This window comes from Tachyglossus aculeatus, chromosome 4 (assembly GCF_015852505.1).
Source record: "Tachyglossus aculeatus isolate mTacAcu1 chromosome 4, mTacAcu1.pri, whole genome shotgun sequence".
In the NCBI taxonomy this organism is placed as follows: domain Eukaryota; kingdom Metazoa; phylum Chordata; class Mammalia; order Monotremata; family Tachyglossidae; genus Tachyglossus; species Tachyglossus aculeatus.
In genome coordinates, this window is record NC_052069.1 from 134545935 (window position 1) to 134689680 (window position 143746).

Sequence of the window (143746 nt, forward strand, 5' to 3'; positions counted from 1 at the left end):
GACTGCATTGCACTTTCCAAGCGCTTAGTACAGTACTCTGCGCACAGAAAGCGCTCAATAAATACGATTGAATAAATGGACTGTAGTCCTAGAAAGGCTTGATTCATCTATACAATGAAAGGCCCTGGGTCTTCTGAGTTCCAGGCAAGGCAGACAGAACTAGCTGCCTGCACAGACCCCAGGCCCCTGTTCTCCCATGAGTGGCAGTTGTCTGGTCACTCTTCATCCTCCCTATTATTCACACACACAGCATTACCTTTGGGGTAGCAATGCAGTCCACTCAGTAAAGGGGAAAATGTTGTAGTTGACTTTTCCCACGGTGAAGGAGAGATGATCCTCGAGGCCAAGGAGAAGCACTGAGCTCCTGCTGCTGCCCCTTCTAGACTGTGAGCCCACTGTTGGGTAGGGACCGTCTCTATATGTTGCCAACTTCTACTTCCCAAGCGCTTAGTACAGTGCTCTGCACACAGTAAGCGCTCAATAAATACGATTGATTGATTGATTGATTCTGAACGCAGCAGCCTGCCCCCTGGTGGCACTAATAGGGATTCGGGGCGGCTGCGCCTCTCTATCGCCGCCTGGTGGTAACAGGCGTTGGCCTCGGAGGTTGCCCTTTCCAATAGCCCCGTAACAATAATGATGGTATTTGTTAATAATAATAATAATAATAACGGCATTTATTAAGCACTTACTATGTGCAAAGCACTGTTCTAAGCTCTCGCGGGGGGGATACAAGGTGAGCAGATTGTCCCACATAGGGCTCACAGGGTTAATCCCCATTTTACAGATGAGGGAACTGAGGCCCAGAGAAGTTAAGTGACTTGCCCAAAGTCACGTAGGGCTCACAGGGTTAATCCCCATTTTACAGATGAGGGAACTGAGGCCCAGAGAAGTGAAGTGACTTGCCCAAAGCCACACAGCTGACAATATGTTTTGTTTTGTTGTCTGTCTCCCCCTTCTAGACTGTGAGCCCGCTGTTGGGTAGGGACCATCTCTATATGTTGCCAACTTGTACTTCCCGAGCGCTTAGTACAGTGCTCAGCACACAGTAAGTGCTCAATCAATCAATCGATTGAATGAATAAATTGGCATAGTGGAATTTGAACCCATGACCTCTGACTCCAAAGCCCGTGCTCTTTCCACTGAGCCACACTGTACTACCCAGCGTTCTGTGAGGCTTCACCTCTTTACCATCCCCCAGTGGCACTGACCACTTTTTACGGTGTTTGTGAAGCACTCACGATGTGCCAGGCACTGTACTAAGCGCAGGGATAAAAAAATTAAAAAATAATGGCATTTATTAAGCGCTTACTACGTGCAAAGCACTGTTCTAAGCACTGAACAGCACTTAGAGGGATAGAGAGAAGCTCATCTGTTTGGACATAGTCCACGTTCCTAATGGGACTCACACGTCTTAATCCCATCTGAGAGACGATATGGCTGATTCTCAGAGAAGTGAAGTGACTTACCCAAGGTCACTCCGCAGGTAAAGGGCCGACGCTGGATTTGGAGCCAGGTCCTTCCGGGCTGTAGCCACCAGGCGGCGCTGCTTCTCTTCCAGATGGTGATTCGGGGCGTCCGCGCTTCTCTATCGCCACCTGGTGGCACTTTGCTCCAACAGCGCCGGCTTCCTCCCGGAGCATTCATTCATTCATTCATTCATTCATTCATTCAATCGTGTTTATTGAGCGCTTACTATGTGCAGAGCACTGTACTAAGCGCTTGGGAAGTACAAATCAATCAATCGTATTTATTGAGCGCTTACTGTGTGCAGAGCACTGTACTAAGCGTTTGGGAAGTCCAAGTTGGCAACATATAGAGACGGTCCCTACCCAACAACGGGATCACAGTCTAGAAGGGGGAGACACTAAGTGCTTGGGCGAGTACAATATAACGGACACATTCTCTGCCCACAACGAACATATATGTGTATTAAATATACATCTATACATTTAATATCTACATATACACACACCTGCAGTCATCAAGGGCTAATATGAATTAGTTTAAAATTGCTAGAGTTAGCTGCAGAGATGGAAGCCATTTGTGCTCTGCATCCGTCTGTCAAACCCACGTCGTCTCGGCTCTTCCCTGCTAGGGAGGTTCCTGCGGTGCAGTGAGGTTGAATTTGGGGGTGATAGTAGTATAAGAGCACATGATGAAAAGGTCAGGGAGAAGCAGAACGGACTAGGCTGGAGAATTAGATTGGGGAGAGGCATCCCCTGGGCCTTTCTGGCTACCTGCAGCACCAGACCCATTTAGACTTTCCATCAGTTGTCAGTGGGAAATCACTTGTTTCTCCTGGCTTTCCTTGTCTTCTTTTCCTCCCCAACTCTTCTGATTTGTCACTGGTACGGCAGTTAGTTCATTGCAAAAGTTACTTTGCAAGACATTTTTGTGCTCTCAAGAGAACGAACGATTCTTAGCAGTCATTTGGTAAGACTCCATCTCCTCTAGGTCGCCTCCTGCTCCTTTTCCACCCCCTCCCCATGGCCTGGATCTCCCTCCCCGCTCCACATAGGCCAGACTGCCACTCTCCCCCTCTTCAGAGCATTATTAAGGTCGCAACTCCGGCCCGAGGCCTTTAAGCCCTCTTTTCCCCCGGGCTTCTTCACCCTTCTGCATCCTCTACACCTGTGACCTGTCGACATTCCCTATTTCTCCTGCAGCATTTATGTGCATATCTGTAAACTATGCCTTTTGTGTACAGAAATGCAGTGGTTGTGAGCATAGGTGGGACAGTTAATAATAATGTTATAATTAATAATAATTATTAGTAGTAATGTGACATTTCTTTAGCACTTAAAACACACCAGGCACTGTACTAAGCATTGGGGGAGATACAAGAAAATTGGTTTGGACACAGTCTCTGTCCCAAATGGGGCTCACAGTCTTCATCCCCATTTTACAGATGAGGTAATTGGGGTAGAGGGAAGTGAAGTGACTTCCCCAAGGTCACACAGCAGGCAAGCGGCAGAGCAGGGATTAGAACTCAGGTCCTTCTGACTTCCGGGCCCAGGTTATCTCCACTAAGCCACACTGCTTAGTGTTTAAATGCCATAATAATAATAATAATAATAATAATAGTGACATGGCTTCAGCTACCACATCAGCATGAATGACTCCCAAATCCATCTCTCCAACAATATGCCATGTGAGAGTGGAAAAAGTTTTTTCTTTCAGGACAGTGTCATTGAATCATCAATTACGCTTCCACTGTATTTCCCCTCTCTGCAATTTATATTAATGTCTGTCTCCCCCTCTAGACTGTAACCTCGTTGTGGGCAGCTCATGTCTTCCAACATTGATGTATCGAACTCCCCCAAGCGCTTCGTATAATGCTCTGCACACAGCAAGCGCTCGATACCATTGATTGATTAATGAGCTCATCATGATTATATAACAATTATACCACTTCCACAAAGATTTGGACAGACTCACTGGAGCATCCAGAACTGCCAGCACCCAAAAAAGTGATTATAAGAGATTTTGCCATTTGGAAATGGAAAAACGAAAGTAGTTAGAAGTCATGGTATTAGCTCCACGTGGGAGAGGGACTGCATCTAACTTGATTTGCTTGTGTCCACCCCACTCCCGGTACAATGCGTGGTACATAGTTAAGTGCTTAACAAATAACATTATTAATAATAACAATAATAAAAAAATGGGGATTCAATACCTCTTCCCCCTTCTTCTCATACTGTGAGTTCCACGTGGAACAGGAACTGAATCTGACCCGATAATCTTGAATCTACCCAGTGCTTGGTACAGTGTTTGGCACAAACTGGGCACTTAAAATGCCACCACAATTATTATTATGCAGAAAGGGGTGGGGGCCATCTGGTTTCTAACCAGATTTCTGTCCTCTTTCCCTCCTTCCCCTGCCTTGTTAACTAGAAGAGAGTGATTTGGCTTAGCAGATTGGACAGTCCTTATGAGGCCACATGGGGGATTGATCAGTGGTGTTTATTTTATGCAGGCCACTATACTAAGAGCTTGGGAGTCTTCAACAGAGCTGGTAGACATGATCCCTGCCTTAAAGCATCTTACATGCTACCAGGGGAGGCAGACCCTAAAATAAAATTACAGGTAGGTGGGGTATCTGGGGCACAAGAGTGTGTGTGGGTTAGTGTGTGCACATGCATGCAAGCACATGTGTGCACCCAACCAGTTGGGCTATCTATGCATAGGTGTGAACTTATTGGAGTTGTCTGCTTGTGGGTGATTGCATGTGCCACCTATGATGCCAGAACTTAGAACACTGCATTGCACATAGTAAGCGCTTAATAAATGCCATTATTATTATTATGTCTGTTTTGTGTGTGCCCAGTTACAATTCCCTGTCACGAGCCTTGGAATCGTCACAAGTGTATTTGTCTATGTGTGTGTATATGCACAGAATTAGAATACGCACAGTACACCCACAGAGGTGGGCTATTTATGAATGACTGGGTATTATTTGAGTTGTCTGCTTGGGGGTGCTTGCATATAGTTACCTATGATGTCATCATTCTGCACATGTCTGGTTACAGTTCCCTGTCATGGGCCACAGAATCAGACAGTCATGGGTTCTAATCCCAGCTCCATCCCTTGTCTGCTGTGTGACCTCAGGCAAGTCACTTCCCTTCTCTGTGCCTTACCCCCCTCATTTGTAAACTGGAAATTAAGAAGTGAACCCAATGTGGGACAGGGAGGATGTCTAACCTGACTTGCTTTTTGCTCCCCCAGCGCTTGGTACAGTGCCTGCCACATTTTGGGTACTTAAAAACCACAAGCGATTAATTCCAGCTCTGCCCCTTGTCTGTTGTGTGATGCTGGGCACGTCCCTTCACGTCTTTAGGCCTCAGTTCCCTCCTGTGTTAAATGGGGATGGAGACTGTGGGCCTTGTTCAGGACAGGGACTGTGTCCAATCTGATGGGCTGTGTTTAACCGAGCTCTTGCTACAGTGCCCAACACATGCTAAGCACTTAATACCACAATTATTATCTTCACTACTATTACTATAGAGTTAGTAGACACATTGCCTTACCACAAGGTGTTCACAGACTAAATGGGGAGACATACATGAATATAAATACCTAAGTGATGTATATTCTGGCATTTAAGCGTTGAATACCACAAGTATTGTGTTTATTATTATTAGAAAAGGGGGAGGGGAAAGCAGAAACCAGAGAGATCGAAGGACACTGCTAAAGGCACACTGCAAGTCACTTAAATTGCTTCAATACAACTGAGGGATTCCCACATAGTAGAACCTGGGGCAACCTCCAGTCTGAACCACTGCCCACCTCCAACCCAGGTTGCCTCCTCCCTCTCTCTTGAGCCTAAGAAGGTCATGCCTTCTGGCCTAGCACTGCAGGATGAAGTTGATAGGGGGAGAGAGAAATCTGAGACTCTCCCACCCAAGGGAGCCACATTCTTCTCAAGCCCCTCAGGCTAGATATGGGGAGAGAGAGGGAGAAAAAGAGGGTGTCATCACCCCCTCTGTTTGCCCTCTCAAGTCTCCAGCCCCCTTACATGCGTGGGTGAAACTGAAGGAAGGAAATGTGGAGGTTGGGAGGGAGGAGGGAGGGTGCTAGCTTGTCAATCTACAAATTAGAAGCTGGTGACATCCTCCTGCTTTGAGTACACAGCAGCTACCCCGGAATTATAACCCTTCTGTGGAGCAGGGCCAGCTGCCAGTGGATTGAGGGATGCAGGAAAGACAAAAATCATATCCATTTTATTCCATACATATGTATATGGGCTTACAGAGCCCAGGCAGCCAAGGGGACGGGGGGGGAGGAGGAGGAGACGGGGCCAGACCGTGCCATTTCTGTTGGTAGGATGGGAGGGAAACCATTTTGCATCTTCCCACTTTAGAATTTGCTGCTAGTCCTCTCCCCCCCGATTTGTGCTCATCCAGGAGGGATGGAGGACATGGGGTAGTGACACATGCATACAGAAACACACATACCCCACTACTCCTGTCCCTCACTCCCCCAGGCTAAGCCCCCTCAGGCGGGAAAGAGAGTCTGTACTCTTGAAGCCAGAGCAGGCCCGAAACTCCCAATGGACCAGAGCGGGAGTAAGTCGCACTGACTACAGAATTAAGGGCCCCGGGACGACTTCACGCCGGTCTTAAGGTCCCAGGAGTACAGGCCAGGACTCTAGACCCCTGTTTCCAGAAACCTTTACCCGGCCAAAGAGAGGCAGCCCTTCTCGCCCTGCTCCTGTCCCAGCCCTCGCTCTCACACGACACATGCACACACACATGCACACACCTCCATCACCTCCTAGAGTTGCAAGAGATTGGTTTGGCACCCATGATGCAGTGTTGACCCTTGACCCCCAAAGGAAATGGCATTGTCTGGAAGGAGGGGATACAGTTGCGGGCTAGGGGGTGGGAGGGGTGGGTGGCCAGGGGGCAGCAGCCCTGTACCAACCGATTCCCTCATGGTGGGGCCGGCGCAATCAATCTATGAGTGTCCATAAAACCAGGTGAGTAGCTGGTCAGTCCTCCACAGTCCACGGGGTTGGGTGGTCCAGTTCGGGGCTGTGCTGGGGCTTCCTGGGGACAGATGTGACCGGTGGTTGGCCGATGAGGTGTGCAGCAACCCAGCCAGGGGAAGAGAGCCAGCCAAACACAGTTGGTGGTGGGGAAGGCTTGGATGGGTCTCCAGTGGGGAGCCAATTCCTCCAGCCTGGGAGCAGGAAGTTGGATGTTAGGTAGGAGCCTGGTCAGGGGTCACTGCCAAGCCCAGAGGGACTCGGTCACTGCTCTGGTTTGTGGACTATAAGGATGCAGTGGATTGTGTGTGTATGGGTAGCAGGGGATAAGGTTCCCTTCACTATACTCTCTGCAGCAGTTCATGTAGTGCTCTAGACAGACGTGCTCAATTAAGACCATCAATTCCTTCCACTTGACTGAAACAGAACCCAGACAGCCCCAGGCGTAAGGCATAAAACTCACCGCTCTGTCCACTCCTGTCTGCACCAACATGTCCTTGGGGAAGCAGGGATGGACCAAGGGGCCGGGTCTTCCAGGATACGCCTGGGGCTCAGGCTCCTTGCTTGGCCCTAAGGAGAAAATAAGTCAGGTGTCAGGTCATGGGTGGGGGGCGCCTACAGCCCCAGCCCCATCTCTGCCCCCATGCTGCAGCTGGACTGTCCCCTGCAGGGTCACTCACACCAGAAGTGAGAGCGAGCACAAGAGGAAAAGAGAAAGGGAGTGAGAGAAAGAGCCAGAGACGGGGGGCGACCCCTCTGAGACAGAACAGAGCAGCTGCCATTCACACACCCTGCAGGGGAGGCCCTGGTTGGCTTTGTCACCCCGAGGGAGGACACCCCAGGCAGTCTAGGTTTCCCCCACAGTCTCAGCCCCGGCAGACCCCACCCCCCAATTCCCCAGGTGCTTACCTTTGAACAGAATTGTCTAGGAGACTTCTCCATGGGGCAGAAAGAAGCTGGGTTTCTGCCCTTTCTCTCAGGGAGCCAAGTCCCTGAACACTTACCCAGTGCCACGCTGGTCCTTCACCCCTGCTCCTCTTCCAGTCCACCCACAGGAGGCCGGATTGGGGCAGCTAACCCCAAATTTGGCCTAGAGTTAGACCACACCCCTGTAAGCACCCTCTTGGGCAAACTTGGTTTAGGAGACACAGTCTCTGCCCCCTGGGAGCTTACAATCTAAGTCAGTCAGTCAGTCCATTGCATTGGAGCTCTTTCCATGTGCAGAACACTGTAGTGACCCGTTGGCACATTACAATAGAACACAGTAACAAACGTGCCACAACAAGCTCACAGCCTAGAGGGGGAAGCAATGACTTTGGCACAACATGGTGAGAATGCTTCAAAGAGGTCAGCAGTACATAGCACACATAGCCACTGCTGGCAGGAAGCTTCCGATATACATGGCAGACATTAAAATTGAGTTACATACATGTGGAATGGCGTATACACTTTCAGTACATGAAGTTGTACATGCTGAACCCATGCTAAGCTTGAATTGGCATGAAAAACAAGTAAATTGGTAGGTAGAGTGAAGGATGGCAGTATTGCATTAAGACAGCAAGTGTTTACCGAACGCGATTTGACCGAGCACTGTACAAAGAGCACGATGTGGGGAGAGAGACCTCAGTTGGTCAATCCAGCACTTACTGCAGAGCACAATATAACCATCGACAGACAGATTCCCTGCCAAGTATGAGCTTACCATCCAGAGGGAGAGACAGACATTAATAGGAATAAATTACATCCATTTAAGTAGGAGCCATGACAAGTGGGTGGAGGAGTCATCTGGAAATATTCTGTAGCCCAGATTCCAACTCAAGGAGAGATTTGCACTTGGTAACTCAGTCTCCCAGGTGCGCATCTATTAAGTACTCAACAAACACTGTTGGAGACTCAGCTTCTGCTGTTACAACCGCGCTTGTGTTGGTGCTTCTCTAGGTCAGGCCGGCATATTTGTTGAGCGCACAGTACTGGATTAAAACTTTGGAGAACACAGTGTAACAGACATTCCCTGACCACAACCAGTTTACAGTCTACTCCACATGGGTGGTGATACTGAACCCCAACTCACAACTCTCATGGAGTTCCACAGCAGCGTAGTGGGAGACTTGTATCTTAGGGTACAGAAATTGGGAAGCCCAAAAATAGTCCTCCGAAAGAGAGCTGTGGTCGGCGCAATCTTTCCTCGAGGGATGCATGACGGCACTGCCACCCCACCCATTCCCCATCGGCGGGTCTCGTTTCCCATCCCCGGTGGGACTCATATGCTGACGCTCCAGGACCGACCCACGGCGCTGAATTCAGTGAGGAGAGTGGGGAGCAGAGGGCAGGTTTCCGTGGATGGGGGCTGGAGATGCACCCCATTTTGGATAATGGGGTGAGGGGTTCGCAAGCCCTGCAGAAACTGTGTCTGGAATCCAGCACATTCCACGCCCAAAGTCTTGTGTTGAGGTTGTAGAAGGTCACTCACCTGGATGACTTTACGGTGGAGTAGGCAATACTAGCTAACTGGGGCCTGGCAAGAGCACAGGAAGAGAGCTCAATGACAAAGACAAAGACACACAGAGACACACACAAAGACACTCAGAGACAGTGAGCATGCACCCCCATGCACCCCATGGTTTTGGCCCCATCAAAACCCTTACCTCTAGACCCAGAGCAGCAATCATCTCCCTAAAAAATAAACAAACTTCACTGTATCACAACCCCTCAACTTCCGCCGCTCCCGAGAACCAAATCAGAGGCTCGGCTACCGACACCGTTAACCGCACACATCAGTGTCCAATCTGATTTTCTTCTACCTACCCCAGCACTTGGAACACATATTAAGTACCTACCAAATACCATCATCTCATCAACAGAATGGACCAGTAAATACTAACACATTCTCCTACCACCCTCAGCCCTCCCCACTACACACATACACATTATTAATCCAATTGATATTGACTATCCAGCCCTAGTCTCCTGCCTGCCCTGTTACACACACACCTCCAGCTTTCTTCACCCCCAACACCCACCTTGTATAATTCAGTACAGGTGATATCACTTATCCCAACCCTAGGTTATCAACTCCATTGCTCTCACTACCTAGCTTCTATCTACTCCAGCGCTTAGTATAGTGCTTGGCATATCGTAGGCATTTAACAAGTACCATTATTTTTTATCAATAATGCACACAAAGTCAATCATATTTATGGAACACTTACTGTAGGCAGAGTACTGTCTTAAGCACTCACATGAGTACAATGTAACTCCTAACTGCAGCCCCCTCCACCATTATGTCAGTTATCCCCAATTTGGGTCTCCCTTCCTCACCCCTTTAATTCAAACCTTGAGCCCAACCCCCTCATTCACCATAATGAAAAAAATCACTAATATCCCAAACCTAAGCCTCCAACTCCCCTCATAAGCCACTCCCTCACCAGTTTGGTCAACATCAAATAGCCCTACATTGTTACCCCCTAAAAGCATCAGACCAAGTCACTTCTGAGCCAACAAAACCAAACCATTTGGCCCACCCACCTCAGCACCACCAGAACCACTGGTGTATGAAATAGGTAGAGAAAGCCAACTTTGGGGGGCTCTTAATCACATAAGATATATTAATCTTAATACATCAACTACCACAACTGAATAGCAAGCAAGATAAGCTAATCACAGTGCCATTACAGGCCCTCTTCACCAAAACCCCAGAGGAACTCACTCTATCCTCTCTTCTCAGCCTACAGCAAGTTCAACCCACAGATCTTACCTCTGGGACTTTAAAGGGGCAGTGCCCTTGCCCCATTGAATGGAGACACTGGGTTTCCAGGAGGCGGGGCTGTAAGAGCACGGAAAAAAGAGGTGGAAGGCTATTAAGGAGAAGGGCATTTGCAGCTGCGCATCGTTAAAAGGATCTGGAAAAACATCCTTAATTATAGACACCTGCAGCCCATTCACATACTCCTCGAGGATAGGGTCTAATTCTCATCCAGGGCTTTTCCAGGGCCTAATACAGTGCTGTGCACCAAGGAGGATGTTCAATGAACAAGAATAAATGAGCAAATGAATCAATGAAGCAGCATGGTTCAGTGGAAAGAGCCCGGGCTTTGGAGTCAGAGGTCATGGGTTCAAATCCCAGCTCCGCCACTTGTCAGCTGTGTGACTTTGGGCAAGTCACTTAGCTTCTCTGTGCCTCAGTTACCTTATCTATATAATGGGGATGAAGACTGTGAGCCCCAGTGGGACAACCTGATCACCTTGTATCCCCCCCAGCACTTAGAACAGTGCTTTGCACATAGTAAGCACTTAATAAATGCCATTAAAAAATTTAAAAAATGAATCAATCAGTCAATGAACTCAAACTCTTCCCTGAGGTCTCTCTAGTCCCCAGGCCCTCCACTCCCCCTTCCACTCTGTCTCTCCTTTTTGTTTCCTTTTTAATGGCATATGTTAAGTGCTTTCTGTGTGCCAGGCACTGTGCTGGGTGCCACTGTGGATACAAGATAGGTTGGACACGGTCTCTGCCCCACGTAGGGCTCACACTCTTGTTCCTCCATTTTGTAGATGAGATGACTGAGGCCCAGAGAAGTGAAGCGACTTGCCCAGGGTCGCACAGCAGATGGGGGTTGGAACCCAGGTCCTCTGACTCTCAGGCTCTTTCTGCTAGGACGCGCTGCTTCTCTCCTCCCTGCTTCTGTTCCTTTCAGCCTCTGGGGAAGGACTGTTGGTGTAAGAAATAATTAGAGGAGGACAGGTTAGGGGGGCTTTTAATCCAAGAGCCTGGGGAGAGTGGAAGGAAAAGGCAGGGAAGGTGAAAAAGACAGGAAGGAAGGGCGGGTCAGCTTTAAGGCTGGCCACCAGTGTGGCCACTGATGGCCCTTGCAGATCTTGGACCGACAATAATAATGGTATTTGTTAAGCGCTTACTTGGTAGCAAGCACTGCTCTCGGTCCTGTTGCCCAGGGTGTCACATGTCTCACGGAACACTTTCTTATACTATTTATTTATGATATTTCAATCAATCAATCAATCAATCATATTTATTGAGCACTTACTGTGCGCAGAGCACTGTACTAAGCGCTTGGGAAGTACAAGTTGGCAACATATAGAGACAGTCCCTACCCAACAGTGGGCTCACAGTCTAAAAGGGGGAGACGGAGAACAAAACCAAACATACTAACAAAATAAAATAAATAGAATAGATATGTACAAGTAAAATAAATAAATAAATAGAGTAATAAACATGTACAAACATGTATTTGAGTGCTTACTGTGTGTTCAACACCATTCTAAGCCCTGGGGTAGAAACAAGTGAATTAGTTCGGATACAGTCCCTGTCTCTTTTGGGGCTCACGGTCTAAAAAGGAGGGAGAACAGGAGAACCGAGGCACAGAGAAGGAGGGTGAGTTTGACAAGGTCACACTGCAGACAAGCGGCAGAGCCAAGATTAGAATGCTTGACCTTCTTCCTCTCAGACCTGTGCATGATTGACTTTTTTGAACTTCACAACGTTGATCCTTTCCTTTCCACTCATTCTTCAGGGGGCCATTATTTTACTCAAATTCACCCTTCATCTGCGCTCCTCATTTCAGGGAGGTAGAATTTAGGGAAAATGGGGGAATTTTATGGTTCTTTTCAAGGCACATCTCCTCCGAGAGGCCTTCCGTGATTTAACTCTCATCAAACCTGGGGAAATGGGGGAATTCTATGGCTCATTTAGGGCACATCTCCTCCAAGAGACCTTCCTTGAGTGAGTCCCCATGCCCTTTTCTTCCACTTCCTTCTGTCACTCTGACTTGCTCCCTTTATTCACCCCCTCAACCCCACAGCACTTTTGTCAAGCAAGATGTCTCCGTGGAAGGATTACGGGTGTGAGAGACAGAGGTCATGGGTTCTAATCCTGGCTCCACCACTTGCCAGCTATGTGACTTAGGGCAAGTCATTTAACGTCTCTGAGCCTCAGTTACCTCATCTGTAAAATGGGGATTAAGACTGTGAGCCCCACATGGGACAACCTGATCACCTTGTATCTCCCCAGCACTTAAAACAGTGCTTTGCACATAGTAAGTGCTTAGCAAATGCCATCATCATTATTATTATATCTGTAATTTCTTTACTTATATCAATGTTGGTCTCCCCCTCTAGACTGTAAGCTCGGTTTGGGAAGGGAATGTGTCTGCCAATTCTGCTGTATTGTACACTCCCAAGCGGTTAGTACAGTGCTCTGCATACAGTAGGCACTAAATAAATACCATTGATTGATTGATTGGCTCTTAGATCGAAAGCCTGGAACCTGGACAAAGTTCCATGATGTTTTCTCATGCTGCCTAACAAACACCCAGTGGTGGGGAACAGTTTCTGGGTCCCAAGTGGGACAGAAACTTTGAGTGAGGTGATTGTCTTCTGATCTAAAAACTTCATATATTAGAGGCCACCCCATTTAACTCGTGCCTCATCAGGTGCATGAGTGTTTGCAATTTGTGCATAGGTTGCTATCTCTTTGAGGTGGCTTAACTAATTCCACAGAAAGTAGTTTTTTTCAGCTGGGAGAATTTGATCAACGAGCCAAGCTGAAAAATTGCTAAACTGGCACTAAGCTGAACCCAATCCAGGAATTGCGAAACTGATAATTGACCTTTGAGATGTCAGTCCCAGCTCAAGTCCATGATTATGCCTTGCTTGTCACTCATCAGTCTATCAGTCAATGGTATTTACTGAGCCCTTACTGTATGCAGAGCAGGGTACTATTTGGGAGAGAACTATAGGACAGAGTTGGTAGATACACTCAAATCGATCAATCAATGGTATTTATCGAGTGCTTACTGTGGGCAGAGAACTGTACTAAGTGTTTGGGAGAGGACAATAGAACAGAGTTGCTAGATGCATTCCCTGGCCACAAGGAGTTTACAGTGTAGAGGGGGAAACAGACATTAATATAAATCAATAAATTCTGGATACAGCTGTGGGACTGAGGGAGTGGTGAATAAAGGTTGCAAATCCAAGTGCAAGTGTGAAGCAGAAGGAAATCTTCTGCCTTGGTGCAGTTTTTAGGTGCAAAGAAAGTGCTTAATAAATACCATCATTATCATACACACCTTGCTTCTGCTGCAGGCACATGGGACAGTTGTGGGGAGTGGGAATAAACACAAAAACAAACACCCACACCCACACCAACGTTTCTCCCCCTCTTTCCCTGTAGCTCATCTTTAAACTCCATTTCTTCCCTCTGCTTATAAGGCATTGTGTCCATCTCTCCAACTTGATTTTAATCTCAGAAGGTGTTGTGTCTTATTGTTTCAGCATTCCTTGCTCCCCACTTGTGCTCTTAGATTGTGAGCCCCCCCAAGTCTAATTCGCACCTGTGCCTTCTCTCCCCACACTCAGTATAGTGTTCTGCACCCAGTAAGAATGTAATACCATTACAAAGACTTTTATTGCTACTGTGCACAACTCTAAGCTCACCTCCTCCAGGAAACCCACCCTGATTGACTCCATCCATGATAATAATAATAATAGTGTGGTTAAGAGCTTACTACATGCCTAACAAATACCATCATTATTATTATTATTATAATGGATGGAGTCAATCAGGGTGGGTTTCCTGGAGGAGGGGAGCTTGGAGCTGTGCTATAGTAGTAATAACAGTCTTCTTAATGGTATCCATTTTCCTCCCACCCCAACACTCTGTGTGACTTTGTGCCGTGAGTGTCCCACGCCGGGAGTCAGGAGTCACGGTTCACTGGTGACCGGGCCTGGCCGCGGACGAGTGTGTGGTCCAGAATTCCTCAGCCTGGGGGAGTGATGCCCCGGCCACCACATGAGACTCTCGGTCTGAAGCTGTGGGTGACCGTAGGTCACCTGTTCTGCCCCACCCCCGTGCCTGGAGGAGACGTTCTCGGCCTCACCCCTCTACGGGACCCAAACAGCCACTGGCCTGCGAGTCCGGGCCTGCCCGGACCGATACCAGAAGAGATGACTTTGTCCCTGACAAAATTCTTCTGTAATCCTCAGCTACAGCTGTGGAACCCCATCTGGAGAGATGAGTGGATTACTGATACTGAGGTCCAGAGTCTCCCTACCTTCTGGAAAAAGCTGAGAACTGTGTTTGTTACCAGACATTTCAGTCTCAGGGCCAGGGGCGAAGAAACCAGCAGTAACAGAGCTGGAAAGAGCTGGGTAGCAGATTGTAGACAGCCTAGTTTGGGCAGACGCTAATCTCCCCAAATCCTAAAACACTGACCCTAATGCCAAGAAAGGATGTGTATGGACAGAAGTAGCTGACCGCTGCTGTGTCCTACAAAGATTTGCCCCCCTTTGCCCCCAGGCCCCCTTTGTGGCACTGATAGGTATTCTGGGAGGTTGTGCCTCTCCATCACCCCCCTGGTGACAGCCGCCTTGTTCAGGGATGCTGTACCTTTTGATCGCTCACTGGTGGTACTAGATATCGCTCTAGTAATAGTATATATAGTAATAAAAATAATTATTAATAGTAGTAGTAGTGGAACTGCACCTCTCGATCGCCACCTGGTGGCAGAATAGTATAATAATAATAATAATAATAATAATGGCATTTATTAAGCGCTTACTATGTGCAAAACACTGTTCTAAGCTCTGGGGGGATACAAGGTGATCAGGTTGTCCCACGTGGGGCTCACAGTCTTCATCCCCATTTTACAGATGAGGTCACTGAGGCCCAGAGAAATTAGTACAGTATAGTATAGTATATACTATAGTATATAGTATACTATATTTAGTATACTATAGTATAGTATAGTAATAATAATAATAATGGTATTTGTTAAGCGCTTACTCTGTGCAAAGCACTATCCTAAGCACTGGGAGGTTACAAGGTGATCAGATTGTCTGTCCCACGTGGGGCTCACAGTCTTCATCCCCATTTTACAGATGAGGTCACTGAGGCCCAGAGAAATTAGTACAGTATAGTATAGTATATACTATAGTATATAGTATACTATACATAGTATACTATAATAGTACAGTTCAGTAATAATAATAATAATGGTATTTGTTAAGTGCTTACTCTGTGCAAAGCACTATTCTAAGCACTGGGAGGTTAGAAGGTGATCAGATTGTCCCACATGGGGCTCACAGTCTTAATCCCCATTTTACAGACAAGGTAACTGAGGCACAGAGAAGTTAAGTGACTTGCCCAAAGTCACCCAGCTGCCAATTGGCGGAGCCGGGACTTGAACCCGTGACCTCTGACTCCAAAGCCCGGGCTCTTTCCACTGAGCCATACTGCTTCTCTAGTATAGTATAGTATAATAGAGATGCAGCGTGGCTTAGTGGAACGAGCCCGGGCTTGGGAGTCAGAGGACGTGGGTTCTAATCCCACTTCCTCCACTTGCCTGCTGTGTGACCTTGGGCTAGCCACTTAACGTCTTTGTGCCTCAGTTACCTCATCTGTAAAATGAGAATTAAGATTCTATTTATTTTATTTTGTTAATATGTTCTGTTTTGTTCTCTGTCTCCCCCTTCTAGACTGTGAGCCCACTGTTGGGTAGGGACTGTCTCTATATGTTGCCAGCTTGTACTTCCCAAGCGCTTAGTACAGTGCTCTGCACACAGTAAGCGCTCAATAAATACGATTGAATGAATGAATGTGGGACAACCTGATTACCTTGTATCTACCCCAGAGCTTAGAACCGTGCTTGGCACGTTGTAAGCACTTAACAAATAGCATCATTATTAGTAGCAGTTGTAGTAGTAGTATGGTATGGCACTAGGCTTGTGTTGGGAGGTTGCTTTTCTCCCTCCCCGCCCCCGGGTGGCTGTGATGGTTCTTTTTTTCGTGGTGTTTCTGAAGTATTTATTATGTGCCAAGCACTGTACTAAATGCCGGGATAGAGAGAAGCTCATAAGATCGCACAGAAGCTGCGTCCCACATGGGGCTCACAAGCCTTAGCCCCCATTTTAGAGATGAGGTACCTGATGCTCAGAGAAGTGAAGTGACTTGCTCAAGGTCACCTCGCAGACAAGTGGCCGATGCTGTGTTTGGAGCCAGGTCCTTCTCCTCTAGGTCGCCTCCGACTCCTTTCCCACCGCATCCCCCTGGCCTGGATCTCCCTCCCCACTCCACATAGGCCAGACCGCCACTCTCCCCCTCTTCAGAACATTATTAGGATCGCAACTCCTCCAAGAAGGCTTCTCTGATTAAGCCCTCTTCCCCACCCCTGTTCCTTCTCCCTTCTGCATCGCCTACACCCTTTGGACGGTCGCTATTTTCCCTACAGCATTTATGTGCTTATCTGTAAACTCTGCACTTTGTGTACAGAAATGCAGTGGGTGGGTGTGAGCACAGAAGGGGTAGTTAATAATAATAATGATAATAATAATAGCGGTATTCGTTAAGCACTTAATATATGCCAGGCACTGCACTGAGCACTGGGATAGATACAGACAATTAGGGTTGGAGAGGGCTGACAGTCAATATCTCCAGCCATTTAAGAAACCAACAGTTTAAGCAAAGAGCTTTCAGGCAGCGGAATGGATGGTTAGCAAAAGACCAGGTTTACAATTGTGGCCGGAAGTTTGAGAACCTCAGTTTGTGGAGCAGGGGATTGTTTGATGGTGGGAGACACCGCCAAGATGAGCGGGGAGGCTGAGGCCCAGCATATACCTTATTGAAGGCACATCTCCTCCAAGAAGCCTTCCCTGACTAAGCTCCCCATTCCTCTTCTCCCACTCCCTTCTGCCTCACCCTGATTTGCTTCCTTTATTCATTCCACCCCCCACCCCCACACCACTTATATCTGTAATTTTATTTATATTAATGTCTGTCTCTTGTTTTGGGCAGGGAATGTGTTTAGTTATATTGTACTCTCCCAAGCGCTAGCGCAGTACTCTGCACATAGTGAGCCCTCAATAAATACGATTGAATGAATTGAATGAATGAAGCATGGCACCATGTGAACCACCAGATAACTGCTCCTCCTCCTCCTCATTACCCCCCATCCCAAGCACTCATGTCTCTGCTGAGACAACAGAAGCACAAACCCTGGTGAGCTAGTGGTGTCGGCAGCCACAGGGAGAATTGGTAGACACGTTCCCTGCCCATAATGAGCTTAGAGTCTAGAGGCCTGAGAACAGGAAAGGCTGGACTCTGCACGGGCAAGACCCCAGGTGAAACCAAATGTAGAAATCCACAAGGCCTGTCGGGGAGGGCAATGACCGCTGCCAAGTCAGAAGCAGAAGGCTCTCTTAACGGCCTGCCTCGGCACTTTTGGGTAGCCCAGTGGGTCTCAGGGAATGAGAGGGAGGTAGAACAATTGAAGGTTGGCAGGAGAACTCCAGGGATCAGAAGTCATTGATTAGAGAAACTGCATGGCCTAATGGAAAGAGCCTGGGCATTGCAGGACCTGGGTTCTAATCCCAGCTCTGCCACTTGCTTGGGCAATTCACTTCATTTCTCCGGGCCTCGGTTCCCTCATCTGTAAAATGGGGATTCAATCCCTTTTCTTCCTTTTTTTATGGTATTTGTGAAGCACTTACTACGTGCCAGGCACTGTACCTGGGATAGTTTCAAGCTAATCAGGTTCACACAATCCATGTCCCCCATGGGGCTCACAGTCGATCCCTATTTTACAGATGAGGCAACCAAGACACAGAGAAGTAGAGTGACTTACCCAAGGTCACACAACAGACAAGTGGCACAGCCGGAATTAGAACCCAGGTCCTTCTGACTTCAAGGCCCATAATCTATCCACTAGGCCATTCTGCTTCCCCCTCCCACTTGGACCATGAGTGCCACGCAGGACAGGGACTATGTCCAGCCTGATCATTCTGTATCTACCTCAGTGCTTATTACGGTGCTTGGCACATAGTCAGCTCTTAGTAAATACCACTCTTCTTCTTATTACCTGGAATTCCCAACCCCAGCACTGTAGTCCGATCGGAGACCCTGGAGCAGAGGGTCTTCCCTGCCGAGGCCGGGTCAGGAAGGGCTAGTAGACTGTAAGCACGTCGTGAGCAGGGATTGTGTCTGTTCTATTGTACTCTCCCAAGTGCTCAGGACAGTGCTCTGCACACAGTAAGTGCTCAATACATATGATGGATTGGCAGTGGTGGTGGTGGGTGGCTGGGGTATCTGGAACTCTGGTGCAGTATCTGTAAGATAAGAATAAGGGAGGGGCTGCTCACTGCCATTCCCGAACTCCAGGCAGGACTCAGGAAGGGAGCGCTGAATGCAGGACAGCTGTAGAAATGGTTTATTGTTGATTTTAGCAGGCTCTGTTCTTTCCTTAGACAATCAAGGAATTTGGGGTTTCTCAGCAGCGACTCTTTTATCAAAAGAAAATACGCATCGACCATCTCCCTGAAATATCTCTGGCCCCAAGGCCCTCGTGGGGGGTGGAGGGTGGGAGGGCATGTGGGGGGGAAGGGGTGGGGGAGCAGCGAGCCCTCAGGCCCCTTCCCCAGGCCTGCTTGGGAGCGGGAGGTGGGCAGGGCTTCTGTGCATGGAGCCTGGCCACAGGACATAAGGGTCTGGGGGCAGTGCTGGGGGGTGTCCAGATGGGGGTGGGCCCAGAAGAGATGAGAATGACAGGAGCTCCTCCGATCTGTTCCCCAGAGCCTCAGGACCTGCTCTCTCCCCCTCTACGACTCCTGACCCCCGAAAGAGAGATTATGCCTGGCTACCACTGTCCAGTGGGGAGGGGGTCCAGATGTCCCTGGCCCTTCCTTCTGAGCAAGCATCCCCTCCCCCGGACCTTATGACCTGGAGGCCCAAGGGTCCTAACTGGCAGGCCCTGGGACAGTGCCAGGCTAGTGAGGAAGCATTTGAACCCAAGCCCTCTGGCCCCCCGCCCCCCGGGCTGGCCACTGAGAGACCCACACACACACACACACACACACACAACTTAGTCCTGGCTTCAGTGACTCTCCCTCCCTTTTAGCCCCTGCTCCACCCCCCTCACCACCATTCCTAGGCTTTGTTGGACCCTACCCTGCCTGCCTGTCTTCTCTTCCCCGCTGGGATGATCCCCAGAATTCAAAGCATCAGCTGGGGAGGGGCTGCAGCCCCTGGAGAACCCCCCCCAACCCCGCAAGCTGTAGCCCCTGAGAGGGGACATCCATAACACAGCCATATTCAACCCCTGAGGCCTCTCCCTCCACTCTACAAAATACCTGGGTGAGTGGGTGGGGGGCACTGTCAGCAACTCCCAATCTGCCCTCTCCCCAAGGGACAGACAGTAAACGGACTAAGTCTTCCCGAAGCTGGGCGAGTGTGGAATCTGATCCTGTCAGAGGAGAGGAAATCCTCCCCACCCCCCTGCTGTGGGCACTGGCACTTCCCACCCTAAACCCGTTCCTGGCTAAGGCAGAGGATGCTTGGTCTAGGGGTACGGGAAGTGCCTCCCTCATAGGCAGTGACCGGGCAGAGAGGACCCCAAGGAGGGGACCAACCCGACAGGTAGGAGGGCCCAGAGCTGGAGACTGAAGGCGGACAGAGGGGTGAGAGGAGAACCCCAGATCCTCAGCAGGGCACAGATCTCTGGGGGCAGAGGGCCAGGGCTCTCTCCAGCAGGCTGGCCCACGCTGGCACACACCCGGGTCTGTCTGTTCATCTGTGACCCCGGTACCAGATATGTGCTAGCCTTGGCGTGGTTGGAGCCTGACCGGTGTGGCCGTGACTGCCCAAACTAGGGAAGCCTGATTCCTGGCCGGAGTTATGGGGGAGGCTGTCCCGCTGGGCATGGGACTGAAACAATTCGGGGTGACCTTCATCTCACACCTGCTCTAGGGGACTAATGGGACCCTGGCTTTGGTACTGGGGAAGGAGGGTGGCAGTGGAAGGGGAGAAATCCGGGATCCAGCCCCCAAGCAGCCCAGGCCGCTCCGGGTTGACAACGGGTATGGCCGGAGGCGTGGGTGGCCTGATGGCCAGATCACTGGGGGTTCAGAAGCCTGGGTCTTTGAGGGTCTGGGGGTCCGGTGGAATCCCAGGGGCCTGCCGGGGCCAGTCAGGGCCGGGCTTCCCCGGCAGGTAGTGCCCACAACTCTCCAAGGTGTCACGCCCAAGCTGGAGGCAGGAAGAGCCTGGGGGGCAGGGAGGCCAGGGTACTGCTAAGCTGGGCCGGCACATGTTCACGCCTAGTGCTCTGCGTCCATGGCATCTAGGTACTTGGCTTCGATGATTCTGGGCAGCAGGTTGTACCTGGGGGAGACACACACAGTTGTTGGGGGAGTCACAGGTGGGGTGGCAGAGCTGAAGTGGGGAGACCGACAGTTAAGGGAGACCCGATTGGGATGGGGAGTTCCTGCTGAACCCCGCTGTTTCCTCCTGGTAATAGTAATAACGGTATCTGTTAAGCACTTACTACGTGCCAGGCACTGTACTAAGCGCTGGGGTGGATACAGGCAAATTGGGTTGGTCACAGTCTCAATCCCCATTTTACAGATGAGGTAACTGAGGCCCAGAGAAGTGAAGGGACTTGCCCAAGGTCACACAGCAGGCAAGTGGCAGAGCTGGGATTAGAACCCACAACCTTCTGATTTGGAGGCCCATGCTCTATCCGCTATGCCATACTGCTTCTGACAGGGACTGGAGGCACGGGGAGCCCATGGAGGTTTTCAAACATTATCAACGAGGCTCCATCTTTCTCTAGACTGTGGGCTCATTGCGGGTGGGGAATGTATTTGCTATACTGTAATACAGTACTCTCCCAAGCACTTAGTACAGTGCTCTGCACTCAGTAAGTGCTCAATAAATACGATTGACCGATTGGGGCCCCGAGTTCCCGATTCCCGTCTGACCTCATTCATTCATTCATTCGTATTTATTGAGCACTTACTGTGGGCAGAGCGGCCTACGTTTCCCATGCAGGGATAAACCCCTCTCTAGAGTGTAAGCTCGTTGTGGGCTGGGAATGTCTGTTTATCATTGTACTCTCCCAAGTGCTTAGCACAGTGTTCTGCACACAATAAGTGCTCAATAAATAAGATTGAATGACTTAAGGAGGTAGGCCCAGAGGCCCCCCGACCCCGGGGAGAGATTGGAGGGTTCCAGAAGAGGTTGGGGCGAGCACCTGATGGGGATCATGGCGATCATGATGAGGGGGAAGATCATCTTCATGTAGGGCAGAGGAGACATGCCGAACGCACAGAGGAGCAGCAGCTGGAGCACCTGAAGCCCGGTGAAGTAGTGGATTGTCCGCTGCGGTACCCGCCGGATGTAATGGGTCGGGGGGTAGGCCGTCTGCAGAGAGAGGGGGGCACACCGGGTGAGCAGGAGTTGGGCTTACCAGACTTCATCCTGACCCCGGGGGTGGGGGCTCGGGTGGATTGGGGTCGGCGTCCCACTCCACCCCCCGACAGGGCCAGGGCAGGGGGGGACCGGGAGATGGGGGCCGGGCACCTGTTCCTTGAGCAGGAGGGCGACCCGCTCGAACAGCTGGTTGCCGTCGATGGAGGTGAGGGCGATGTAGAGGAACAGGCCGTAGAGCACGGGCTTTGGGATCCACTGCAGCGGGAAGGGCAGCAGCAGGAGGGACAACCCCACCAGGATATTGGCCACCAGCGTGGTCAGTCGAGTCTCCTTCACACTCACGATCCTGGCGAAGAGGGCAGGGAGGTCCAGCCTGGCCAATCTGTCTTCATCTTCGCGTCCCTCCTCAAATCCGACAGACAATGCCTCTCCCCTACTTCAAGGCCTTACTGAAGGCCCAACTCCTCCAAGAAGCCTTCCCTGACTAAGCCCCCTTGTCCTCTTCTCCCACTCTGCATAGCTCCAACTTGCTCCCTTGATTCATCCCCCCTCCCAGCCCCACAGCATTTGTGTCCATTTCTGCCATTTTCTGATTTATACTAATTCTGTTTCACCCTCTAGATTGCAAATTCACTGTGGGCAGGGAATGTTTCTGCTATATTGCACTACTGTAATAATAATAATAATAATGGCATTTATTAAGCACTTACTATGTGCAAAGCACTGTTCTAAGCGCTCGGGAGGTTACAAGGTGATCAGGTTGTGCCAGGGGGAATCAAGGTTTTAATCCCCATTTTACAAATGAGGGAACTGAGACACAGAGAAGTTAAGTGACTTGCCCAAAGTCACAGAGATGACAATAGGCGGAGTGGGTATTTGAACCCATGACCTCTGACTCCAAAGCTCATGCTCTTTCCACTGAGCCACACTGCTTCTCTACTTCTTCTGCTTCTCTAATGTATTCTCCCAAGTGCTTAGTACAGTGCTCTACACCCAGTAAGCGCTCATATGATTGAATGAATGAATGAATGAGGGGGGTCCTGTCCCGTAACTATCCCCCGCCGATCCGCCTGCCCCAGCCTTGTCAGGGGTACTGGTGCTGGGGTAGAGAGGGGCTGGGGGTGGGGACAAGGGTTGGGGGAGGGACGGGGGTGCTCACGTCTCATAGATGTGCCCGTTCTCCACGCGCTCCTCCACGAAGGCCAGGGCTCGGACGTGCATGGGGGAGTGTGGGTAGGCGGCGTGGATCCAGGGTAGACCGAACAGAGACAGCCCCGTGTTGATCAGGGCCACCAGCAGCAGGTCCCAGTGGTAGGCTGTGCCCTTCACCAACCTGTGGTATGGACCACAGGAACCCAGGGTCAGGCACCGCCAAAACACACTCACAAAGACACATGCACACACATGTGCATGGTACATGGTACATATGAGTGGTAGTAGACCACTCTACAAGCTATGTGGGAAGCAGTGGGGCCTAGTGGCAAGAGCCCAGGCCTGGGAATCAGAGGACCTGGGTTCTAATCCCAGCTCCCCCTCCCCATGTCTGCTGGGTGGCCTTGGGCAAGTTGCTTCACCTCTCTGGGCCTCAGTTACCTCATCCGTAAAATGGGGATTAAATCCTACTCCCTCCTATTTAGACCGTGAGCCCCATGTTGGGTGAGGGCTCTGTCCAACCTGATTAACTTAAGTGCCCCAGCGCTTAGAACAGTAGTTGGCAGATAGAAACTTAACGCCTCAACACCTACACTAATACTAATATATTCAAGGAGGGACTGAGTTGAGCCCCTCTCTCCCTTACTAAATGAGGAGGTAGATCAGAGAGGGAGAGTGCGGCCAAAGGGTCCCACAGTGGCCGGTTGCAACTGCCTCTAGGCCTCACTCCCTAACTTATTTTATTTTTTTATTGGTATTTGTTAAGCACTTACTATGTGCCGGACACTGTACTAAGCGCAGGAGTACATATGACGTCATCAGGTTGGACAGAGTCCCTATCCCACATGTGGCTAACAGTCTTAATCCCCAGTTTATAGATGAGGTAACTGAGGCACAGAGAAATGAAGTGACTCATCCAAGGCCACACGGCAGATAAGTAGAGGAGCCGGGATTAGAACCCAGGTCCTCTCCACTAGGCCGTACTGCTTCTCTAGGCCTGGGGTCCCGACTCTCCAGCACTGCCTCCTCCAGCTGCAGCCGCCTCCGACCCAATCGAAAAGATGAGGCGGAAGGAAGTCAGGGCCAGCTTGGGGTGGGGGGGTGGCGAGGGAGGCCGTACCTGTTCTCGGGGGCGTTGGCCAGTGACGCCACGATGTTCTGCTCGATGAAGAAGAGCATGGACAGCAAAAAGCCCAGGCCCATGGCGCTCAGGGCCGCACCGGTGGACAGCAGGTGAACCGGCGCCAGCTCGAACAGGCTCTCGCTGGGGTTGTAGCTGAATTTGGACACTACCAGGGGGTGGGAAGGGGCTGTGAGGAGCCCACCCCCTTCCCATCCTGATTCTTTCCCCATCCCCACCCTGGCTCTGGTCTCCCCCACTCCTTCAGGCCCTCGGGCCCTCTTGCTCTAACGCCAAGGGAAGGGGCAAGTGCCACAGCCAAGTTGGTGCACTGAGCAGAACGTATCGCACCCTCACCCCCTGGTCGCTGTGTCCCCCTCCCCTCTTCCCACCTGGACTGCGCCCAACTGCGCCCGCCCCCCGGCTTCCTCCCGAGGCCGCTCACGTCAGCCGGCAATGTGGTTCCTGCTCCCATCGTCGGGGGGGATGGAAATACTGATCTACAAGGCCGGCCCCCGCCCAGACACCCCCACTCCTCTCCCCCGGGTGCCTCCGCCCCCCCCCACACCGTCCGCCGGACATCTGCAGCACGGCTGGGATGACCCAACTGGCCCAGCTCAGACTCAGGCCAGGGCCTGGAAGGTGGGCCCCGAACCCGGGCGGCTAGGGAAGAGGACTTGGCTTGGCGGAGGTGCCCTCGGGCAGGGCGGGGTGGGCGATACCACAGGGCACCCCCGGGGCGCACTCACTCTCTATCTCCCGGAAGAAATAGGAGCCCACGAGGGAGAAGGTGAGCACCGAGATGGGCAGCGCGCAGTCGGACAGGATCTCCCGGACGTGGGCGTGCAGGTAGGGGCTGCGGGGGGCAAGCACACCGGGAATTGCGTTTACTTCCGAAGCTGAGCGCCACTTCCGCCGGGGAGCCGGCCTGGATTGACCCTCGGCCTGATTCCAGTCACTCCAGCTCTCTGAGATTTTGAGCGTGTGTATGGGTGTGTGTCTTTTTCCTTACTCACCCATCAGACCTCGAAGGGAGGGACTCTATCTCCTCCCTCTGCCTCTCCCCCAACACCCAAGTGGATATGGGAGGGAGGGGTGGCGGGAGAGGGGCCTCCCCGACAAGCAGACCATCCGCCCTCCATCCCCCCCATCCCTTCCTTGGGTCCTAGGCCCCGTGCACTGTCCGGCTGGGCCCCGGGCCTTTCGCCCGCTCACCTCTTCTTGAACTGGTAGAGGGTGTGGCCCAGCCAGAGGGTCCCCAACATTAGCATGAGGCTCAGCACGGCTGTTTCCCTCCCGTAGTGCGCCAGCTCGTGCCCACCGGTCTGGTTCTGAGGGCACAGCGAGCCACCGACCGACGAGTTCACCAGGAGTGTAGTGTTGAGGCCGAGGAGGCCGCGGGATGCTTCTGTCGGATGGGGGTGGCCGCCCACGGGCTCGCCGTAGTAGTATTTCCTGAAAACTGATGGGAGGTGTCCTAGCGCGGCCCGGCCCATCTGGACTTCGTCTCTGAACCGGGTGCTGGTGGTACTCCCAGAACCCCCATCCCCGACTTTCCAGTGTCTGGCCCATTTGGTGCCTGGCTTCCCGATAGAACGCGTGCTGTGTGCTCGCTCTCCGGCCCGACGAGGGCATTTCCTGCTGCTTGTTGGTTCTAGACCTAACACTGTCCAGCTACAGCTGGGGGTTCCCATCTTGCTGAGGTTGGTTGGGGTAAAAACAATGGTGGGTCCCCCCTGTTCGCATCCTTCCTGGATCTGTAAACTCTACTTCTGTGCCCTCTCAGCCTGCACTATCCTGGTCCCTTCAGGACATCTCTCTGTCCACCCCCCAGGACACCCTGGCCGCCCTTCTTTGTCCTACTTTCTGGTTGCCTTAGACATAGTCACCAAAACTGCATGCGGGGACCTAATGGTTTTATAGAACAACTTCCAGAGATACACAGACACGTACAGACATGTACCACCCACACAAGTGTGCCCGCATGCACACAGACACACATACGCACTCATGATCACACAGCACAAACAATCAATCACTCGGTGGTATTTACTGAGCCATCACTATGTGCAAGGCACTATTCTAAATGATTGGGAAAGTATACTAAAGTAAATAGAGAATGCAATCAGCAATATTCGAGCTTCCCTAACGGTAGTAACACAATCATACGTTAATTGCATGTGTTTGTGAGGCTCAGTGGAAAGAACATAGGCTTGGGAGTCAGAGGTCGTGGATTCTAATCCTGGCTCCACCACTTGTCAGCTGTATGACTTTGGGCAAGTCACTTAACTTCCCTGTGCCTCAGTTGCCTCATCTGTAAAATGGGGATTAAGACTGTGAGCCCCACATGGGACAACCTGATTACCAGGTATCTCCCCCAGCACTTAGAACAGTGCTTGACACATAGTAAGCACTTAACAAATACCATCATTACTTAGTATTATTATTATTTATTAAGTAGATATGATCCTTGCCCTCAGGAAGCTCCAAGTCTAGTGAGGGAGACAGGCATTGAAATGAACTATGGGTAGGGGAAGCAAACCCTGTCCTCTCCCCGGTTCTCCCGTCACTGTAGACGACACTACCATCCTTCCCGTCTCACAAGCCCACAACCTTGGTATCATTCTTGATTCCGCTCTCTCATTCACCCCACACATCCAATCCATCACCAAAACCTGCCAGTCTCACCTCCACAACATCGACAAGATCTGCCCTTTCCTTTCCATGCAAACCTTTACCTTGCTGGTTCAATCTCTCATCCTATCCCGACTGGATGACTGTATCAGCCTCCTCTCTGATCTCCCATCCTCTCTCCGCTTCAATCTATACTGCATTCCGCTGCCTGGATTATCTTTGTACAGAAACACTCTGGGCATGTCACTCCCCTCCTCAAAAATCTCCTCACTCTTGGCTTCACAGCTCTCCATCACCTCGCCCCCTCCTACCTCACCTCCTTTCTCTCCTTCTACAGCCCAGCCCGTACCCTCCGTTCCTCTGCTGCTAACCTCCTCACTGTGCCTTTTTCTCGCTTGTCCCGCCATCGACCCCTGCCCCACGTCCTTCCCCTGGCCTGGAATGCCCTCCCCCTCCACACATCCACCAAACTAGCTCTCTTCCTCCCTTCACAGCCCTACTGAGAGCTCACCTCCTCCAGCAGGCCTTCCCAGACTTAGCCCCCTTTTTCCTCTCCTCCTCCCTTCCCCACAGCACTTGTATATAGTTGTACATATTTATTACTCTATTTTACTTGTACATATTTACTACTCTATTTTATTAATGATATGCATATAGCTAAAATTCTATTTATTCTGACGGTTTTGATTTTTTTTCACCTGTCTACATGTTTTGTTTTGTTGTCTGTCTCCCCGCTCTAGACTATGAGCCTGTTGTTGGGTAGGCACCGTCTCTATATTCATTCATTCATTCAATTGTATTTATTGAGCGCTCACTGTGTGCACAGCACTGTACTAAGCGCTTGGGAAGTACAAGCTGGCAACATACAGAGACGGTCCCTACCCAACAGCGGGCTCACAGTCTAGAAGTTGCCAACTTATACTTCCCAAGCACTTAGTACAGTGCTCTGCACACAGTAAGTGCTCAATAAATACAATTGAATGAATGAATGAATTGAATAGAAATCAGATTCTCAACACACACGCCCACGCCCATGCACACACATGCACACACAAACACTCACACCCTCTCTCTCTGTCTCTCTCACCGTCTCACAAACCTGATCTCCACAGTGGACATGGGTACATTGCTAAGGACTCAGTGAGCCAGGCAGGTCCTCAAATCTCCATGTCTCTGAGGGCCCTGAACCCCCAATTCATGATGTCAACCCCATCGGGCCCAGCTGGGTGCCCACCTCAGCCTGGCCCCAGCAGGAGCCCCATTCTGCCTGGGACTCTTGACATGAAATCGGGGAGGGGCGGGAACCAGGATGGGAGGGAGAGACCTTCAACGCCTTTCTCTGGCCCAGCTGGATAAGGGCTGGAGCGGAGTCCGGGGTGGGGCTGAGTAGGATTTGGGGGGCAAGGATGAGGCAGAGTTGGGCGCTTTCGGTTCAAGCAGGAAGCCCTGTCTGGCCTTGACCACGTTCCCTTGGATAATAATAATGATGATGATAATAATTGTGGTATTGTTTAAGGCTTACTATGTGCCAAACTCTGTACTAAGACTGTGAGCCCACTGTTGGGTAGGGACTGTCTCTAGATGTTGACAACTTGTACTTCCCAAGCGCTTAGTACAGTGCTCTGCACACAGTAAGCGCTCAATAAATACAATTGATTGATTGATTTGGGTGGAAACTAGCAAATTGGGTTGGACCCAGTCGCTGTCGCACGTGGGGCTCACAGTCTCAATCCCCATTTCACAGATGAGGTAACTGAGGCCCAGAGAAGTGACTTGAGCCAGGTCACCCAGAGACAAGTGGTGGAGCCAGGATTAGAACACATGACCCTTTGACTTCTAGGCCCGTTATTTTGATGCCAGCCAGAGCCAGAAGCTGGGAGGGGGCAGCAGGGTAAGGGGCTTCCGTGACACTGGGGGGAGCTCATTCTGGGGGGAAGAGTTGTCACGTTCCCCTGAAGGAGCACTGTGGGTTTGGGGGTTGAAGGGGTGGGGAGGGGTCACCGTGCCTAGAAGTCCCTTGCAGTCCTCAGCCCTGACCCACCCTGCATCAGCCTCCTCTCTGATTTCCCATCCTCCTGTCTCTCCCCGCTTCAGTCTATATTTCACTCTGCTGCCCGGATTATCTTTGTGCAGAAATGTTCTGGGAATGTTACCCCCCTCCTCAAAAATCTCCAGTGGCTCCCTGTCACCCTAGGAATCAAGCAAAAACTCCTCACTCTCGGCTTCAAGGCTCTCATCCCCTCGCCCCCTCCTACCTCACCTCCCTTCTCTCCTTCTACAGCCCAGCCCGCACCTTCCGCTCCTCTGCCGCTAACTTCCTCACTGTACCTCGTTCTCGCCTGCCCCGCCATCGACCCCCAGCCCACGTCCTTCCCCTGGCCTGGAATGCCCTCCCTCCGCACATCCGCCAAGCTAGCTCTCTTCCTCCCTTCAAAGCCCTACTGAGAGCTCGCCTCCTCCAGGAAGCCTTCCCAGATTGAGCCCCCTTTTTCCTCTCCTCCTCCCCTTCCCCCGCCCTACCTCCTTCCCCTCCCCACAGCACTTGTATATATTTGTACAGATCTATTACTCTATTTATTTTACTTGTACATATTTACTATTCTATTCATTTTGTTAATGATGTGCATATAGCTTTAATTCTAACTGTTCTGACGATTTTGACACCTGTCTACATGTTTTGCTTTGTTGTCTGTCTCCCCCTTCTAGACTGTGAGCCCATTGCTGGGTAGGGACCGTCTCTACATGGAGCCGACTTGTACTTTGCAAGCGCTTAGTACAGTGCTCTGCACACAGTAAGCGCTCAATAAATATGATTGAATGAATGAAGGAATGACCCTGGCACTGTTGATGCCTGTTCTGTCACCAGCCATAGACAGCTGGATGCTCCAGCTGCTCCCTTTGCTGCTTCCAGGAAAGGCAAAGGTCAAGATCAAACGACAGGATGGTGGCTCTGAGCGTTGGGAACGAGGGTCCGGGGGCTGGCGAGGAGTAGCCTCGGGCGTGAGGACTTCCTGTGCACTTCCCGAGCCCCTGGTCTGCCCAGCTCGGATGTAAGAGGTCCCTTTGCAGAACCCTGCATTGGCACTGCCTGTCCGGGCCGGCCATCCCAGTTGCCTGGTTGGACATGCTGCCCCTTGGGTGTCCGGGAGAGGCCCGACCCCACAAAGAGCCCCAGGGAGTGGGGGGACAGCAGACGGGAAGGGGGCCAGGACTCACTTTTGATGATCCCCTTGACGGCGTCGAGCACAAAGGTGATAGAGATGAATAGGGCGATGATCTCCTCCGTGGATCTGAGGCCGGCAGGCAGGGAGGCAGGAGGACCATAGGGTGGGGGGACAGATGGATGGACAGCAGTCGGTCATAGCCCGTGACATGTGGCCAAGATCAGAGGCCTCGCATAATAATAATAACAATAATAATAATCTTATGTCTCACCACCCCCGGCCCGACCGACGGACCCCTTTCATTCCTACTACATTTGCGATTGCAGCGTACTCTCCCAAGAGCTTAGTACAGTGCTCCGCACACAGTAAGTGCTCAATAAATACCTCTGACTGACTGACTCAAGACTGTAAACTTGTGGGCAGGGAACGTGTCTGTGGTTGTAGTGTACTCTCCCAAGAGCTTAGTACAGTGCTCTGCACACTGTAAGTGCTCAGTATATACGAGTGGCTGACTAGGTCACACTGGGGCCTTGTGAATGAACTGGGGAAGCTCACCCCTTTTCTGGTCCACAGCCCCGGGATACAACTACCAGGGGCTCCGCCCCGACCCCAGGGAACCATCCTGCTGGGACCCGGCCTGCTCCCTCCCTTGCGAGGGGTCTGCCCAGCCCAGGCCCCGGCCGCCCCTGCCACCGGGAACCCACCTCTTGAAGAGCTTCATGACCAGGCTAAAGTTGAAGAGGGCGTAGAGGGCAAGGAAGAAGCTGTTCCACAGCCCCGTCCAAGCGTAGAAGGCGTGGAAGTCCAGGCTGTAGTCATCGCAGATGCCCCGGATCACTGAAAGGCATCAGCCGCTCACCGGCGGGAAGGACACATGGACGCACAGACACCCGCTCTAGCCAGTCTCCCGGCCCGGACCCCAGCCCGCACAGACTGGCAGTTCCACCCGCCAACCATGGGAGCTCCCCTGGGGGCCTGTGGGTTGGGGACAGGACCCTCCTTCCTTCTCCTCTTCATCCCTACAGGAGTCCACAGCTTTCCTGGAATCTCAGAGGTTCCCCCTTCGAAGCCTTACTGAAGGCACATCCCCTCCAAGAGACCTTCCCCGACTAATTCCTTCTTTCCTCTTTTCCACCTTCCTCCCTCAGCCTCCTATCTAAACTCAGAGGCCCCCTTCACAGACTCATTGAAGGCCCGTCTCCTCCAATAGGCCTTCCCTGACGAAGTTCTCCTTTCCTCTTTTCCCTCTCCCTTCTGCGTCACCCTGACTTGCTCCCTTTATTCATCTCCTCTCCCAGCCCCACAGCACTTCATTCATTCATTCATTCAATTGTATTTATTGAGAGCTTACTGTGTGCAGAGCACTGTACTAAGCACTTGGGAAGTACAAGTCGCAACATATAGAGACGGTCCCTACCCGACAAGGGGCTCACAGTCTAGAAGGGGGAGACAGACAACAAAACAAAACATGTAGACACTTACTTCCGTATCTGTCATATATTGATTTGTATTAATGTCTGTTCCCCATCTAGACTGTAAGCTTGTTGTGGGTACTTTACCAAGCTCTGAGGACAGTGCTTTGTATACAGTTAAATGCTCAATAAATACAAGTGAATGAATGAAGGAAAGGCCCCAAATCCAAGGCGGGACCGGAGAAGGCAGTGGCAACAGCAGGGCCAGGCCGACACCACAAAAGGAAACGTGGGGGTTTTGGCCTGATTGGCCCCCAGTCCCGATAGCGTCAATCTCCAGCAGCCCGGGGCTGGGGAGGGGGCTGGAAGGGACTGGAGGTTGGGGGGATCTCAGAGAGGCAGCCCACCCGGGGCCAAGAGAAGGGCACAGACCGGCACATGAGGCAGTCGCATGGCACAGGATCAGCCCTGTCTTATCTGGGGCCATCCTGGCCCCGGATTTGGCCCCTCTCCAAAAGGGTCAGTCAGTCAATGGTAATTATTGCATGCGTAGTGTGTGCAGAGCACTGTACTAAGCACTTGGGAGGATGCAGTAGAAGGGCATAACAGACACACTCCCTGCCCACAGATGAGCTTACAGTCTAGAGGTCAGGCCCCCCCTTGGTGGCACCCTGCCCACTGGCACCACAGGAGCTCAGTGGGTACGAGCAGACATGGGCCCATTGGGGCTGGCTGTGTTGGGAGCCGGGCCCTGCCCACACCCTTGTCCCCCGGCCTGGCCCGATGTGCTCTGCCCTTACCGTTGATGTAGAGCGCCAGGGGGGCGGTGGTCAGGAGCACGACCAGGGGCTGCCCAGAGAACAAGGCGTACAACAGCCCACCAATGCACTGGCCCACGATAGTCTTCTGCACATCTGCAAAATGGACCGACAGGTGGGAAGCGGCCCCACCGCCCCCAGGACGGCCCCCAGGGAGCGTGGGGGTACGATGGGGGGCTGCATTAGCTTCCTGGGGGAGGGGTCTGTCCAAAGTAGGCCAGACCTTAAGAGTTGGCACCGGACAGCTGGCCAGAAGGATGGGTTTGTCCAGCTGGGAGTCCCCAGCCCCTCCCTGAGGGCTCCACACAGACCCAGTGGACCTCACGGGAGGAGATATAATGATAATAATGATGGTATTTGTTAAGCGCTTACTATGGTCAAACACTGTTCTAAGCACTGGGGTAGACACAAGTTAATCGGGTTGGACTTCAGTCCCTGTCCACATCAGGCTCACAGTCTTCATCCCCGTTTTTACAGATGAGGACACGGAGGCCCAGGGAAGTGAAGCGACAGATGAGGTCACTGAGGGACAGAAAAGTGAAGTGCCAGGCCCAAGATCACACAGCAGACAAGAGGCAGAGACAGGATTAGAACCCAAGTCCTTCGATTTCCAGGCCTGTGCCACTTGCCTGCTGTGTGACCTTCAGCAAGGCACTTGACTTCTCTGGGCCTCAGTTACCTCATCTGTAAAATGAGGATTGAGACTGTGAGCCTCACACAGGCCAGGGACTGTCTTCACCCTGACAACTGTGTCTCTACCCCAGTGCTTCGTACAGTGTCCGGCACAGAGTAAGCACTTAACAAATACCTCAATTATTATTATTATTATTATTATAATCGCTACCCAGTAGGCCACGCTGCTTCCCAAGGCATGACCCAGACCGGTCCGAACCCCAGGGTCGTGACCCCAGCCCATCCCAACTTAGACTGGCAACCTGATTGGGCCCGACCTGCCTCTGTGCCCGGTCCCCCACTTCCAGCCGACTAAGATGGGGGGATCCGGGGAAGGGAGGGGGATTGGGACAGGCTGGTCCCTGCCCCCTCCCACCCACTGGCATCGCGGGCCCCGAGGTGAGAGCAGAGCTTTACCGATGGCACCGTGTGTGTTCTCGTCGTTGAGGGAGCCAAAGGCGATGGTAGGCAACAGGCAGGCGAAGTACAGGAAGATCATGGTGGTGATGTACTTCCCCACCGCCTTGTTGCTTCCGATTATGCCTAGTAGGATCGTGACAACAAAAACGATCATTGCTGGGGTATAATTTAAGCATTTACTATGTGCCAAGTGCTGTACTGAGCGCTGGGATAGGTAGGAGCAGGTGAGACACGGTCCCTGTCTCCGTACCACATGGGGTTCACGGACTAAGGGGGAGGGAGAAAAGGTGTTTGGTTAATAATAATAATTATGGTAATAATAATAATAATAATGATGGTATTTGTTAAGCGCTTACTATGTGCAAAGCACTATTCTAAGTGCTGGGGGGATACAAGGTGATCAGGTTGTCCCACGTGGGGCTCACAATCTTCATCCCCATTTGACAGATGAGGGAACTGAGGCACATAGAATAATAATAATAATAATGATGGTATTTGTTAAGCGCTTACTATGTGCAAAGCACTGTTCTAAGCACTGGGGGGAAACAAGGTGATCAGGTTGTCCCACGTGGGGCTCACAGTCTTAATCCCCACTTTACAGATGAGGGAACTGAGGCACAGAGAAGTGAAGTGACTTGCCCCAAGTCACACAGCTGACAATTGGTGGAGCCAGGATTTGAACCCACAACCTCTGACTCCAAAGCCTGGGCTCTTTCCACTGAGCCACACTGCTTTAAGTGCTTACTATGTGCCAAACACAGTTCTAAGTGCTGGAGTAGATACAAGGTAATCAAGCTGGACACAGTCCCTTTGTCATATAGGGCTCCCTCTCTTAATACCCATTTTACAGATGAGGTAACTGAAATCCAGAGAAGTACCCAAGGTCACACAGCAGACGTGTCGGAGCCAGGATTAGAACCCAGGTTCTTCTGACTCCCAAGCCCGGGCTCCGTTCACTAAGCCGGGGTTGGGCAGCCCAGAGGAGGGGGCCAAGATCTGCCCCAGGACGGGGAAGATTCAGAGCGACCGATGGCTGTGAATTCTGCTTTCCGAGGGGTTGGGTTGGGGGGCTTGGAACCCGAGACAAAACCCCAGGCTCCTCACGAGGTCATTAGGTTTAGCCCCCCGCTTCTGGGAGGGGGCTGCTCCAACCCAGCAGGACTTGAGAAGTCTCGAGAAGCAGTACGGACTAGTGGATAGGGCAGGGTCCAAGGAGTCAGAAGGACCTGGGTTCTAATCCCAACCCTGCCACTTGTCCGCTGCGTGACACGGGGCGAGTCACTTCACTTCTCCGGGCATCAGTTCCCTCATCTGTGAAATGAGGATTAAGACTGTGAGCCCTCCGTGGGACTGTGCCCAACCTGATCATCTGGTATCTACCCCAGTGCTTAGAACAGTGCCTGGCACATAGTACGTGCTTAACAAATACCGCAGTTGTTATTATTATTTTCCAAGATGCATCTCAACCGTTTAAATCAGGGTGAATCACGCTGGCGTGGGCTGGGCCCGAGGCAGTCTCAGCGGGCAGGGGGATGGGCAAGAAGACTTCTGGGGGAGGCAATGCCACCACCCCCCCGCCCACCTCCACACACACACTCTCCGGTGTGTGTCTGCAGGTGACACTCTTCCGCGTCCCCTGGCTTCAGTGGGAACCCAGAATTTCCTGCCGGGATATTGAGCATCGGGCTTGGCTCTGTCCCCTACCCTCTTTGTTCCACAAAAGCCGGCTGGCAGCTGCCAATGCCCCAGACGTAGAAACCAGTTTCCAGCTCCCTCCCTCCTGCCACACCCAGAGCCCAGCAAGACCCCGGCTGACCCTCTGGTTGCCTACCATCGGTGAAGTCCAGCGCGTACACTGGGAATCGCCGGGCAATGTCGTCCAGGATGCCCTTCCCGACCCGGAAGAAGTCGTTCAGCTGCGGGAGGACGGAGACGTCGGGGTCAGGGCCAGGAGAGCCTGAACAGCAGCCCCCCTTATCTCCATCCCTTCCCCCAGCTGCTTCCAAAATGCAACCTCGACCGACTCTCTCTTATCTGCCCCGCGGCTGAGGTGCAGATAACGTACCCGAGCAGACAAAACAGAACGAAGGAGGTGGTGGCATGAGAAGGGGCCGTGAGAACTCTTTACGGAAGGAGATGCCACAGTCGCTCTCGGCCCCCCATTCCCTGGTTCCCTCCCCCGGGAAGCCCTTCTGCCTGTCTCATCTCCATCCTTTCCACTGCCATTTAAAACCAACTCCTTTAGTTTTGCTCCTGGTGGAAATGGAGAAGTAGAAGCAGCATGGCCTGGTGGATAGAGCCCGGGCCTGGGCGTCAGAAGGGCCTGAGTTCTCATCCTGCCTCCACCACCAGTCTGCTATGTGACCTTGGGCAAGTCACTTCACTTCTCTGGGCTTCAGTGACCTCATCTGTAAAATGGGCATGAAGACTGTGAGCCCAGTGTGGGACAGGGACTCTCTCCAACCCTATTTGCTTATATCCCCTTAGTGCTGTGCCTGGCACCTAGTAAACACTTCACAAATATCACAATTATACTCACTATTATTATTATTACTGTATTCGTTAAGCGCTTACTAGGTTTCAGGAACTTGTACTAAGTCCTGGGCTAGAAACAAATCATCAGGTTGGACACAACTCATTTCCTAAACGGGGTTGCCAGCCTTCATCCCATTTTAGAGATGAGGGAACTGAGGCCCAGAGAAGTGAAGTGACTTGCCCGAGGTCACACGGCAGACAAGTGGCAGAGCCAGGATGAGAACCCAGGTCCGGGCTCTAACCATCAGGCCACACTGAAGAACCTTTTGCTTCTTCTCCGAGTGGAGCAGGCTGCCTGGCAGGATGGGCCCGGGCCCGTGGCTGCAAGGCCTTGGAAGAGGGTGGAGAACTCGTTAGGCCCCGGGTTTTTCCCTGCTGGGGTGGTGGCCAACCGGGCTTTTCCAGGTGTCTGCCCGCTGGGTGGAGAGTGGCAGGGGGGCTAGAGGGCAAACCCGAGCCCCCCACCTGGCATCCAGGGGACGAAAGGGTTTGCCACCAACTCCGGGCCTGGTCCTTGGGAGCGGGCATCAGAGACTTTGATGGGAGACAGACACATCCTGGCCCCACTCCCCGTCCATCTGGCTCCTTGGGATGATCCCCCCTGGAGACCCACCCGGAGGGGCTTGTGGCCGGGCTCCTTGAGGGTCTCGCTGAGGCCAGCCGGCAGGGGTTGATTGACCACGGTCAGCAAATGCCGCTGGTGCACCAGGGCTTCCTTGAACTCCTCCTCCGTCTTGGTCTCCAGCAGCTTCAGGCGGAAGGTGATGTCGGAAAACATCGTGGCGAAGGTCCGCCCCACCTCCGTGGCCGTCTTCGTGCTCTTCTGTCGGGGCCGTGGCCGGGGATGGGGAGATAAAGAAAAAGAGGCAGAAATAGGGGGTTTTGGAGGAGCACCAGGCTGGGCTGAAACTGCGAGGCAGGGAAGGAAATTCACCCTCCACTTGCTAACTGCTCTGTGCTCGAGGAGCTGGAAATCTGACGATGGTAATAAGACAGATGTCTCGACTGCTTACTACGTGTCCAGCACTGTGCTCAGCACTGGGGCGGATACAAGATAATCAGATCTAACCCAATCCCTGTTCCACCTGGGGTTCACAGTCTAAGGAAGAGAGGGGAAGAGGTATTTTATCCCCATTTTGCAGAGGAGGAAACTGAGGCTCAGAGAGGGTAAGAAACTTGTCAGGCAAGTGGCAAAGCTGGGACTGGAACTTGAGACTCCCGACTCGCAATTTTTTTTTTTAATGGTATTTGTTAAGCGCTCACTATGTGCCGGGCACCGTACTAAGCGCTGGCGTAATATGCATGCTAATCATGTCGAAAACGGTCCGTGTCCCACACGGGGCTCCCAGTCTTCATCCCCACTTCACAGACGCGGGAACTGAGGCCCAGGGAAGTGAAGTGACCTGCCCGAGATCACACAGCGGACAGGTGGCGGAGCCGGGATTGGAACGCAGGTCCTTTTGACTCCCAAGCTCGTGCTGTTTCCGCTAACCAATACTGCCTCCTCCTATGATGGAGGAGAAAGGGCTCACGTGTGTGTGCAAATACACACACACACGTACACACAAACGTGTAGGAGCATCCCGAGCACAGGGGGTGGGGGATGGAGGAAGAGACGGGGTACGACTGCCGGCCTCAGCTCCTCTCCTCTGAGCTGCTCAGCCAGGAGCCCCCCCGGCCCGTGGCGAGGGGCTGGGGCCGGGCCAGGCCGGGCAGGGGCGTCCAGTCCACCCACTCTGCGGACCCACGGGGGGCACTCACCATCTTGGGCGGTGCCAGCACGAGGATGACGAAGCGCACCTCACAGGAGTTCTCTCCCCAGTTCTGAGGCCGCTCCAGGCGGCTGATACACACGTGGCGCCTTTGCAGGGTCTTGATGGTGCAGCTGGAGGAGTGGTGGGGGGAGAGGGCGCATCACAAGTCACCCACAGACAACACAAACCCACGGAGGATCCAACCCCCTTTTCCTTGGTTTCTTTTGTTTTTATGGTATTTGTATTGGTTACTAGAAACAGCGGGGCTTAGTGGCAGGAGCAGGGGCTTGGGAGTCGGAGGTCGTGGGTTTTAATCCCAGCTCTGCCACTTATCAGCTGTGTGACTTTGGGCAAATTAGTTGTGCCTCAGTTATCTCATCTGTAAAATGGGGATTAAGACTGTGAGCCCCACATGGGACAAACTGATTTACCTTGCACGTACCCCGCGTTTAGAACAGTGCTTGGCCCCACATGGGACAACCTGATTACCTTGTATGTACCCCATGTTTAGAAGAGTGCTTGGCACATAGTAAGCGCTTAACAAATACCATCATTAAGTGCCAGGCATTGTTCTAAGCGCTGGGGTAGGTACAAGGTCATCAGGTTGGACATAGTCCCTGTCCCACTTGGGGCTCACAGTCAATCCTCATTTTTACAAACGAGGGAACTGAGGCCCGGAGAAGTGAAGTGACTTGCAGACAGCAGACCACTGGTAGAGCTGGGATTAGAACTCAGGTCCTTCTGACTCCCAAGCCCAGTTTCCATCCATTAGGCCACACTGCTTCCCGGAGTTGGTGGTATCCTGGGGCCTTCCCATTGTCCCTGGGGAGATGCTCAAAGAAGCATCCCATTCGGGGCTATGGAGATGGTCCCCCCAAGATGGGAAAGAGTCCAGGGCCCGGCCCCTGGGCAGGCCTGTTGACCCCGTTCTGGGGGACGGGGCTGGAGGCTGGGGGGGCGTGGAAGGACAGGTACATACATGATGCAGAGCCAGGACTGCTGGTACTGGACTCCCGTCACCGTGGCCGTTACCCCCTGGATAGTGTCCGAGAGAAGGTGGACTAGGGAGACAAAGACACGTGGTGTCACGCGGAAAACCGACTGAGCCCTCTTTACCTCTTCTCCCACTCCCTTCTGCATCGCCCTGCCTTGCTCCTTTGATTCATTCCCCTCTCCCAGCCTCACAGCATTTCTGTCCATAGCCCTAATTTTATTTATTAAATTGTCAACTCTCCGGTGTTTCCAGTGACAATGTATGGATCCGAAAGCTGGACAGTGAAAAGAACACAGAACATCGACTCTTTTGAAATGTGGTGCTGGAGAAGGCTTTTGCGAATACTATGGACTGCCCCGAAAGGCAAACAAATGGATTTTAGAGCAAATTAAACCAAAGTGGTCTTTGGAAGGCCAAATGACTCGACTTAGTTTAGCATTTATTCATTAGATTAGCATTAGTCATCCGGAGGACTATTCTGGAGAAGACACGAATGCTAGAAAAATTCCAGGGAAAACGTGGAAGAGGTAGACCAGCAGCTAGATGGATAGGGACCACAACAATGATAACGGAAGGACCGTTAGAAAGGCTGCAGATTATGGAGGGTACAGGACGTTCTGGAGAAAGTATAGTCATGGAGTCGCTATGAATCGGAAACTACTCGACGGCACTTAATAATAATAACATTAATGTCTGCCTCCCCCTCTAGACTGTAAGCTATGGTGGGCAGGGAATGTGTCTGCTATAATGTTATATTGTTTTCTCCCAAGCGCTTAGTACAGTGTTCTGCACATAGTAAGCGCTCAATAAATACGAGTGACTGCCCTCCCGTCGCTGCCTCTCCTGGCCAACGAAGCCCTTTTTTCCCTATGCTCCCTCTCCCTTCTGCATCATCTGTGCCCTAGGATCACTGATCTTCGGACATTTGGTATTGGCCCCACTCCCAACCCCACAGCGCTTATGTACATATCTTTAAATTACATGTTGTAAAGTATGTATTGTTTTACATTAATGCCTGTCTCCCCCTCAGAATTGTAAGCTCATCATGGGCAGGGGCTGTGTCTGCTAATTCTCCTGTACTGTACTCTCCCAAGTGCTCAGTACAATGCTCTGCACATAGTAAGCACTTAATAAATACCACTGATCGACTGATTGAATGCCAGGAATTCCCTCGGGGACTGAGGCTGCGGAGACCAGCACTGGGAGAAGGAAGAGGAGGAAGAGGAGGAAGAGCAGCAGGAAGAGGAGGAGCAAGAGGCGTGATCCCTGATCTTAGTCTGGACGTTCCTTGAGGGCAGGGATCATGTCTACCAATTCTACTGTGTTGCTCTCTCCCAGATATTTAGTACAGTGCTCCGCAATCAATAATATGTATCGAGCTCTTACTGTGGACAGAGCACTGCATTAAGCACTTGGGAGAGTGCCACACAACAATACAACAGACGCATTCCCCGTCCTCAGTGAGGTTACGGTCTGGAGGTAAGTGCTCGATATATCTCACTGATCGATCGATTGGTTGATTTCCACTGGGGAGACATGAGTGAGACATAGCCACAATCTAAGACCCCACAGTCCCCCACCCCCCTCTGTTATGTCCTGGGTCAAGGCCTCCTCCTCTAAGAAGCCTTCTAGGATGTCCCCGCTTCCTTCATCTGTCCTCTCCCTTTACTCCCTGCTGCCGTGGGTGGATCTGTCTGTCCACAGGGATGGGTCTGTGAGCCCATCAGTGGGGTTGTGTGTGTGTGTGTGTATGTGTGTGTGACCGCCCACGCGCCTCAGCCCGTTTACCGTTGCCCTCGCGGGGGGTGCCAGAGTCGGTGAACAGGGTGCTCATGATCTTGTCGAAGTTGCAGTTGGGCTCGGCGCTGTCGGCGTCCTCGGCGAAGTGCCTGAGCATCTTGCGCAGGACGTCGTCCAGGGACGTGGCCGTCTCGTCCAGGAGGATGCTGGCCCGGGCCAGGAAGCCGTCCAGGTCCCGGTGCGCCCGGATCTCCTCCTCGAAGTTCTTCAGCTTCAGGTACTGGGGGGGGGCACGGGGTCGGGGGAGGGTGGTGGGCGACCAGGGCCCCGGGGCGGGGCAGAGCGTCTGAGGGTGGCTCCGACAGGCCCGGGCACAGCAGCGGGGTTTGGCCAGACAGGCCTGAGCCAGAGTGACCGGAGGGTGTGTGCATGCTGGGGGACGGGCTGGTGCAGCAGCAAGAAAAACAGGGGTCAGACCACGGGAAGGACCCTGGGGGCCGGGAGAGGTCTGCATTCAACCCCACCATTCATTCATTCAATCGTATTTAATTGAGCACTTACTGTGTGCAGAACACTGTACTAAGAACTTGGGAGAGGATAATCCAGCACTAAACAGGCACATTCCCTGCCCACAACAAGCTCACGCCAGACCCTTAGTTGAGGCCTTCATGTCACTCAGCCAGTCAATCATATTTACTGAGTGCTTCCTGTGTGCAAAACCCTGGACTACGCGTTTGGGAGAAGACAATAGCACAATAAACAGACACACTTCCTGACCACAGCAAGCTTTCAGTCTAGGAGGGGAGACACATAGTAATACACCTGATCCTCTCAGGTCTCACGCTATCCCCCCAGATGAAGCCCAGGGCAGCTCTGGAGTGATGGGGAGGTTGGGGGGGAGGAGGGTAGACCACGGGGGTGCAGGGTGGACTCACCTTCCTGGAAGTGTGGAGAAGCACACAGCCAGATCCTTCGCTGTCTGTGGGGAGAAGAACAGAGCACTGGGGAGACAGTGGAGACCCTGGCCATGGTTAAGGAGGGGAGGGGGCTACTGGGGTAGGGAAGGGATGGGGTGGCCAGCCCAGGGTACCCCCATTTTTCCACCAGTTCCCCCCACCACCACGCCATGACCTGGGGCAAACTACTGCTCCACTCTAAGCCCAGTTAGCCCCTGACGATCCTGCCACCCCCGACAAACCCGGGCCAGGCCAGGGAACAGGGTTGAGTTTCCCCCCCGGGTGGGTGGGCCCCTCAGCCTCTGGAGCGGGAGCTTGGGGGGGAAAGGGAGGTGGGCGGGGGGCAACGGCAGCCCCCAGGCTGGTCACACCTGCGAGGCTCTGCTGGACCTCCAAGTTGACGTTGACAAAGAAGCGGATGCTGTCGCCGGACACGATGGAGGAGTTGACCGTGTCGAAGAGCTCCTCCCCGGGGCCGCCCTCCTTGGCCTCGCACCCATCGTCCGTGTCACACTTCAGGTACCCTGTGGGGACAGCGGGGACAATGGGATTGGCAGGGGGCACTGGCACGGGCCCGGCGCGGCCCTGCCCACTCTGGCTAGGGCTCCAGCAGGGGCATATCCAATTTGATGTGCCCCAAACTAAACTTCACCTTCCCTCCCTTCCCAAATCTTCTAATAATCATCACTGTGGCATTTGTTAAGCACCTACTGTGTGCCAGGCACTGTACTAAGCACTCGCCTCCCTTCCCGAACCCTCTCCTAATAATCATCATTGTGGCATTTGTTACGCACCTACTATGTGCCAGGCACTGTACTAAGCATTAGTCTCCCTTCCTAAATCCTCTCATAGTAATCAGCGTTGTGGTATTTAATAATTGCGGTATTTGTACAGCGCTTACTATGTGCCAAGCACTGTACTAAGCGCTGGTGGGGGGGGGGCGGGTACAAGCAAATCGATTTGGACACAGTCCCTGTCCCACCTGGGGCTCACAGTCTTAATCCCCATTTTACAGATGAGGCAACTGAGGCCCAGAGAATTTGAGTGACTTGCCCAAGGTCATGCAGGAGAAAAGTGTCAGAGCTGGGATTAGAATCCAGGTCCTTCTGACTCCCAGGTGGGCACTCTAACCACTAGACCATGCTGAAGGCAGCATTTGTTAAGCATCTACTATTTCCCAGGCACTATACTGAGCGTTTGCCTCACTTCCAAAATCCTCTCCCAATAATCATCACTGTGGTATTCAGTAAGCACTTACCGTGTGCCAGGCACTGCACTAAGTGCTGGGGAAAATACAAGCTAATCAGGTTGGACACAGTCTCCGTCCCCCATGGGGCTCACAGTCTTCACCCCCCTTTTACAGATGAGATAACTGAGGCTCAGAGAAGTGGTGTGCAGGAGAAGAGGCCAGGGCTTGTGATCGGGGATGGGGGGCAGGGGCTCGATTGGGGAGAAGTCATAATAATAATAATAATGATGGTATTTGTTAATCGCTTACTCTGTGCAAAGCACTGTTCTAAGCGCTGGGGAGGTTACAAGGTGATCAGGTTGTCCCACTGGGGGCTCACAGTTTTAATCCCCGTTTTACAGATGAGGTAACTGAGGCACAGAGAAGTTGAGTGACCTGCCCAAAGTCACACGGCTGACAGTTGGCAGGGCCGGGATTTGCAGCATGGCTCAGTGGAAAGAGCCCGGGCTTTGGAGTCAGAGGTCATGGGTTCAAATCCTGGCTCCGTCACTTGTCAGCTGTATGACTTTGGGCAAGCCACTTAACTTCTTTGGGCCTTAGTAACCTCATCTGTAAAATGGGGATTAAGACTGTGAGCCCCCCGTGGGACAACCTGATCACCTTGTAACCTCCCCAGCGCTTAGAACAGTGCTTTGCACAAAGTGCTCTCTGCACAAAGTAAGCGCTTAATAAATGCCATTATTATTAGTATTATTATTACGGGAGATCCGGGCTTGTGGGATGGGGGGCACCACCGTTACAGAGGGAGGAGGGATCCATCAGTCAATCCATCAATGGTATTTACTGAGCACTTACTATGTGCAGAGAGCACTGTACGAAGCACTTCCAATACAGCAGAATTAGCAGACACGTCCCCTGCCCATAATGAGGTTACAGTCTAGAAGTGGGGGGACAGATAGTGATGGGAATAAACGACAAGCAAAAAGGAAAGGGCAGTGGAGGCCACAGAGTAGTCTGCCCCTGCCCCTGGGCCTGGCTGAACTCCTCCTCACAAATCGGTGGGGGAAATGCAGGGGCAGGGGCGGGGGAGGAAGGGGAAACCTGCAGGGGAGGCGACAGGAAGCCGCCACGGTCCCTTGAAAACTGCCAGCGACTGGGCCACTCTAATCACAGACAAATGGTGTCCAAATCCACAGTCATTCAGTCAGAGCACTGTACTAAGTGCTCTGACAAACAGACGTACTCCCTGCCCACAAATGGGCCCCTGACTGGACTGATTTAGTCATCGTAGGCTGTCAGGGCAGAGCGGGTCTCTGCCAAGTGTCCAGGGCTCTAGACCTAAGGGGACTGCTGAATGCCATCTCGGGGGAGGATCTAGCGGGCCGCCGGGTGGATCCAGCGGGCCACCGGGAAGCATCCAACGGACCACCGAACCACTGGAAACATCCAGTGGGCCTCCAGACAGGTTCAGCGGGACGTTAGGAGGATCCAGCCAACTGCCAGGCAGGACCCAGTGGTCGGTTGGGACTCAGGGGAGCCCTGGGCCAAACTTAGATGCTGTCCATCGGGCAGCCTGGCACCCTCGGTCTCAGACACATCAGACACACCTCCTGTCCATCTGCCTGTCTACTGGCCATCTCTGCTCGCCCTTCTGTCTGTCTGGGGGTGGGGGGTCTCCCCAAGTCCGCCTGTCTGCCCTGTCAGGTATCTCGGTGGGCCCCGGGTAGACGGTAGGCCCGTCTGCCCCTCTGCTCTGCTCTGGATCCCGAGCTGGGTGGAAGCGGGCGGTGGGGGGGGGGCTCCCAGTGTCCCCTCTGTGGGACGAGTCGGGTACCGGGGAGGGGGTGCCCGGCAGGGGCTGCCAACAATGGAAGAACCACTTGCCCCCCCGGCCAGCGGCCCCCTCCCCTGAGCTATCTGGTCTGCCAGAGTGAGTCACGATGAGTCACTCCTGTTGCTGCAGCTACAGTTTCCTGCGTGTACCTAAAGGGGAGGGAAGGAACGAGGGATGCAGGGGGGAATAACAATAATAATTAATGATAATTATGGTACTTGCCATGTGCTTACTATGTGCTGTTCAAAGCACTGGGATAAATGCAAGTTAATCGGGTTGGAAACAGGCCCTTTCCCACATGGGGCTCACAATCCCCTTGTGACAATCAATCAATCAATCAATTGTATTTATTGAGCGCTTACTGTGTGCAGAGCACTGTACTAAGCGCTTGGGAAGTGCAAGCTGGCAACATCTAGAGACAGTCCCTACCCAACAGCGGGCTCACAGTCTAGAAGGGGGAGACAGAGAACAAAACATATTAACAAAATAAAATAAATAGAATAGATATGTACAGGTAACTGAGGCCCAGAGAAGTGAAGTGACTTACCCAAGGTCATTCAGGATTAGAACCTGGATCCTTCTGACTCACAGGCCCGGGCTCTATCCACTAAGCCACACTGTTTCACTGGGATGGGGCCTCCTGGTCCTATGCCTTTCCCTCCACGCTGTGAGATACCAGCTCCTTAGTGGGATGGGCTAAGGGGCTAACGGGGCTTGGGAGTCAGCAGGATCTAGGCCAAGGAGGAGGGTGGTGCGGTGATGGGGGAGAGAGGCGGGGAGGAGATGCTGCTTCCTTCCTGCAAAACCCTCTGCCCCTCCCGACTGCGGTCCAGCCCTGCCCTGTGGGGTTGGTGGGTGGGGTGGAGGGGAGGTGCAGAGAGGGAAGAAAGCAAACTCCAACAGTCCACATCCCCTTTTCTGTCAGAAGTTCCCGAGGATGAGCAAATCGCAAGTGCCAGCTAGCAGGAGGGAATCCCAACGGGGCCGCCCACAGCCCTGGCAGAAACCCCGTCTGGGCCCTCGGGCAGCGTGGCCTAGGGGATAGAGCGCAGGCCTGTAGTCTAAAGGGGCTGGGTTCTAATCCCGGTTCGGTAGCTTGTCTGCCGGGTGACCTTGGGAAAGTCACTTCACTCCTCTGGCCCTCAGTAAAATGGGGATTAAGACTGGGAGCCCCATCTGGGACGGGGACTGTGCCCAACCTGATTCATTCATTCATTCAATCGTATCTATTGAGCTCTTACTGTGTGCAGAGCACTGTACTAAGTGCCTGATGAACTTATATATTCCCCAGCGCTTAGTGCAGTGCCAGGCACATAGTAAGTGCTTAATACCACAAAAAAGGAGCCTGGTGGACATTTAGTTATTAATATTATTATGGTATTTGCTAAGCGCTTACTATGTGCCAGGCATTGCACTAAACGCTGGGGTGGAAACAAGCAAATCGGGCTGGACACCGTCCCTGTCCCACATTTGGCTCACACTCGTCATCCCCATTTTCCAGATGAGATAACTGGGGCCCAGAGAAGGGAAGGGACTTGCCCAAGGTCACGAGGCAGACAAGTGGCAGGGCCAAGATGAGAACCCATGACCTTCTGACTCTCGGGCCCAGGCTCTATCCACTAGGCCATGCTGCTTTCTCACTGACAAAGAGTAGAAACCACAGGAAGGGTGGGAATGGTCTCCCCCTTTTAGACTGTGAGCCCACTGTTGGGTAGGGACTGTCTCTATATGTTGCCAATTTGTACCTCCCAAGCGCTTAGTACAGTGCTCTGCACATAGTAAGCGCTCAATAAATACGATTGATGATGATGATGATGAATGGGGAGAGGAGAGCTCATTTACACATGAAGCGGCGAGGGGCATGCTGTGAGTTCACCTGGATTGTGGGGAGACAAGGCCACCCCAATTCCTTCACACAGCACCCAAACTCCTGCCTGGCACCTTCAGGCAAATGAGGGGGACCCTGAGCCAGGGAGTGCTTAGTACAGCGCTTAGTACAGTGCTCTGCACACAGTAAGCGCTCAATAAATACGATTGATGATGAGTGGGATGAGTGGGAGAACGAGGAAGCAGAAGCAACTTGGCTCAGCGGGTAAAGCCCAGGCCTCAGAGTCAGAAGGACCTGGGTTCTAATCCTGACTCCACCACGTGTCTTTGGGGTGACCTTGGGTGAATCACTTCACTTTTCTGGGCTTCAGTTACCTCATCTGTAAAATGGGGATGAAGAGTGTGAGTTCCTTGTGGGACAGGGACTATGTCCAAACTGATTAACTTGTATCTACCCCAGTGCTTAGAACAGTGCTTGAAACATAGTAAGCCCTTAACAAGCACCGTAATAATAATTATTATCTTTATTAGAGGAAATAGACTCTCAACTGTAAGCTCACTGTGGGCAGGGAATATGTCTGTTTATTGGCATATTGTACTCTCCCAAGAACTTAGTTAATTGTATTTATTGAGCACTTACTGTGTGCAGAACACTATACTAAGCATTTGGGAGTGTACCACATAACAATAAACACATTCCCTGCCCACAGTGAGCTTAAAGTCTAGAGGGAGAGAGAGGCATTAATAGAAATAAATTAGTTCAGTTCTCTGCACACAGTCAGGACTCTATAAATAGGACTGACTGACTGACCTTGCAGGAGGAGGGAAGGAGGGAAGACTCGAGATGGACAATCCCAGGAGCAGAGAAGGAGAGACCTGAGGTCGGTAGGGATCTTCAGGAGACGGTCCCAACTGGACGGGCCTAGAGGCAGGCTAATCGTGGGGGCTGAGAAGGTGGACTGTTCTGACTGCCCTTGGCCTGAGGTGTCCGGGCAGATGCCCAAGATGGCTAGTGTCCATCCCTGCTCCAACACTTTCTCTGGGCCTACCCAAACCATCCTGCCCAAGGCCAGCTCAAGGCCAACCCTACTGTGCCCTAGTCCCTGGGCCAGCCGCAATGCCAGCTCAAAGGGCATGCTAATCCCAGAGGGAGGGGAATATACAGTTGCAGTGCCAGTCCCAACGCCAGCCTAAACAGCATGCTAGTTCCAGAGGGAGGAGAATATGCAGACCCAGCTCAGTGCCAACCCTGATGCCAGGCCAAAGTGCATGCTATTCTCGGAGGGAGAGGAATACGCAGTCCCAGTGCCAGGTCTGTGCCAGTCCCAATACCAGCCCAAAAATCATGCTAATCCCAGATGGGGAGGGAAATATACAGCTGTAGTGCCAACCCGGTGCCAGTCCCAATGCCAGCCCAAGGAGCATGCTAATCCCAGAGGGAGGGAAATATACAGCTGTAGTGCTAACCCGGTGCCAGTCCCAGTGCCAGCCCAAGGAGCATGCTAATCCCAGAGGGAGGGGAATATGCAGTCCCAGTGACAGCTCAGTGCCAGTCCCAATGCCAGTCCAAAGAGCCAGAGGGAGGGAAAGATGCAGTAGCAGCAGCAGCAGCATAACCTGTCAGGCCAGGGATGGGAAGTGCCTGGCAGTGCCCCATTCCAGGCTGCTCCTGGGCTTCCCCCACAACCCAACACCCACTGGCACACATGCACACCCAAAGGCAGATGCACGTGGACACACGGAGCCCCACCCCCAGGTGCTCCCCCCTCCCCTCAACAGACCCCAGGCCCCAGACAAGCTGTTAGCCCCGGCTCAAAGCCGACCAGCTCAAGACAGACCCTGTTGGGCTGGGTGATGATGATGATATTTGTTACGGGCTTACTATGTATCAAGCACTGCTCTAAGCACTGGGGTGAATACAGCTAATCAGGTTGGACACTGTCCTTGTCCCATGTGGGGCTCACTGTCTTTATCCCCATTTTTATAGATGAGGGAACTGAGGCACAGAGAAGTGAGTGACTTGCCCAAGATCACACAGCACACATGTGGAGGAGTCAGGATTCGAATCCAGGTCCTGCTGACTCCCAAGCCCCAGCTCTTTCTACCTACTCCACGCCGATACAAGGTTGGACACAGCCCCTGTCCCACGTGGGGCTCACAGTCTTAATCTGAGGGAACTGAGGCAGGGAGAAGTGGAGTGACTTGCTCAAGGTCACGAGCAGACAAGTGGAGGAGCCAGGATTAGAACCCAGGTCCTTCTGACTCCAAGGCCTGTGTTCTAGCCATTAGGCCGCGCTTCTTCTCTGGTTGGGAGGCTGGACCCCTGACCTGTGGGAACCAGGGGCAGGGGTAGTCAGTGGCCTTAGATGCTCCCTGCTTTGCTACTACAATCCAGCCAACGCACTTGGCTCCTCTGATGCCAACCTTCTCACTCTATCTCCATCTCGTCTATCTCACCACCGACGCTCTCGCCCACATCCTTCCTCTGGCCTGGAACGCCCTCCCTCTTCATATCCGACCGACAATGATCCTCCCTCCCTTCAAAGCCTTACTGAACGCCCATCTCCTCCAAGAGGCCTTCCCTGACTAAGCCCCCCTTTCCTCTTCTCCCACCCCTTTTGCGTCGCCCTGACTTGCTCCCTTTATTCATTCATTCCTTCAATCGTACTTAGTGAGTGTTTACTGTGTGCAGAGCACTATACTAAGCACTTGGGAGAGTACGATACAACAACAAACACATCTCCTGCCCACAACGAGCTCACAGTCTAGGGGAATAAATTGATTGAGTGCCTATTGCATGCGACATTTGGGAGAGTACAAAAGAAGTAACAGATTCAGTTTCAAGTGCCTTCTTACTCCTTCCCTTCTTTTTTTCTTCTTTTAATTTCCTTTTTTAAAATCAATCGACCAATGCTGTTTACAGCACTTATGTCCATAACTGTCATTTATTGGTTTACATTTATTATAGTTATATTAATGTCTGTCTCCTCCTCTAGACTGCAAACTCATTGAGGGCAGGAAACGTGTCTTCTACTGTTACACTGTACTCTCCCCGGTACTTACTAGAGTGCTCTGCATGTGAGCCCCACATGGAACACGGACTGTGTCCAACCCAATTTTCACTCAGTGGTATTTACTGAGCACTTACTGTGTGCAGAGCAATGCACTGAGGGCTTGGGAAAGTACAATACAGCAATAAAGAGAGATAATCCCTGCCCACGATGAGCTCACAGTCTAGAGGATTTGCCTGTAACCACTCCAGCTCTTAGTACAGTGCCCGGTGCATAGTGCGCGCTTAAGGCCACAATTAGTATTAGAGTAGGCGTTCAATAAATACGACTGACTGACTGACATGGGCTGGAGTGAGTGGCTCTGGAGAAATCAGAGCTCAGGAGGGGCTCCTCCGCCAGGGCCCGCAGCCAAGCCCACGGCAGAACGGCTCCTTGTACCCCCTCCCTGCGTACCCCCGCCTCCATCCCGCCATCCGTCCGTCCACCTGAGGCAGAGCGAGGAAACTCACCCGTCTCCTCGAAGAAGAAGCCGTTCCTGGCCATGGTGGTAGAGGTGCTCTCTGGAAAATAAGCGGAAAACTGCTGAGCCCTGTGCCGGCCCCACACTGGGCCAACGCCAGTCCCATCCCAGTGCCAAGTCCGTGCCAGTCCCTCCACCAACGCAGTGCCAGTCCCAGCATCAGCTTAACTCCGGTCCGGTTATCTGCCAGGGCTGAGTGGAATTCCTGGTCCGAGTCCTCCTCACTATCGGCATCAAAGCTCCCCATCACCTCGCCCCCTCCGACCTCACCTCCCTTCTCTCCTTCTCCAGCCCAGCCCGCACCCTCTGCTCCTCTGCTACCACTAACCTCCTCACTGGGCCTCCTTCTCACCTGTCGACCCCGGCCCACGTCCTCCCTCTGGCCCAGAATGCTTTCCCTCCTCAAATCCCGCCAAACAATCACACTTCCCCTCTTCAAAACCCTCCTGAAGGCTCACCTCCTCCAAGAGGCCTTCCCAGACCAAGCCCCCTTATCCTCGGCTCCCCCTCCGTTCCGTGTCACCTCAACTCGCTCCCTCGGCTCTTCCCCGCCTCTCAGCACTTATGTATATATGTATATATCTATAATTCTATTTGTTTATATTGATGCCTGTTGACTTGTTTGGATGTGTTTAAATCTATAATTCTATTTATTTATATTGATGCCTGTTTACTTATTTTGATGTCTGTCTCCCGGCTTCTAGACTGTAAGTTGGCAGGGATGATCTCCCTTTATTGCTGAATCGTATTCTCCAAGCGCTTAGTACAGTGCTCTGCAAGCAGTAAGAGCTCAATAAATACGACTGAGTGAATGAACGGTCCCAGTTTCAGCTCAGATGCGGTCCCAGACCATGGTCCCAGTGCATTTCCCTCACAAGTCTCAAGTCCTGATTTGTGTTTAATGATTTTGGGGGCTGGGTCTGCTTCCGAGTTTTACCTCTTGACGTCCTTCCCTGCTATCAACAGGGCAGTCATTTCCCCACCCACCCGGCCGCCCCCTCCACGCTGTGCCAGAGGGCCAAGGCCGGGGCAGAGACGGTGGCCGGCAGCTGCGGGGCCTCCCGAACCCCTGGGTTCTCCCCTCAGCACGTCCCAGACCCCATTTCCCATCCCTTTCCAGCGGGGAGCTCTCTTCGCTCCAGGAAAGATCCCTCCCACCCCGAGATTCCCAGCCCTGCAGCGTGGCTCAGTGGAAAGAGCCCGGGCTATGGAATCAGAGGTCGTGGCTCCGGCACTTATCGGCTGTGTGACTTTGGGCTAGTCACTTAACTTCTCTGGGCCTCAGTTCCCTCATCTGTAAAATGGGGATGAAGACTCTAAGCCCCCGGGGGACAATCTGATCACCTTGTAACCTCCCCAGCGCTTAGAACACTGCTTTGCACATAGTAAGCGCTTAATAAATGCCATCATTATTATTATTATTATTATTATTCAGCTGCCTGTCAGCCCCAGGGCTAGATTCTCCAACTCTGTTAGTCCGTCCACGCCCAAGCGCTCAGTGCAGTGCTCTGCATGCAGTAATTGCTCAATAAATACCATGGATTGACTGACAGTAGACTGTTTCTCTAAACTGTCAGCTCCTTGTGGGCAGGGAACATCATCATCAATCGCATTTATTGAGCGCTTACTGTGTGCAGAGCACTGTACTAAGCGCTTGGGAAGTACAAATTGGGAACATGTTTACTGACTCTTATGTATTGGACTTTCCCAAGCCTAAGTACAGTGCTCTGCACACAGTAAGTGCTCAGTAAATTCCATCGACTGACTGATGGGCAAGTGGATAGAGCTGGGGCCTGGCGGTCGGAAGGACCTGGGTTCTAATCCCATCTCTACCATGTCTGCTCTGTGACCTCGGGCAAGTCACTTCACTTCTCTGTGCCTCAGTTCCCTCATCCGGAAAATGGGTATTAAGACCGCGAGCCCCATGTGGGACAGGGACCGCATCCAATCGATTACCTGTGCTTAGTACGGTCCCTGGCACATATGGGAAGCAGTGTGGCCTAATGGCAAGAACGTGGTCTTGGGAGTCAGGGGTTGTGGGTTCCCAGATTTGCCACTTGTCTGCTGTGTGACTTCTGGCAAGTCACCTCACTTCTCTGTGCCTCAGTTACCTCATCTGTAAAATGGGAATTAAGAGTGTGAGTCTCCTGGGGGACAGGGCCTGTATACAACGCGATCACCTTATATCTACCCCAGTGCTTAAAACAGTACTTGGCACTTAGTAAGTCTTAACAAATACAATAATAATAATAATAATAATAATAATAATAATAATAATAATAGAAAGTGCCTGACAAATGGCAGGGGTCTGAGCCCCCTCTGTCCAGCCCGGGGGGCCTGCAAGGGTGGGGTATCGGTGGAGGGAGTTGGGGGGGAGTGGGGCGGAGGAAACTGGGTGAGAGTCTGCCGCTGACCTCTCCGGCTGCCGTCCCCTCGGGATGGTTCTCCCGGGTTGCCCGACACCCGGCTCTAACGATCCATCGCACTGCTGCTTCCCCACCGCCTTCCTGCACACATGTGGACCCCCACCATGCGTGTACACAAGCCAGCGTACATTCACACGGACCCCCGAACACTTTCAGGCCCCTGTCCCATGTGCGTGCAAGCCAGAACACAGACATATGTGCCCCTGACACATTCAGTCACCCTCAACACATCCCCATATGCTTTCTGACACACACTCAAGAGCACACATGCAATCAACCAACAGTATTTACTGAGTGCTTACTGGGTGCACAGCACTGTACTAAGCGCTCGGGAGAGGGCACTATAACAAAAGTGGTAGACATGCTCCCTAAGAACTCACCCTCCACACATACTTAGACGTTCAGACACATACGCACGTTCCTGAACACAGACGCACTCAGCCCCAGCCACAGATTTACACCGACACACGCACACACAGAGACACACACAAACCCAAGCACACATGTGCACTCACCCTCTAGCCACATGTGTATATGTTCGGACACATACACCCGAAAACAAGCACATATGTGCACTCACCCTCCTATCACACATGCATACGTTTGGACGCATACAGCCAACCACAAGGACGCACCCTCCGGCCACGCGTGTCCACGTTCAGGCACATACACTTGAACATGAGAACATGTGGAAGTTCTAGGCAGGCCTCTCCCCAGTGCCCCTCTGCCAGGGCAGCCACCCACCGCTGCCCATCACTACCCAGGGACCATTCTGTCTCCAGCCAAGGACCTTCGGTCGCTCTCCCACCAGTCTTGGGGTAGGCTCGGTTTCTGGGCATCGGGGACGGAGGCGAGGAGGGGGATATCAGTTAGCCCCTCGTCCCCACAAGCCCCCCCACCAAAATTCCCCAAATTCCATCCCCCAGGTAGCAAGGCTCAGCTGCTCATCGCCCAAACCGTCTCCCTCACGCAGAACCCCCAGGGCCTACTGACCATGGCCCCTTCTCCCGTCCCAGTTCCTCCTCCTGCGCCACACACTTTGTCCCTACCTCCGACCCATCTCACGCACACACACACACACACACATTTCCCCCCAGCCCCTCCTCCAGGAAGCCTACCCCAATTAACACCACTTCACTCCACTCACGCCAATCACCCCGGCAACCACTTCTGCTTATGTCTGGGATGGTTATGTAAACACGAATGTTTTTTTTCCGGTGATTCCTCCCGTCGGCCTGGGCTTACCCTCACCTCTGCCCTTCCTCCAGAGCCCAGTTGGGAGAAGGTGTGTGTGTGTGTGTGCTTGTTTGTGTGTGTGCTCCTGTCCCCGTCCTGCCTCCTCCTTCCAGGGATAAAGGGAGGAGAGAGAGAGAAAGAGAGAAACATGGGTATCCTGCTTTCCTTATAAGACAGCCAACAAGTGAAGAGAATCTAAACCTCACGACCCATTTCGAAGGCTTAAAGGGAGGCGTAATGCCACCAGGATTTGCTTTGGGGATTCCTGGGCCAGAAGGAATCCCAGAGGATCTAGCCCCCTCACCTTCTGCTGTCTCCCTTCCCTTCAAATCCCGCAGAGCAGCTCCAGGTCCCCTGAGTCCCGATCGTCGGGCTGCTTCTGCTAGTCTAACCTGAATCCTACCTGCTGTGCCAGGTCCTCTGTTGGCCATGCTGCCCGGCTGCTCTGTGCCACTCTCCGGTGACCCCAGCTCCTTCCCAGTCGGCAGCCCGGCCTCCAGACAACTCCTCCCCACGCCCCTCCTCCCCTTTCCCAGTCTCTGGCTTCATGCCCAGGACGGGCCAACCGGGCCCGCCCCCCCCGCCACCACAGGCAGAAAAGACCCCGGGCATCTGGGAGGAGAGGAGAGCCTTCCTCCCGGTCCTTCAGAGAGAAGCAGCGTGGCTTAGTGGAAAGAACGGTCAGAGGACCTGGGTTCTAATCCCGGCTCCACCCCCCCGTCTGCTGTGTGAACTCGGGCAAGTCACTTCTCGGGACCTCAGCTCCCTCATCTGGAAAATGGGGATGAAGACTGGGAGTCCCACGTGTGTCCAACCTGATTAGTTTTATACTTACCCCAGGGTTTAGAACAGTGCTTGGCACATAGTACGGGCTTAACAAGTATCAATATTATTATCATTATTATTATTCCTTCCCTACCATCACGACCCTCCCAGGCCCACCCAGGCCCCCTGGCACCCCACCCCACCTTCTCCACGACAGCTGGGAGGGCCTGCCCAATCCCAGGAACCCAGAGCCTGAGCGTCAGAAGGCCCCGGGTTCTAATTCCACCTCTGACACATGTGTGCTGTGTGGCCTTGGGCAAATCACTTTACTTCTCTGAGCCTCAGTTACCTCATCTGGAAAATGGGGATAAGAGGGTGAGCCCCAGGTGGGACAGGGACCGTGTCCAACCTGATGACCTGGTATCTACCCCAGTGCTTAGGACAGTGCTTGGTACATAGTAAGCGCTTAATCATCATCATCATCAATCGTATTTATTGAGCGCTTACTGTGTGCAGAGCACTGTACTAAGCGCTTGGGAAGTACAAATTGGCAACATATAGAGACAGTCCCTACCCAACAGTGGGCTCACAGTCTAAAAGTACCATTAATAAGTACCATTGTTGTTATTATTATTATTTTTAAGCCCCAGAGAGTTGTCCCCCTGCACGTCCATGTCCGGCTCCAGAGCTGTCACGGCTGCTTTTGTGGGAGCGGGGTCGGGGGAGACAGACTCCTCTCCACCTCCACTTCCACCCAGGCTATAGGGACAAAGTAGGGGATTGGATAAGGGGAGATCAATCAATCAATCAATCAATCAATTGTATTTATTGAGCGCTTACTGTGTGCAGAGCACTGTACTAAGCGCTTGGGAAGTACAAGTTGGCAACACATAGAGACAGTCCCTACCCAACAGTGGGCTCACAGTCTTTGAAGGAGGGAGGGGAGAATCCCCCCACCCAGAGGAGGCAGTCGGGGGGCTGCAATCACTGACCAGCCGAGGTGGACGGGGGACCGGGCTGGGTCAGGACAACCAGGGTGTCCAGGATGGGTGGGGTGGAGGTGGGAAGCTGGACCACCGAGGGGAGTCTATCATCTTTTAGACTGTGAGCCCACTGTTGGGTAGGGACTGGCTCTATATGTTGCCAATTTGTACTTCCCAAGTGCTTAGTACAGTGCTCTGCACATAGTAAGCGCTCAATAAATACGATTGATGATGATGATCTCCCAGTGAGCGGCTCGGCTGTGTCTTTCTGCTGAGGAAACCGTGTGGGCTGAGGGGCTGGAGGCCGGGACCTCCCCGGGACCCAGCAGGTGTCCATCATCATCATCATCATCATCATCAATCGTATTTATTGAGCGCTTACTATGTGCAGAGCACTGTACTAAGCGCTTGGGTCCAAGGCTTGGGTGGTCGACAAGAGTGGTCCCCAGGGCTGGAGCTGGAAGGTTGTGTATGCCCACCCTCCCCCATAGCAGCTGGGCCTGTCACAGTGACCAGAGCTGACCAACAGGGTGGGGGGAGGGACACTTGTACTTCCCAAGCGCTTAGTACATCATCATCATCATCATCAATCATATTTATTGAGCACTTACTATGTGCAGAGCACTGTACTAAGCGCTTGGGAAGTACAAATTAGCAACATATAGAGACAGTCCCTACCCAACAGTGGGCTCACAGTCTAAAAGGGGCTCTGCATACAGTAAGTGCTCAATAAATACGATTGATTGATTGATTGATTGACACGGGATGCATCTTGGAGGAGAGGTCAGGCTGGACTGCCTCACTGAACCCTGTGGAAGGGGGTCAGTGGAGTGTGCGTGCGTGTGTGTGTGTGTGTGTTTGGGGAGGGGGGGTGCATCCACAACAGAATTGACCCCTCGTGCTGAGGGCAATGAAGAGGAAGAGAAACCCAAAAGTCCCATCCGCCACAGCTTGTCTGCCAACAGCACACACAAACACAGGTGCACATGCCATCACACTGACACATGCACACACAAACACGCACACTGCCACAACTGTACCCATCCGCAGGGCGACCCACGTATACTTACTCTCCGCGGGGCCCATCCTTCCTGTGTCCCTCCGCAGCATGGTCAATAAGTGGAAGGGGGTCTAGAAGGAGGTGGGGTGTGTGTGTGTGTGTGTGTGTGTTTGTGTATGGTGGGACTACGGTGAGGGACACCCCTTCCACTGTCTAGTAGCCCCATTGAAGAAGCAGCAAGGCTTAGTGGCAAGAGCACGGCTTGGGAGTCAGAGGGAATGGGTTCTAATCCCAGCTCAGCCACTTGTCAGCTGTGTGACCTTGGGCAAATCACTTCACTTCTCTGCGCCTGAGTTCCCTCATCTGTAAAATTGTGAGAAGCAGCATGGCTCAACGGAAAGAGCCCGGGCTTTGGAGTCAGAGGTCACGGGTTCAAATCCCGGCTCCGCCAACTGTCGGCTGTGTGGCTTTGGGCAAGTCACTTCACTTCTCTGGGCCTCAGTTACCTCATCTGTCAAATGGGGATTGAGACTGTGAGCCCCCCCGTGGGACAACCTGATCACCTTGTAACCTCCCCAGCGCTTAGAACAGTGCTTTGCACATAGTAAGTGCTTAATAAATGCCATTATTATTATTATAAGACTGAGAGCCCCACGTGGGCCAACCTCATTACCTCGCATCTCCCCTGGCGCTTAGAACAGTGCTTGGCACATAGTAAGCGCTTAACAAATACCACCACCATCATCATCATCATCACCCCCGGCCTGTGAAAACATTCCCAGGAAGGAGGGAGGAGAGGTCTGAGGGTCTTGAATCAGATGCCCCCTCTGTGTGGGGCCTAGTGGGCAATGCCAGCCCCCACGAGGGGAGGCCCGGCTCCTGCCAGGGGTGATCGCCCCGTCCCCCGGGGGCCTGGGGGTGCTCACCTCCGCGTCCCATCCTCGGGACTGGGTTGGGTGGGTGCGGTTGGCCCCGATCCCTAGCGCCCAAGGTCCGTGCCCGCGGGTGCCTACGGTTGGGCGGCCGGAGAGGCGGTGAGTGTCTCCTGCCAGGGGTACTCCTGGGGCAGGCGCTGCTCCCTGGACACACACAAACACACACACTCAAGCAGCTGCACACACTTCGTTCGGCGGAAAAACAACTGCGCAGGGCAGTGCCACCAACTTAAATTCATTCAATCGTTCATTCGATCGTATTTATTAAGCGCTTACTGGGTGCAGAGCACCGTACTGAGCGCTTGGGAAGTCCAAGTTGGCAACATCTAGAGACGGTCCCTACCCAACAGCGGGCTCACAGTCGAGAAGGGGGAGACAGAGAACAAAACCAAACATAGGAACAAAATAAAATTAATAGAATAAATATGTACAAGTAAAATAGAGTATTAAATATGTACAAACATATATACAGGTGATGTGGGGAGGGGAAGGAGGTAAGGCAGTCAGTCAAGTCATTCATTCATTCAGTCCTATTTATTGAGTGCTTACTGTGTGCAAAGCCCCGTACTAAGCGCTTGGAAAGTAAAATTCAGGAATAGAGGGAGACTCCCTGCCCACACCGGGCTTCCAGTCGAGAAGGGAGGAGACAGGAATCAAAACCAGCAGACAGGCATCGATCATCATCATCATCAATCGTATTTATTGAGCGCTTACTGTGTGCAGAGCACTGGACTAAGCGCTTGGGATAGCATCAATGTAAGTAAATGGAATCACCCCCTGGGCCTGCCCCGTCCCGCTCGTGCCCCTTGTTACCCCACTGGCCGGGGGGGGGCTGGGGATGGGGGGCAGTGGGGGAGGAGAGTACAGCTTCCGTCCTCCACGCCGCCCCCCGGTCACCAGCAGGCCCCCTTTTCCGCCACAGGCCGCAAAGATGGGGCTGGGGGTGGGGGGCCGGGACCCCTGGGTCTCCAGCTTCAACGGGGGCATTGGTGGCATCTGCGCCTTCTCAGGCCCGGACCCCCCACCCTCCCCCGGGGGGACGGACCCCCCGTCCGGCTGCTGGGGTCCAAGAGGCAAGGCGGTGCCCTCTCCCCAGCGCTTAGTTCAGTGACCTCTCTTTCTCCCTTCATAGCCCTACTGAGAGCTCACCTCCTCCAGGAGGCCTTCCCAGACTGAGCCCCCGTTTTCCTCTCCTCCTTCCCACCCCCCTGCCCTACCTCCTTCCCCTCCCCACAGCACCTGTATGGACGTTTGTACAGATTTATTACTCTATTTTACTTGTACATATTTACTATTCTATTTACTTTGTTAATGATGTGTATCTAGCTTTATTTTTATTTATTCTGGTGACTTGACACCTGTCCACGTGTTTTGTTTTGTCTGTCTCCCCCTTCTAGACTGTGAGCCCGTTGTTGGGTAGGGACCGTCTTTATATGTTGCCGACTTGTACTTCCCAAGCGCTTAGTACAGTGCTCTGCATACAGTAAGTGCTCAATAAATACGATTGAATGAATGAATGAATGAATGACCTGCCCACTCAATAAATAGGATGCAGTGGTGCCTCTCTTGTGTGCCGGGGAGGACTTTTAGACTGTGAGCCCGCTGGACACAACAACACTGGACACAACACAACACAACAGTGTTGTCCTCCCTTCAAGGTCCTACTGAGAGCTCACCTCCTCCAGGAGGCCTTCCCAGACTGAGCCCCTTCCTTCCTCTCCCCCTCATCCCCCCTCCATCCACAGAGGATTTTTTAATCCTCTGTTGCCAACCTTCTCACTGGGCCTCCAGCATGGCTCACTGAAAAGAGCCCGGGCTTTGGAGGCAGCGTTCATGGGTTCAAATCCCAGCTCTGCCAATTGTCAGCTGTGTGACTTTGGGCAAGTCACTTCACTTCTCTGGGCCTCAGTTCCCTCATCTGTAAAATGGGGATTCAGACTGGGAGCCCCCCGTGGGGCAACCTGATCACCTTGTAAACCCCCCCTGTGAACAGTGCTTTGCACATAGTAAGCACTTAATAAATGCCATCATCATCATCCCCCGCATCTTACCTCCTTCCCTTCCCCACAGCAAATGTATATATGTTTGTACATATTTATTACTCTATTTATTTATTTATTTTACATGTACCTATCTATTCTATTTATTTTATTCTGTTAGTATGTTTGGTTTTGTTCTCTGTCTTCCTCTTCTAGACTGTGAGCCCGCTGTTGGGTAGTGACCGTCTCTATATGTTGCCAGCTTGTACTTCCCAAGCGCTTAGTCCAGTGCTCTGCACACAGTAAGCGCTCAATAAATACGATTGATTGATTGATTGATTGTTGGGTAGGGACCGTCTCTATCTGTTGCCAAGCACTTAGTACAGTGCTCTGCACACAGTAAGCGCTCAATAAATACGACTGATTGATTGATTGATTGATTGACTCCAGCTCCTGGGACTGCTCCCTCGTCACCCCCATCCACCCCTGGACCGCGGTCTGTCCCCCTCCTCCGGGAAGGCCTCGCGGATCTGCCCGGGATGAGCCTGCCGGCTTCACCCAGGAGACCAGGCCCCTGGGTGAAGGAGGCAGGGAGGGATGGTGGGGGGCTTGTGTGTGGGCGGGGGGTTCTCGGGCTGTAAGGGCGGGACGTGGGGGACGCGAGTTACAATTCCACAATCGGCAGAAGCAGCGTGGCTCAGCGGAAAGAGCCCGGGCTTCGGAGTCAGAGGTCACGGGTTCAAATCCCGGCTCCGCAGACTGTCAGCTGGGTGACTTTGGGCAAGTCACTTCACTTCTCTGAGCCTCAGTTCCCTCAGCTGTAGAATGGGGATGAAGACTGTGAGCCCCATGTGGGAGAGCTCACCTCCTCCAGGAGGCCTTCCCAGACTGAGCCCTCTCCTTCCTCTCCCCCTCCTCCCCCTCCCCACAGCCCCCGTATATATTTGCCCAAATTTATTACCCCATTTGTTTGACTTGTACATGTTATTTCTCTATTTATTTTATTTGGTTAATATGTTTTGCTTTGTCATTGGTCTCCCCCTTCTAGACTCTGAGCCCGCTGTCGGGTAGGGACCGTCTCTAGGGGTTGCCAACTTGGACTTCCCAAGCGCTTAGTACAGTGCTCTGCACACAGTACGCGCTCAATAAATACGATTGAATGAATGAATGAATGAGTTCCAGCCACCCAGATGGTGCGCGCACACACACACACACACACACATTCACACACACCCCAGATGTTCCACTAAGGCCCTCATACGCACAATGCCAACCATGCCCATTACTCTCCAAGCCTTCCTCTTTTAGACTGCGAGCCCACTGTTGGGTAGGGACTGTCTCTATATGTTGCCAGCTTGGACTTCCCAAGCGCTTAGTACAGTGCTCTGCACACAGTAAGCGCTCAATAAATACGATCGAATGAATGAATGAGTTCCAGCCACCCAGATGGTGCACACACACACACACAGACACACACTGACACACATAGACACACACACACTCACACACACCCCCAGATGTTCCACTAAGGCCCTCATACGCACAATGCCAACCATGCCCATTACTCTCCAAGCCTTCCTCTTTTAGACTGCGAGCCCACTGTTGGGTAGGGACTGTCTCTATATGTTGCCAGCTTGGACTTCCCAAGCGCTTAGTACAGTGCTCTGCACACAGTAAGCGCTCAATAAATACGATTGATTGATTGCTTGATTACTGGAGCCCCCACCTCCTCCAAGAGGCCTTCCCAGACTAAGCCCCACTTTTCCTTAGAGAAGCAGCGTGGCTCAGTGGAAGGAGCCCGGGCTTTGGAGTCACAGGTCATGGGTTCAAATCCGGCTCCGCCACTTGTCAGCTGTGTGACTTTGGGCAAGTCACTTCACTTCTCTGGGCCTCAGTTCCCTCATCTGTAAAATGGGGATTTAGACTGTGAGCCCCCAGTAGGACAACCTGATCACCTTGTAACCTCCCCAGCACTTAAAACAGTGCTTTGCACATAGTAAGCGCTTAATAAATGCCATTATTATTATTATTATTATTATTTTCTTCATCTCCCCCTCCCTTCTGTGTCACCCTGCCTTGCTCCCTTTGCTCTATCCTCCGCCCCACACTGCTTAGGTGCCTAGTTGTCACTTTGTTTATTTGTCTTGATGTCTGCCTCCCCCACTAACGCCCCGCCATCCCCAGCCCGTGAGCTCATCAATCAATCAATCAATCGTATTTATTGAGCACTTACTGTGTGCAGAGCACTGTACTAAGCGCTCATCGTGGGCAGGGATTTGTCTCTCCTTCCTGCTGCCTTGTCCTTTCCCCAGCGCTTAGTCCAGTGTCCTCCCCACAGCACCTGTATATATGTATGTATGTTATTACTCTATTTTATTTGTGCGTATTTATTCTATTCGACTCCACAGGGAAGCAGCGTGGCTCGGTGGAAAGAGCCCGGGGTTTGGAGTCAGAGGTCGTGGGTTCAAATCCCGGCTCTGCCAATTGTCAGCTGGGTGACTTTGGGCAAGTCACTTCACTTCTCTGGGCCTCAGTTACCTCATTTGTAAAATGGGGATGAAGACTGTGAGCCCCCCATGGGACAACCTGATCACCTTGTACCTCCCCAGTGCTTAGAACAGTGCTTGGCACATAGTAAATGCCATTATTATTGTTATTATCATTCATTTCATTTTGTTAATATGCTTTGTTTGTTCTCTGTCTCCCCCTTCTAGACTGTGAGCCCGCTGTTGGGTTGGGACCATCTCTATGTGTCGCCGACTTGTACTTCCCAAGCGTTTAGTCCAGTGCTCTGCACACAGTAAGCGCTCAATAAATACGACTGAATGAAAATGAAAAGTAGGAGCTCAATAAATACCAACTTGTAATTCCCAAGCACTTAGTCCAGTGCTCTGCACACAGTAAGTGCTCAATAAATATGACAATGAAAATGAAAAGCAGGCGCTCAATAAATACCAACTTGTACTTCCCAAGCGCTTAGTCCAGTGCTCTGTCCACAGTAAGCACTCAGTAAATATGACTGAATGAAAATGAAAAGTAGGCACTCAATAAATACCAACTTGCACTTTACAAGCGCTTAGTCCAGTGCTCTGCCCACAGTAAGCGCTCAATAAATACGACTGAATGGAAATGAAAAGTAGGCGCTCAAGAAATAACAACTTGTACTTCCCAAGCGCCTAGTCCAGTGCTCTGCCCACAGTAAGCGCTCAATAAATACGACTGAATGGAAATGAAAAGTAGGCGCTCAATAAATACCAACTTGTACTTCCCAAGCACTTAGTCCAGTGCTCTGCACACCGTAAGAGCTCAATAAATATGACTGAATGGAAATGAAAAGTAGGTGCTCAATAAATACCAACTTGTACCTCCCCAGTGCTAAGAACAGTGCTTGGCACATAGTAAGTACTTAATAAATGCCATTATTATTATTATTATTCGTTTCATTTTGTTAATATGCTTTGTTTTGTTCTCTGTCTCCCCCTTCTAGACTGTGAGCCCGCTGTTGGGTTGGGACCGTCCCTATGTGTCGCCGACTTGTACTTCCCAAGCACTTAGTCCAGTGCTCTGCACACAGTAAGCACTCAATAAATACGACAATGAAAATGAAAAGTAGGCGCTCAATAAATGCCAACTTGTACTTCCCAAGCGCTTAGTCCAGTGCTCTGCCCACAGCAAGCGCTCAATAAATACAACTGAATGAAAATGAAAAGTAGGCGCTCAATAAATACTAACTTGTACTTCCCAAGCGCTTAATCCAGTGCTCTGCACACAGTAAATGCTCAATAAATACGACTGAATGAAAAGTAGGCACTCAAGAAATACCAACTTGTACTTCCCAAGCGCTTAGTCCAGTGTTCTGCCCACAGTAAGCGCTCAATAAATACGACTGAATGAAAATGAAAAGCAGGCGCTCAAGAAATACCAACTTGTACTTCCCAAGCACTTAGTCCAGTGCTCTGCCCACAGTAAGCGCTCAATCAATACGATTGAATGAAAATGAAATGAAGGTGCTGAAGAAATACCAACTTGTACTTCCCAAGCGCTTAGTCCAGTACTCTGCACACAGTAAGCGCTCAATAAATACGACTGAATGGAAATGAAAAGTAGTCGCTCAATAAATACCAACTTGTACTTCCCAAGCGCTTAGTTCAGTGGAAAAGTAGGTGCTCAATAAATACCAAGTTGTACTTCCCAAGCGCTTAGTCCAGTGCTCTGCCCACAGTAAGCGCTCAATAAATACGACTGAATGAAAATGAAAAGCAGGCGCTCAAGAAATACCAACTTGTACTTCCCAAGCGCTTAGTCCAGCGCTCTGCCCACAGTAAGCGCTCAATACGACTGAATGGAAATGAAAAGCAGGTGCTTAAGAAATACCAACTTGTACTTCCCAAGCGCTTAGCCCAGTGCTCTGCACACAGTAAGGGCTCAATAAATACGACTGAATGAAAATGAAAAGTAGGCGCTCAAGAAATACCAACTTGTACTTCCCAAGCGCTTAGTCCAGTGCTCTGCCCACAGTAAGCGTTCAATAAATATGACTGAATGAAAATGAAAAGGAGGCGCTCAATAAATACCAGCTTGTACTTCCCAAGCGCTTAGTCCAGTGCTCTGCCCACAGTAAGTGCTCAATCAATACGACTGAATGAAAATGAAAAGTAGGCGCTCAATAAATACCAATTTGTACCTCCCAGTACTTAGAACAGTGCTTGGCACATAGTAAACGCTTAATAAATGCCATTATTATTATTATTATTATTCATTTCATTTTGTTAATATGCTTTGTTTTGTTCTCTGTCTCCCCCTTCTAGACTGTGAGCCAGCTGTTGGGTTGGGACCGTCCCTATATGTCGCCGACTTGTACTTCCCAAGCGCTTAGTCCAGTGCTCAGCACACAGTAAGTGCTCAATAAATACGACTGAATGAAAAGCAGGCGCTCAAGAAATACCAACTTGTACTTCCCAAGCGCTTAGTCCAGTGCTCTACCCACCGTAAGCGCTCAATAAATACGACTGAATGGAAATGAAAAGCAGGCGCTCAAGAAATACCAACTTGTACTTCCCAAGCGCTTAGTCCAGTGATCAGCACACAGTAAGCGCTCAATAAATGCGACTGAATGAAAATGAAAAGTAGGCACTCAATAAATACCAACTTGTACTTCCCAAGCGCTTAGTCCAGTGCTCTGCCCACAGTAAGCGCTCAATAAATACGACTGAATGGAAATGAAAAGGAGGCGCTCAAGAAATACCAACTTGTACTTCCCAAGGGCTTAGTAAGCGCTCAATAAATACGATTGAATGAAAATGAAAAGTAAATACGATGGAAGGGATGAAAGGCGCACAGGGACATTGGGGGGGTGGGGGGGACGCCCACACACAAGGCCCCGGCCTCACGTGGATACACGACGACACGGGGGGGATCCCACACACCCACACCCTGACACACAAACACACAAATGTGCACACACACACCCATCCCACCCACCTTCTGCTCCGGCCGTCCCGCTTCCCTCCCCTCTCTCCCGCGGCCTGGGGGGATTTAGGGGGGATTTGGGGGGGGTTGGGGGGAGTCCCCCCCCGCTCTCACCACATGGCTGGAGGTGGAAGATGCGCCTGGCTGCCATGGCCCCCTCCTCCAGGGAGCCCGGGATGGGAGGGAGGGCCTAGAGGGACACACCCCCACTCCGCCCCACAACTGGGTCCTAGTGCCTCTCTTCCTCCTCTCCCCCTCCTCCTTCAGTCCTACTTATGCCTAATAATAGGCAGCATGGTATTTGGTGAGCGCTCACTAGGTACCAAGCACCGTTTCTAAGCGCTGGGGGAGATGCAGGATCATCAGGTTGCCCCCCGTGTCACTAGGAGATGAAATGAGATGAAATGCAGGATCATCAGGTTGTCCCCCGTGGGGCTCACAACGTTCATCTCACTGTGAGGTGAGAGGAGAGGAAATGAGATGAAATGCAGGATCAATGAGATGAGATAGATGAGATGAGATGAGATAAGATGAGATGCAGGATCATCAGGTTGTCCCCAGTGGGGCTTACAGTGTTCATCTCACTGTGAGGTGAGATGAGATGAAATGAGATGAAATGCAGGATCATCAGGTTGTCCCCCATGGGGCTCACAGTGTTCATCTCACTGTGAGGTGAGATGAGATGAGATGAGATGCAGGATCATCAGGTTGTCCCCCGTGGGGCTCACAGTGTTCATCTCACTGTGAGGTGAGATGAGAGATGAGATGAGATGAGATGAGATGAGATGAGATGAGATGAGATGAGATGAGATGATGAGATGAGATGAGATGAGATGAGATGAGATGAGATACAGGATCATCAGGTTGTCCCCCGTGGGGCTCACAGTGTTCATCTCACTGTGAGGTGAGGTGAGATGAGATGAGGTGAGATAGATGAGATGAGATGAGATGAGATGAGATGAGATGAGATGAGATGAGATACAGGATCATCAGGTTGTCCCCCGTGGGGCTCACAGTGTTCATCTCACTGTGAGGTGAGATGAGATGAGATGAGATACAGGATCATCAGGTTGTCCCCCGTGGGGCTCACAGTGTTCATCTCACTGTGAGGTGAGATGAGATGAGATATGAGGTGAGATGAGATGAGATGAGATGAGATGAGATGAGATGAGATGAGATGAGATGCAGGATCATCAGGCTGTCCCCCGTGGGGCTCACAGTGTTCATCTCACTGTGAGATGAGATGAGATGAAATGAGATGAAATACAGGATCATCAGGTTGTCCTCCGTGGGGCTCACTGTGTTCATCTCACTGTGAGGTGACATGAGATGAGATGAGAAGAGATGAGATGAGATGAGATGAGATACAGGATCATCAGGTTGTCCCCCGTGGGGCTCACAGTGCTCATCTCGCTGTGAGGTGAGATGAGATGAGATGAGATGAGATGAGATGAGATGAGATGAGATGAGATGAGATGAGATACAGGATCATCAGGTTGTCCCCCGTGGGGCTCACAGTGCTCATCTCACTGTGAGGTGAGATGAGATGAGATGAGATGAGATACAGGATCATCAGGTTGTTCCCCGTGGGGCTCACAGTGCTCATCTCACTGTGAGGTGAGATGAGATGAGATGAGATGAGATACAGGATCATCAGGTTGTCCCCCGTGGGGTTCACAGTGTTCATCTCACTGTGAGGTGAGATGAGATGAGATGAGATGCAGGATCATCAGGTTGTCCCCCGTGGGGCTCACAGTGTTCATCTCACTGTGAGGTGAGATGAGATGAGATGAGATGAGATGAGATGAGATGAGATGAGATGAGATACAGGATCATCAGGTTGTCCCCCGTGGGGCTCACAGTGCTCATCTCACTGTGAGGTGAGATGAGATGAGATGAGATGAGATACAGGATCATCAGGTTGTTCCCCGTGGGGCTCACAGTGCTCATCTCGCTGTGAGGTGAGATGAGATGAGATGAGATGAGATACAGGATCATCAGGTTGTCCCCCGTGGGGTTCACAGTGTTCATCTCACTGTGAGGTGAGATGAGATGAGATGAGATGCAGGATCATCAGGTTGTCCCCCGTGGGGCTCACAGTGTTCATCTCACTGTGAGGTGAGATGAGATGAGATACAGGATCATCAGGTTGTCCCCCACGGGGCTCACAGTGTTCATTCATTCATTTATTCAATCGTATTTATTGAGTACTTATGGTGTGCAGAGCACTGCACTAAGCGCTTGGGAAGTACACGTTGGCAGCATGTTCATTCATTCAATAGTACTTATTGAGCACTTACTGTGTGCAGAGCACTGTACTAAGTGCTTGGGAAGTCCAAGTTGGCAACATATAGAGATCTCACTGTGAGGTGAGATGAGATCAGATGAGATACAGGATCATCAGGTTGTCCCCCATGGGGCTCACAGTGTTCATTAATTCATTCAATCGTATTTATTGAGCGCTTACGGTGTGCAGAGCACTGCACTAAGCGCTTGGGAAGTACATGTTGGCAGCATGTTCATTCATTCTTTATTGAGCAGTTACTGTGGGCAGAGCACTCTACTAAGCGCTTGGGAAGTCCAAGATGGCAACATATAGAGATCTCAATGTGAGATGAGAGGAGATGAAATGAGGTGAAATGCAGGATCATCAGGTTGTCCCCCGTGGGGCTCACAGCATTCATCTCACTGTGAGGTGAGATGAGATGAGATGAGATGGGATACAGGATCATCAGGTTGTCCCCCGTGGGGCTCACAGTGCTCATCTCACTGTGAGGTGAGATGAGATAATAATAATAATAATAATGATGGCATTTATGGGCTTACTATGTGCAATGTTCTAAGCGCTGGGGAGGTTACAAGGGGATCAGGTTGTACCCCGGGGGGCTCCCAGTCTTAATCCCCATTTTACAGATGAGGTAACTGAGGGCCCAGAGAAGTTAAGTGACTTGCCCAAGGTCACACAGCAGACTCGTGGCGGAGCCGGGATTCGAACCCCTGACCTCTGACTCCAAAGCCCAGGCTCTTTCCACTGAGCCATGAGATGAGATGAGAGGGGATACAGGATCATCAGGTTGTCCCCCGTGGGGCTCACAGCGTTCATCTCACTGTGAGGTGAGATGAGATGAGATGATGCGCGATGAGATGAGATCCATTCATTCATTCAATCGTATTTATTGAGCGCTTACGGTGTGCAGAGCACTGCACTAAGCGCTTGGGAAGTACACGTTGGCAGCATGTTCATTCATTCAATCGTACTTATTGAGCGCTTACTGTGGACAGAGCACTGTACTAAGTGCTTGGGAAGTCCAAGTTGGCAACATATAGAGATCTCACTGTGAGGTGAGATGAGATCAGATGAGATACAGTATCATCAGGTTGTCCCCCATGGGGCTCACGGTGTTCATTCATTCATTCATTCAATCATATTTATTGAGCACTTACGGTGTGCAGAGCACTGCACTAAGCGCTTGGGAAGTACATGTTGGCAGCATGTTCATTCATTCAATCGTACTTATTGAGTACTTACTGTGGGCAAGGCCCTGCTGAGAGCTCACCTCCTCCAAGAGGCCTTCCCAGACTGAGCCCCTTCCTTCCTCTCCCCCTCGTCCCCCTCTCCATCCCCCCCATTTTACCTCTTTCCCTTCCCCACAGCACCTGTATATATGTATATATGTTTGTACATATTTATTACTCTATTTATTTATTTTACTTGTACATATCTATTCTATTTATTTTATTTTGTTAGTATGTTTGGTTTTGTTCTCTGTCTCCCCCTTTTAGACTGTGAGCCCACTGTTGGGTAGGGACTGTCTCTATATGTTGCCAATTTGTACTTCCCAAGTGCTTAGTACAGTGCTGTGCACATAGTAAGTGCTCAATAAATATGATTGATTGATTGATTGGGCAGAGCACTGTACTAAGCGCTTGGGAAGTCCAAGTTGGCAACATATAGAGATCTCACTGTGAGGTGAGATGAGATCAGATGAGATACAGGATCATCAGGTTGTCCCGCGTGGGGCTCACAGTATTCATCTCACTGTGAGGTGAGGTGAGATGAGATGAGATGAGATGAGATGAGATGAGATGAGATGAAATACAGGATCATCAGGTTGTACCCCTTGGGGCTCACAGTGCTCATCTCACTGTGAGGTGAGATGAGATGAGATGAGATGAAATACAGGATCATCAGGTTGTCCCCCGTGGGGTTCACAGTGCTCATCTCACTGTGAGATGAGGTGAGATGAGATGAGATGAGATGAGATGAGATACAGGATCATCAGGTTGTCCCCCATGGGGCTCACAGTGTTCATCTCACTGTGAGATGAGATAAGATGAGATGATGCAATGAGATGAGATTCATTCATTCAATCGTATTTATTGAGCGCTTACTGTGTGCAGAGCACTGGACTAAGCACCTGGGAAGTACAAGTTGGCAACATATAGAGATGGTCCCTACCCAACAGTGGGCTCTGCTGCTTCTGAGAAGCTGCGTGGCGCAGTGGCAAAAGCTCGGGCTTTGGAGTCAAAGGTCATGGATTCAAAGCCAGGCTCTAACAACTGTCAGCTGTATGACTTTCAGAGGTCATGGGTTCAAAGCCTGGCTCTGACAACTGTCAGCTGTATGACTTTGGGAAAGTCACTTAACTTCTCTGTGCCTCAGTTACCTCATCTGTAAAATGGGGATTAAAAAACTGTGAGCCCCCCGTGGGACAACCTGATCACCTTATAACCTGAACAGTGCTTTCCAAATAGTAAGCACTTAACAAATACCATTATTATTATTATCTCCATTTTACAGATGAGGTAACTATGGCACAGAGAATAATAATAATAATGACGGCATTTGTTAAGCGCTTACTATGTGCCAAGCACTGTTCTAAGTGCTGGGGGAGATACAAGGTAAGCAGGTTGTCCCACATGGGGCTCAGTCTTAATCCCCATTTTACAGATGAGGTAACTAAGGCACAGAGAATAATAATAGTAATGATGGCATTTGTTAAACGCCTACTATGTGCCAAGCACTGTTCTAAGAGCTGGGGGAGATATAAGGTAAGCAGGTTGTCCCACGTGGGGCTCACAGTGTTCATCCCCATTTTACAGATGAGATAACTAAGGCACAGAGAATAATAATAATAATAATGATAATAATGGCATTTGTTAAGCACTTACTATGTACCAAGCACTGTTCTAAGCACTGGGGTAGATACAAGGTAAGCAGGTTGTCCCATGTGGGGCTCACAGTCGTAATCCCCATTTTCCAGTTGAGGTAACTAAGGCATAGAGAATAATAATAATAATAATAATAATAGCAATTGTTAAGCACTTATGTCTCAAGCAGTGTTCTAAGCACTGGGGTAGATACAAAGTAAGCAGGTTGTCTCACGTAGGACTCACAGTCTTAATCCCCATTTTCCAGATGAGGTAACTAAGGTACAGAGAAGTGAAGTGACTTGCCCCAGGTCACACAGTAGACAGGTGGCAGAGCTGGTATTAGAAACCACGGCCTCTGACTCCCAATCCCGGGCTCCTTCCATTAAGCAACTCTGCTTCTCTTAATAATGATGGTATTTGTTAAGAGCTTACTATGTGCGGGCACTGTACTAAGTGCTGGGATAGGCACAATTAAATCGGGTTGGACACAGTCCCTGTCCCACATGGGGCTCGCAGTCTCAATCCCCAGTTTACAGATGAGGGAACTGAGGCCCAGGGAAGCAAAGCAGCTTGCCCAAGGTCACACAGTAGACAAGCGGCGGAGCCGGGATTAGAACCCATCACCTGCAGACTCCCAGGCTTGGACTCTATATACTATGCCATGCTGCTCCTCTGTATTGCTCATTATTATTACTCTGTATTGGAGGCACTCTGTATTGAGCACTTACAGTTGCCGAGCAGTGGACTAAGTGCTTGGGGGAGTACAAAATCCACCCTCCTCCTCACCCCATCCTCTGTGGCCCATCTTCCTCACCCCATCCTCTTCCTCACCCCACCTTCTTCACCCCATCCTCCTCCTCCCGGAGAGGTCCATCGAGCCACCCCAAATCCTGGTACTCATTCAAATACTACTGTATTTATTGATTTACTGTGTGCAGAGCACTGTGCTAAGCTCTTGGGGGAGTACAAAATCCATCCTCCTCCTCACCCCATCCTCCTCCTCACCCCATCCTCCTCCTCACCCCACCTTCTTCACCCCATCCTTCTCCTCCTCACCCCGGAGAGGTCCATCGGGCCCCCCCAAATCCTGGTACTCATTCAAATACTACTGTATTTATTGATTTACCGTGTGCAGAGCACTGTGCTAAGCTCTTGGGGGAGTACAAAATCCATATTTATTCTATTTATTTTATTTTGTTAATATGTTTTGTTGTCTGTCTCACCCTTCTAGACTGTGAGCCCACTGCTGGGTAGGGACTGTCTCTCGATGTTGCCAACTTGGACTTCCCAAGCGCTTAGTACAGTGCTCTGCACACAGTAAGCGTTCAATAAATACGATTGATTGATTGATTGATCCCCCCCCGCCTTACCTCCTTCCCCTCCCCACAGCACCTGTATGTATGTATATATGTTTGTACAGATTTATTACTCTATTTATTTGTACATATTTATTCTATTTCTTTTATTTTGTTAATGTGTTTTGTTGTCTGTCTCCCCCTTCTAGACTGTGAGCCCACTGTTGGGTAAGGACTGTCTCTAGATGTTGCCAACTGGTACTTACCAAGCGCTTAGTACAGTGCTCTGCACACAGTAAGTGCTCAATAAATACGATTGATTGATTGATTGATCCTCCTCCTCACCCCATCCTCCTCCTCACCACTCCCTTCTCACCCCAGAGCAGCATAAGTAGTACGGTAAGGCCTCCCTGAACTCTGGTGCTCATTCATTGATTCGATTTGTATTTATTGAGCGCTTACTGTGTGCAGAAGACTGTGCTAAGCACTTGGGAGAATACAAAAATCACCCTCCTTCTCACTCTATTCTCCTCCTCACCCCTCCTTCCGTAGCCCATCTTCCTCACCTGGTCTTCCTCATCAATCGTATTTATTGAGCGCTTACTATGTGCAGAGCACTGTACTAAGCACTTGGGAAGTACAAATCCTCACCCCTGGCCTCCTCACCCCACCTTCCTCATCCTGTCCTCTTCCTCCTCACCCTGGCATGGGCAGAACCATCAGTCGGCCCCAAACTCTAGTGTTCACACAGAGTGGAGGGACAGAGGGAGGAAGAGGAAAGATCATTGCTGCCCTCAGGCAGCTGCCATTCTGAAGGGGGAGGTGAGACAGACAGACAACAGACAGATAGACAGAAACCCCCCGGACACACATGTTTTTCTGGGTGCTGAGAGGGGCGTCCTTCCCCCCTCTCAATACTTGGAATGGGTGGGAGGGTGAGGGGCAGAGCGAGAAGGGTCAGCTCTTGCCCTCCAGGGGCTGACAGTCTGATGGAGGGGACAGGTGCCGGTGCCACACAGCCTTGGAGAGATTGGCATCTTCCTGGAGGGGAAGAAGGACTGGCTAAGTGGGGGGCCGAGCCCCCAGTTTCCACAGTCCACAGCGGGCTAGAGGAGGAGGAGGAGGAGACCGGCACAGGCGGGGTTAGTTCTTGGACCTGCCGAGGTCAGAGGGTTGGGCATTCGGGTGCTGCCGGGCTCTGAGGGACCCGTGGTGTTGGGGCAATCAAGGCACAGCACGCAGAAGTGGTGGTGCCACCCTCGCCACCATGTCGGCGGGGAGGCCACCGGAGCCGAGGGCCCCCCATCGGTTCCCCCCAGCCCAGCCGGCCTGCCGAGCGGGGAGAGACGGGACACCTCGGCCCAACCGGGCGGGCAGCAGCTTAACTCCTACACTAAGCCCTCCCTGGGGTGGGGAGGGTGCTCTGAGCACTGTGAGTCTTGCCCCTTTGCTCCACCCAAGTCCAGAGCCGAATACCAGCCCAGGGAGGAGAGATGAAAATCCCCAGTGTCACACAGCCGGTTGGAGACCGTGCCAGGATTCACCCTCAGAGTCCCTGGCCGCCACTCTGGTCCAGCCCCAGCCCTTGCCGTAGTGAGTGTGAACCTTCTTGTCCTTCCATGGAAGAGGAGGGGGATAGGGGAGAGGTCAAAGGTCAGGACCCCTCCCGTGGGTTCTGGCCCCAACTGGTAATTGGAAGTGTCTCCTGGTAGACTGGGCTAGTTAGGGAGATGGAGGCAGGTTGTCTCTTCCCTTTCCCTAGATTCAATCAATGAATCGTATTTATTGAGCACTTATTGGGTGCAGAGCACTGTACTGAGCACCTGGGAGAGCTCAGTACAACAGTCACATTCCTGGCCCACACTAAGGTTACAGTCTAGGAGACGAGCATACGGTTTTTGAGGACAAGTTTAAGGTCTAGAAGATGAGTTTACGGTCTTGAGGACACGCTTAGGGTCTAGCGGACAGGTTTATGGCCTAGAGAAGTAGCATGGCTTAGTGGATAGAGCACGGGCCCGGGAGTCAGGAGGTCATGGGTTCCAATCCCGCCTCTGCCACATGTCTGCTGTGTGACTTTGGGCAAGGCACTTCACTTCTCTGGGACTCAGTTACCTCATCTGTAAAATGGGGATTGAGAGTGTGAGCCCCATGCTCTGCACACCATAAGTGCTCAATAAATACGATTGAATGAATGACTATCTTAAATCTACCCTAGTGCTTAGAACAGTGCTTTGCACCTGGCACTTAACAACTACCATAATCATTATTATTAGAGGATGAGCTTATGGTCTAGGGGACGAGCTTCCGCTTTCTGTTGTTCAGGGGCCAAAGGCAGATTTAATTGTTAGTGATCTGCTGCTCACGCCGGCCCCAGGGCAGGCCCGGCCACGTCCGCCTGCCCCGGGGCCCGAGGTGGCCTCCAAGCCCCAGCTGCCCTGGCGGCAGGGGGAGAAGAAGGAAATGCCACCGTGGACCACAGCAGCTTCCTGAGAACCCATCCGCCATCTGATTCCTGTTTGCGCTAGCAATGTGCCTCGAGCACAGCAAAAGCCCAGCTAAGCCCCAAACGCGCCTTCGGCTCTTCTGTCTGCGTAAGGCCAGGTGGCCGGCAGGCTCCTGGGCCATTAACTCTCCGGCCAACTAGCTCACCAGCCTGTCCCTTCCAAGTCCCTCTCTTCCTAGCTCTCTTCCTCCCTTCAAGGCCCTACTGAGAGCTCACCTCCTCCAGGAGGCCTTCCCAGACTGAGCCCCTTCCTTCCTCTCCCCCTCGTCCCCCTCTCCATCCCCCCCATCTTACCTCCTTCCCTTCCCCACGGCACCTGTATATATGCTTGTACATATTTATTACTCTATTTTACTTGTACATATCTATTCTATTTATTTTATTTTGTTAGTATGTTTGGTTTTGTTCTCTGTCTCCCCCTTTTAGACTGTGAGCCCACTGTTGGGTAGGGACTGTCTCTATATGTTGCCAACTTGGACTTCCCAAGCGCTTAGTACAGTGCTCTGCACACAGTAAGCGCTCAATAAATACGATTGATTGATTGAGTCCCTCAGTGATGGGGTGGGGTGTTGGGGGAGAGCAGGGAAGGAGCCGGGTGCAACTTCTCTGTGCCTCAGTTACCTCATCTGTAAAACAGGGGGATTGAGGGGGAGCCCAATGTGGGACGGGGACTGTGTCCAATCTGATTAACTCGTATCTACCCCAGTGTTTAGAACAGTGCTTGGCACATAGAAAGACTGTGAGCCCACTGTTGGGTAGGGACTGTCTCTATATTTTGCCAACTTGTGCTTCCCAAGCGCTTAGTACAGTGCTCTGCACACAGTAAGCGCTCAATAAATACGATTGATGATGATGATGATGATTAACAAGTACCATTATTATTATTTTTTTTTATCCTCCCTCTGCTCATGTGGGTGTGCGTGCATGCACGCACGCGCGTGTGTGTGTGAGAAGTAGCGTGTGTGAGTGTGAGAAGTAGCATGGCTTAGTGGAAAGAGCCCGGGCTTGGGAGTCAGAGGTCAAGAGTTCTAATCCCAGCTCCGCCACTTGTCAGCTGTGTGACTTTTAGACTGTGAGCCCACTGTTGGGTAGGGACTGTCTCTATATGTTGCCAACTTGTACTTCCCAAGTGTTTAGTACAGTGCTCTGCACACAGTAAGCGCTCAATGAATACGATTGATTGATTTGGGCAAGTCACTTAACTTCTCTGTGCCTCAGTTACCTCATCTGTAAAATGGGGATTAAGATTGTGAGCCCCACGTGGGACAACTTGATTACCTTGTATCTACCCCAGTGCTTAGAACAGTGCTTGGCTCATAGTAAGTGCTTAACAAATTATTATTATTATTATTATGTGTGTGTGTTTGTGTCTGTGTGTGTGTATTTGTGTTCTAACTTCTCCAAGAGGCCTTCCTTGACTAAACCCTCCCTTCTTCTTCTCCCACTCCCTTGTGTGTCACCCTAAATTGCTCCCTTTATTCATCCCCTCCTCCTAGCCTCACATCTCTTATGTCCAAATCTATCATTTATTGATTTCTACTAATGTCTGTCTCCCCCTCTGGACTGTAAATTTGTTGTGGGCAGGGAATGTGTCTGTTTATTGCTATATTGTATTCTCCCACGCACTTAGTACAATCTTTGGTACACAGTAAGCGCTCAATAAATACAACTGAATGAACTGAATGAATGAACGAATACCAAATGTGTTGTATTGCACTCTCCCAAGCATTTACTACAATGCTCTGCTGCCAGTAAGTGCTCAATAAACACAACTGAATGAACTGAATGATTGAACGAATACCAACTCTGTTGTACTCTCCCAAACGCTTAGTAGAGCATCCATGCATCCATGAGCCCATTGTGAGCAGTGATTGTCTCTCTTTGTTGCTGAATTGTACTTTCTAAGCACCCAGTACAGTACTCTGCACACATAAGCACTCAATAAACATGACTGAATGAATGACTTAAGCGCTCAATTAATACGATTGAATGAACTGAATGAATGAATGAAAACCAACTCTGTTGTACTGTGCTCTCCCAAGTGCTTAGTACAGAGCTCTGCACCCTGTAAGCACTCAGTAAATTCAATGGATGGATGGATGGATGGATGGATTGTGTGTGTGTGTGCATCTTCCTGTCATCTAATGAGAAGCAGTGTGGCTCAGTGAGAAGCAGCATGGCTCAGTGGAAAGAACACGGGCTTGGGAATCAGAGGTCATGAGTTCAAATCCCAGCTCCGCCAATTGTCAGCTGTGTGACTTTGGGCAAATCACTTCACTTCTCTGTGCCTCGGTTACCTCATCTGTAAAATGGGGATTAAGACTGTGAGCCCCACGCAGAACAACCTGATCACCTTGTATCCTCCCCAGCGCTTAGAACAGTGTTTTGCACATAGTAAGCACTTAACAAATGCCATTATTATTATTATTATTATTATCTCTGTAATCTCAGCAGCCCCTCATGGGCCTGGACTGTATCTCCCGCTCCCCTCGTCCCTCTCCTGATGCTCAGCCCGGGATTCTGACCACAGTGGATGCTTTCTCGGTCCTGCCGTCCGTCCGGCCGAGTGGCTCAGGGCGGGGGCGGGAAAATGGGCCATCTGAGAGACTCACACTCAGGAAAACATCCCCCGGCCCTGTTTCCTCTCCCTCCTGGCCCCGCTCGGGCACCAGGCCTTCCGAGCTGATGCTCGTGTCCGGCATCCTCTTCCGTGCCTCCGTCACACGCATTCCTCGGGAATGACGGTCTCCCCCTGTGCAGCCCCCAACAACCCGGAACACGGATACTTTGGGATCTGCCCAGTCCTTGGGGCATCAGGGTTTACACCATCCATCAGCAGTCAGCAGGATGGTGCTGATGGAGCGGCAGGATTGGGCCGGGGCTGGGAACACTGTGTCCAGAGGCCGCCTAACGGGTGGGTGTCTATGCCACCTTCATCCGTTGGAGTGTATTTATTGAGCACTTATTGTGTGCAGAGCACTTGGGAGAGTACAATGCAGCAATAAACAGACAAATTCCCGGCCACAATGAGCTAAGAGTCTGTCAGCCTGGCCCCTGGGCCCCCCAACAGAGGGTCAATGGGTCCGGGCTGGGGGTGGGGACAGTTTGAAATGCTGAAGTCGGGCTGCTATGCTCGTTCATTCATTCTATAATTTACTGAGCGCTTCCTGTGTGCAGAGCACTGCACTAAGCATTTGGGGGAGGACAATACAACAGTAAACAGGCACATTCCTTGCTCACAACGAGCTCAAGTACTGACCCAGGCTTCCTGGGGGAGAGGAGAGGGGGAATCACACAATCAGCTCACCCCCTTCTACCTGACCATGCCTTTCGCAGCACAACCCAACCCACACTTCGCTCCTCTAATGCGAACCCATTCACTGGCACTTCTTTATGGCACCTGTTAAGCACTTATTATTTGCCGGGCACTGAATTCAGCACTGGGGTAGGTACAAGCTAGAAGATTGAAAGTTGGATGCCGTCCCTGTCTCTCCTGAGGCTCACCGTCTTCATCCCCATTTTACAGACGAGGGAACTGAGGCCCGGAGAAGTGAATTGACTTGCCCAAGGTCACACAGCAGACAAGTGGCAGAGCCAGGATGAGTGCCCAGGTCCTCTGACTCGCACTAGGCCACACTGCTTCTGTTGCTCTCTCACGGCTCACCTCTCACCCATATCCTCCCTCGAACCTGTACTCTCCCAAGCTATACTGTACTCTCCCAAGCGTTTAGAACAGTGTTTTGCACACAGTAAGAGCTCAGTAAATAAGGTTGAACCTGAAACTCCCCACCTCTTCAGGTCCCCAAGACCATAATAACAATAATGACATTTCTTAAGCACTTATCATGTGCCAGTCACTGTACTAAGCGCTGGGGTGGACACAAGCAAATTGGGTTGGACACAGTCCCTGTCCCACGTGGGGCTCACAGTCTCAGTCCCCATTTCATAGATGAGGTAACTGAGGCACAGAGAAGTGAAGGGGCTGGCCTAAGGTCACACAGCAGACAAGTGGAAGAGCTGGGATTAGAACCCATGACTTCTGACTCCCAAGCCTATGCTCTATCCACTATGCTATGCTGCTTTTAGACCATCCCTCTCTCCATCTTCAAAGTCCTACTGAAATCATACCTCCACCCCCAGCCCCACAGCACTTATGGCCATGTCAATCAATCCTTCAGTGGCACTTATTGAGCACTTACGATGTGCAGAATGCTGTAGTAAGCACTTGGGAGGGTACAATACAGTTGGTAGACATGTTCCCTGCCCACCAGGAGTTTACAGACTAGAGGTGGAGATAGATATTACTCTAAATAATGAAATAAATTACCCCACAACTGTTGTGGAGGTGTGGTAAATAGCAAATTCCTTAAGGGGTACAGACACAAGTGCATAGAGGACACAGAAGGGATGGGGGAGAGGGGGGAGAGATGAGGACTTAGTCATGGAGGCTTCTTGGAGGAGATGTGATTTTTAATAAGGCTTTGAAGATGGGGAGAGTGATGGTCTTTTTTAATGGCATTTATTGAGCACTGTGTGCAGAGCACTGTACTAAGAGTTTGGGCACTTGTCTGCTGTGTGACCTTGGGCAAGTCACTTAAACTTCTCTGTGCCTCAGTTCCCTCCTCTGTAAAATGGCAGTTAAGACTGTGAGCCCTACGTGGGACTATGTCCAACCCGATTATCTTGTATCTAACCCAGTGCTTAGAACATAGTAACAAATACCATAATTAAAAGAGTTGATGGACACGTTCCCTGCCCATAAAGAGCTTACAGTCTAGAGGGGATATGTACATAAATTCTGTATGGCTGAGGGTAGGGTGACTAACAAGAACTCAAGCACACAGATCCAAGACGTTATATTCATGTCCGTCTCCCCTTCTAGACTGTGAGCTCATTGTGGGCAGGGAATGTGTCTATTCATTGTTGTATTGTACTCTCCCAAGCGCTTAGTACGGTGCTGTGCACATAGTAAGCGTTCAATAAATACGATTGAATGAATGAATGAAAGTGAAGAGGTGACATAGAAGGGAGAGGGGAGTAGGGGAAATGAGGGGTTCATGGGGGAAGGCCGCTTGGAGGAGATGTGATTTTAGTATAGTAGGAAATCACGGAGGTGAGGTAGGAGGAGATATTTCATGAAATGCCTTAAAGCTGATTGTAAGGAATGTCTGTTTGTTGGGGAGGTGGATAGGCACCCACTGGAGGTGCTAGAGGAGTGGGGAGACAGGGATTGAACGATTTTCTCTAAAAACATTATCTGGGCAGCAGAGAGGAGTATGGACTGGGGAGGGGAGAGACAGGAGGCAGAGCCAGATTGTTGAGGAGGCTGATTCGGGGAATTCCAGGCCAGAGACGGGGAAGGGGTTGGTAGCGAGACAGATGAGATCGAAAGTAGGGTGGTGTTAGAGGAGTGAAGTGTGTGGGAACAGTGCTTTGCACATAGTAAGTGCTAAATAAATGCCATTATTATTATTATTATTCTTAGTAGTAGTAGTAGTAGTATTAGTAGTAGTAGTAGTAGTAGTAGAAAATCAGTGAGGTAAGATAGCAGGGGAGAGCTGATTGAGTGCTTTAAAGCCAATGGTAAGGAGTTTCTGTGGGATGCAGAGGTGGATGGGCAACCACTGGTGGTTCTTGAGGAGTGGAGAGATATGAACTGAATGGTTTTTTTTTAGAAAAATAATCTGGGCAACAGAGTGAAGTGTGGATTGGAGAGGGGAGAGACAGGAGGCAGGGAGGTCAGCAAGGGGGCTGATGGAGTATCAAGGAGGGATATGATAATCAAACAGTCATATTTGTTAAGCTTGGGAGAGTAAATTGTAACAGAGTTGGTAGACAGGTTTCCTGTCCACAATGATCTTATAGTCTGGAGGGGGAGACAGACAATAAAATAAATTACGGATCCACATCTAAATGCTGTGGGGCTGAGGGTGGGATGAATAAAGGGTACAAGTGCAGAGATGGTGCAGAAGGGAGAGGGAGTAGTGAAAACGAGGGCTTAGTCAGGGAAGGCCTCTCAGAGGAGATGTGATTTTAATAAGACTTTGAAGGTAGGAGAGTGTTAGTGTGCCTCAGTTACCTCATCTGTAAAGTGGAGATGAAGAATAGATGGGAGCAGTTTGGATGGAGAAGAAAGAGTGGATTTTAGCCATGTTGCGAAGGTAGAACCGACAGGATTTGGTGACAAACAGTGTGTGGGTTGAATGGGAGAGAGATGAGTCGAGGTTAATGCCAAGGTTATAGGCTTCTGAGGCAGGGAGGATAGTGGAGTTCTCTACAGTGGATGGGAAAGATGGAGGATGGCAGGATTTGGGTGGGAAGAGGTGTCCACAGGACATCCAAGCAGAGGTGTCCTGAAGGTAGGAGGAAATACGAGACTGCAGGGAAGGGGAGAGATCAGGACTGGAGTGCTTGACTTGGGAATCATCCCTGTAGGGGTGGTAACTAAAGCCGTGGAAACAGAAAACCTACTTCCCTTATCTATAATGTATTTATCTATAATTAATGTCTGCCTCTCCCTCTAGACTATAGGTAGTACGTCCCTTGAGGGTAGGGATCATGTCCACCCACTCTATTGTATTATACTCTCCCAAGCATTTAGTACAATTCTCCGCACATAGTAAGCTATAGACAATACTGACTGATTGATCTGGTGAGCGGAACGGTGTGGTGCTCTGGGGTGCTCTGCAGCTTTGCCTGCTGAGGCCTGCTCCTCTGGGTTTGCCAGAAATAATAACTGTTCTAATTCACATTAATAACTGTGGTATTAATGAATCACTTACTATGTGCCAAGCACTGTGATCAACGTGATATGATCAGACACAGTCTGTGTCCTGCATGGGGTTCACAGTCCTAGCCCAGCTTGATTACCATATCATCCTCCTGAATGACCTCCCTGCCTCCTGTCTATCCCCACTCCAGTCCACACTTGACTGCTGCCTGGATCATTTTTCTAAAAACGTTCAGTACATGTTTCCCCACCAATCAATAACCTCCAGCGGTTGCCCATCCACCTCCACATCAAATAGAAAGTCCTTACCGTTGGCTTTAAAGCAGTCAATCACCTTGTCCCCTCTTACCTCACATTATTACTCTCCTGCTACAACCCAGCCCGCACGCTTTGCTTCTCTAATGCCAAACTATTCACCGAACTTAGATCTTATCTATCTCGCTGCCAGCTTCTCGCCCACATCCTGCCTCTGCCCTGGAATGCCCTCCCTTTTCATATCTGACTCTCCCCCACCTTCAAAGCCTTATCGAAGGCACATCTCCTCCAAGAGGTCTTCCCGGACTAAGCCCCTCAATTCCTCTTTTCCTACTCCCTTCTGCATCGCCCAGCCCCACAACACTTATGTACAAATCCGTAATTTATCGATTTGTACTAATGTCTGTCTCCTCCTCTATAAGCTTGTTGTGGGCAGGGAATGTGTCTGTTATATTGTTGTGTTGTACTCTCCCAAGCCCCTCTCAAGGTCGCACCTGGAGAGTTTCCAATACTCTTCCAGTCTTGACTAAGGGAGGGAGAGTCAAGCCGAGGAATACCCACTCCATTCCTAGCTTGGCCAGTGGCTGGCAAGTGAAAGACAATCGGCTGCAAGTCAAAACTCACCCGTGCTGGGCAGCAGCGACGTGGGAGAGAGTCGAGGGCAGAGATTCTGGTTTACTGTGCGGAAGGAGGCAACGGTAAACCGTTTCCATATTTTTCCCAAGAAAACTCTATGGATCCACTATCAGAATGATTGCAGATGGAGATTGGGTGTTCTGGAGAGATGTGTCCATCATCATTATCATCATCAATCATATTTATTGAGCGCTTACTGTGTGCAGAGCACTGTACTAAGCGCTTGGGAAGTACCAGTTGGCAACATATAGAGACAGTCCCTACCCAACAGTGGGCTCACAGTCTAAAAGGGGGAGACAGAGAACAAAACCAAACATACTAACAAAATAAAATAAATAGAATAGATATGTACAAGTAAAATAAATAAATAGAGTAAGAAATATGTACAAACATATATACATATATACAGGTGCTGTGGGGAAGGGAAGGAGGTAAGATGCGGGGGAATGGAGAGGGGGACGAGGGGGAGAGGAAGGAAGGGGCTCAGTCTGGGAAGGCCTCCTGGAGTAGGTGACTTGACAGCATAAGACAAGACTCTCCCAAGTGCTTAGTACAGTGCCCTGCCCTCAGTAAGCGCTCAATAAATATGATTGACATAATGGATAGAGCAAGGGCCTGAGAGGCAGAAAGACCTGGGTTCTAATCCCAGCTCCGCCACTTGTCAGCTGTGAGACCTTGGGCAAGTCACTTCACCTCTCCGTGCCTCAGTTCTCTCATCTGTAAAATGGGGATGAAGACTTTAAGCCTCACGTGAGACAGGGACGGTGTCCAACCTGATTAGTTTGTATCTACCCCATTGCTTTGAATGGTGCTCGATACATAGTCATCACATAACAAATGTTATGTGATTATTATGTTATTATTAATTAATTATATTATGTGATTGTTATGCTATTATTCATAACAGTAATAACATCGTTATTATTAAAGGGGAGGGGAAGCAGGGATCAATCCCCTATTTTGCAGATGAGAAAAGCGAGGCCCAGAGAAGCTGAGAGGTTGGGGCTTGGGGGTTTGGGACATTGGGGAATCCCATCCTGGGAGACCTCAGAGGAGGACCCCCTGGGAATTTCCATACAGGACCCTGGCTCTGGAGGCGGGTTCCTGGGGGTCTGGCCAGAGACCAAAGGAGATCAGCCCTGGAGCAGATGGATACCAGCGTGCCAGGACAGAGTCGGGGCATGCCCGGTCCGCAGGCCCAACCAGTCCAGAGGCCCGGGGGGTAATAATAATAATAATGGCATTTATTAAGCACTTACTATGTGCAAAGCACTGTTCTAAGCGCTGGGGAGTTTACAAGGTGATCAGGTTGTCCCACGGGGGGCTCCCAGTCTTAATCCCCATTTTACAGATGAGGTAACTGAGGCCCAGAGAAGATAAGTGACTTGCCCAAAGTCACACAGCTGACAAGTGGCGGAGCCGGGATTTGAACCCATGACCTCTGACTTCAAAGCCCGGGCTCTTTCCACTGAGCCATGCTGCTTCCCCCAGGATAGTGGAGAGGGGTAGTGGAGAGGGGGACGAGGCTGACCAGTGAGAGGTGGCACCCAGTCAGTGAGAGCAAAAGCCTGGGAGTCAGAAGGACCTGAGTTCTAATCCCGCTTCACCCCTCGTCTGCTGCGCGACCTTGGGCAAATCACTTCACTTCTCTGGGACTCAGTTACTTCACCTGCAAAATGGGGATTAAGAGTTTGAGCCCCATGTGGGCCAGGGACTGTGTCCAACCTGATTAGCTTGTATCTACCCCAGTGCTTACAACGGTGCTTGGCTCATAGTAAGAGCTTATCAAATACCATCATCATCATCATTCCCAACGGCCTGGAATGCCACAGGGGGCCTGGGGAGAGAAGGTTTGGGAGTCACGGTAGTCTCCCAAACTGAATCGAACCACTTTCCCCTCCCCTGCTGCTCATGAAAGGGAGGGGATCCGATCAACTTTTGTCCAAGAGAGCTAGGCATCTCCCTAGTCCCCTGCTTCTCCCCGAGGGGTGGCTGGTCTGGCCTCCTAAGGGAAGGAGCGATGGGCCCAGTTTCCCCCAACATGACGCTGGGCCACCCAACCTTGCTATTCTGGGGGCCCCCAACCAGTTCCCACAACTGGGTTCCTGGGGCATGGCCAACACCCTCTCGAGGGACTCTCTGAGCCCCCGTTTGAGGCCAATCGCCATGGCGGAGTTTTCTGGAGAAGCAGCAAGGCCTAGCAGATAGAGCCCAGGCCAGGGGGTCAGAAGGACCTGAGTTCTCATCCCGGCTCCTCCACTTGTCTGCCGTGTGACCTGAGGCAAGTCGCTTCACTTCTCTAGCCCTCAGTTACCTCATCCGGAAAACGGGAGTGAAGACTGTGAGCCCCATGTGGAACAGGGACTGTGTCCAACCTGATTAGTGTGTATCTACCCTGGCTCTTAGAACGGTTCTTGGCGCATAATAAACGCTTAACAAGTATCATAATTATTATTATAATTATTACTCTGGGGCTAGGGGAGGGCTGTTTCCCCAAGAACCCAACGGCTCCCACCCATTTCCTGGCATCCTCACCTTCTTCCCCTCAGTCGCTCATGTTCTCCTCAGCTGGAGTTCCCTCCCCGGGGTTTCTGCTCAGCTGGGCGTTGGCCTCGCCTTTTAGGCTCACCCGGGCACTGACTGGCAGGACCACACTGTCCCAGCCTGGCTCCTCATGCCCGACTCAACCCTTCGGAGGGGAACGGGGAGGTAGAAGGGAAGGAGGAGCACTCTGGCTCAACGGAGTGGTGTGGCAGGGGGGTGGAGGAAGGCCGGCTCTTCCTCCCCAGCCGTCCCGGCCCTGGGCTGCAGGGGTGGTTGGAGTCAGGCATGTTGGCAGGTGGCACTGACAAATTCCTCAGAGCCTGAGGTGGATCAGCTTTCGGGCCCCGGAGCCTGCGTGCCAGGTGTGTTTACCCTGAGCGCTGTGTCCCGGGTGATGCCCCTTTGACCCAGAAATGGGCCGGGGGCTGGGGGAGGCGTGGGGGGCTGCGGGCTTGAGCAGCGGGACCGGCCCCCTTCCCTCCTGGGGACCACTCCTGCCTGTGGCAAGGCTGGTGACTTGGGGGAAGGGCCTGGAGCAAGATGGGACAGGGAATTTAAGTACATGTCTTTCAATTACCTCTTAAAAATTACTTATTTCTATTTATGTCTTTCTCCTCCTCTAGACTGTAAGCTCATTAGGGGCAGGGGGGTGTATCTGCCAACTCTATTGTATTGTATTCTCCCAAGTGCTTAGTATAGTGCTCTGCACACAGTAAGTGCTCGATACTCCCTTGCTCCCTTCATTCATCCTCCCTCCCATCCCCACAGCACATATGTATATATCTGAGAAGCAGCGTGGCTCAGTGGAAAGAGCCCGGGCTTTGGAGTCAGAGGTCATGGGTTCAAATCCCGGCTCCCCACTTGTCAGCTGGGTGACTTTGGGCAAGTCACTTCACTTCTCTGGGCCTCAGTTACCTCATCTGTAAAATGGGGATTAAGACTGTGAGCCCCCCCGTGGGACAACCTGATCACTTCGTAATCTCCCCAGCGCTTAGAACAGTGCTTTGCACATAGTAAGCGCTCAATAAATGCCATTATTATTATCTGTTATTTTTTAATTTATTTATATATATATATTATATACATATATTATATATATTAATATCTTCCCCTCTAGACTGTGAGCTCACTGTGGACAGGAATGTGTCTGTTGTTATACTGTACTCTCCCAAGTGCTTAGTAAAGTGCTTCTCACACAGTAAGTGTGAGCCCGCTGTTGGGTAGGAACCATCTGTATATGTTGCCAACTTGTACTTCCCAAGTGCTTAGTACAGTGCTCTGCACACAGTGAGTGCTCAATAAATACGATTGAATGAATGAATGAATAAATACAATTGAATGAATGAATGATAAAATAATTATAATAACTGTGGCATTTGTTAAGTTCTTACTAAGTGCCAAGCACTGTACTACAAGGTAATTGAGTTGGACGCAGTCCCTAGCCCACAGATGGCTCACAGTCTTGATCCCCATTTTACAGATGAGGTAACTGAGCCACAGAGAAGTTAAGTGACCTGTCCAAGTTCACACAGCAGACAAGTGGTGGGGTCAGGATTAGAACCCAGGTCCTTCTGTCTCCCAGGTCTAGGCTCTAACCAGAAGGCCACATGATCGATGGGGATGGAGAGGATGGGTTTGGATGGTCTTTGACTACCTGGATCTAGGGGTGGACAGAAGTCTAGTCAGGTGGGTGCCCCATTCCAATGAATGCCAGGGTGGGTTCCCCTGCCCTCAGGTGGCAGATAGTCCCTTGGCTCCTCAGAATACCCAGGCTCTGACTCTCCCTTCGCTGCTTCCTGCTTGACTACTTTCCCTGTGCCCGCCCCGCCGGGCCCCAGCCCAGGGCAGAACAAGAAGGCGATGCCCACTGATGCCAACAAACATCTCTGTGCTTCCCTCCCTCCGACCCCCACTGCCATCCTCTCAGCTCTCCGCTCCGGCTGGTCAAACTTGTCGCCAGCCTCTGCCCCCCTCCTTGGCACGATGCCATTCTCTCATCCAGAAGGCACCCCTCCTTCCTTTACCCCCGACTCCATCCTGGCCCGACTCCGACCGTCTCCCGGGCACCTGCCTCTTCCAAAAAGCAAACCCACACTTCTGCCCTTTCCTGTGCTTCTGCTCACCTCTTCTGCTCCCAGGACCATGGTTTTCTCCCGCCGCCTATGAAACGGTCTTCTCTCTGCCAGCCTCTGCCGGCAACTCCGCTCTGTGTTTGTGTGTGTGTGTACACGGGTGTGTACGTGTGTGTCTCTTCCATCAGACTGTCTGCTCCTCTTAAGGGTTGGTTGGGTCCCCCTAGGCCGCAGGTGGCGGCGGTTGTCTCAGGAGTGAGTTGCCAGGCTGGGAGGGCCTGTCTCACCTCAGTTTCCAGCCCTGATCTCCTGGGGAGGGGATGTTGGTCTTTCCCGGGGTTCAAATCCCTTCCTCAGCCCTCTGTCTCCCCCCACCACCAATGCAGGGTCTTTCTGACCTCAGTGTCCTCTGTTGGCCCTCTGGAAGATGGAGCTGGGGCCTGGGGATGGGGGTGTGTGCGCATTGCTACTCACTGGTCAGCTTCAGCTGTGTCCTGGGCTCCTGCTGGGGTCGGGCTGATCGCATGGGCTCTGGCGGCTGGAGGTCTGAGCAGGCGGGCGTCTCTGAAACGGGATGCGATGGTCATCGGTGACGGCAAGGATCAGTGACCGGACACCGCCCCCCATCCCACAGCTCTCTCCCCTTGGGCTCCTCATCCCTTCTCCTCCCCCAGACTGGATCCCCCTCGCTGTTCTCACCGCCCCCATCCCCATTTCTCACCTTCAAGTCCACCCCCGGCCCCGAGCCGGGGTTTGGCCTGCGTCTTGCCCTCCTTGTCCGCCGGGGATCCCGGCTTCCCTGGGAAAAGCGCTCCCTCCAGTTCAGCGATGGCCAGGGCTTTCTGGGATCTCCTCTCTCAACCCCGCTGGGGATGGGGGGATGTTCCAGCTACTTTTGGGGGGCTGACCCCTTCCTGTGGAGAAGGGGAGATGGAGTTCCTGGCGTTAAGCTCTCCTGTGGTCCTCCGTTCAGCCCCGGGATGGGCAGCATTGACCAGCAGGGGCCATGGAGGGGAGGTCGCCTCTTGGGTTCCAACAGACACAACTGCCAGGGGAAGGTTCCGAACCCCATCCCCTTGGCCTCCTGGCTCCCTCCCCCGGCCCTCTGCCTTGTTCTAGCACGACGGCGGACTGGGCGTGTGTTGTGTGTGTTTGTGTGGGTGTGTTTGGGCGGATGTGTTTGCGGGTCATTGCAGCTTGGGGACCCCAAAGACTGGAGGGAAAGGAGGGGTCTGTGGCTCAGAGTTGCCCCCTCCCCATCCTCTTTCACGGTATCCTCATCTTCAATTCAATTCAATCATATTTACTGAGCACTTACTGGGTGCAAAGCACTGGACTAAGCGCTTGGGAGAGTCCAATACAACAATGAACAGACACGTTCCCTGCCCCCAACGAGACCATAAGATCTAGAGGGGGAGGCAGACATCAACAGAAGTAAATAAATAACAGCTATGGACATAAGAGCTGTGGGGCTGGGAGGAGGGATGTCTACAAAATCTCCCCTCAGCCCTGACCCCTCCCCACCCCAGCTCCCCATGACTCTGCTGGGTCTCTCCTGGGTTCTAATTCTGGCTCTGCCGCTCGCCTGCTTGGGTGATCTTGGGCAGGTCCGTGCCTCACTTTCCTCCTCTGTCAAATGGGGAGAAAACACCCCTTCTCCCTCACTCTTACCAAGTGAATCCCACATGGGACCGGGACTGGGTTCGACCTGGTTGATATACTCCAGCGCTTAACTCGCAGCAAGTAAGAGTTGAATAAACTCTTCAGTTGAAGCAGTATGGCTTAACGGCTAGAGCCCGGTCCTGGGAGTCAGAAGGACCTGGGTTCTAATCACGGCTCCGCTGCACGTCTGCTGTGTGACTTTGGGCAAGTCGCTTTGCTTCTCTGGACATCACCTCATCCGTAAAATGGGGATTAAGAATGTGAGCCCCCTGTGGAACAGGAACTGTGTCCCACCTGATTAACTTGTACCTATTCCCACCCTTAAGAGAGTACTTGGCACATAGTAAGCGCTTCATGACTATTATTATTATTAATAATAATAATAAACACCATGAGTATTATCATAACCTGCAGCTGGGAGTACGGAAGTTCTCGTAGAGACCAGAGGAGGAAAGTGCACATTCCCCCTGGCAGCCCAAGCCACTGGTTTGAGGCTCCGCGGATCTAAACAACTACCGGAGAACACGATACCGTGTTGGTCAAAGCCTTAGTTTAATCAAATAAATCAATAGAGCGGGATTACGCCAAAGCTTGTAATTAAGCAAGATAGCCGACATAAGAGTAAAAGTTGCTGGGGAGATGCTCTCGGTCCCAAAGCCACAAACCCTGGCTCTGCTTCTGGCCCCTGGGCTGAGGGTAGCTCGTGCCTTCTGCCTGAGAAGAATCTAGTGCTCTGTTCCCCTGCCTACCTCCTGCATCCAGGCTCCTGATGGGGAAAGGCAGAGAGGAGGGACACTGATTTTTAGGATTTTAAAATGGCATTTGTGGAGTGCCTATTATGTGCCAGGACTGTTCTAAGCGCGGGGGTGATCAGGTTGGGCACAGTTCCTGTCCCACGTGGGGCTCCCAGTCTTCATCCCCATTTTATGGATGAGGGAATTCGTTCATTCAATCATATTTACTGATCACTTACCATGTGCAGATCACTGTACTAAGCACTTGGAAAGTACAATTCCACAACAGTTGGAGACAATCTCTACCCACCAACGGGCTCACAGTCTAGAAGGGGGAGACAGACAACAAAACAAAACAAGTAGACAGGCAGTTGAGGCACAGAGGAAATGAAGTGACCTGCTGTGTGCTCTATCCACTAGGCAATACGGCTTCTCCGCTGATGCTGGTCACCCCTCCCACTCAATATTTCCCCACCTCACATGCCATCCTCCACCTCTCACTCCCTAGCCTGGAGTTCTCTCCCTCCCTCTTCTTCTCTACCAGATGATATCCTTTTCCTAATCACTCCTAAAAGCCCCCCTCTTCCATGGAGCCCTCCCTGCTCATCTCATCTCCCCCTCCATACATCAGTGAACAAGCCATCCATGTGCTCCTGTGGCCTGGGACAGGAAAAGAAGAAGTGCTTAGTACAGTGGTCCGCACACGATAAGCATTCAATAATAATGATAACTGGGGTATTGGTTAAGCACTTACTATATGCCAGGCACTGTACTAAATGCTGGGGTGGGTACAAGCAAATCGGGTTGGACACAGTCCCTGCCCCTTGTGGGACTCACAGTCTCAATCCCCATTTTACAGATGAGGTGACTGAGGCACAGAGAAACGAAGCGACTTGCCCGAGGTCACACGGCAGACAAGTGGCAGAGCTGAAATTAGAACCCAGGACCTTCTGACTCCCAGGGCCTGGCTCTATCCACTAGTCCATGCTGCTTCCCCAATAATACGATTGATTGATTGATCAATCAATCAATCGTATTTACTGAGTGCTTACTGTGTGCAGAGCACTGTACTAAGCGCTTGGAAAGTACAAGCTGGCAATACATAGAGGCAGTCCCTACCCAACAGCGCTCACTGTGTGCAGAGCACTATACTAAGTGCTTGGGAAGTACAAGTTGGCAACATATAGAGATGGTCCCTACCCAACGGCGGGTTCACAGTCTAGAAGGGGAAGACAGACAACAAAACAAAACATATTAACAAAATAAAATAAATAGAATAATTCTGTACAAGTAAAATAGAGTAATAAATCTGTACAAGTTAGGAGCCATGGGATGGACGCGGGAGGGTCCCGTCCTGCTGATTGATTGATTGATTGATTGACTGAAGAAGATGCAGAAGTGGTGGTCCCTGCCCTCAAGGAGCTCACCATCAAGCAGGGGAGAAAGAGACACGCTGACCCCTCCCGACTGCCATCAAACCAACCCTGCACCTTGGCTTAATAACAAATACACAAGCAGAGATGACATGTGCACTGCTCCAGAGCTGATGGGACATTCATTCATTCATTCATTCATTCATTCAATCGTATTTATTGAGCGCTTACTGTGTGCAAATCACTGTACTAAGAGCTTGGATGTGAATCAGGGAAGGCCTAGAACCCAAGATCATCAGCCTCCTCTGAACTCTGTCTCTGACAGTGGCTCTGAGACCTTTGGGTGATAAGGAATAATTGTGGTTATTTGTGAAACACTACTAGGTGCCAAACACTTACTAAGCACTGGAAAGATATGAGACCGTGAGGTTCCACATGGGGCCTGGAGTCTAGTGCTTTGCACATAGTAAGCGCTTAACAAATGCCGTCATTATTATTATTAAGTAGGAGAGAGGTATTGAATCCCAATTTTGCAGATGAGGGAACTGAAGCACAGGGAAGTGAAGTGACTTACCCAACTTCACACGGCAAGCATTTGGCAGAGACGGGATTAGAACCCAGGTCCTCTGACTCCCACTAGGCTCTTCCCACTAGGTTATGCTGCTGTTGATGGTTCTCCTGGACATCCACAGCCTCAGGATTTCAAATGGACCATCCAACAACCCTGACTGCCCACTCTCCGTCCCTGACTGTCCCTCCAGTGACCCAACACAGACTTTCCAACCCCTCTGACTCTCCCCTCTCCTCTCCATCCCAGACTGTCCCTCCATCATCAATCGTATTTATTGAGCGCTTACTATGTGCGGAGCACTGTACTGACCACCCAGCACCCTTGACTCTCCCAGCTCCATCTCTGACTGTCCCTCCAGTGACCCAGCACATACCATCCAACACCCCCGACGCTCCCCTCTCCATCCCTCATTTTCCTCCAGGTGACAATGATCCAAGAAAGTGTGGCTCAGGGTCATCCGTTCATTTATTCATTCAATTGTATTTACTGAGGTCTGACTGTGTGCAGAGCACTTTACTAAGCGCTTGGGAGAGTACAGTACAACAATGGGTCCGGTGATCTTCCGGGCAATAGAGGAGGAAAGAGGTGGTTCATGATCGCTAATCCGGAGAAAGGTTTTCTGAAGGAAGAAGGGTTAAAAATGATGGCTAAAAATGCGTTTGAATGATTAGGAGATTGTGGTCAGCCACACCCTCCCGGAATAACTGAGAGCTGGCTAGCTTTCTCCTTTCACCTGCTGGCTCTCCCATCCCAAATTCTCTTTTGTCTCTCCTCTCTCTCCCCCCCCCACCCCATCTTTGTCTCTGTCTCTCATTCTCTCTCTCCCCATCTCTGTCTCATTCTCATTCTCTCTCTCTCTCCCCCCCACCATCTCTTTCTCTGTGTCTCTTTATCTTTCTTACAGTCTCTCTCACCCTCCTCATTTCCCTACCCCTGGCTCATATTTCTGCTTGTAAGGGAGCAGAATGGGGAAGAGGTAAGGAGGAGGGCCCTTTAACAAACATTATTTGTTAACATTATTTGTTACGTGACAAAGGCTGTTCTAGACGCTGGTATAGATACAAGTGAATTAGGTCGGACACAGTCCCTGTGTTGCATGGGGCTCGCAGTCTTCATCCCCATTTTACAGATGAGGGAACTGAAGCACAGAGGTAACTTACCTGAGGTCACACAGCAAGCATTTGGCAGAGCCGGAATTAGAACCCAGGTCCTCTGACTCCCAAGCTTGTGCTCTTTCCACTAGGGTGTACTGCTTCTCATCCAGTCTGCCGCCCTGGTCTGCCCTCCACTCGGGCCAGACCAAAAATGAGGGAAGACTTGGGAAGGAAGGAGAGGCCTTCCCTGTTCTCCTGGATGGTCAGTGGAGGGGTCACCTACTCTGGGGTCTCAGACACCCCACCTTGAGGAAGTCTTCCCTCCTCCTCTCTAGCCTGCATCCCTCCTGCTGCGGTGTTACCCCATCTGCTCCGGTTCCGAGGTCTGAGGCCTCGGCGGCCCCGTCTTCCTCTCCAGCCACGCGGTGCCCCCAGCCCCGGGCCCACCTCTCGGGGCTGCAGTTCACTCCCGCTCCGATTTCACGTCGGAGGTGAGGACGGCTTCCCGGCCTCCACGTCTCGACGCCGGCTGGGACCGGCAGGCCCCTGGCCTGGGCTTGTCGGAGGGACAAGTGGGAACGTGTGCTGGGGAGGTGGGGCTTTTCCCCAGAGAGGATGGGGCCCGCTTCACCCCAGGGGCTGCTCAGCAGGTGGGTGGATGGAGCCCGGGCCACTGGGGCTTGCAGCCGGAGGAGCTGGGGTGGTCACCGGGGGAAGGGGTTGGCGGGTATGGGTGGGGGGCTTGGGTCCACCTCCCCTCGGACAGAGGCGGGCAGAGCGAGTACCAAATGGGCGGCACCACCCGCTCCTGGCTTCCCAGGCGCCTCCAGCTGGCTCTACCATGGAGACCATTTCCCCGGGGAGGGCCCAGCCTGGCATGGGGCCTGGTTGCCACAGAGACAGAGGGACCTCAAGTCCCAGGGCGGGCAGAGAGGGGCTCCGGGTTACTAGGGTGACTGGTCAGATTTCCTCCACGAGCTCGCAGTGGCCGGGCTGCAGCCACTGTCAGTCCTCCCGTGGGCTCGGCCGGTGACACGGACCACCCGGAATCAACCATGCAGGCTGGGCCCTGAGTCTTCGAGTCTGGCCAGGGAACCTGGAGAGATCATCTCGTCCATCCCCTAGCCTCTGAGCAGATGCCTCCCCACCCTGCCCGTGGAGGTTGAGGATCTCTCGGGCCATTCTCCGGTCCCCAGCTCCTTGCCATATTCGCTGTCCGGTCACCCTCTCTGCTGTGGCTCTTGGCTCCTACCCCATCAAGGGGCAGCTAGCTGGTTCCTGCCTCCCCTGCCGCCCTGGGATCAGTGGACTCTCCGGTCCCCCATCCTTTGCTGACCCTGGAGGGCAATCTCAGGGTCTCTCTCACCTCAGACACAGGGCATCTCGGGGCTGGGGAACCAGGATGTCCCCTCGGGCACCCCTCCTGCCTCCGGTCAACCTCAGTTTCTCTCTCTGGTCAACGGGTGAGTTAGCGAGAGTGAAGCCGCTCAGAAAGTTGAAAGGCAGAGGCTGCAGCAGCATGCCAACCTACTCACTGTACGTCGTTCGCGTCTTTCTCACTGCTGATCTCTCACATACATCCTACCTCTGGCCTGGGATGCCCTCTCTCTGCATAGCCAACAGACGACGAATCAACCCACCTTAAAATCCTTACTGAGGGACCATCTCCTCCAAGAGGCCTTCCCTGACCAAGCCCTCCTTTCCTTTCTCCCCCTCCCCTCTGCATCATCCTAACTTACTCCCTTAATTCATCCCCTCCTCTAAGCCCCACAGCATTTATATCCGTATCCATAATTTATTAATTTATATTAATATATGTCTCCCCTCTAGGCTGTAAGCTCATCGTGGGCAGGGAATGTGCCTATTTATTGCCACATTGTACTCTCCCAAGTGCTTAGTACAGTGCTGTGCACATGGTAAGCACTCAATAAGTGTGATTGATTGATAGCATGGAAGTGCACTTGGAAACATTTTAAGTCTGGGAGGCCCTGAGCTCCCTCTATCACTTGCCAGACCCTATCAAACACTCAATAAATCTATTTATTGAGCACTTACTCTGTGCAGAGTACTGTTCTAAGTGCTCAGGAGAGTCTGATATAACAAAGTTGATAGACAGGTTCCCTGGCCATAATAATAATAATAATGATGGCATTTATTAAGCACTTACTATGTGCAAAGCACTGTTCAAAGCGCTGAGCACTGTTCTAAGCGCTGAGCACTGTTCTAAGCGCTGATGAGTTTACAGTCTAGAGGGGCAGTCAATCAATCAATCAATGGTATTTACTGTGCACTTACTGTGTGCAGAGCACTGTACTAAGCGCTTGGGAGAGTTAAATACAACACAGTTAGTAGATACGTTCCCTGCCCACAAGAAGCTTCTGGTCTAAAGGGAGAGACAGACATTAGGATGAATAAATAAATTACAGATGCATACACAAGTGCTGTGGGGCTGAGGGAGGGGTGAATAAAAAGAGCAAATCCAAGTGCAAAGATGATGTAGAAGGGAGTGGGAGAAGAGGAAATGAGGGCTTAAATCAGCTGTGAGAACTTGGGCAAGTCATTTGACTTCTCTGGGTCTCAGTTCGCTCATCTGTAAAATGGGGATGAAGACTGGGAGCCCTTTGTGGCTCAGCTGATTACCTGTATCTACCCCAGCACCTAGTACAGTGCCTGGCACATAGTAAGTACTTAACAAATACCCTTAAAAATAAAATTGGGCCCCAAACCCGTCCACATCCTGAGGGACGGAGAGGATTGGGGAGGGGCAGGGATTGGAAGTACTCACCCCCATTATCTGGGTGGGGGCATGGTGTGGGTGAGTCCCATGTGGGACAGGGATTGACAACCTTGTATCTATCCCAGGGCTTAGAACAGTGCTGGGCACATAGCAAGCAGTGAACAAATACCACGATTATTATAATTATTATTAGCACCTTCGGGGAGGAGATGGAGGAGCAAGGAATGGGAATCTTGGGGGCATCTGTCCCCTGCCAGGGTTACTTTGGTCCGGCACTCTGCCCCTTGGTAGGTGTAGGTACTCAATAGGTCTGGATGGACGGACATCTGCTCCTGCTTCCTCTCTCTAATCTACCTGAAACCCTCACGGCTGCATCTGAAACTCAACCCTCCCCTGCCCCCTCAAGATGCGGTTAGGAGACTGTGGTCCCTATCCTCAGACTTTCCTTCTCCGAGACGAGAGAGAGAGCTGTCTTCCCATCAGACTGTCAGTCCCTTGAGTCTTCTCCACTCCCTGCTCTCTCCCTCCACCAGTTCCCACAGCCATGTAAAACATAAAAAATAAATGATGATATCTCTTAAGTGCTTACTAAAAGCCAGGCACTGTTCTAAACTCTAGGGTGGATACAAGCTAATCCGGTTGGACACAGTCCCTGTCCCACGTGGTGCTCACAGTCTTCAATCAATCAATCAATCAGTCGTATTTATTGAGCACTTACTGTGTGCAGAGCACTGTACTAAGCGCTTGGGAAGTACAAGTTGGCAACATATAGAGACCGTCCCTACCCAACAGTGGGCTCACAGTCTCATTGTACATGAGGGAACTGAGGCCCAGAGAAGTGAAGTGGCTTGCCCAAGGTCACCCAGCAGACAAGGAGTGGACTCAGGGTTAGAACCCAGCTCCTTCTGACTCTCGGGGCCGGGCTCTATCCACCATTCATTCATTCATTAATTCAATCGTATTCACTGAGCACGTACTGTGTGCAGAGGAAATGAGGGCTTAAATCAGCTGTGTGAACTTGGGGCAAGTCATTTGACTTCTCTGGGTCTCAGTTCGCTCATCTGTAAAATGGGGATGAAGACTGGGAGCCCTTTGTGGCTCAGCTGATTACCTGTATCTACCTGTATCTAAGCGCTTGGGAAGTGCTGCTTCTCTACCCAGCCTAAGTGTGGGGCACCAGGCACCATTCATTCATTCATTGTCACGTTTATTGAACGCTTACTGTGTGCAGACCACTATGCTAAGAGCTCAGGAGAGTTCAATACAACAACAGCGCTTAGTGCTGTTCAGCGCTTAGAACAGTGCTTTGCACATAGTAAGCGCTTAATAAATGCTATCATTATAACAAGCAGGCACATTCCCACCCACAACAAGTTCACAGTCTAAAGGGGGAGTGTCTGTGTCTGGCTGTGAAGATCCCTCAGCCACCAGAGCAGGTGGCTCAATCCAGGTGGATTCACTGGGGCCTGGGCAAGATAATAATAACAATGATATTTGTTAAGCGCTTACTATGTGCAAAGCACTGTTCTAAGCGCTGGGGGGATACAAGGTGATCAGGTTGTCCCACGGGGGGCTCACAGTCTTAATCCCCATTTTACAGATGAGAGAACTGAGGCCCAGAGGAATGAAGTGACTTGCCCAAAGTCACACAACAGGCAATTGGCGGAGCCGGAATTTGAACCCATGACCTCTGACTCCAGAGCCCGTGCTCTTTCCATTGAGCCACGCTGCTTCTCAGATGTGATCTTGGCCCTCAAAGAGCCTCCAGTCTAACAGGAACAGGGGAGCCAGATATTAAAATCAATTACTGGTTGAGGGAAGCAATCAATTGTACTGATATGTACAGAAGCGCTAAGGGGAGAGGACAGAAGGGGAAGGAGGGGTGCATATCCAAATATTCACGTGTCAGGAGAAGGTTGAAGTAACCACCGCGGGGGATGTAGTCATTCATTCATTCAGTCATATTTAGCGAGTGCTTACTGTGCACACAGCACTGTGCTAAGCACTTGGGAAAGTAAATATAACAATAAACAGACAAACAGACATGTTCCCCACCCACAACTAGCTAGGATGGGGAGATGAAAAAGGCTTCCTGGAGGGGATAAGATCTCAGAGAGGCCTTGAAGTTAGGGAGAGGAGAGGCTTGGAGCGGGGAAGGGGGCGGCATGACTAGCGAACTCAATAATAATACTTGTTAAGCACTTACTACATACCAAGCATTCATTATGTTAAGCCCTGAGTGCAAGATAAAAATAATAAAAATTTGGTATTTTAAGCGCTTACTATGTGCAAAGCACTGTTCTAAGCGCTGGGAAGGGTACAAGGTGATCAGGTTGTCCCATGTGGGGCTCACAATCTTAATCCCCATTTTACAGACCCCACCACACTGCTGCAGAGGGAGACGCCAGGACAACTTCCTCTGCCCCCCGTGCCCAGGCCCACCCTCATCCCCTCGTGCCCCGACAGGACCCGCACATTGTCGGAAGTAGTTGCCTTTCATACCTGGCGGGGAGACTGCTCGGGAAGGTTTCCTTCCTTCCTTCATTCAGTCACATTTAATAAATCATAATGGTATCTGTTAAGCGTTTACTATGTGGCAGGCACCGTACTAAGCACTGGGTGGGTACAGCGGATTCATTCATTCATTCATTCAATCGTATTTATTGAGCGCTTACTGTGGGCAGAGCACTGGACTAAGCGCTTGGGAAGTCCAAGTTGGCAACATATAGAGACGGTCCCTACCCAACAGCGGGCTCACAATCTAGAAGGGGGAGACAGACAACAAAACCAAACATATTAACAAAATAAAATAAATAGAATAAATATGTACAAATAAAATAGAGTAATAAATACGTACAAACATATATACATATATACAGGTACTGTGGGGAAGGGAAGGAGGTAGGGAGGGGGGGATGGAGAGGAGGTTGGACATAGTCCCTGTCATTCATTCATTCATTCATTCATTCATTCAATCACATTTATTGAGCGCTTACTGTGGGCAGAGCACTGTACTAAGCGCTTGGGAAGTACAAGTTGGCAACATATAGAGACGGTCCCTACCCAACAGCTCACAATCTAGAAGGTGGAGACAGACAACAAAACAAAACATATTAACAAAATAACAAAATATATTAACAAACATATACATTAAATACATTATATACATTAAATACATTAACAAACATATATTATAAAACATATTAACAAAATAGAATAAATATGTACAAATAAAATAAATAGAGTAATAAATACGTACAAATATATATACATATATACAGGTGCTGTGGGGAGGGGAAGGAGGTAAGGCGGGGGGGATGGGGAGGGGGTTGGACACAGTCCCTGTCCCACTTGGGGCTCACGGTCCCGATCCCCGTTTTACAGATGAGCTAACTGAGCCCCAGAGAAGTGAAGCGACTTGCCCAAGGTCACACAACAGACAAGTGCAGGAGCCGGGTTTAGAACCCAGGACCTTCTGATTCCCAGGCCTGTGCTCTAGCCACGCCATGCTGCTTCATAAAGTATATTTATTGAGTGTTTACTGTGTGCAGAGCACTATACTAAGTACATCAACCTCCTTTCTGACCTCCCAGCCTCCTGTCTCTCCCCACTTCAGTCCATACTTCACTCTGCTGCCCAGATTATCTCTCTACAGAAACGCTCTGGGCATGTCACCCCCTCCTCAAAAATCTCTAGTGGTTGTCGATCCATCTCCATATATAAAAAAAAACTCCTCACTATTATCTTCAAAGCTGTCCATCACCTCGCCCCCTCCTACCTCACCTCCCTTCTCTCCTTCTCCAGCCCAGCCCGCGTCCTCCACTCTTCTGCTGCCGCTCACCTCCCCACTGTACCTCGTTCTCGCCCGTCCCACCGTCGACCCCCGGCTCACGTCCTACCTCTGGCCTGCAATGCCCTTCCTCCTCATATCTGCCCCAATCAAGGCTCACCTCCTCCAAGAGGCCTTCCCAGACTAAGCCCCCCTCTTCCTCAGCTCCCCCTCCCCTGTGCGTCGCCTCATCTCACTCCTTTTGCTCTATGCCCCCTGTTCCCGCCCCACAGCACTTACCATCATCATCATCAATCGTATTTATTGAGCGCTTACTGTGTGCAGAGCACTGTACTAAGCGCTTGGGAAGTACAAGTTGGCAACATATAGAGACAGTCCCTACCCAACAGTGGGCTCACAGTCTAAAAGGGGGAGACAGAGAACAAAACCAAACATACTAACAAAATAAAATAAATAGAATAGATATGTATATATGTATATATCTACAATTCTATTTATTTATATTGATGGCTGTTGACTTGTTTTGATGTCTGTCTCCCCCCTCCTCCCCTCCTCCATCCCCCCCACCCTACCTCCTTCCCTTCCCCACAGCACCTGTATATATGTACATATGTTTGTACGGATTTATTATTCTATTTATTTTACTTGTACATATCTATTCTATTTATTTTATTTTGTTAAAATGTTTTGTTTTGTTTTCTGTCTCCCCCTTCTAGACTATGAGCCCACTGTTGGGTACGGACCATCTCTATATGTTGCCAACTTGTATTTCCCAAGCGCTTAGTACCGTGCTCTGCACACAGTAAGTACTCAATAAATACGATTGATTGATTGTAAGCCCGGTGTGACAGGGATTGTCTCTCTTTGCTCCTGAATTGTACTCTCCAAGTGCTTAGTACAGCGCTCTGTACACAGTAAGTGCTCAATAAATATGATTGAATGAATGAATGAAAAGTGCTTGGGAGAGTACAGTTTAACCATAAGCAGACACATTCTCTGCCCACAGGGGTTTATTACCAGTCTAGAGAGGTCAGGGTGGTGGGCCCGCTGCACCAGAGGATGAGAAGCAGCACGGCCTAGTGGTTAGAACCCAGGCCTGGGAGTCTGAAGACCTGGGTTCTAATCCCGACTCCGCCACTTGTCTGTTGTGTAGGTCACTTCACTTCGCTAGGCTTCAGTTACCTTATCTGGAAAATGGGGATGAAGATTGTGAGCCCCATGTGGGACCTGCTCTACCCCAGTCAGTCGTATTGCCAAGATCCAGATCCACCCTTTCCTCTCCATCCATACCGCTACCCTGCTCATTCAAGCTCTCATCCTATCCCGTCTGGACTACTGCATCAGCCTTCTCTCTGATCTCCCATCCTCGTGTCTCTCTCCACTTCAATCCATACTTCATGCTGCTGCCCGGATTATCTTTGTCCAGAAGCGCTCTGGGCATATTACTCCCCTCCTCAAAAATCTCCAGTGGCTACCAATAAATCTGCGCAACAGGCAGAAACTCCTCACCCTGGGCTTCAAGGCCGTCCATCACCTCGCCCCCTCCTACCTCACCTCCCTTCTCTCCTTCTCCAGCCCAGCCCGCACCGCTAATCTCCTCACCGTACCTCATTCTCGCCTGTCCCGCCGTCGACCCCCGGCCCACGTCATCCTCCGGGCCTGGAATGCCCTCCCTCTGCCCATCCGCCAAGCTAGCTCTCTTTCTCCCTTCAAGGCCCTACTGAGAGCTCACCTCCTCCAGGAGGCCTTCCCAGACTGAGCCCCTTCCTTCCTCTCCCCCTCGTCCCCCTCTCCATCCCCCCATCTTACCTCCTTCCCTTCCCCACAGCACCTGTATATATGTATATATGTTTGTACATATTTATTACTCTATTTATTTATTTATTTTACTTGTACATATCTATTCTATTTATTTTATTTTGTTAGTATGCTTGGTTTTGTTCTCTGTCTCCCCCTTTTAGACTGTGAGCCCACTGCTGGGTAGGGACTGTCTCTATATGTTGCCAACTTGTACTTCCCAAGTGCTTAGTACAGTGCTCTGCACACAGTAAGCACTCAATAAATACGATTGATGATGATGATGATGATTTATTCACTTACCGTGTGCAGAGCACTGTACTGAGCGCTTGGGAAAATACAATATAAGTGCTCAGTACAATGTTTGGCACATAAGCACTTAGCAAAAAAATACCACATGGACTGTGTTTGATCTGAAGAGCTTATATTTCCCCCCACAACTCTTAATACAGCACATGGCACATAGTAAGCATGTAAGAAATACCATTAAAAAGGTTGCACAGCAGACATGATGATGATGATGGCATTTATTAAGTGCTTACTATGTACAAAGCACTGTTCTAAGCGCTGGGGAGCTGACAAGGTGATCAGGTTGCCCCACAGGGGGCTCACAGTCTTAATCCCCATTTGACAGATGAGGTAACTGAGGCACAGAGAAGTGAAGTGACTTGCCCAGAAGTCACACAGCTGACAAGTGGCGGAGCTGGGATTTGAACCCATGACCTCTGACTCCAAAGCCCGGGCTCTTGCCACTGAGCCACGCTGCTTCCTGAAAGAGGAAGTTTCTCCACCTGGCCCAGGGAAGGCCATTAACGCAAGACTGTGGGGGGTGGCAGTGGACGAGGGGGCCATTCACTCCCTCTCACCTCCCCAGCCCCTCTTCATTATTTATCTATTTTACTTGTACCTATCTATTCTATTTATTTTATTTTGTTAGTATGTTTGGTTTTGTTCTCTGTCTCCCCCTTCTAGAATGTGAGCCCACTGTTGGGTAGGGACTGTCTCTATATGTTGCCAGCCTTTACTTCCCAGGCGCTTAGTACAGTGCTCTGCACACAGTAAGCGCTCAATAAATACGACTGATTGATTGATCCTTGTTTCCAGATTGAAACCTGAGGGGAATCAGCCTGGCTTAGTGGCCAGACCCCAGGCCTAGGAGTCAGAAAGACCCGGGTCCCCATCCCAGCTCCGCCACTTGTCTTCTGGATGACCTCGGGCAAGCCACTTCACTTCTCTGGGTCTCGGTTCCCTCATCTGGAAAATGGGGGTGGAGACTGTGAGCCCCACGGGGGACAGGGACCGTGTCCAACCTCATTAGCTGCATCTACCCCGGGGCTTCGGAAACTGTCTAGCACATGCTAAGTGATTAACTAATAACATTAAAAAAAAAAAAGGAAAGGACCCCACTCGTCCCGGGGTGGCGTGAGGCTGGGGTTGTCGGGTGGGTGGGCTCTCAGGACGGGGGTTCCGGGATGCCAACGAGGCGCCCTAGGGCATCCAAAGCAGTGCCAGCCTCTGGCCCTGTGGATGAGACTGGTGAAGGGCCACCCTTCCCAGGGCACTGCCCTTCCTTGAGGCGTGCACACACAGACAAACACACAGACACACACAAATACATACACACGCCCAGACACACGCATGCACGGACAAACCCACAACAAACTTTGCGGACCGCCCTGCCCCCGGGGAGGCTGGCGAGAAGCCCAATACCCAGTGCCAGCACCCTTTCTCCCTCATCGGGCATAAGCCGTGACTCACGAGGGCAAGCCAGGGGGTGAGCCGGTAGTCGCTCCACGGCGTAGTCGTGTCCGGAGTGGGGGCGGACCCCCCCGCATCCCCAACAGTCCCTGCCCGATGATGGGAAAATCTGGATACACACGTTTAGCTGCTCAGTCCCTGTGTGCCTGTCAATCATCCCTTCAGTCACCTGTATTTTCTAAGTGCTTTGTATACAAAGCACTGTACTAAGTGCTTGGGAGAGGACTGTAGGACAACAAACAGACACATTCCTGCCCACAACGAGCTCACAGCTAGCTCAGGTGGCAGATGTGGACTCATGCCCAGAGGCAGGGTCAGAGTGGAGTAAATCGAGGCTGGCAGAGACACCACATCCCATCCTGGCCAGAAGTTCCTGAGCCTGGGGAGGTGGGGGACCTGACCTTGTTAGCTGGCAGGGCATTTCAGAGGTTTGGGGTGGATATTGGGTAGCTTTATCCCCATTACCATGGGAGATATGGGGGTACGGAGAGAGTCCCCATTGAGGGCTCCACCTGAGGAGAAAGCAAAACCCAGAAATCCATGATTTATTGATCGATTTAGACTCATGCCCGTCTGCCCCTCTAGACCGTCAGCTCGCTGTGGGCAGGGAACCGTCTACCCACTCTGTTCTATTGACCAAGCACTTAGTCCAGTGCTCCACACCCAGGAAGCGCTTAATCAATCAATCAATCAATCGTATTTATTGAGCGCTTACTGTGTGCAGAGCACTGTACTAAGCGCTTGGGAAGTACAAGTTGGCAACAATAAATACCACGGATTGATGGGTTGACTGGGGCAGGGTGCAGTGGGGAAGGCCGCCCTCGGCAGCCTGTTATCCCGAGACGCGGCAGGAGGCGAGAGCAAAGGGAGAGTGGTCACGGGTCGGCGGGGGGCCGAATGACCACGGTGGGGGGCTACGAGGCCTCAGCCAGCTCCTGAGGTGGGCGTGAGGAGGGACTGCTGACATAATAAATACGATTGATGATGATTTGGGCAGTGCAGCGGGCAACGAGGGGATGGGGAGAGCACCACGTCAGAGGATTCGACCTGGTGGCTCACAGCCCGGGACGACTCTCATCCCCTTTCATTCCTATATTTTTCAATCCGTGCTTCCCCACTCCTCAACGAACTCCACCGATTGCCCATCCGCATCAAAAAGAAATTCCTCACCATCGGCTTTAAAGCGCTCCATCATTTCGCCCCCTCCCGCCTCACCTCGCTGCTCTCCTAATGGTAATAGTGGTATTCGTTAGGCGCTTACTCTGTGCTAGGCACTGTACAAAGCGCTGGGGTGGATATAATAATGATGGCATTTGTTAAGCGCTTACTATGTGCAAAGCACTGTTCTAAGCGCTGGAATAAAAATGATATTTGTAAAGTATATATATAAGTAAATGTAGATATAGATATAAATATAGATATAAGTAAATCAGGTTGGACACAGTCCCTGTCTCATGTGGAACTTACAGTCTCAATCTCCATTTTACAGATGAGGAAACTGAGGCCCAGAGAAGAGAGGGGATTTGCTCAAGATCATATAGCAGATGAGTGGTGGAGGTGGAATTAGAACCCATGATCTTTTGACTCCCAGGGCTGTGCTCTATCCATGATGTCAGGCTGCTTCTCCAACTTCAACCCATTCAGCACACTTCATTCCTCTAATGCCAGCCTACTCGTCTTTCTGGCCGGCTACCAGGCCGGGGAAGCAGCGTGGCTCAATGGAAAGAGCCCGGGCTTTGGAGTCAGAGGTCATGGGTTCAAATCCCGGCTCTGCCAACTGTCAGCTGTGTGACTTTGGGCATGTCACTTCACTTCCCTGGGCCTCAGTTCCCTCATCTGTCAAATGGGGATTAAGACTGTGAGCCCCCGGTGGGACAACCTGATCACCTTGTAACCTCCCCGGCGCTTAGAACAGTGCTTTGCACATAGTAAGCGCTTAATAAATGCCATCATTATTATTATTACCCCACACTCATGTCCCGCCTCTGGCACATAGTAAGCACTAAACAAATACCGTAATTATTATCAATTCATTCATTCATTCAATCGCATTTATTGAGCGCTTATTGTGTGCAGAACACTGAACTAAGCACTTGGAAAGTACAATTTGGCAACAGAGACAGTCACTACCCAACAATGGACTACCGTAGAGAAGCAGCGTGGCTCACTGGAAAGAGCCCGGGCTTTGGAGTCAGAGGTCATGTGTTCAAATCCCAGCTCCACCAACTGGCAGCTGTGTGACTGTGGGCATGTCACTTCACTTCTCTGCGCCTCAGTTACCTCATCTGTAAAATGGGGATTAAGACTGTGAGCCCCCCGTAGGGCAACCTGATCACCTTGTAACCTCCCCAGCACTTAGAACAGTGCTTTGCACGTAGTAAGCGCTTAATAAATGCTATCGTTATTATTATTATTACCGTATTGGCCTCCTCGCAGATGTCATAGCCTCCGGTCCATACTTTGCTCTGCTGCCCTGGTCATTTTTCTAAAACACTGCTTGGCTCCTGCCTCCCCATCCCTGAAAAACCTTCGGCGATTGTCCATTCCTCTCTGCGCCGAGCAGAAAATCCTGACATTCATTTATTTATTCATTCATTCATTCAATCGCATGTATTGAGCGCTTACTGTGTGCAGAGAACTGTACTAAGCACTTGGGAAGTACAAGTTGGCATCATATAGAGACGGTCCCTACCCAACAATGGGCTCGCAGTCTAGAAGGGGGAGACAGACAACAAAACAAAACATGTGGACAGGTGTCGAGTCGTCAGAACAAATAGAAATAAAGCTAGAAATAAATAGAAATAAACAAATAGAAATAAAGCTAGAATTGGCTTCAAGGCACTAAATCAACTCTCGCCTCCCAATAAGCCCCAGCTGGCACTTTGCTCCTCTCAAGCCACCCCACTCACAGTGATGATACTACTTCCCAAGCGCTTAGTACGGTGCTCTGCACACAGTAAGCGCTCAATAAATACGATTGATTGATTGATTGATGATGATGATGCAAAGTACTGTACTGAGCGCCTGAGAGGGTACAATATAACAATATAACCGACACATTACCTGCCCACAACAAGCTCACACCAGACGCTGACTTGAGGCCTACATGTCACTCCGTGAGTCATATTTACTGAGTGCTTACTCTGTGCAGAGCGCTGCGCTGAGCACTTGAGAGAAGACAATATACTAGCCACATTCCCTGCCCATCTTGAGCTCAATAAATACCACTGATTGATTGATTGATTCTGAGCCCCCCGCCCCGGCTCCACTTGGCCGAGCTGGTGGTGTCCCCCTTTTAGACTGTGAGCCCACTGTTGGGTAGGGACTGTCTCTCTATGTTGCCAACTTGTACTTCCCAAGCGCTTAGTACAGTGCTCTGCACACAGTAAGCGCTCAATAAATACGATTGATGATGATGATGATGATGGTGTCCCATCTGTACCCCCAGCCCTCCACCCTGCTCCCCCATGATTCTCCCCCAGCCCATCCAGGCTCACCTGCACCTCAAGCTGCCTCCAGAGATCACACACGAAGACTCTGAAAGAGACCAGAGTGCCACATCTGAGCCTGGCTTCCTTTATCCATCAGCTGTTATTTATTGAGCGCTTACGTTGTGCAGAGCTCTGCACTAAGAAATAATAATAATGATGGTATTTGTTCAGCGCTTACTATGTGCCAGGCACTGTACTAAGTGCTGGTGAGGCCTGTGGTGGCTCAGAGAGAAAGCAACAGCCTTGAAAGGCTGGAGGCCTGGGTTCTAATCCCCTCTCTGGTATGAGAGTTTAAAAAAAGATTGTAAAATACCTAGGAGGGTCTAGAATAGATCACCTAAGAGTGCTGAGATAAAAATTTTAAGCGCCTAGTACAGTGCTCTGCACATAGTAAGCGCTCAATAAATACGATTGATGATGGGGTGGTACAAGCAAATCGGGTTGGACACAGTCCCCGTCCCACGGTGTTCAACCCCATTTGACAGATGAGGGAACTGAGGCCCGGAGAAGTGAAGGGACTGGCCCAAAGTCCCACAGCAGACAAGTGGCGGAGCCAGGATTAGAACCCAGGCCCGGGCTCGAGTCACTAGGCCATGCTGTTTCTCAAGTGCTTGGGAAAGTACAACACAGCATGTGAGCTTGTGCTCTAGATTATGAGCTCATTGTGGGCAGGGAATGTGTTTGATGTCATATTGTACTCTCCCAAGCACTTAGTACAGTGCTTTGCACCCAGTAAGTGCTCAATAAATTCGATTAATAATTACTAATAATGATAACAGATGCATTCCCTGCTTCCAACGAGATTCCTTCATGACACCCACTTCCTGAAGCCCGAGTTCTTTCTTTCTGCTTCACTTCTCTCGGCCTTCAGGGTTGGGTTGGTGGGCTCAGGCACTTCCCTTGGGGGTGTTTCCTGAGAGCCCAAAAGGATATTGAGCACACCCACCCAGGTTGGATTGGGATCGCGCCTTCTCAATTCTATTGTACTCTCTCAAGTGCTCAGCACAGTGCTCTGCACAGGGTAAGTGCTCAATAAATCCTAGTGATTGCTTGACTCGGGGTGGGGGAATCCTCTAGGCACCCACAAAGAAGCAAAGTGGACTAGTAGATAGAGACCCGGCCTGGGAGTTGGGAAGACCTATGTTCTTTTAGACTGAGAGCCCACTGTTGGGTAGGGACCGTTTCTATATGTTGCCAACTTGGACTTCCCAAGCGCTTAGTACAGTGCTCTGCACACAGTAAGCGCTCAATAAATACGATTGATTGATTCAAATCCTGGCTCCGCCACTTGTCTGCTTCGGGACGTGGGGAAATTACTTCTCTGTGCCTCAGATTCCCCGTTTGTGGTATCTGTTACATGCTTATTACATGCCAGGCACTGTACCAAGCCTTAATCCCCCTTTTACAGGTTAGTTAACTGAGATAAAGTGACTTGCCCAAGGTTACAAGGAAGCCAAGTGTTGGAGCCGGGAGTAGAACCCAGATCCTCCTAACTTCCAGGCTCGTGCTCTGTCGACTAGGCCATGCTGCTTTTCTGTAAAATGGGGATTAAGCGTGTGAGCCCCACGCAGGACATGAACTGCGTCCAACCGGATCAGCTTGTATCTCTCCCAGAGCTTAGTACAGTGCTTGTCACATAGTAAGCGCTACATACCATAGAAAACCCCCGAAACCACCAAGCCAGAGAAGCAGCATGCCCTTGTGGTTAAAGCACATGCCTGGGAGTCGGAGGACCTGGATCCTAATTCCAGCTCCGCCTCTTGGCTGCTGTGTGATCTTGGGCAAGTCACTTCACTCCTCTGGGCCTCAGTTCCCTCATCTGGAAAATGGGTATAATAATAATAATAATGTTGGTATTCGTTAAGCGCTTACCATGTGCAAAGCACTGTTCTAAGCGCTGCAGTAGATACAAGGTAATCAGGTTGTTCCACGTGGGGCTCACAGTCTTCATCCCCATTTTACAGATGAGGGAACTGAGGCCTCACCCACCCAACCTGCCTCAGGGGCCCTGCCCGACCTTCCGAGAGGGGAGGAAGTCGTGGTAATATTCCCTGTTCTCCATCCCCTCGAAAGGCAGGCCAACCTTGCAGAGAAGTGAAGTGACTTGCCCGAAGTCACACAGCTGACAAGTGGCGGAGCCAGGATTTGAACCCACGCCCTCTTGACTTTAAAGCCCGTGCTCTTTCCACTGAGCCACGCTGCTTCACTGTGCGCCCCATGAGGGACAGGGACCATGTCCAACCTGATTAGCCCGTATCTACTGAGCTCAGTACAGTGTCTGGCACATAGTAAGTGCTTCCCAATAGAATGGAAAAAAAAGGGCCCTCCCCACACCCTGCGATCCAGGAGAATGAAGGTCATCATATACACTGGAGTCTTCCTGCCTGCCTCCCTCCCTCTGGGGCAGGGGCTGCACAGTGTGAGCAGAGTGAGGCCTGCAGCCTCCCCAAGCCCCCAGACCCTCGCCTCACCCTCCCAACCTGCCTCAGAGGCCCTGCCCGACCTTCCCGAGAGGGGAGGAAGTCGTGATAATATTCCCTGTTCTCCATCCCCTCGAAAGGCAGGCCGACCTTGCAGTAGGAGGGATGGAGATCGGTCAGCGCTCTCCAGAACCGACCTGGGCCTCCCTGGGCTCAGCCCCGGGCGACCTGCCCTCCCTGGAAGACCCCAGGACACAACCCCCTCCTCCCACTGCGTCTCCCTGTCAGAAATCCTCGGAGATCCTGCTGGGATGAATCCACTTCCGAGTGTCAAAGGGGGCTCTTTATTGAAGGACCACTTCCGGTGTTGGGGGAGGCCCTCCTGCTTTGGGCTGGGGGCCCAATTAACATGGGAATGCTACCAGTTTGGGGTTAAAGGGCAAGGATGAAGGCATGGCATCACTTTAGGCCCTGGGTTGCCGGGACGATGACGGGAATGCCACTTCCGGTTTGGGATACTGTCACATTCCTGGGAGTTTGGCCTGCTGTCCTCTGTGCTGACCTCCTTCACCCCTGAGAGAGTCGGTGCTTGGTCTGGGAGTTGGGTGTCCGAACATAGGGAATCAATCAGTCAGCAGTATTTAATGAGCACCCACTCTGTTAATAATAATAATAATGGCATTTATTAAGCGCTTACTATGTGCAAAGCACTGTTCTAAGCGCTGGGGGTGGTTACAAGGTGATCAGGTTGTCCCACGTGGGGCTGACAGTCTTAATCCCTATTTTACAGATGAGGGAACTGAGGCCCAGAGAAGTGAAGTGATTTGCCCAAAGTCACACGGCTGGCAGTTGGCGGAGCCGGGATTTGAACCCATGACCTCTGACTCCAAATCCCGGGTTCTTTCCACTGAGCCACGATGTTCAGAGCACTGCACTAAACCCTTCGATGATAGTCCTCTTGATTGCAAGGTCACTGTGGGCATGGAAAGCCTTCTATCAACTCTTATACTGTACTCTCCTGAGCACTCAGTACAGCCCTCTGCACACAATAAGCCCTAATAATAATAATAATAATAATTATGATGGCATTTGTTAAGCGCTTACTATGTGCAGAGCACTGTTCTAAGTGCTGGGGGAGGATACGAGGTGATCAAGTTGTCCCACGTGGGGCTCATAGTCTTAATCCCCATTTTACAGAGGAGGTAACTGAGGCTCAGAGAAGTGAAGTGACTTGCCCAAAGTCACATAGCTGACAAGTGGCAGAGCCGGGATTTGAACCCATGACCTCTGATTCCAAAGCCCGGGCTCTTTCCACTGAGCCACGCTGCTTCCCTAATTAAACACAATTGATTATTCTGTACTCTTCTCTGCACACAATAAGCCCTCACTGTGAGCCCACTGTTTGGTAGGGACCGTCTCTATATGTTGCCAACTTGTACTTCCCAAGCGCTTAGTACAGTGCTCTGCACACAGTAAGCACTCAATATATACAATTGATTAAATACAATTGATTATACTGTACTCTCCCAAGCACTTAGGTACAGCACTCTACCCACAGTTAAGTGCTCAGGAAATACTGTTGAGACATGAGACATGATTCTTTCCTCCAAGGAGCCTATGATCTTATAATGGTATTTATTAAGCACTTACTGTGTGCAAAGCACATAAAATGATCTATAGGTAGATTCTGCAGGTATTTTAAAAGGCAGGAGGAAGAAGTCTTTAAAGAGCAGAGCATCAAAGTCAATTTGGTTGTGAATGCAAAAGTGCTGAGAAGATAGTTGGGTAGATATTATTATTAGCTGTAACCTGGGGAGAAGAAAAAGAGTCATCAGATAAAGTTTTCCGGAGGAGCTGGGATTTCAAAATAATAATAATAATTGTGGTATTTAAGCCAGCACTGTACTAAGCGCTGGGGTGGACACAGGCAAATCGGGTTGGACACGGTCCCTGTCATGCACGGGACTCGCAGTCTTAATCCCCATTTTATAGATGAGGTAACTGAGGCCCAGAGAAGTGAAGTGCCCTGCCCAAGGCCACACAGCAGACAGGTGGCAGAAGCAAAATTAGAACCCATCACCTTCTGATTCCCAGGCTTGGGCTCTATCCACTAAGCCATGCTGCTTCAGAGAGGGGGGGAGTCCTGAGGTTTGACTGATTTGAAGGAAGAGGTAGCTTCAGGCTGGAGGAAATCAATCAATCAATCAATCGTATTTAATAATAATAATAATAATAATGATGACATTTATTAAGTGCTTACTTGGTGCAGAGTACTGTTCTAAGAGCATTTATTGAGCGCTTACTGTGTGCAGAGCACCGTACTAAGCGCTTGGGAAGTACAAGTTGGCAACATATAGAGACAGTCCCTACCCAACAGTGGGCTCACCGTCTAAAAGGGGGAGACAGAGAACAAAACCAAACTAAGAAAATAAAATAAAATAAAGTCTGAGAGGCAGAGGAGATATTGCTCTCTCTCTAGAGAAGTGTGGCCTAGTGGAAAGAGCACGGGCGTGAGAGTCAGAGGACCTGGAGTCTAATCCCAGCTCTGCCACGTCTGCTGTTTGACCTTGGGCAAGTCAAGGAGAAGGCCATCTCCTCCAGGAAGCCTTCCCTGAGCCCCCCTTTCCTCTTCTCCAGTTCCCTTCTGCGTCGCCCTGACTTGTTCCCGCTGTTCATTCCCCTCCCAGCCCCACACCACTTATTTCCGTATCTGTCATTTATTTCTTTATATTAATGTCTGCCTCCCCCGCTCTAAACTGGAAGGTCATTATGGGCAGGGAGTGTGTCTTTTCTATTGTACTCTCCCAAGCCCTTAGTACAGCGCTCTGCACACAGTAAGCGCTCAATAAATACAACCGAATGAATGAATGGTCTCCATTCTCTCCTGGAGTGGGGCGGGTTGGGGCCGTTGCAAGAGTGTGCCCCGCTGGGTCCTCCGCTTCCTGATCAGAGGGAGATTTCGTGGTTGTTTTCCAGACGTCCCAGCCACGGCGGCGAGGGAGGGACACGACAGGACATGAGACCACCCAAGAGACGACCAAATACATTTACTGCACCGAGTCAGGTAATAAATACAAGGAGCAAAAGCTTCAGTCACACCGTTCAGTTGCACTGAAGTTACAGTAGTGTGTGTAAAAACAAGGCCGACGGTAAAGTTGCGAATAGTAAATCCTTGGGAACTAGTATCAGAGGAGATTTTGGCACCTTAGACAGTGAGCGCGGGGCTCATTAAGGCGTCTGACCAAGCCGTTCCTCGCTTTGAGGTCCTGACCTGGTTTAAGACGCCAACCTACCCAGGGATTTAACCGTGTCGTTTCAACGTCTCGCAGCCTCTGTACTAGTTACTGAATTTCCCTTTTCAGGAGCACCAAAGAGCGCTCCGAGCTTATTCACTTGTGCAAATTCTTCAAGTTCGATAGACTCGCCTGGAGGGGGGCTCCCGGGGCCCGTGTCGATCCGGGACCCCATTGCCCCCTCTTAAGTTTATCTCGCTTTTGACACCCCCCCCAACCCTCCCACCCCTCCCACCCTATAACTTCAGCAACTTGCCGGCCCTCTGGCTCGGCCCACACTCAGGCTTGCTGCAGAAGCGGGGAGACCCCCCCACCTCCCCTCCCGGAGGACCCCAACCCGCGGCTTCTCTGACGCCGGGGCGTGGAGACGGCACCGGCTCGGGCCATCCGGGAGGAGGGGAAGGGGGTCCCAGTCACCCTAACTTGCATTCTCACGCTGGGGCACGTCAGGTCCTGTCCCCAGTTCCCACTCATCTTTCGGAGGGTTTCCCCGAGAGCAGGCCCTGCCGCGGACCAACTGGCTGGAAAGTCCTTTCACCGACACTGGTTGTGCCCCTTAGGGGCCGGCTGCCTCGCCATGGCACAGCCAGACCCGGGGTCTGGGGGCCTGTGGCCCTCTCCCCTTCCCACCCCCCACCCCAATTTTTTCCCCCACTTTGAAAAAAAAATCACAGTTTCCTGTTCAAGGCTGAGGTAATCCAATGGCCACCCGTCCCATGGTGTGGGACGAAACCGAAACAGTACCAGTCTGGTGAAAGGTCTTTCCATCCCACCTCCCGGGTCCCCCTGCCCCCGGGGAAAAGACTAAAACTAAACTACAGCCTAGCACGCGGGGGGCCGTGCTGACCCTTCTTTCAAAAAATCTCTGTGCAGCTGGAGCCAAGCGGGCTCCATCGACGGATGATTAGAAAAGTCCACGGAAAAGCGTGGACGGAAATCAATGCTTCCCACTCCCGCCACCCCCCCGCCCCAAAATCCGGCTGCATGAAGGAGTTCTTAAAAAAACGATCAGCAGAGCAAAGGAGCTAGCTACGGGATCTTCATCTAGGAGCGTCGATTGCACTTAAAGCTACGGGGGGGTCATTCCGAGCCGAGGCGACACCCACCCTCGGGGAGATGTGTCACCTCAGCATCTCTGGCCTGACGCCGTGGGCCAGGCGGCTACTCTACGTGGGCAGCTCGGTGGTGGGCAGGCCGAGGCCGCCGCCGAGCTCTGCCACCAGATCCTTCCAACTGGCACCTCCCACCTTGTGTCCATCCGCAGAGTCCCCGAGGGTCCTGCGGCACGTTTCCAGGTGCCGGGAACCGGCCGACTGCCTCACCGCCATCCACCTACCCATCCACCGACCCGAAGCCATATACGAGACTAACGCCTAAATACTGCCAAGCATCGCCATCGGGACGAGAGAGGGCCTGGGGGTGGGCACACATACTGCAGCCCCAAACTACACTGCTGGGAATCTGGTGCTCCCCTCCCATCCCTCGGGGCTGGGCTAATGCCCCCTGAGGTGCCTACTCCTCTCAGGTGGCCCAGAGAGGTGTCCAGCCCCAAGCTGGCCAGCAGCACTCGCTCTTGGCCGGGGCCTGGTGCGAGGGGCGGTGGGGAGGTCTGGATGGAAATCGCTTTTCCTGGACCAAAGCGAGACTCAGGCGGTGAAGGAGGCTCGGCGCCTGGACCGGCCTTCCTGCCCTCCGGTGCCTGCCGGGAGCCTGGATGGGAGTCCAGGTGGACGGAAGCGCCTGTCCTGGCCTCGGGGCACCGTGCCCACCCCTTCTCTGGGCCACTTGGGGGATGGTGTTCCCGTTTGACTCCGGCCTCCCGCTCGCAGCCGGCCCTCTTCCGAGGGGAAGCAGAGCGAGGGGCCCTGGGTTTTGGGGTCTGGCATCCGCCTCCACACCTCGGCTCCAGGATCCCGGGGTGGGGGGCGGGGAAAAAGGTTCCCACTCCCCCCCCACGTCCCACCCTTGGGGGTTTTCTTCTTCCAAAACCACCCGCCAGGGAGCCTACCACCTGCGCTGGCAGCAGGGATGCTAGCCTGTTACGACCAGGTGGGCGGCCCAAAGGGGTTTGGTTACCGCAGAGTCAATCTGCTCAGGATGGGGGCCCCAGGGAGGAGAGGGGATCTCAAGGGTCGGGGGGCTGCAGATGCCCCTCATGCCTGTTCACAGGGACCTTCACAGGGACCCCCGCCCTCCTTCCTCGTCTCTCCGGCAGCCGGGCACCGGCAAGGAGACCCGCTCCACCCGGGGCATCCTTATCACAGCCCCCAGCCCCAAAGGAAAGGGGGACACAGTTCACCCCGGGGACGGCTGAGAAGGGCCTCCAGGATTCACACTGGAGCGACGGGCCCATCTGGGGCTCCTGCCCGCTCCAAGGCCCTGGAGATCAGTGCCGCCCCTTCCCCACCCAACAGCCCGTCCCCTGACCCTACTCTCTTTCTTTGCATGTGATGCTTTTTAGTTCTGGACTGGAAGGTGGCTATGAGACAAAACACACAGATACACACACACACACACACACACACACAGAGGCAGCAGAAGGCACCCCCTTCCCTGGGAGAAGGTGACAGAGCAGGCGGTGGCAGCGGAGGCTGTGGAGCGTTTGGGCCTCTAGGCCTTAGGCCCGGCCCGGCCTGGGCAGAGGAAACTCTAGGTCTTGCGCTCGAAGAGGTCGTGGAACTCCTGCTGCTCCAGCTCGCGATTGTAGCGCTCGATTTCCCGGTTGGCCTCCTCCACGTAGTCGTTCATGAACTGGTCCATCACTGAGGCCGTGTTAAGGAAGAGAGCTGCCGAGGGGGGCTGCCGAGGGGACCATCTGCTAGCCCCCAGAGCCCCCTTTTCACCCGAGACCCCTTGCCCCGGCTGACCAGTGCTGCTCAGAGGGAGGGGCTGGGGAGAGAGAAAAAGGAGGAAGATGGATGTTTAGGGTGGGAGGAGATGACGATGGTATTTGTTATGTGCTTGCTACGTGCCAAGCACTGTTCTGAGAACTGGGGTAGATACAAGATAGTCAGGTTTTCCCACATGGGGCTCATAATCTTAATCCCCATTTAGACTAAGATGATGAGGTAACTCCAGAGAGGAAAGAGAGCAAGGGGAAGAAGCAACGATGAAGGGAGGGAGGGAAGGGGAGGGATAAAGAGATAATAATAATGATAGTACTTATTAGGCGCTTACAATTTGCCAAGCACTGTTCTAACCAGTATCTGGGGTAGATACAGGGTAATCAGGTTGGACACACTTCCTGTCTCACTTGGAGCGCACGGTCTTGATCTCCATTTTCAGATGAGGGAACTGAAGCCCAGAGAAGTGAAGTAGAAGAGAATAATAATAAAATAACCATTCTGATATGTGTTAAACGCGTACGCTGCGCCAGGCACTGTTCTAAGCGCTGAGGTGGCTACAAGCAAACCCTGTCCCATATGGGGCTCCCACTCTTAATCCCTATTTTGTAGATGAGGTCACCGAGGCCCAGAGAAGTGAAGTGACCTGCCCAAGGTCACACATCAGGAAAGCGGTGGAACTGGGATTCAAACTCAGGCCCTTCTGACTCTGAGGCCCGGGCTCTATTTGCTAGGCTGTGTTGCTTCGCCAAAGAAAATAAAGGGAGGTGAAAAGGGGACTTTCTCTTCTTCCCTGTTCTCCCTCTGTTGACTAAGAGCCCCAGGAGAGATGAGAGATTCCCCGGAGCCACGAGAATCTAGGACCCCGTGTCTGAGCCTACCGGGAATGGGCAGTGGTGGGGCCTGGAGGGAAGGGGCCGGGGGGATTGGGAGAGGGACCCTTGGACTGGGATAGAAGCCCAGAGGGAATTGGGCAGCCCCTGGTCCCACCACCCCCACCGAGGCAGGGCTACTGTGGGGTAGGTGGGCGGCGAGGCCAAGGGTCCTTGCTTCAGTCCCAGCTTCGAGCCCCTTCTAGACTGTGAGCCCATTGTTGGGTAGGGACTGCCTCTATATGTTGCCAACTTGTACTTCCCAAGCGCTTAGTACAGTGCTCTGCACACAGTAAGCGCTCAATAAATATGATTGAATGAATGAATGAACCACTGAGGTCAGCAGCCTTCCCTAGCTAGACCTCATAATAATCACTGTGGTATGTGTTAAGCGCTTACTATGTGCCAGGCCCTGTACTAAGCGCTGGGGAGGATACAAGCAAATCGGGCTGGACACAGTCCCTGTCCCGTCTTCACCCCCATTTCACAGATGATAGAACTAAGGCCCAGAGAAGTGATTTGCCCAAGGCCACACAGCAGACCCATGGCAGAGCCGGGATTAGAACCCACGTCCTCTGACTCTCAGGCCCGGATTCTCTCCACTCTGCCATTCTGTTTCTCTCCTCATGCCCACCCTTCTTTCGGCCGCCACAAACTCACCCCCAACCATCCTTTCCTTGCCCTGTTACTTCCTGCCCCTCCCACCCTCCCGCTTCTGCCTTATTCCTGTACATATGTATCTATGTTTGTACATATTTACAATGTTTGTACATATTTATTACTCTATTTTACTTGTACATATTTATTCTATTTATTTTATTCTGTTAATATATTTTGCTTTGTTGCCTGTCTCCCTCTTCTAGACTGTGAGCCCGCTGTTGGGTAGGGACCGTCTCTGTACGTTGCCAACTTGTGCTTCCCAAGTGCTTAGTCCAGTGCTCTGCACACAGTAAGCGCTCAATAAATACGATTGAATGAATGAATGCCTTTCGGGACACCTGCTAAGGAGAGAGGGTTCCTTCTGTTCACCCTGGGGCTGATTTGACTGAATGAGATCAGATTAGATTGAGGAGCAGCTTGGCTTAGTGGACAGAGCCCAGGCCTGGGTGTCAGAAGGATGTGGCTTCTAATAGCGGCTCTACCGCTTGTCTGCTGCGTGACCCTGGGCAGGTCACTTCACTTCTCTGTATCTCAGGGACCTCATCTGTCAAATGGGGGTGAAGGCGGTGGGATATGGGCTGGGTCCAAACCTGATGGGCTTGCACCCACCCCAGTGGCTCAGTACAGTGCCTGGCACATGGTAAGTGCTTAACAGATACAGGTAATCATGATAATGAAAAAAGGATACGGGGATGGTAATCAGTTTTGTCCCCAAAGAAATTCACAAACTGGGTTCCGTTGTAGAAATAGCCAGCCGGGAGAGGGTCCAGGTGACGTTTCACCTGCAGCGGAAGACAAACCTGTTTAGATGCCGCCCAGGTCCTGGCCCCTTCCCCACGGGTGAGCAATGGCGGAGCCAAGCAGATCTCCCCCTCGTCCCCCTCTCCATCCCCTCCGTTTTACCTCCTTCCCTTCCCCACAGCACCTGTATATATGTATATATGTTTGTACATATTTATTATTCTATTTATTTTACCCGTACATATCTATTCCATTTTATTTTGTTAATATGTTTGGTTTTGTTCTCTGTCTCTCCCTTCAAGACTGTGAGCCCACTGTTGGATAGGGACTGTCTCTATATGTTGCCAACTTGTACTCCCCAAGCACTTAGTACAGTGCTCTGCACACCGTAAGCGCTCAATAAATCCGATTGATTGATTGATTGATCTCTCCCAATGGTGGCGCAGGGGCTGTGGACTGGACGCCCCGTTGCTCAGTGCTGGTTTCCCCACCCGCGCTGGGAACACCCCCGTCCCGGCTTCCGGCAGGGGACACACTCACGTGGATGTTCCTGATCTCCTGCACCGTCAGCATCCCTCGGGTTTTCAGGGCTTTCCTCTGCGGCTTCTGGGGGATCAGAAAGTCCCAGTTCAACAAAGCCCGGGGAGCTGGAGGGGCGGGGCTGGGGCTGTCTCTATATGTTGCCAATTTGTACTTCCCAAGCGCTTAGTACGGTGCTCTGCACATAGTAAGCGCTCAATAAATACGATTGATGATGATGATGATGGCTTTTGAGGACCACTGGGACTGGGACCAGAGGCCTGCGCCGGAGCTACAGTTCCAGCGCCAAGGCCTGGCCACGGGCATGACCCTCTCAGACCCTGCCAGGCCGGGCTTCTTCCCCACGGTACCCGGGGGGGCCCCAAGAAAGACTGGGTGGGCCTCCCAGCCGGCCAGCTCCTAACCTCATCCCTCCCAATTATTATTAATATTATTATTATTATTACTATTTTACTTGCTAAACGCTTACCACGTGCCAAGCACTGTTCTAAACACTGGGGTAGACGCAAGTGAATCAGGTTGGACACAGTCCTTGTCTCCCACGAGGCTCACAGTCTAAAAGGGAGAAGGACTGAATCCCCATTGTACAGATGAGAGAGTGAGGCCCAGAGAAGTGAAGTGACTTGCCCAAGGTCGCACAGGAGAAAGCTGGGGGGGCTGGAATTAGATCCCAGGTTCTCTGACTCCCAATCCTGGGCTCTTTTCTCTGTGCCTCAGTGACCTCATCTGTGAAATGAGGATTAAAACTGTGAGCCCCCCGTGGGACAACCTGATTACCTTGTAACTTCCCCAGTGCTTAGAACAGTGCTTGGCACATAGTAAGCGCTTAATAAATACCATCATCATGCTGCATCTCCATAGCACCCTAGGCATTCTGGGCTTAATAAATGCTTTTGGATGGCTAAGGACTAAACAACGTTGTACATATTTATTACTCTATTTATTTATTTATTTTACTTGTACATATCTATTTATTTTATTTTGTTAGTAAGTTTGGTTTTGTTCTCTGTCTCCCCCTTTTAGACTGTGAGCCCACTGTTGGGTCTATATGTTGCCAACTTGGACTTCCCAAGCGCTTAGTACAGTGCTCTGCACACAGTAAGCGCTCAATAAATATGATTGATTGATTGATTGATTGATTGAGAAGTCTACTTGTGCAAAGAAGAGCAGTTAAATCTGATTTAAATTACTTTCGGAACCCCCTTCCCCTCTGGCAGTTCAGTCAGCCGAAGGATCCTACGGACCACCTGGACTTGGCTGTGCAGCAGGGGTGACGGAGGAGGGGCCGGGGGTCATCTCTGTCTGTTTGTGAGCTAATACTAATAAAAACTGTGGTATTTCTTGAGCGCTTACTATATGCCAGGCACTGTACTAAGCGTAGGGGTGAATACAAGCTAATCGGGTTGGACACAGGCCCTGTCCCACATGAGGTTCACAGCCTCAATCCCCATTTAACAGATGGGGTCACTGAGGCCCGAGAAGCGACTTGCCCAAGGTCACCCAGCAGACAAGTGGCGGAGCCGGGATTAGAACCTATGACCTTCTGACTCCCAGGACGGGCTCTATTCACTAGGCCACACTGCTTCATGAGAGCACTGGGGCCGGCTTGAGTCCAAGCGCTGGGGTAGACACCTTACCTCTTTCCCCTCCCCACAGCACCTGTATGTATGTACACATGTTTGTACGTATTTATTACTCTATTTTATTTGTACATATTTATTCTATTTATTTTATTTTGTTAATATATTTTGTTTTGTTCTCTGTCTCCCCCTTCTAGACTGTGAGCCCACTGTTGGGTAGGGACTGTCTCTATATGTTGCCAATTTGTACTTCCCAAGCGCTTAGTACAGTGCTCTGCACATAGTAAGCGCTCAATAAATACGATTGATTGATTGATTGATTGACTGAGCCCACTGTTGGGTAGGGACCGTCTCTATATGTTGCCAACTTGTACTTCCCAAGCGCTTAGTACAGTGCTGTGCACACAGTAAGCCCTCAATAAATATGATTGAATGAGCGAATAGACACAAGATAGGTTGTCCCACGTGGGGCTCACAGTCTTAATCCTCATTTTACAGATGAGGGAACTCCAAAGAGAGCAGGGGGAAGTGGCAATGATTCATTCATTCATTAAATCGTATTTCTGGAGCGCTTGCTGTGTGCAGAGCACTGTACTAAGCGCTTGGGAAGTACAAGTTGGCAACATCTGAAGGGACCCCTTGATTTGGGCGGAGTCCCCGGGGCCTGGGGTGGAAGGGTTTGCCTACGGGGCTTCACGTTGGCTCCTAGATTGCTGTCAACACGGCATCTGCGGGGATCGGACCCCCGGGGCTGGTCGGGGAGCAGATGCTCTAGACTGCCATGGGGTCGGGGGAGAAGTTGGAACGTGCCGTCAATACCTGCAATATATACCTGTATATATGTATATATATGTCCCGCCATCGACCCCCGGCCCACGTCATCCCCCGGGCCTGGCATGCCCTCCCTCTGCCCATCCGCCAAGCTAGCTCTCTTCCTCCCTTCAAGGCCCTACTGAGAGCTCACCTCCTCCAGGAGGCCTTCCCAGACTGAGCCCCTTCCTTCCTCTCCCCCTCGTCCCCCTCTCCATCCCCCCCATCTTACCTCCTTCCCTTCCCCACAGCACCTGTATATATGCTTGTACATATTTATTACTCTATTTATTTATTTTACTTGTACCTATCTCTTCTATTTATTTTATTTTGTTAGTCTGTTTGGTTTTGTTCTCTGTCTCCCCCTTCTAGACTGTGAGCCCACTGTTGGGTAGGGACCGTCTCTATATGTTGCCAACTTGTACTTCCCAAGCGCTTAGTACAGTGCTCTGCACACAGTAAGCGCTCAATAAATATGATTGATTGATTGATTGATTGATTGATATAGAGAGAGAAGCAGTGTGGCTCAGTGGAAAAGAGCACGGGCTTTGGAGACAGAGGTCATGGGTTCAAATCCCAGCTCCGCCAACTGTCAGCTGTGTGACTTTGGGCAAGTCACTTCACTTCTCTGGGCCTCAGTTCCCTCATCTGTCAAATGGGGATTTAGACTGTGAGCCCCCCGGGGGACAACCTGATCACCTTGTAACCTCCCCAGCGCTTAGAACAGTGCTTTGCACATAGTAAGTGCTTAATAAATGCCATCATTGTTATTATTGTTATATACATACATACATACAGTCTTCTAGACTGTGAGCCCACTGTTGGGTAGGGACCGTCTCTCTATGTTGCCAGCTTGTACTTCCCAAGCGCTTAGTACAGTGCTCTGCATACAGTAAGCGCTCAATAAATACGATTGAATGAATGAATACGTATATATGTTTGTACATATTTATTACTCTATTTTACTTGTACATATTTATTCTATCTATTTTATTTTGTTAATATGTTTTGTTTCGTTGTCTGTCTCCCCCCTTCTAGACTGTGAGTCCGCTTTTGGGTAGGGGCCGTCTCTATATGGTGCCAACTTGTACTTCCCAAGCGCTTAGTACAGTGCTCTGCACACAGTAAGTGCTCAATAAAAACGATTGAATGAATGAATATGTATATATGATTGTACATATTTATAATTCTATTTATTTTACTTGTACACATTTATGCTATTTTATTTTGTTAATATGTTTTGTTTCGTTGTCTGTCTCTCCCCTTCTAGACTGTGAGCCCGCTGTTGGGTAGGGACCGTCTCTATATGTTGCCAACTTGTACTTTCCAAGCGCTTAGTACAGTGCTCTGCACACAGTGAGCGCTCAATAAATACGATTGAATGAATATGTATATATGTTTGTACATATTTATTATTCTATTTATTTTACTTGTACATATTTATTCTATCTATTTTATTTTGTTAATATGTTTTGTTTCGTTGTCTGTCTCTCCCCTTCTAGACTGTGAGCCCGCTGTTGGGTAGGGATCGTCTCTATATGTTGCCAACTTGTACTTCCCAAGCGCTTAGTACAGTGCTCTGCACACAGTAAGCGCTCAATAAATACGATTGAATGAATGAATGAATGAAAGGCTCCTCTGAGTTTCCCCCTACGGGTTTCTCTGGGATGGTGGGATAAGGGCAAGACCCGCGAGGGCTGTTGTCTGACCAGGAAGAGACCTGGAGCCCAGGATCCCAGGGTGGGTGTGAATAGTACAGTGCTCTGCACACAGTAAGCGCTCAATAAATACGATTGACTGATTGATTGATTGATTGATTGAAAAAGTGCAGCCTAGTGGATAGAGCCCGGACCCAGGCCTGGGAATCTGCAGGACTGGGGTCTAATTCCAGCTCTGCCACTTGTCTTCTGTGTGACCCTGGGCTAGTCACTTCACTTCCCTGTGCCTCAGTTACCTCATCTGTAAAATGAGGATTAATACCGCAAGCCCCACGTAGGACAGGGACTGTGTCCAACTGGGACGACCTTGTTTCTACCCCAGCTCTTAGAACGGTGCTTGACACATAGTAAGCGCTTAACAAATGACATTATTATTATTATTATTATTATTATTATTATTATTGTTATTATTATTATTATTATTATTATCTGGGAGTTCGCATCAGGCTTTTCCAGGCCTGTTGTATTCCCACCCGGACCACACCGCATCTCTCAACTTCCCCGCTGCTGGGAAGTCTTATAGAAGCAGTGTGGCCCAGTGGAAAGAGCCCGGACGTGGGAGCCATAAGTACCTGAGTTCTAACCCCGGCTCTGCCACTTATCTGTGGGGGACCTTGGGCAAATCATTTCACTTAATAATAATAATAATAATGATGATGGCATTTATTAAGCGCTTACTATGTGCAAAGCACTGTTCTAATCTCTGTGCCTCAGTTACCTCATCTGTAAAATGGGGGATGAGAACTGTGACCCCATGTGGGTCAGGGACTGTATCCAACCCAATTTGCTTCTATGCACCCAGCGCTTAGTACAGCGCCTAGCATATAGTAAGAGCTTAATGAAAAGCACAATTATTATTATTAAGCACTTAGTGGGAAGACCCCGGGGCCTGGGAGGTGGAAGGAAATCCCAGCTCCACCATTTGTCTGCTCTTTGACCCTGGGGCAAGTCACTTGGCTGGGCCTCAGTTCCTTAACTGGAAAATGGGGTTTAAGACAATGAGCCCCACATGGGACAGGGGCTGTGTCCAACCTGATTAACTTGTATCAACCCTAGTGCGTAGCACAGTGCTTGGCACATAGTAAGTGCTTAACAAGTACCATATGTTGCCAGCTTGTACTTCCCAAGAGCTTAGTACGGTGCTCTGCACACAGTAAGCGCTCAATAAATACAATTGATTGATTGATTGAAGTACCATATTAAAATAAAAAGAAGTCTGGAAGGGGGGGGTTCAGACTCCTTTTCCCCCTCTCTCCCCCTGTAGGGAGTCTTCTAGACTGTGAGCCCGCTGTTGGGTAGGGACCGCTTCTATATATTGCCAAGTGGTTAGTACAGTGCTCTGCACATAGTAAGCGCTCAATAAATACGATTGAATGAATGAATGACTGTAGGGCTCAGGGACACCGCTCTCTGGCCACCTTTCGAGCCAGCCAGGGGCCCAATTTGAATGGAGACAGAGGACGCAGGTTCCCGCAGGGGCGGCTAGGCTCCAGGCTTCGGGGCATCGGAGTGGCCCATCACCTCACACGACTCAGGCAGAAGGCAGCAGGTGTCCAGTGAACAGTCCGCGCTGGCCCCCTGCCCCGCAGCCACTTGTTTCTGGGCACGGGGAAAGGCAGGCGTGTGCCCGATGCCCGCGCTGGGTTCCAACCCAGCCCAGTGACCCGTACCGTCACTCCTAGGCAGTGGGGGCTGGAAAGGTGGCAAGGGAAGGTTGGCAAATTTTCTCCTCAGCACCCTCGTCACCTACTGCGGCACCAGGGAGAGCCACCGGAGCGAGTCTGATGCCTCTAAGGATGCAGGAGGGACACGAGCAGAATGGCCTGGACCGGCCGGCCTACCGGAGGATGGGGAAGGAGGCTGCTGGGATTCCCGCTCCCGGCCCCGCCGCTAGACCCCCCACCTGCTTCGCCGTCTGCCGCAGCCAATCCTTCACCGTGTCCTCTTTCAGGGAGCAGCCGATGAAGACGAGGTGACACTCCTGCGGGCCGCTGCGATCGCGGCTCTCGGGTCGGGAATCGCTGGGTGGGGTGGGGCCCTCCTGGATGGGCACGAGGCTCAGGGAATTGGCCAGTGTGTTGTGGCAGACCTCCAGCTGCTTCTCTGAGTCTGCCCAGGAAACAGAACCCACACAACGCCCCCCCCCGACAACAAATAATTAATAATTAGGGTACTCGATAAGTGCTCCCTATACGCCGAGCACCGTTCTAAGCACTGGGGTGGATACGAGCTAATTGGGTTGGACGCAATCCCTGTCCCACATGGGGCTCATGCTCTTCATCCTCATTTTACAGATGAGGGAACTGAGGCCCAGAGGAGTGAAGTGGCTTACCCAAGCCCGCAGATCAGGGATTAGAAACCAGATTCTTCAGACTGAGCCCCTTCCTTCCTCTCCCCCTCGTCCCCCGCTCTCCATCCCCCCCATCTTACCTCCTTCCCTTCCCCACAGCACCTGTATATATGTATATATGTTTGTACATATTTATTACTTTATTTATTTATCTATTTATTTATTTTGTTAGTATGTTTGGTTTTGTTCTCTGTCTCCCCTTTTAGACTGTGAGCCCACTGTTGGGTAGGGACCGTCTCTATATGTTGCCAATTTGTACTTCCCAAGTGCTTAGTACAGTGCTCTGCACATAGTAAGCGCTCAATAAATATGATTGATGATGATGATGATGATTCTGACTCCGGGGCCTGTGCTCTACCCACTAAGCCACACTTCTTCTCTTTGTCTTTACACACGGTAAATTCCAGTTGGCTACCCCCTCCATGCTATTGCTGAACACTCAGCGTACAGTGGTATTCCCCAAAGGACAAACAACATCAGGAATTGCGGGGGGATCTAGGGAAGATCGTTCCCCCTCCACGGAGGGGATAAAAGTTGGGGTCTCCATCGCTTTAAGGCAAGAGCCCATTTGCTTGGACTAGTGAATGGCTGACCACCCTTGTCCTTCGGAGGCAGGGATCCGGTTCGCATGAAATATCAAGGGTCCCCGGTCACCCCGCCCCCCAGTTTAGTGATTTTGGAATCCTCTACCAATTCCCAATGGCCCACAGTCCTCTATAATGAAGATGCAGGGAATCTGGAATCTCTGGACTTTGATTTTCCCCTGTGGTTATGTGTTAAGTGCTTACTGTGTACCAGGCACTGCCCTGAGCGCTGTGTCCAAGCTAATCAGGTTGGACACAGTCCCTGTCCCACGTGGAGTTCACCATCTTAATCCCCATTTTACAGATGAGGGAACCAAGGCCCAGAGAAGTGAAGAGACTTGCTCAAGGTCACCGGGCAGACAAGTGGCGGAGATGAGATTAGAACCCAGGTCCTTCTGTCTCCCAGGCCCGGGCAGTAGCCCCTAAAAGGCTCTGCTTCTCGCTCTTGGCCTTCTCCCAGTGATGGGACCCTGGCCCTGGTTCTGTGGCAGCATCTGTATTAGTTGGGGGAATAATAATAATGAAAATAATGGAATTTGTTAAGTGCTTACTACGTGCAGGGCACTGTACTAAGTGCTGGGATGGGTTGGGTTGACACAGTCCCTGTCCCCTGTGAGGCTCACAGTCTCAATCCCCATTTTACAGATGAGGTCACTGAGGCACAGAGGAGTGGTCTCCTCAAAGTCACAAAAAAGACAAGTGGCGGGGGCTGGGATTAAAACCCATGACCTTCTGAGTCCCAGGCCCAGGCTCTGTCCACTATGCCATGCTGCTTCTCAGCAGCACTTGGGGGTGGCCAAATGAGAAGCAGCGTGGCTCGGTGGAAAGAGCCCGGGCTTTGGAGTCCGAGGTCACGGGTTCGAATCCCGGCTCCGCCACACGTCTGCTGCGTGATCTTGGGCAAGTCACTTAACTTCTCTGAGCCTCAGTTCCCTCATCCGTAAAATGGGGATGAAAAGCCCGCTTTTGGGTAGGGACCGTCTCTATATGTTGCCAACTTGTACTTCCCAAGTGCTTAGTACAGTGCTCTGCACACAGTAAGCACTCAATCAATACGATTGAATGAATGAATGAATGAATGACTGTGAGCCGCACGAGGGACAACCTGATCACCCTGTATCCTCCCCAGCGCTTAGAACAGTGCTTTGCGCATAGTAAGCGCTTAACAAATGCCAATTATTATTATTATTATTAAGTCTCTTTTAACCCTAGGGACTGTGTGGAGTTTCTACCTTGGTTCAGTCCCGATTCCCAAGGGAGCACCCGGCTTTTCCATTTGGAGGCCTCATGGAGAATGCCCTTCCCCCAGGACCACTCCGTCCCCCGCCTCCCGATCGATCCACCGAGGGAGAGAGCAGGCACATCCCCTTTCTGGGCTGAGGCCGGGCGGAGAACTGGAGCCTGGCCCAGGGACACCGAGGCGGGGTAATCCTTCCAGTCCGTGTCCCGGCCGGGATTTGTGAAACGGGATCCGCTGGGAAAGGATGGCTCCGGCCGAGGAGAACCGTGCCAAGTCAGTGTACATGTCAGGGGCCCCTCCCCGCCGCGCCCGGACCCCGGGACCACCCGGGCCTCACCCACTGGCAAGAAGCAGCCTCTCAGAGGGCGCGGGGGGTTGGGAGAGATAGAGAAGCAGCATAGTTCAGTGGAAAGGGCATGGGTTCAAATCCCAGCTCTGCCAATTAGCTGTGTGACTTTAGGCAAGTCACTTAATAATAATAATAATAATAATAATGGCATTTATTAAGCGCTTACTATGTGCAGAGCACTGTTTAAGCGCTGGGGAATTTACAAGGTGATCAGGTTGTCCCCCGTGGGGCTCACAGTGTTAATCCTCATTTTACAGATGTGGTAACTGAGGCCCAGAGAAGTTAAGTGACTTGCCCAAAGTCACACAGCTGACGGGTGGTGGAGCCGGGATTTGAACCCACGACCTCTGACTCCAAACCCCAGGCTCTTTCTGCTGAGCCACGCTGCTTAACTTCTAAGCCACTTAACTTCTCTGGGCCTCAGTTCCCTCACCTGTAAAATGGGGATGAAGACTGCGAGCCCCCCTGTGGGACAACCCAATCGCTTTGTAACCTCCCCAGCGCTTAGAACGGAGCTCGGCACATAGCAAGCGCTTAATAAATGCCGTTATTATGCGATGGAATGCTACCCGCTCCGGAGCGCCACGGTGGGAAACACCCTCCCTTACCTGAAAACTTCACTCTGCCCAGGATGTGGTAGATGTTTCCTGAGAAAGGACTCGGGCCGATTGAAGACTTCAGGGCTGGAGGAGAGAGGAGAAGGCCGGTAAAGCGCTTAGTACAGTGCTCTGCACATAGTAAGCGCTCAATAAATACGATTGATTGATTGATTAATGGGCTGCCCGCCCAAGGGTCAGCGTCCTCTCCCCATCACACCAGAGACCCCCACCCGGGCCCTCCCACGGGACAGACCTACCCCTCGGGTGTCACCCTCACGTCCGCAGCCCAGGCCAACACTACCCCAAACGTATGAAGGGCTATTTGGTGGAGGCCCAGGGCCCGGCCCTCGGGCGGGGGGTCGGACTCCATCCCCCAACCCCCAGCTGCCTTTTTTTACCTTGGCACTTGGCTACGAATCGAGATTTCTCCAGGGGTCGACAGAACCACACGCAGATCTGGACCATCGGCGGGAACACGGCCCCGGCTCCAAACTTCCCTTCGAACCTACGGAGCCGAGGGATGGAGAGTCACCGGGGGATTCATTCATTCAATCGTATTTATTGAGCGCTTACTGTGTGCAGAGCACTGGACTAAGCGCTTGGGAAGTACAAGTCGGCAACATGTAGAGACGGCCCCTACCCAACAGTGGGCTCACAGTCTAGGAGGGGGAGACAAAACAAAACATATTAACAAAATAAAATAAATGTAATAAACATGCACAAATAAATAGGGTAATAAATTCATACAATTTTAGACCGTTGGCAACATGTAGAGACGGTCTCTACCCAACAGCGGGCTCACAGTCTAGAAGGGGGAGACAGAGAACAAAACAAAACATATTAACAAAATAAAATAAATCTAATGAATATGCACAAATAAATAGGGTAATAAATTCATACAATTCTAGACCGTTGGCAACGTGTAGAGACAGTCCCTACCCAACAGTGGGCTCACAGTCTAGAAGGGGGAGACGGAGAACAAAACAAAACATATTAACAAAATAAAATAAATCTAATAAATATGCACAAATAAATAGGGGAATTGTGAGCCGGAAATCGTACATCCGTTCAGTCGCATTTATTGAGCGCTGTGTGCGAGGCACTGGACTAAGTATTTGGGAAAGTACAAAATAACAAGCAGCACTTTAGAGTGGATAGAGCATGCGCCTAGGAGTCAGAGGGTCGGGGTTCTAATTCCGGCTCTGCCCCTTGTCTGCTGTGTGACCTTGGGCAAGCCACTTGGCTTCTCTGTGCCTCAGTTACCTCATATGTAAAATAGGGATGAAGACTGTGAGCCTCACATGGGACAATCTGATTACCCTGCATCTACCTCAGCACTTGGAATAGCGCTTGGCACATAGTAAGCGCTTAACAAATACCATAAATATTATTATTATTAGAGGCCAGGGGTTCAACGATGAGGGCATTTAGACCGTGAGCCCACTGTTGGGTAGGGACTGTCTCTATATGTTGCCAACTTGTACTTCCCAAGCGCTTAGTACAGTGCTCTGCACACAGTAAGCGCTCAATAAATACGATTGATGATGATGATGAGGGGATGGGGCACCCAGTAGCGGTTGGGGGGGGTGGGTTTCCCTGTTGGCGCTTGGGCTCTTGGCACCCGAGGAAGGAGTTGTTCGTGGTTACAGTTTGCTGGAGGGGAGGAGGAGGAAGAAAGGGAGGAAGAAGGGAGGAAGGGGAGAGGTGGGGGGACAAGAGGGAGGCAGAGGATGGGAAACCTACCAGATTCCCTGGAGTGGCCCCTGGGCCCCAGCTAGACTGGGGTGGAGCTCCCAAAGGATTCCAGCGCTTCCCATGGATGGGCCTGGGCTCTGCTCGGCAACCAGGGCCACACCCAGGCGCGGCGGCAGGCCCGGGGCAGGCCCACGCACAGTGTTGGGTGGCCCGCCGAGAGGCTCGCACCCGGGACTCTCCGGTCCCATGGTGGAGGGCGGCCTAGCGCCGTGGAGAATGGGAGGGAGCGGGGCCTGGACAGTGATGTCCGCTTGGCCGGGGGAGTTTGAGGTGTTCGGCCACGCTCTTCCCACTGGAAGCCGTGCTCGCTGTTCATTGTTCCCGACGGGGAAGGGTTTCTCTTCCCCGTCTTCCCCACCTGGGATTGGCCGCTCCGGGGGCAGGGGCCTCACGTCACTGACCCTTCCACGGGCCCTCTCTGGGCTGGGAGCCACTGCCTGCCAAGGATGCAACCACACGTGCCCAGCTTCCTCTCGGAGGGCGAAATTCCTTTCTGGTAGGGGAAATGGGGCCGGGCCCGAATTTGGAGATGCGGGGCCCGCATCTGGGCAGACCCCTGGTTTATTCCCTCAGACCTCCACCCCGCCAACAGAGACGGCTTGGGCCTTCGCCCACCGGGGCAAGACGGCTCCTTACTGGCCTAGTGGGGTGAGTCCCCTCAGATCGTCTCACTCATTCATTCATTCAATCGTATTAATTGAGTGCTTACTGTGTGCAGAGCACTGTACTAAGCGCTTGGGAGAGGACAATATACATCAAATGCTCCCCTGGGCTGCCAAGGTCAGAGACTCCTCTTGTACGTAGGCCACGGCCGCCACGTCGCTCCCTCAAATGCCAGAGTCCCAAACGCTCACCAGGAGCCCTGGATTACGGAGGGCAGGATCTTGCCGGTTTTCCAATCCAGGAGCCATGGTGAGGCAGGGTTGGGATGGATGCCTTGGGCTATATGTGAGGTATGTGTGCATGAGGTGGGGAGAGTGGGATGGTTCATTCATTCAATCATATTTATTGAGCGCTTACTGTGTGCAGAGCACTGTACTAAGCGCTTGGGAAGTACAAGTTGGCAACATACAGAGACGGTCCCTATCCAACAGCGGGCTCACAGTCTAGAAGGGGGAGACAGACGACAAAACAAAACATATTAACAAAATAACATATCCTCTATTCATTCCTGTTCTAGAATAATCCCTCGGTCCACGGCTGGATAGAGGAACTGCCGCCCCAGGGCTGCTCCAGTGGCTACCAATCAACCTACGCATCAGGCAGAAACACCTCACCCTGGGCTTCAAGGCTGTCCATCACCTCACCCCCTCCTACCTCACCTCCCTTCTTTCCTTCTCCAGCCCAGCCCACACCCTCCGCTCCCTTGCCGCTAATCTCCTCACCGAGCCTCGTTCTCGCCTGTTTCGCCGTCGAACCCCGGCCCACGTCATCCCCCTGGCCTGAAATGCCCTCCCTCCCCACATCCGCTCTCTTCCTCCCTTCAAGGCCCTACTGAGAGCTCACCCCTTCCAGGAGGCCTTCCCAGACTGAGCCCCCTCCTTCCTCTCCCCCGCCTTACCTCCTTCCCCTCTCCACAGCACCTGTATATATGTATATATGTTTCTATGTATTTATTACTCTATTTATTTTACTTGTACATATTTATTCTATCTATTTTATTTTGTTAATACGTTTTGTTTTGTTCTCTGCCTCCCCCTTCTAGACTGTGAGCCCGCTGTTGGGTAGGGACCGTCTCTATATGTTGCCAACTTGGACTTCCCAAGCGCTTAGTACAGTGCTCTGCACACAGTAAGCGCTCAATAAATACGATTGAATGAAGGAATGAATGCGAAGGATTGGCCCTGCCTGGCTGGGAGAGAGGAACTCCACGTTCACCTCTCAACCCGGCCAAGCTCTGCTGGCCTCCCCAGACTGAGCCCCTTCCTTCCTCTCCCCCTCGTCTCCCTCTCCATCCCCCACTTCTTACCTCCTTCCCTTCCCCACAGCACCTGTATATATGTATACATGTTTGTACATATTTATTACTCATTTATTTATTTATTTATTTTACTTGTACATATCTATTCTATTTATTTTATTTTGTTAGTATGTTTGGTTTTGTTCTCTGTCTCCCCCTTTTAGACTGTGAGCCCACTGTTGGGTAGGGACTGTCTCTAGATGTTGCCAATTTGTACTTCCCAAGCGCTTAGTACAGTGCTCTGCACATAGTAAGCGCTCAATAAATACGATTGATGATGATGATGATGACACAGAGCTGGGCCATATGGGTCAGTGAGGACAGAACCGTGCTGAGGGAAGGGCAGTGTGGCCTAATGGAAAGAGGCTGGGGCTTGGGAGACAGAAGCCCTGGGTTCCAAACCCGGCTCTGCCACTTGTTTTCTGCTTGATCTTGGGCAAGTCACTCTACTGTGCCTCATTCATTCGTTCAGTCAATCAGTCGTATTTATTGAGCGCTTACTGTATGCACAGCACTTTACCAAGCACTTGGGAGAGTATACTATAACAATGAACAGACACATGCCTTGCCTGCAATGAGCTTAGTTTCCTCATCTGTAGCCCACTCTTTTAGACTGTGAGCCCACTGTCGGGTAGGGACTGTCTCTATATGTTGCCAACTTGAACTTCCCAAGCACTTAGTACAGTGCTCTGCACACAGTAAGCGCTCAATAAATACGATTGATTGATTGATTGATCTGTAAAATGGAGATTCAATCCCTCTTCTCCCTTCCACTTCGACTCTGTCCTATTGGATTTTTTTTTTTGATGGCATTTATTAAGCGCTTACTATGTGCAGAGCACTGTTCTAAGTGCTGGGGAGGTTACAAGGTGATCAGGTTGTCCCACGGGGGGCTCCCAGTCTTAATCCCCATTTTACAGACGAGGTAACTGAGGCACAGAGAAGTTAAGTGACTCGCCCAAAGTCACACAGCTGACAGTTGGCGGAGTTGGGATTTGAACCCATGACCTCTGACTCCAAAGCCCGTGCTCTTCCCACTGAGCTACACTGCTTCTCGATTAACTTATTAACTCAGTAGGGCCTTCCCTTCAAGGCCCTATTGAGAACTCACCTCCTCCAGGAGGCCTTCCCAGACTGAGCCCCTTCCTTCCTCTCCCCCTCGTCCCCCTCTCCATCCCCCCCATCTTACCTCCTTCCCTTCCCCACAGCACCTGTATATATGGATATATGCTTGTACATATTTATCACTCTATTTATTTATTTATTTTACCTGTAGATATCTATTCTATTTATCTTATTTTGTTAGTATGTTTGGTTTTGTTCTCTGTCTCCCCCTTTTAGACTGTGAGCCCACTGCTGGGTAGGGACTGTCTCTATATGTTGCCAACTTGTCCTTCCCAAGCGCTTAGTACAGTGCTCTGCACACAGTAAGCGCTCAATAAATACAATTGATGATGATGATGATCAAGACGGATTAACTTATATCTCGTCCAATCAATCAATCGTATTTATTGAGCGCTTACTGTGTGCAGAGCACTGTACTAAGCACTCGGGAAGTACAAGTTGGCAACATATAGAGACAGTCCCTACCCAACAGTGGGCTCACAGGAACGGTGCTTGACACATAATTATGGTATTTGTTAATCACTTACTGTGTGCTGGGCACTGTACTAAGCGCTGGGGTGGACGCAAGATAATCAGATTGGACATAGTCCCTGAGCCATGTGGGGCTCACAGTCTCCACCCCCATTTTCCAGATGAGGTCCCTGAGGCCCAGAGAAGTGAAGTGACTTGCCCAAGGTCACCCAGCAGACAGGTGGTGGAGCCAGGGTTAGAACCCACGACTTTCCCACTCCCAAGCCCGTGCTCGATCCGCTAAGCCATCCTGCTTCTCCTACTAAGCGCTGAACAAATACCGGTTATTCCTATTCTTATTGAAAGGAAAAGGGATGTGGCTAGGTATTCATTCATTCATTCAATCGCATTTATTGAGCGCTTACTGGGTGCAGAGCACTGTACTAAGCACTTGGGAGGTACAAGTCGAGTTCCTGTCCCCTCCCTCAGCTCTCTAGACAGACTTGGATGGCAGAGAGGGGGATGGAGGCCTAGAGGGGGGTGGGATTATAATGCCCCCTCACCCACCGTGCCCCCGCCCAGGATTACGATGCTGTGCTCTTCAACAGAACAGTGCTTTGCACATAGTCAGCGCTTCATAAATGCCATTATTACAGAAGCAGCGTGGCTCAGTGGGAAAAGTGGGAAGGAGCCCGGGCTTTGGAGTCACGGGTCATGGGTTCAAATCCCAGCTCTGCCACTTGTCAGCTGTGTGACTTTGGGCAAGTCACTTGACTCCTCTGTGCCTCAGTTCCCTCATCTGTAAAATGGGGATGAAGACTGTGAGCCCCACGTGGGACAAAACCTCATCACCTTGTATCCCCCCTCCCAGCGCTTAGAACAGTGCTTTGCACATAGTATCAAGCGCTTAGTACAGTGCTCTGCACATAGTAAGCGCTCAATAAATACGATTGATGATGATGCCCGCCCCTCAGGCTGCAGCCCACTGCCCTGGTCTGCGTGGCTGCCCAAGGGGGCTCCTCCAGAGGAACAGGGGGGGAGAAGCAACATGGTGTAGTGGACAGAGCACAGGCCTGGGAATCAGAAGGTCATGGGTTCTAATCCTGGCTCTGCCGCCTGTCTGCTGGGTGACCTTGAGTCAGTCACTTCACTTCTCTGGGCCTCAGTGACCTCATCTGTAAAATGGGGATGGAGACTGCGAGCCCCACGTGGGACAGGGACTGTGTCCAACCCGATTGCTTGTACCCCACCCCACTCTCAGTACAGTTCCTGGCACATAGTAAGCACTTAAAGACCATAATCTTTCTTCTTATTATTATTTTTGCCCAGGTAGGCTGGACAGAGCAGATCGGACAGTGAACCGTACCACTGCTGGGCATCTAGGCTTTTAGACTGTGAGCCCACTGTTGGGTAGGGACTGTCTCTATATGTTGCCAATTTGTACTTCCCAAGCGCTTAGTACAGTGCTCTGCACATAGTAAGCGCTCAATAAATACGATTGATGATGATGATGATCTAGGCAAGAAGTCGGGGAGTCTAACAGCCCCCGCTCGGACTCTTTTGGAAAGCCCCCGATTCTTCAGGACTGTGAGCCAACCTGATCACCTTGGAACCTCCCCAGCGCTTAGAACAGTGCTTTGCACGTAGTAAGCGCTTAATAAATGCCAGCATTATTATTATTATTATTATTCTGCAAGCCCGGGTGGTGTCAGCTGCTCTCCGAATGCCCTCAGTTTGCCACACCTGCAGTACTGCCAAACCAAAGGGTCTAGATCTCCCTCCCCTATCCCAAGCTAAACGGAGATCAAGGAGAAGATTCAATCCCTGTTCTCCCTCCTGCTTGGACAGGGACCAAGTCCAATTTAATAATAATAATAATAATAATAATAATAATAATATTGGCATTTGCGAAGCGCTTACTATGTGTCAGGCACTGTACTAAGTACTGGGGTAGATACAAGATAATTGGATTGGATACAGTCCCTGTTCCAGATAGGACTCACCATCTTAATCCCCATTTTACAGGGAACTGAGGCTCTGAGAAGTGAAGTGACTTGCCCAGCACCACACAGCAGACAAGCGGCAGAGTCAGGATTAGAACCCAGGTCCTTCTGACTCCCAAACCCATGCTTTAACCACGCTATTTCCCTGATTATCTTGCACCTACCCCAGCGCCTAGAGCAGCGCTTGACACATAGTGAGTGCTGAAGAGGGAAGCAGAATGGCCCAGTGGAAAGACCACAGGCCTCGAAGTCAGAGGACCTGGGTTCTAATTCCGGCTCCGCCCCTTGGCTGCTGAATGACCCTGGGCGAGTCAATTCACTCCTTTGGGCCCAAGTCCCTCATCTGGAAAACTGGGATTTAAGGCTGCGAGCCCCATGTGGGATAGGGATTGTGTCCAACCCGATTAGCTTGGATCTACCCCAGTGCTTAATAATCAATCAATCAATCAATCGTATTTATTGAGCGCTTACTCTGTGCAGAGCACTGTACTAAGCGCTTGAGAAGTACAAATTGGCAACACATAGAGACAGTCCCTACCCAACAGTGGGCTCACAGTCTAAAAGGGGGGCTAAAGTCACAGTCTAAAAGTCTAATAAGCCTGTGAGGCCCATGTGGGGCAGGGACTGTGTCCAACCCAATTTGCTAGTACCCACCCAGCGCTTAGTACAGTGCCCGGCACACAGTAAGTGCTTAACAAATACCACAATTATTATTATTAATATGGTGCCTGGCAAAAAAGAAGCTCTTAAATACCAAAAAAAAAAATAAAAATAAAACAAACCACCCCAACCAAATGCCATAATCGTTATTTGTAATGATTGTCAAGGTTGGAACAAAGGGGCTCTCAGTGCGGGCCTGACTGAAGATGATAGAGACGGGGGTTGTTGCCCTGCCCGGCTGGAGCAGACCAGCCTTTGAGCTGGTACTATGTGACACTCCCGCCGGCAGGCAAACCCCAAGATTATGCCCGGGGCTGCACCTGCCCAAAGCCACTCCCTGGCGCGGATGGGCTGGTCGACGCGGGCGACCCGGAGTCTGCGTCTGCGGAGATGAGCCGTTCAAGACGGCTGCCCACGTGGCCCCGCGCCGCCCCCCGCTTCCCCAACCTATTCCCAGCTGCTGGGAATGGGGAGACCGCAGCAGGCCCCGTTTGCTTTCCCGGAGGCACCCGGGGGGAGCCCGCGGTCAGCCCGGGGACACGGGGCCCGCTGCGTTCGCTCCCCGGGACAATGCGGCATTATGCTCTAATTGCCCTTCCTCGTTCTCGGTTTGCAGCCCTGAGCTAATGGAGGCTCCTTCCTTCCTTCCTTCCCTCCAGCCCGGCCTGCTCGGCCCACTGCAAGGCCGTGGCCAGAGAGACGGGTTGGGCTCCATGCCGTGTTGCCTGGTAGAGAGCCCGGCTGATAGCAATCAGGGGTTATTAATAATAATGACAACGACATTTGTTAAGCCCTTACCGCACCGTACTAAGCGCTGGGGTGGATACAAGCGAATCGGATTGGACACAGTCCCTGTCCCACGGGGGGCTCACAGTCCTAATCCCCATTTTACAGATGAGGTAACGGAGGCACAGAGAAGTGACTTGCCCTTTAAGCCCTTTAATACCATCAAAAATCCCCCCAAAACCCTCTTAAAACAACAACCGTCCCCGACCCTTCCTCAGCCTCTCCCTCTGGTTTCCCCCCTCTCTCTCTCCCTCCCTCCCAGCTGTGGTATTCCCCGAGGTCACCCCAAACCCAAACACAGATAGTACATCCGTGTGCCTTTGGCACTGCCGAATCTTGAACTCCTCGCTCCCTCGCCCTGTGTCAGTCTGCCCAGCACCAATGCTGGGGTCTTTGGGGAAGAAGGCGGTGGGTTGGGATGACGGACTGCTCTACCCCACCCCATCCTTGGCTTCACTCCACTGTGGAATAACAGGGTCCAGAGCAAGAAAGGGTCTCCCCGCCTTGTTGGCCGATGCCACGGACCCCTCAGGACGGAGGATTACTGTTAAATAATCTTATGGTATTTGTTAAATGCTTACTATGGCCCAGGCGCTGTACTAAGAGCTGGGGTGGATACAGGCAAATCGGGTCGGACACAGTCTCTGTCCCACATGGAGCTCACTGACTTCATCCCCACTGTGCAGATGAGGGAACTGAGGCCCAGAGAAGTGAAGTAACTTGCCCAAGGACACACAGCAGACCTGTGGCGGAGCTGGGATTAGAACCCAGGTCCTTCCGACTCCCAGGCTTGGGCTCTAGCCACTACGTCACACTGCTTCTGCTTGGAACTGAAGGTATTTGTGGCTGGCCTGAGGGGTGGGGGCAGGGGGCTCCCTGCTGGAACTCACTTCCCACCTTGGTCCTCCCCAGGCCCAGCCGGTCGACCTTCCATCTGGCCTCCCGTCTTTTCCTCTGTCAGCCCTACGGTTGGGCCTTTCCTCTGCCTCCTGTTCCCTTCCCACCGCAATCCCTGGCCTAGCTCACGGGGCCCCGGGGAGCCGAACAAATCGCTCATTGTTCGATCCTCTGGGCTCTCGGAAGGCAGAGCGCTCAATTAATACCAGAGATGGCCAACTTTCAATTATCCACGAGCATGGTGGCAGGAACAGCGTAGATAATTGAACCCTTTGGATTATCCAACTGCTTTCCACCTCCTCCAATCCCCCAATTCTTACTGGAGCTGGCAAACTGCATAATTGTCTGCTTCGAGATCCCCCTCCGGCCCCTCCCGGGCTCCTGGGATGGGCTAATAACCAGCGGAACCACCAAAGGCTAATGGGGGGGAGAGAGGCGGCGGCGGTGAGGGCCTGGATAATGCACAAAGTGGAGGAGCAGCCGCAGGATAATAGAGAGTTGGCCAAATTAGCGTGGTTCTCTCCACTGGCCAAACCAAACGGCATCAACCACCGGCGCCTGTTCCGCCGAACCACTCCCAGGCTGAGCCGCAATTTTTCGCGGCTCGGGTGGGTCCCCCTTCATCGGGGCGGCGGGGCTTGAGGGGGAGACGTCGCCTACCGAGTCTCCCCTTCCCCCCCTTCAAAGCCTTATTTAAGGTCCGTCTCCTCCAAGAGGCCTTCCCAGACTAAGCCCGTCTTTTCCTCATCTCCTACTCCCTTCTGCGTCACCCTGGCTTGCTCCCTTTGCTCTTCCCCCGTCCCAGCCTCACAGAACTTATGTCCATATCTGCTATTTTATTTATTTGTATTGATGTCTGTCTCCCCGCCTCTAGACTGTAAGCTGATTGTGGGCAGGGAATGTGACTGTTTATTGCTGTATTGTACTCCCCGAAGTTCTTCATACAGTGCTCTGCACAGTAAGCTCTCGGTAAATACAACCGAATGAAGAACCCGAAAACCGCCCTTTCATCAATCAATGGTATTTACTGAGTGCTTACTGCATGCCTTCTAGACTGTAAGATCATTTTGGGCAGGGAATGTTGTCTGTTGATTGTTGTACTGTCATCTCCCAAGCGCATAATACAGTGTTCTGCACTCTGAACCTGTACTTGTACTCCCAGGAATAATAATAATAATAGTAGTGGTATTTGCTAAGAACTTATTACATGCCAAGCGCTGCTCTAAATGCTGGGGTAGACTTGAACTTGTACTCTGAACTTGTACTTCCCAAGCACTTAGTACAGTGCTCTGCACACAGTAAGCGCTCAATAAATACGATTGATGATGATGATGATGCTCTGCACACAATAAGCGCTCAATATATAAGATTTAATGAATGAATGAATTCAATCGTATTTATTGAGCGCTTACTGTGTGCACAGCACTGTACTAAGTGCTTGGGAAGTATGCAACAGAATGAATGAATGCAGAGCCCTGGACTAAGCACTTGGGAGAGGATAATTCACTGAGAGGTGACAGACACATTCCCTGCCCTCAGTGAGCTTATGGACAGCCACAATCCTTCCGTTTTTCTTGTGATCCCTTGGCCTTTAGTCATCTTACTGTTTTGACCATCTCAACCTTTCCTTAGGTATCTGTCGTCAGCCCCCTTTTCCCCCTTAATCATAATAATAATTGTGATATTTGTTTAAGCGCTTACTATGTGCCAAGCACCGTTATAAGCACGAGGGTAGATACAAGGCAAACAAGTTGGACACAACCCCTATCCCACATGGGGCTCACAGTCTTAATCTCCGTTTTACAGGTGAGGGAAGTGCCCAAGACCACACAGCAGATGTGTGGCAGAGCTGGGATTAGAACCCACGTCCTTCTGACTCGCAAGCCCGTGCTCTTTCTACTAAGCCACGCGGACTGTGAGCCTTGGGTGAGTCAGGGAATGTGTCTCAGTGTGTTTTTCCAAGAAGTTAGGACGGCAGTCGGCACAAAGCAGATCCCGGGTAAATACGATCGAGAGGAGAAACGGCACTCGTTTCCAGCCCTCTCTGCCGGAGGCCTCCGTTCCTTGAACCACCTGTGTTTGAGCTGTGAGGCCCGAGAGGGCGGATGAAGGGGTCACGGGGCTGATCGGGCCCGGGGAAACCAAGCGCTCAGAGCAGATTCCCCAGCACTACCCCAAAACACACACACACGTACACACACACACACGGCTCCTCTGGGCTATTGCCAGGCCGGGTTTGACTTATCGGGTGCTCATTCGGGAAAGGGCCCTGGATCAACTCTCCAACGCGATACTTGCCAACCGGGAAACGTCAAGTAGCGGGTCCTCAGCATCTGAGGATTCGCAAAGCTGTTTTCGGAGAGGATCAGCTCCACGTCTTCATTCCTGAGAGAAAGCACAACAACAAGCGAGATTCATCAGCCTCGGTCCCCGGGGGGAATTCCTCCATTGAGTGAGGGTGGGTGGGACGGGCCAGGAACAATAATAATAATAATAATAGTGGTATTTGTTAAGAGCTTATTACGTGCCAAGCGCTGCCCTAAACGCTGGGGTAGACATAAGGTAATCAGGTTGGGCACGGTCCCTGTCCCACATGGGGTTCAGTCTTAACCCCCACTTTACTGATGAGGGAACTGAGGCACAGAGGGGCGAAGTCACACAGCGGGCAAGGGGTGAAAGCGGGATTAGAACCCAGATTCTTCTGACATCCAGGCCTAGGCTCTATCCACTAGGCCACACTGCTTCTTACTGAAAACACTGAACAGTGACACTTTAGCCCTGGAGCCCAGTCCCGGGAGGGTGCGGCTGGGGGATTGCTGGGGTCTTTCGAATGGAAAACCAAAACTGTGCCCAAGCCAGACAACTGACTGTAGGCAATTAGCAGTCCAATCCCTCAGACAAGAGCACTTTGCCTTTTTAATCCAGTTAGGAGCCTGCTGTGCGGAGGGGATCGATAACATCACATCGAACGAGCTTCACTGAGCATGAGCCTACCTTGCACACAGGCTCTAAAAGGCTGCCCTGGCATGGGCCTTAAACTCACTGTGCGTCGGGAACGTATCTGCCAACTCTGCTGTACTGTGCTCTCTCTGCTGTTCTGCACACAGTAAGCGCTCAACAAAATACCACTGATTGATCTCACAGCATCTCCTGCTCTTAATCAATCAATCGTATTTATTGAGCACTCATTCTGTGCAGAGCACTGTACTAAGCCCTTGGGAAGTACAAGTTGGCAACATACAGAGACGGCCCCTACCCAACAGTGGGCTCACAGTCTAGAAGGGGGAGACAGAGATCAAAACCAAACATACTAACAAAATAAAATAAATAGAATAGATATGTACAAGTAAAATAGAGTAATAAATATGTACAAACATATATACAGGTGCTGTGGGGAACGGAAGGAGGTAAGATGGGGGGGATGGAGAGGGGGGTGAGGGGGAGAGGAAGGAAGGGGCTCAGTCTGGGAAGGCCTCCTGGAGGAGGTGAGCTCTCAGTAGGGCCTCTTACTAGCGCTCTGTCCCATTTGCTGTGACCTTTATTCCTGACTTGACAGTATTATGCCCTCTGTGAAATTTGCCATTTTCATTTTTTTTATGGTACCTGTTAGGGGCTATGTTGTTTTTTTTTTTTGGGGGGGGGGCACATTGGTATTTGTTAAGCACTCACTATGTGCCAGGCACTGTACTAAACCCTAGAGTAGATACAAGCTAATCCGGTTGGACACAGTCCATAGCCCACTTGGGGCTCAGTCTTCATCTCCATTTTACAGATGAAGTGATGATAACAGTAATGATTGTGCTATTTGTTCAGTGCTTACTATGTATGCCAGGCACCGTATTAAGCGCTTGGGTAGAATCAAGTTAATCTGGTTGGCCACAGTCCCTGTCCCGCGTAGGGCTCCAAGCCTTAAACCCCATTTTCCAGATGAGGGAACTGAGGCCCAGAGAAGTGAAGTGACTTGTCCAAGCTCACCCAGCCAGACACGTGGCGGAGCTGGGATTAGAACCCAGGCCCGGGCTCTTTCCCAACTTGTACTTCCCAAGCGCTTAGTACAGCGCTCTGCACACAGTTAGCGCTCAATAAATACGATTGATTGATTGATTGATTGATTTCCCCTACGCCAGACCGCTTCTCGGAAAAGCAATTTCCGAAAAACTAAACACTGAGAATGGGACCCCGTATGGAGCCAGCCCAGAGTTGTGAAGGCAGGATTGGGGCGGGAGGGGCCCGCTTCGGGGGGCTCGGTGGGGCGGCCTGCTTTGGGAAGGGCAGGGGAATCGGCCGGGGGGGATACCTTGTCACAATCCCATTCTCAGCCAGGATGAACGCTGCCGCGGGATTGGCGGCCCGGATGAGGCTCTGGAGTTGCCCGAGGAGCGGGTGTCTCTGCTCCAGCGTGTGGCTCGTGAAGACAACGTTGCTCACCAGGCCTGTGGGAAGAAATCGTGTGTGAGGGAGCGGACAGGCAGTTGTGTACGTTCGATGCACGTGCCCCGCACATGTCTGCACTCACAGAATCAATCAATCAATCATATTTATTGAGCGCTTACTGTGTGCAGAGCACTGTATTAAGCGCTTGGGAAGTACAAGTTGGGAACAGCGTGGCTCAGTGGAAAAAGCCCGGGCTTTGGAGCCAGAAGTCATGGGTTCTGATCCCGGCTCCGCCACTTGTCTGCTGTGTGACCCTGGGCAAGTCACTTCACTAGGCCTCAGTTCCCTCATCTGTAAAATGGGGATTAAGACTGTGATCCCCACGTGGGACAACTTATCTCGTATCCCCCCAGCGTTTAGAACAGTACTTGGCACATAGGAAGCGCTTAACAGATGCCATCATAATTACTATTCCCCACAGCACTTATATCCAGAGCTGCAATTCATTGATTTATATTAACGTCTGTCTCTCCCTCTAGGCTGAAAGCTTGTTGTGGGAAGGGACGGTGTCTCTTTATTATTGTATTGCATGTACTCTCCCACACAGTAAGCACTCAATAAATACGAGACAGACGTTAATAGAAACCAGTGAATGAGAGATATGGACATGAGTGGTGTGGGGCCGGGACGGGGGATGAAGAAAGGGAGCAAGTCAGGGCGATGCAGAAGGGAGTGGGAGAAGAGGAAAGGGGGGCTTCGTCAGGGAAGGCCTCTTGGCGGTGATCATCATCATCAATCGTATTTATTGAGCGCTTACTGTGTGCAGGGCACTGTACTAAGCGCTTGGGAAGTACAAATTGGCAACATATAGAGACAGTCCCTGGTGATGTGCCTGCAGTAAGACTCTGAAGCCGGGGAGAGTCATTGTCGGGACCAGGTGCGAACGGCTCACGGCTCATCATCGTCTTGACAAGCCCAGTCCCTCGTCCCCCATGCCCTGCAGAGCTCTTGGCCAGCGGCTAGCGTGGCATCTGCCGTGCCCCCGCTTACTGACCAGGCTCAGGGTAAGGGTCTCCAGCTCGGCGCCCCACTGACCCAACACTAGTGCCGGGGGAGCTTGGGGAGAGGCGCGGTGGCCTCGTTACGGTGATGCCAGAACACAGCTGTGACCAGTGGACCGGCTGTGAGACCTCCCTCGCCCTCAGCTCGCTCTTCTTCCAAGCCTCTCCTGGATTCCCACTTGGCAGAGGAGAAACGAGGCAGGAAAAGTAGCCCAGAGAAAAATTGGTGGCAAGAGCCGGGGCGGGGGGGGGGGGAGATGCAATACTTGCTAGGACCACCTTGCCTTTGAACTGGGCCCCCCGAGATGGAAGCCCCAGGAAGGCTGGTGAAAAACATTCAGGTGTCCTGGTGACCGTGGAGGTGATGACCATATGGCCCCCAGAGGGGCCCTTCTGACTTAAAAAATATTTTTGTAATGGTGTTTAAGCACTTACTATGTGTAAAGTACTGTTCTAAGCGTGGTGGGTAGTTACAAATTAGCTTGGAGACAGTCCCTGTCCCACTTGGGGCTCAAAGTCTAAGTGGGAGGGAGAACAGGAGTACAGAGGCACAGAGAAGTTAAGGGGTTGGCCCGAGGTTACACAGCAGGCATTTGGGAGAGCCAGGATCGGAACCCAGGTCCTCCGACTCCCAGGACTATGGTATTTCCACTAGGCCGGGCTGCTTGAAATCTCGTCGGGGCCGGGGGTGGGTACGGCCACATGCCCTAGGGGTGGACGCAGGGTGGAGAGAAGAGAGGCAGTGTAGCCTAGTGAGTAGAGTCTAAGCCTGGGAGTCGGTAGGACTCGGGTTCTAATTCCGGCTCTGCCGTTTGCCTACTGTGTGTGACAAGTCACAACTTCTCTTAGCTCCCTCGCCTGTAAAATGGGGATTAAGAGTGTGAGCCCTGTGTGGCACAGGGACCGTGTCCAATCCAATTATCTTGTATCTACCCCAGCACTTAGTACAGTGCCTGGAACATAGTAAGCGTTTAACAAATGCCATCATCATCATTATTATTATGATCTCCCCCAGCGCTGAGTACAGGGCCTGGCACATAGCAAGTGTTTAACAAATACCATCATCATTATTATTATTATGATCTCCCCCAGCGCTGAGTACAGGGCCTGGCACATAGTAAGTGTTTAACAAATACCATCATCATTACTATTATTATGATCTCCCCCAGTGCTGAGTACAGGGCCTGGCACATAGTAAGCGCTTAACAAATACCACAAAAAAAGAGAGGGAGGAGGAGGCAGGGACTGGGGGATAGGCCAGGCCTGATGGCTGGCTGGAGCGGAGCCAAGCGTGGGCGGGAGCCATGGCTGGCACAGTGGCTGGCACTCAGAGCGCCCGATCCCCGCTGCCTGGCAACCCCACCACCCCAGGGTCCGTTACCCGGCCGCTGGAATCGGCCGCCTGTCTGCCCTCGCCTCCGCCCGGGGCCTCACCGTGCCCGTCAGCGGGCACGGGTGGAGGGGCAGAGAACTGTCCTCCGGCAGAGCTCTCTGGTTTGAGACACAGCCTCCGGAGCGATTTCTACCATTTCATCGATTGCCCCGGGCAAAGCTGAGTGGGGGCAGGCTGGGCACCCTTAACGACGCCCAAGCAAGATCCCGGGATTCTGCTTCCTCTGCCACCCATGGCGGCCGGTTCCATGCCAACGTGGCCGAGTAGGTGGGCTGGAATCACGGTGACGCGGCTCCTTTGGGAGGCGTCACTTTTTCTCGGGCTCTCCGCGGCTTTCTTCTCGCCCACTCTCCCGAGCTGTCCTCGGGTGGCCCGGGTTTAAAGGCGAAGGCAGAGAAGAGAGACGAAGTGGGTGTACAGGATGGGAACCACAGAGGATTTTTGTTGTTTTGGGGGTTTTTTAAATGGTATTTGTTAAGCGCTTACTATGTGCCGAGCACCGTAGAAAGCGCTGAGGTAGGTACAAGCAAATCAAGTCGGACACATCCATATCCCACATGGGGCTTGCAGTCTCCATCCCCGTTTTCCTGAGGAGGTCTCTGGGGCCCAGAGAAGTGAAGTGCCAGGCAGACAAGTGGAGGAACTGGGATTAGAACCCAGGTCCTTCTGACTTCCAGCCCCGGGCTCTACCCACTAGACTCCACTGCTCCTCGGTCCTGCCGAATCCCAAGTTTCCTCTGAGTGTCCCGGAATAACGGTAGTGTCAGAGCCCTGGGCTGGGTGGACCGGAGAAATCGGGATGAGCCGTGGGCTCAGCAGCCAGGAAGACCACCCAGGGTACTGACCGCCCTCCCTTTTGAGGGGAGGCCTCCTAGTCATAGCAAGGAATCTAGCAGGATTTCCCAAATGCCCATTCCATCCAGACTCCTCCAGGACCAGGAGCAAGAGCGAGGTGGGACACGTGCCTGTAATGGGTGGGGAGTGAACGTGGCCTACTAGATAGATCCCAGGCCCAGGAATCAGGACCTGGGTTCTGATCCCACCACGTCTGCTGCTGTGTGACCTTGAGAAGCAGCGTGGTTCAGTGGAAAGAGCACGGGCTTGTGAGTCAGAGGTCATGGGTTCTAGATGCAGCTCCGCCACTTATCAGCTTTGTGACTTTGGGCAGGTCACTTAACTTCCCTGTGCCTCAGTTCCCTCATCTGTAAAATGGGGATTAAGACAATGAGCCCCGTGTGGGACAACCTGATTACCTTGTATCTCCCCCAGCGCTTAGAACAGTGCTCGGCACAAAGCAAGCACTTAACAAATACCAAAATTATTATTATCATTAAGTCACTTCTTTTCTCTGGGCCTCAGTTCCCTCATCTGTAAAGTGGAGATTAAGAGTGCGCGCACCCCATGGTGGACTGCGTCTCATCTGCTTAACTTGTAACTACCCCAGAGCTTAGAACAGTGCTTGGCACATAGTAAGTGCCTAACAAGTACCTTCATTATTATTATTATTATTATTATTATTATTATTATAACTATTGTCACAACTTCTCTGTGCCTCAGTTCCCTCATCTGTAAAATGGGGATTAAGACAATGAGTCCTGTGTGGGACAACCTGATTACCTTGTATCTCCCCCAGCGCTTAGAACAGTGCTCGGCACAAAGTAAGCACTTAACAAATACCAAAATTATTATTATCATTAAGTCACTTCTTTTCTCTGGGCCTCAGTTCCCTCATCTGTAAAGTGGAGATTAAGAGTGCGCGCACCCCATGATGGACTGCGTCTCATCTGCTTAACTTGTAACTACCCCAGAGCTTAGAACAGTGCTTGGCACACAGTAAGTGCCTAACAAGTACCTTCATTATTATTATTATTATTATTATTATTATTATTATTATTATTATTATTATTATAACTATTGTCACTTAACTTCTCTGTGCCTCAGTTCCCTCATCTGTAAAATGGGGATTAAGACAATGAGCCCCGTGTGGGACAACCTGATTACCTTGTATCTCCCCCAGCGCTTAGAACAGTGCTCGGCACAAAGCAAGCACTTAACAAATACCAAAATTATTATTATCATTAAGTCACTTCTTTTCTCTGGGCCTCAGTTCCCTCATCTGTAAAGTGGAGATTAAGAGTGCGCGCACCCCATGGTGGACTGTGTCTCATCTGCTTAACTTGTAACTACCCCAGAGCTTAGAACAGTGCTTGGCACATAGTAAGTGCCTAACAAGTACCTTCA

The 143746-nt window shown here is 51.4% G+C and overlaps 2 protein-coding genes and 1 non-coding gene across 6 annotated transcripts in view; 1 reads left to right on the forward strand and 2 right to left on the reverse strand.

Annotated features, from left to right (window-relative positions):
• Window positions 1-19331: 19331 nt before the first annotated feature.
• On the reverse strand, window positions 19332-86405 carry SLC4A11 (solute carrier family 4 member 11). Of its 3 annotated transcripts, XM_038745018.1 has the most exons (21): window positions 86157-86405; window positions 85910-85999; window positions 49443-49493; window positions 41444-41596; window positions 41052-41095; window positions 40165-40396; window positions 38362-38443; window positions 37390-37513; window positions 36242-36451; window positions 34925-35009; window positions 33091-33216; window positions 31984-32097; window positions 30476-30608; window positions 29824-29897; window positions 25189-25435; window positions 24723-24829; window positions 23974-24142; window positions 22861-23034; window positions 21852-22047; window positions 21523-21692; window positions 19332-20651 (listed from the first exon to the last, which is right to left on the reverse strand). In XM_038745018.1, exons 2-21 carry the CDS (start codon window positions 85959-85961, stop codon window positions 20588-20590), a joined length of 2607 nt encoding a protein of 868 aa, XP_038600946.1. In that variant the 5' UTR covers window positions 85962-85999; window positions 86157-86405; the 3' UTR covers window positions 19332-20587. The 3 variants fall into 3 exon arrangements, with proteins under 3 accessions (XP_038600946.1, XP_038600948.1, XP_038600947.1); XM_038745020.1 differs by lacking the exons at window positions 85910-85999; window positions 86157-86405 and adding an exon at window positions 64361-64386; XM_038745019.1 differs by lacking the exons at window positions 85910-85999; window positions 86157-86405 and adding an exon at window positions 53519-53560.
• On the forward strand, window positions 80660-80797 carry LOC119927482. The gene has a single exon (XR_005450481.1). It is a non-coding gene; the product is annotated as a small nucleolar RNA SNORA7 (small nucleolar RNA).
• Window positions 86406-112225: 25820 nt separating the features above from the next.
• Window positions 112226-143746, reverse strand: part of C4H20orf194 (chromosome 4 C20orf194 homolog) — a 188235-nt gene continuing 156714 nt past the window's right edge. For both annotated transcript variants that reach the window (XM_038745460.1, XM_038745459.1), the window contains exons 30-37: window positions 138975-139110; window positions 136976-137062; window positions 125440-125546; window positions 125051-125125; window positions 121823-122028; window positions 115812-115877; window positions 115219-115312; window positions 112226-112917 (exon numbers count right to left, since the gene is read on the reverse strand). In XM_038745460.1, coding sequence (XP_038601388.1) covers window positions 112805-112917; window positions 115219-115312; window positions 115812-115877; window positions 121823-122028; window positions 125051-125125; window positions 125440-125546; window positions 136976-137062; window positions 138975-139110 — 884 coding nt within the window. In that variant the 3' untranslated portion in view covers window positions 112226-112804. The remainder of the gene's footprint in view (window positions 112918-115218; window positions 115313-115811; window positions 115878-121822; window positions 122029-125050; window positions 125126-125439; window positions 125547-136975; window positions 137063-138974; window positions 139111-143746) is intronic.

Bases quoted from the DNA above. Each gene is read 5' to 3' on its own strand.
- SLC4A11 (XM_038745018.1), bottom strand. From the start codon at position 85,961: ATGCGATCAGCCCGACCCCAGCAGGAGCCCAGGACACAGCTGAAGCTG. The intron at 35,010-36,241 runs GTGGGTCTCCAG...GTCCTCCCGCAG, and splicing joins CCGGCCACAAGCCCCTCCGG to CTGAACGACTTCTTCCGGGT. The intron at 23,035-23,973 runs GTACGGCCTCCC...TCCATACCACAG, and splicing joins GCCAACGCCCCCGAGAACAG to GTTGGTGAAGGGCACAGCCT.